Source organism: Thalia democratica, chromosome 7 (genome assembly GCF_965202585.1).
Source record: "Thalia democratica chromosome 7, ktThaDemo2.hap1.1, whole genome shotgun sequence".
Taxonomy (NCBI): Eukaryota; Metazoa; Chordata; class Thaliacea; order Salpida; family Salpidae; genus Thalia; species Thalia democratica.
The window spans coordinates 14203419-14347597 of record NC_139171.1 but is presented as its reverse complement, the minus strand read 5'-3'; positions in this window follow the sequence as shown (position 1 = coordinate 14347597).

The window sequence follows — 144179 nt, the reverse complement described above, 5'->3', positions numbered from 1 at the left end:
TTTAAACAAAAATGGTTACAAGCTAAGAAAATAGCCTTAATTGTAAAACAGGTTTGCAAAATCTTATGGAATTTTAATTATTATTTTTTAAACTCAGGGAAACTTAGGTAAGTTTTGATTTTTTTGAAGATTTTAGGGAAGTTTTAAGAATTTTTTTTTAAATCTCAAAGATTTTTTTTAATATCTAGTATGAGATTTAGTTAATTCAGTTCCAATAGTTTGTTCAAAAAATAAGTTTTATTTATTCTTAACTTTTTTTAGCCTTTGGGCTAGTTCTTTAATATTCTTAGAATTAACATTGTTGTTTTTGATGAAAATTACAGTTAAGGCAGCTTTTATTTTGACACACTGGACATCTCAAGCAAGCATAAAGATTTAATAAGAGTCCTTAAGGATGTGTTTGTGCTAAATAATTGCCAGGCAATTGTTAGACGGGGCTTTAGCTTAAATAAGGAATGAATATCAACTAATATGGGAGATATGACAATAAGGTCCTAAGGAATGATAAAAGATCATCTATATTGAATCAGTCTAAAACCAAGCACAGTGAAATTAAGTTTTCCCTTTGTTTTTTTTTTTTTTTTGCTGGTATTTTTTACAGTAATGTTAAGCTTTTAAACTTTGTTTACTGCATTCATAACATTTGCTAGGAAAGACATACATCAAAGTTATAATATATGCAATAAAGTGAGTACTTCATGTGGAAGTTAATACTTAAATAATTAAAATTTTTCAATAGAAATTTCAAAAAATTAAACTATTTTCTAGTATGTATAAAACTAATTAACAAGTTTACAAAGTTCTGTAAACATATTTTAGTTTTCAATCTCAATTTGTTTAACCTTTAAGCATTGAATTTTTGAAAGCATTTTTTTTTAAATAAGTTTAGTAAGCATCTAATGCAGAAGCATACGCATATAACCTTCCTTTTATTATTAAAGAATAAAATGAGCTTGAGGTATTAATTACTTTCGCCAGAAGTAAAATAAAAACTCGGAAAGTTTATGGTCACTCTAGGAAGATTTTTAGACTTAAAGAGTAGCAACACTGTATTAAGTTTTTTGCATTGTCAAACTAAACTAGGGAAAACAGAAATGCACATATTCATCAAAAAACCCAATTAATGTCTTTTTAAATTTCACAAATCTTTTTACACTTTATTTGCATATGTGTATTTATTTATGTATTTACACAATTTATTATGGAAAATTTTTGTTCTGCCAATGCAGGTAGCATTCACTAGGTAACAAAATTAATATGTAGCTGAAAACTTGCTATCAATACCACAAGTATTGACAATCTTTTTTAATTAAAATATTAACTTAATTTAGGGTTGCCAAATGTTTGCCAATTTTAGAAATTTTCTCCAGGTTTTAAAATTTTTTAACAGGTAAATTAAGTTTAACCTAACATGTAGAACGACATTAAAAAGATATCCAAAAGATTTTTTAAATGTTTTTGAAGTAAAAAAATTTTGATGATGACAAAAAATCAGATTGAAACTTTATTACTTAACATGTAAAAGTTTTTTTTTTTAAGTTTCAGGTTGTTCCAAGTTGTTATTGTTTTTTTTTGTTCAAATTTAGAGAATTTTAGTGATTTTTGACTAAAGTTTTAGGTTTATTTTTTAGGATTCAAGGTTTTTTAGTGACCCTAAAAATTATAAAAAATAATTGCAGTGAACAAAGATTATACTCTTTGCAAATAATCTCTAAGTGTCACAAATGTGAAGTAAACTACTGGAAAAATTTTTGAATTAAATAATGATTAATTGTCCAAAACTTCTTTAAAATTTTAGGTTTGTTAATAATTTTGTTCAAATTCTAGATTTTCTAATTATTTTGTTAGAAATTTCAGGTTTTTTAGGTGATTAATGTTCAAAATTCCAGATTTTTTTCGAGATTTAAGTTTCTTTGGCAACCCTGTAAAATGTTTGTTAAAATTGCTCCAATAGTATGATTATAGTCATCAATATTTTAACACAAAAATGGTTACAAGCTAAGAAAATGGAGTTAATTTTATAATTTTTTTGCCATTGTCAATGTAAAATAGGAAGAAGAGCAAATTTCACAGTTTCATCAAAAAACCTGACATAAGTCAATTTAAACTTCACAAACTTAATATACTATATTTACATATATCTTTTTATTCATGTATTTACATTTATTATTATACAAAGTTTTTATTCTGACAATACAGGTTTAAGATTTTGAAAAGCGTTCACATGGTAATAAAATTATTCTTTTAATGAAAACTTGCTATCAATCCCACAAGTATTACCAATCTTTTGTAAACTTGAATTTTTTAACTATCCAAAGGTCTGTCTAACTCCATTTAAATATAAATACACTTTAAATACATATATGTTACATCTGTAAAAATGCAACATTATTTACTCAAAATTGAAAAAAAAAATTTAGCATTAAAAACTTATGATATTAATTTTTTTTAAGTTTTAATAAATAAATATTTATTCATTCAACTTATTTATAATTAAAAAAGTTTATGAACATTTTCAATATTAAATATAACAACATTAGATTTTGGATACAACTATGTACTCGATAATTTGTTTCGAAGATTCACTTAACTGAAAGTTTTCATTTATTATAGAAATATGTCTTTCCTTACTCTCAATCTACAATAAATGCTTTTTTTTTTTAAACTGACGTTTTGTTTTCATTATTTTAATACATAACACTTAAATCTTATTTTATTATTAAGATATCCAACTTTTAACATATTGGAAATTTTAAAACTTAATTGTAACATTTCGTAGGAGGTTTACAAAATAGTCAACCAAGTGTCATACCAGGGACAAAAGTATGATTTGATATTAAAATATTAATTGCTTATAATATTATTAATATAAATTAAGTTTTGTTTCTAAAAAGTTCATCTATTAAGTAATAGTTAAATTTTTAATTAACAAATTTAATCTTTTACTAACTATAAAAATTAGGTTTTTGCAGAATAGTTAGTATTTTATTCTAATTTTAACAATAAACGAAGATACAATTGCACGAAGGTTTACTTTTGCACAAAGACACTTTTGCACGAGGGTATATTTTTGCACGCAGACCCTTTTGCACAAAGGATCATTTTGCACGAGTGACAATTTAGCACGGAGGGTCAGTTTTGCACGGATTTTGTTTCCTTCCCAGGGACGGGTCAAAATTGCGCGTAGACATTTTTGCACGAGGGAAAAAAATTGCACGAGAAGACTCTTTTGCACGAATAAGTTTATATAATATTTAAAAAAAATTAAAAGAATCAGAATTAAAAAAATTAATAACTAGATAATAGAAAAATACGAAAAAAAATTATATAATATTTAATTAAATAAAAAGTTTGAATTATAAAATTTAATAACTAAATAATAAAAAATTGAATTTAAAAATTAAGTAAAAAACTTTAAGTAAAAAAACAAATCAATTAATAACAAAAAAAAAATTAAGTAAAAATAATAAATCAAATAATAATAACGAAAAATAATAACTAAATAAAAAAATTGTCTATATAATTTAAAGAAAAAAAAAACCCTCTAGTAAAAAATAAAGACTAAATGTTAATTAGATTAAAATAAAGAATTAAAAAATTCATAATTTAAAAAATAAAATAACTAAACAAAAAATAAATTTTAAAAAATAGAAATGTAAATAAAATTTAAAAATTAATAAGTTAAATTATAAATACCTTAAAAAGTCTCCTAAGTTAATAAAAAAAGTCAAAATAAATGAAATAAAAAATTAAATAAATTAATAGAAATAATAATACTTAACAACTCAAAACGAACAAATTAAAAAAAAAAACAAAATTAATCAAAAATAATGTATAAATAAAAATAAAAACTAGATTATAAAATTAGATTCTAACCGTTATTAAAATATAATTATCAAAAAGAGTTTTGTTTATATTAATAATTTTTTTTGTTAAAAATAGAAATTAACTAATTGTAGCTGTTGTATTATTTTGTTTGTTTCGTTTTAGTCAAAAGCTTGTATCTCCTTTTTCTTCTAAAAACGTAAGAAGAAAATTGCTTCTGACAGTGCTTTTTCGCAAGTCTGGCTTAGATAAAGAGAAAAAACTGAGCAGGAGAAACTCAAGATCTAATTAGAGTAAAACGAGTGCAAATAGTGATGTAACTAAGATAATGTTTGGACAAATGAAAAATAAAGATATATAAATTATGTTTAAAACTTTTTATAAAACAAAAAACAAACAAGTAAAATTTATAAAGTACACAGCCGTAACAGAACTTTCTGTACAATGCACAATAAAAATTTCATCAGACGGAAATTCTCCTTTCTAAATTTATTTATTTGTCTTACTATTTCGCATACTCGTATTTTCTGTGCAAAAGTATCTTCGTGCAATTTTGTACCCTCTTGCAATTTTGTACGCTCGTGCAATTTTAACACCTACCCATATAAATATTATTTATTTGTTTTTATTTTTAATCTTGTTTTATTTCATATTGAAGTTTAGTATAATGTTAATTTAATTTAAGTTTACATCAATACATGTTTATTCTTTAATAAGAGATATTTTTATAAATTAAATTTCTAGTTTTATTTTATTGAAAACATTTTAAATCTATGTTAGTTTTTAACACAATAATATAGTGTCAATTAAAAAAATTAAAAAAAAATAATAATAATAAATAAAATTAATATAAACCTAATTAAATTACAACTTATTAAACTTATACATGCTTATTTTTTTAATAAAATATAAAGGTTTTAATAAATTTTTATTTCGTTATTTTAAGTTAGTATTTTTTTTTGTGCAAAATTGATTCTCCGTGCAAAACTGTCTGTCGTGCAAAATAGTCTTAGTGCAATTTTGTCTCCTCGTGCAATTTTGTACCCGCGTGCAAACTAGTCTTTGTGCAAAAACATCTTCGTGCATTTTTGTACACTCGTGCAATTTAGTCCCCACGTGCAATTTAGTAACCTCGTGTAATTTTGTCTTCACGTAATTTAGACCCGCTCCCAATATTTACAAACTAACATGAAAGGGGTTAATTCTTATAATGAAAAAAAACTTTCACAACTTTAAACTTAAGACCAATGTATTTTTTCATCTTATTTATTTTAGCTTAATAAATATTTATCATCCACAAAATAATTAAATGAAAAAAAAAACTGTAATTTATCACGTTTAAACTACAAAAAAAAGTTTATAATTGATGAGACAATATAGTTTTAAAACATTTTAAAGAAACAACTTGTTATTTAATCTAAAATTTTTAACATAATTAATTTATAAATTTTGCTAAAGAATTGTTCTGTATAATATTGTTAAAAAAAGAGTAAAACATATTTGTTATCATTGCCAACAGAGTGAACACGCAATCAGTGGTTAAAAATATAAGTTAAACTAGTATTATAATGAATACATTAGCATAACAACAATAACTTTAAACCTATTAAGTAATTATTTTACTGAAATGTTCTTCAGAAAAAAAAATTTCTAGATAAAAATTAAACTTGAAATATAGAAAAAAAAAATTCTGAAACTTGTAATGGTAAAATTAATTTTAGTCTTTTAAAAGTTAAAAAAATCTGATTAAGTTATGCAATAGAAATTAATACATACAGCTAAAAAATAAAGCACAACACAACTGGAAAACAGCAAATAAAAAATTATGCACACCTATTTAGATATCTTTCCATATCAACAGATCAGACCAGCAAACTATAAACCAGAATATATACAAACAAAAACTACCGTACATATTTAAAAAAAACATATGACAATTACTAACCAAAGCAATTAAGCATATCTGCATGTAACACAAATTACTCAACCAAAGAACTTCAAACCTACTCAGTATACTGGCTTACCAAGAATTTATTGTAACTGTATTTAAACAAATCCTTATGTGTTTAAAGTTATTAAAAGTAAACAAATAAAGTTTACCTAACAATTAACTGCAAATGCTTAAAACTAGAAAATGAAACTACAAAAGAAAGTTTTTACGTAGGAAGTACTGAAATATTATAATAGAAAAAACAAGTCTTATAATCATTTTGTCGCAGATAGGAGACTTATTATACAAACGTTTTTAATATATGTCTAAAAAAGAAAAAAAAAAGTAAACATGATAACGTTTGAAAACGTATATCCTTTAAGCAAAAAAAAATAGAAAGGAAAAAAAATAGATTTCTATATAGTTTTTAAATTTTTACGTTTGTCTTGTACTAATGTTTAGCTAACACTTTCCTGTATGTTGCACTATTCTAGTTTAAAATATATAATGTTTTTATTTACTGCTTACTATTTCTTATATATTTCATTAATAATAATCACATTTGTTTTTATGAATATTAACGTCAGGTATTTTTTCTTTTATCTCAAGTGTATAAGTTTAATTAATCTTAAATTAGAATTTTTTTTTAAACTTATTTTGTTATATTTGACTAACTAATAAATGGAGTCAAAACTTTTTTTCTAAATTTTTTTTTTCTTTATAAACACAATATCTTTTAAACTTACTAAACTATATACAATTGTTTTACTAGTCTAAAAGTATTTATTTAAACTTTGCTGATAACCTGATTTTAACACCTTAAACTATAAGGTATGCAAATTGACAAACAAACTATCGTTAAAGATTTGAATTTATTTATGAATTAAAAATAATTTTATAACTACATCTTTATGTTTTTGCTCATAAACCTGTTTTAAATCTATAAACATTCTGGCTTTTTTCTTATAAGAACTAGTAAAAAATATTTTCTATTTTTAGTTTAATTCTATTTTAGTTTAGTAAAGCAACACTCAATAAAGCCCTAAATTTTATTTTTAAAGCTAAGTCTTAAATTGGATGCTCTAATCAGGACAAGTTTTATATTATTTAAGCATTTAAATTTTATTGATGTTTATAGACTTATTAGTTTATAACATTACTTAAAGTTATATTTTTTTATGTAATTGTTGTTTTATTTTACAATTTAAACCAAAATCTCTTTATGTCATGTGACTAAATGAAACTTGTCATATTCAAACTTAGATTTTGTATGGCCTTTTTATGTTTTAACAAATGTGCCTAAAAACTTGGAATTCTTAAAAAACTTAAATTTATTTATTAGCAAAAAAAAAAAAACATTAAAATTCAAAAAACTGTGAAACATCCATTGAAATTTATACAAAAATAAAAAATAAGGTCTTGAGCTATATTCCTTTCAATTTTATAATATTTTTGTATAATTTACTAATAAAAATAGACATGTTAAGACAACAAAATTTTAGTTTTGTATTTCTTAAAAATATCAAAATTAAAAAAGTAAGGATATTACAGGACACACTTATCAAAAGAGTTTATAATCTAAATAATTTGTTGTAGAAGATTTGTCACAGTAATTTCATTTTATTTAAAGTATTAACAAATAAAAAACATTTGACATTCATATAACAAGAACTTTAAAGAAATTGATAAAATAAGTTGTACATGGTAAAATAGAACAAAAAAAAAATTCTTCATTAATATGGTATCTTGTAAGTACTTTATATTTATCTAAAAACACTTAACACCAATTTAATTTTAACTATGGTCAAGAATAGTTATTTTTTAACCCTTGAAAAATACTGTAAGATCTGGAAGAATTTTTAAAAACTTGAAGAAATTAAGAAAACCAGGAATATAAATAACAAAACATATGACAAAAAGAGCATTATATTATGAGTATAATTTTGAATAAAGTTAATATTGTAAATCATGGTTTCCCAAACCCTTTAAAATAAATTACAATACTTTTGACCCTCTTCAACTAGATGACTCAAAAAACTATTATATAAACATAAAAACTATTATTTACATATCATTAACTCCAGAATAACTACTCTAAATTCTGTTTTCTCTTTAGTGCTCAAGCCCCCAAATTTTACTATAACCTCTTTGCTGCTCATTGCCTACAAGTGCCACTCTGCCTACTTTAAGAAACCCTAAACTGAATAAAGGCTGTAGAAATATTATTTTTTTACATCTAGCAAATCTAAAAATAACTAAACTAATTTTTTAAGTGTAGTCAGATTTTAAGAGTTTTTGAAATAACTTTTGAAAGAGAATTTTTTTATGACTGATTTTTTCTTAGTTTTTATAGAGTTACCACTTAGTCAGAATATTCAGTATAAATCAGTACATATTAAAAAAAATCCTAAAGCTTACTTTAAAAAGCTCAGTATGTTTTAAGGTCTTTATAATATCTATAGATGACTAAGAATAATTTAGGATATTCTTAATTTTTTAAACTTAAACCTATAATATTTTTATTTAAACTTAGGATAGTTTTATTAATGAAAAAAAATTGAAAGTTTTAGAAGAACATTTTATATGATACTAAGTAAATTTGTCTTTTAATATTTAGATTTTAATCACAAATTTTGTTAAAAGGTTTCATTTTTATTAAAATAAAAAACAAAACTAAAATATAAACGTTTTGAAAAATCTCTTAGCAGTTAAGGACAGTTTTATGGTCACTCAGAACAGTTATTTTCACTAAAAGATTTAAAACCTTCTATAAAGAATAAAGATATGTCTCTTAGATAAAAAAAAAACAATTTTTGTTTTAAAGAAATATTCTTATCATATCACACATAAATTTAAGTTAGTAGATTTCAAAACTGAAAACTACAATTTTTAAACTGAAGATTATAAAAAACAATTGTTTAGTTTAATAACAAAAAATATATTAAGTTTTCTTCAATTTTTTAGAATTTACCAAACTAATACAAATAAAGTTATAAGTGTGAATGTATTTTTATTAAACAGATTTTTATTACTTAATTTAAATATTAATTTCTATTTTACATACAGGGTGGCATTTTTACCTGGAATCACCTTTATTAAACAATTTAGGCAAATAAAATTAAAAATCTGTAACTATGAACAGATTTGTATATAAAACGAAATGAGATAAACAAAAAGTAATTAACTTAAATTACTTTATACATTTTTGATTAATATAGTATGAACATACTAAAAGTATCATAACAGTACTTTTATAGTAAATTTTTATACTTAAAAAAATTTCTAATCTTATTCTAAAGTATATTAAAAACACTAAAAAACACGCTTTAGAAAAACGAGGAATAATTTTAAGCTTATTTTTAATTTTAATTTTAGCTTCTCTGAAAAAAATAGATAAAAAAAAATTAAAAAAACTAAAGAAAAACTATTTTTGCTGAAATGGTTTACTTTTACTAAATTAGTGTTTATCTTTTCATTTTTTACCTAATAAGCTTTCTTCCCTTGCTTATATATCAAAATTTGCTAGCTTAGTAAATATAGTTTAATGAAACTTTATTTGAAAGATTACTTTCGTTCTCCTATGACAATAATCAAATAAGAAACAGTATTTTTAAATAAAGATTGTACTCTAGAATTGTATTAATCATTAATTAGTTAATAAAACAGAACATTTCTAATAGACTTAGAATTTAAAAATTAAAGCATGACATTTACAATCTGGAATTAGATATATTTTGAAAAAAAAAAGGAATTTTAATAATTTTTATGTATATGTAATAAAATTTTGAAACATACAAAAATCTATTGTATACATTTTTTTTGTATCGTTTACTTTTTTCTTAATATAAAGCCCTATATGAGTAGGAAGTTAGCTTGAGTATTTTTTTTTCTAATGTCCAAACTTTGGATCTAATTATTTGCCTTATCTTAGTAGCAAATTGAAAACTTTTTTTTATTCTTGAGAACGGTCCTTTGTCTAAAAACTAAAAAATATCTTTTGGATAGAAGTTTCGTTTTTTGAGTTGGGCCCCTTAGGAAAAAGTGGGTTTTCAATATTGTTTTTTATTTTTGTGTTTGATTGAAAAATAAATTAATAGTAATTTTTTAAACCTTTATATCAATATGTGTATAAACGGCTATAATTTCTATTTTTTACTAATTGTCATATTTTGTAAAATTTGGCCTTTATTGGGTTTTTTTTTTGAATTTTCTTATTTTATGAGTTTGAGTTCATAATTCATAAAAAACCCTGTTGTACAAATTACTGACAATTAGTAAAAAAAGAAAAAATATAGCCGTTTATACACTTATTATTAAGAAGGTTAAAAAAATGACTTTTTATTTACTTTTTTTTTACTCAAGCTCAAAAAAAATATTAAAAACCCAAATTTTTCTGAAGAGCCCCACTCAAAAAAAGAAACTCCAATCCAAAAGAAGCTTCTTTAGTTTTTAGACAAAGGACCGTTCTTTAGAAAAAAAAACAGTTTTTATTTAGCTATTAAGATAAGGAAAATAATTAAATTCAAATTTTGGACATATTTTAAAAATTAATTCAAACTAACTTCACACTCGTAAGGCCTATTAGTGTAATGTTATGACAGTTATTTTAGGTTAACTTCATTTTATTTTAAAAAGGTAAAAAAAAATTGTAGTTTTTTAAGCCTAGAATAAATTAATAAATCCTAGAAAAAATTATCAAAAATAATTTATAGAACCCAATACACTGTTAACCTTAAATTAGAAGTCATATGCCAAGACTTTAAAAATATTTATTGTTTTAATGAGTTATTTGAACAAATCATTTTCAACGTTAAGTTAAGCAAAAAATGTTTATACATATCTTATAACTGATTACATTTTAAAAAAGATGTTGCAGTTTTGTAAATTTCTATGTTATTTTATTGATTATGACGCCATAGTACATAAAAAACACTTGAAGTGTTTTAAGTGTATGCCTGTATGTTATATCTTACATTTAAAGTAAAATTTATATGTCCAGTACATGTAAAAGTTTTTATTACCTTTTAGGTCATAAAGTTTGAAAATAATACAGATTTTGGGAGTGAAAATATGTTTTTGGGAAAGCATTTTCTTTTTCTTTTTTGCAAAAATTTAGTTTCTTCTGATTAAACTTCTTTAAATCTTCTGAATACTGAACAACGATTCAACTTTTGAAATATAAAATACTATTTCATCTAAAAAATACACTTAACACTGTGCAGTCAACTTTTTTGTAAAGTTTTCATAAAGTTTACATAAGGTTGTTTTCATAAAACTAAAACCTTTATGTATGTTGATCTCTCTTCACTATGTGAAATTCTGCTAAAATATTTTTACTAAAATTGCCTATAACTTAAGTTAAAACATAAAAGACACATTTTTAAGCATCCTTTTGACTGTAGAGTAAATTTAGAAGTAAAGTTTTTTATGTTAAAAATCAAGGCAAAAAATTCTTTGAATTTTTTTTTTTTAATTTTAAATTAACAATGTTACAGTTTTAATTTTTTATATACAAGTTTAGTTTTAATATAACAAAACTCTGAAATGTAAATGTATAGTCTTAATTCTTTTTTTATAATGTTAAATAAATTTGTAATTGTTAAAGAGTCATATTTTTTTCATTTGCCTTAATGATATTATTTTTAAATTAGCAATTAATTACTAATGTAGAAATAATAGAAAAACAATATTACTATATTGTTAATTTTGAAAAACCTGGAAATTGACAGTTTAGGAAAAGAAAACCTGGAATTTTCAGAAATTTTGAAACAAACCTGAAAAAATCTGGAATTTTATTTTTAACAATTACCCATTAAATACTGGATTTTTTAACAAATATGTTTATGATAAGTAGAACGTTTGGATTTGGCAAAAACAAAAATACAATATAGAATAAAATTTTTTTATTATTATTTAACAATTTTTTAATATAAAACTAATTTAAGGTAGCTTCACAGTATATGTTCAATATTTTTCAAATATTTAATACAATTTTTTACTTAAACAATAAGTTTAAACTAAAAATAGACTAAAAATTACAAAACTGCAATTAAATCTAAAATGATTAAAAGTTTTATAAAGTTCAAATAAAAATGTTAACTAAATTTTATTGTATAAGCTAAAGAAAATTTAAAGTTAACGTTATTAGATTCTAACTTGACTTGAAGTATATTGAAAAGTTTTTAAGCACAGATAACATTGTTTAGACATTCATAGACTTAAAAAAATACTTCAAGCTAATGTGAAAATTTAAGCATCTGACAATCTATTTGATATAAATCAACGTAATTTATATATCATTCTTCTTTTATTTGATATTTTAAATTGACACTTTTATTAAAGATAACAATTATTTTTCTTTCTATTCTATATAAGTGATTCAGCTTAAGCAACTTTTTTTGAGTTTATTCTGTATTTATTTAAGGCTTGCTGTTATGATTCTTTAACTATCATTATTAACAAGATAAGATTAAATTATGAATAGTAAAATTTTTTGTTTTAATTATAAAAAGCAAAATAGATTTCTACTAATATCTAATTTAACAATTATTTTCAATTGCACCATATAGAATTTTAGGTTATATGTTTTTTTTACTCTGCATTTTTTGTTTAATCTGAGTGGAAAAAACATTTTAAATTTATTTCTACTTGGATTAAGAAACTAAAACTTAAAGTATTTAAAGAATAATTGTGATTATGTCTTTGGTAAAAATAAAACCAATGGTAATATTTTTTTCATCAAACAGACCAAAGGATGATTTTGTTTTATAAAGATTGAGACTTAAACACGGTTTCAAAAAAAATATTTTAATGAACTACATTGCAACTTAATAAATTTCTATTAATGCTAGTTATACTTTTTTATTGTTTATTTTTTTGAATTTACAAGGGGGGTTGTTGCAAATAAATTCAGATAAGAAAACTTATCACTTGCGTGGGTCTTTGAGAAAAATTTGAACATAATTTAGGAAACTTTGTAATAACTGATAATATTTCTTTGTTTCCTATTCAAAAATCGACATTTTAGTAGTATCGAAAAAATCAATTTGAAGTTAATTTAATAAATAGAGGTATACTAAAAATTGCTTGTTTATAAAATATATTCAACTTCGGTAAAACTATATTTATCTTAGTTATAAAAAACACAGTACAAGAGATTACTACTTTTTATTTTGTATAAGCTGGGACAGCAAGATGTTATAGTAGTAAACTAACAAAGGTAGTTATAAATAAGCTTAAAAGTACGTTCGTAGCATCATCAACAATAAAATAAATCAACAAGTAGAAAGCGTAAAAAAATAAATACGAAAAGAAAAAATCTCTTATTTTGGTTGACAACAAATTCAGAGGAGTCTTGAATATGTTAGCTTTGAAACACGAGCTGAGATTCTTTATGGTTCTTTCTGTATTTTCAGCAAACTTCTTGTAAGAAAACAATGTTCTTAGCTTCCGTGAACAAGGAAACTTTACATAATTTCCTGTGCAACTACAAGCATAGTTAATCGCACAATAGAAAGGATTTGTAGATACGGAATAATATAAGATGAACCCTATTACAGTTAAAGTTACTGTAGTAATTATGAAGCACATTAGGTAGCTTTTAAATGTATATTTTGGTCGTTCATTTACTTCTGCAACTTGGTCTACATTTTCAAATAAATTATTTAAGTGTTGCCTTTCTGTAATTTCTTCATTAGGCAAAATATCTTTCATTTTTAAACGTTGCATAGGCACGAAATATTCTTCAATTGCTTTTTCTGTGGCAGTTTGAAATTCGGCCTGGTTAACAATTTTATTGAATATGTTATTAGTTTTGTATTCTGTTTTCATTTCTGACACAAAACAGCCTATTTTTTTGGTAGATTCTGAATAACAGCAGTTTTCACAACTCTGCATCTAAAAAAAAAATTAATTAAGTTTTTCAGAATTTAAAAACTGCACTAACAGTTAAAATGTCCTTTTAATAAACTTATGTAATGTTAGTATAACTAATATCTAACTCAAAATAACATACAAACTATACAAGTTATATATAAATTATTACTTTTGTTATTATGCAGTAAAGTTCATTGTTTATTTTGTTATCAGAAAACTTCAAAACTTACATATTTGACCTTTATTTTATTAGAAATGACATTTGTTTTAGTTTCACTAATTTTGTGTGAATTTCTTGTCTTTGCATTTGTAATACATCTGTATTTATAACTTTGAATCTAAAAGTAAAAGAAAAATAAGTTGAGACTAGGAAACATCAAAACTTAAATAGCTTTAACATGTATTTCTATTTAAAGTATAAATTTATAGATTTATTGCATATCGGTTAATATACTACAAAACTTTTAAAATGTTTTTCATCAGCAAGACATAATGATACTGTGTCTAACTACTTGTGATTTAGTAACATAAACTACTATTTGAAAAACTAATTCTAACCTTAATTTTATCTTTCTTATTTTCTTCCTGGTAGTTAGGAAAAATTTGTATTGCATTTTGAGGTTTATACTTTTGCATATTTTCTTTGCTTTTTTCGACAGATTGCTTTGAGGTTTTACACATTTTCGATTGCAAATAGTTGACATTAATTGCTTTTAATTAAGTTTCTGAAATGTTAAAAACAGTTTAAAGCTTAAACATTTTTAATGTGATGAAAATTACTAAACAAAGTTGTCTACAACTATTAACAAAACAATTTCAAATTAAACTTTAAAAACATTATATCTCAGACTTATACAATTTGTTAACAATTCAAAATGTTTTACGACAAGATTATGTTTTTCATAGTGTAACAAACATTTGAAACAATGTTTCAAAACTAGTTTGTATTTTTGTTTAAAGTTATTATTAAAATGTAAGCAAATTATGTAAAACGGAATGGTTGTAAATAAGGAGTTTTAATTGAAACTAACACTTGAAATTTGTTAATAATAACGTTTATATCTCAGTATAAGAAGAAATAAGTATTAACTTTCTGTAAAGATGAGCTTTCAACTTAAAAATTATAAACAATTAATATAAAATAACTGTTTTAACTGCGAGATTATACTGTAATGATATGTTAAATTTCAAAGAGAAAGTAATTGAAACATAAGAAAAAATATTTGCAATTAATGTATTTAAACATATTAAATTAACAATATAATAATTTTTTAGCTGATACTTTAAGCTTTAATTATTCCTACTGATTATATAAAATTCTTAACATAGAGTAATTTTTTAAGTTATACTTCCATATTTATTTACAACAACTGATTATAAAAAATGCTAATAAAAAATAAGTACAACTTAATTTAAATAATATTTCTGATAAAATATTTCTACATGATATCATTATGTCTGTTATCTTAAAACAAAGTAGAATTAAATAGTTATAAAGGTCTTTTAATAACTGGTAATTTTAAAGTGAAAATTGTGTAAAATTAGATAAGTAAAAAAAAACAAAATAAGATAAATAAACTTAAAAGCAAATTATAAGTAGGTCAACGTAATTAGTTTTTATTTTATTCAGCCAAAAATACTTTTTAATTTTTCTAAATATCTATGGTTAAAGTTACAGTACAAAAAATTTTTATAATTTTATTAATAAGTACACCAAAAACTAAATCACAGACTTACTATGAGGAACTAAATTTAATAAACAAATTTAATTTTACCAGAGTTTCAAAACTAAAATTTATTAACAAAAAGTTTTCGGTCGTATTCTATCAATTATAAATAATAAGTATAAGTTAGTTATCTGTAAGCTAAAAATTTTAATCTAACATTATGTAGAAACTTAAAACTAATTAGTAAATACACAAACTATCATTTTGGATCAATGTTTAACTTCTAAATAAAGTAAAATCTATAATTAATAATATAAATAAACTGATTTAAAATTTAAATAAATTGACTGTGTTACTACTTTTTTAGCTGTTACAATTAGGACTGTTAATTCAAAATGATATAATAAATTGCATAACACATATTAAGTATGTCTTGATTAACGCTTGATTGCTTAAGCTCAATATTCAAAAATAAAATTTTTAAAAGAGTATGAGGATACATTCCAATACATTTTAACTATAATAAGTAGCAAGTATTACTGTTATATTGAAAAATTGATAAAGTATCATTTTAATTCAAATTATACTAAAAACAAATATTCGAACGGTTTAAAACCTAAATTTAAAGGAATTTTCAGATTTTTGAAGTTTCAATTTTTTTTTTGTCTTATAACTTTAATTTCAGTTTTTAATAAGTCTCAATTCTGTGGCAAGTCTTTTAAAATTAAACAGGCCATATCAAATTAATATTGTTATATGACAAGTTTAAAATAATCACAAAGTATATACTTAATTGTATTTAAATTCTGTATAAAACAAAAATTATTTAGTTTTAATAAGGTTTTAAAAACCAGTAAATAAAAACTAAATAAGAGTCATAATACAATAATTATAACATACATAATCATATTATTAGAAAATAATATAAACAATACGAATAATATGAAACTCATTTTAAAAAAACATCCCCTGTATAAGCTTTCTCTTTTCAGATAATATTTCAAGCTAAATTGAGAGTGGCCTCACTAAACTAAAATAAATTAAATTTAAAATTTGAATTTATTTTTACTAGTTCTCATATGAGAAAATCTAGATTGTTAATAGATTCAAAATAGCTTCATGAGCAAAAACATAAATGTTAGAGATAAACTGTTTTTTATAATTAGAAGGTCTCTAAATAATTTCGCATGTTATAAGATAATTTATGTTAAAATTTGTAAACCTCATAGTTTAAGGTGATAACAAAAAATTATAATAAACAGTTTTAAGAAAGCTAGAACTAGCGTATCAAAAATCATAGTTTTATAAGTTTTTAAATATATATTAAAAAAATTAAAAATTTGTTTTTAAATAAAGTTAAATTGACTGTGTTACTAATTTTTTAGCTCTTACTAGAAGAACTGTTAATTACAAATGAAATAATAAATTGCATAACACAAATTAAGTATAGTTTACACTCTTGATTAGTTAATCTCAACATTCAAAAATAAAAATTTTAAACGAATATGAGGATACATTCCATTACATTTTAATTATAATAAGTGGCAAGTATTACTGTTATATTGAAAGATAGATAAAGTATCTTTAAAAATTATTTATACTGAAAACAAATATTCTAATGGTTTAAAAGCTAAATTAAAAGGTATTTTTAAATTTTTAAAGTTCAAGGGATTTTTTGTCTTATTATTTAAATTTCAGTTTTTAAGAAATCTAAGTTCTATGGCGAGTCTCTTGAAGTTAAATAAGCCACATCGAATTAATATTGGAATATCACAAGTTAAAAACAGTAACAAAGTATAAACTTAATTGGATTTGAATTCTATAAAAAACAAAAACCATTTAGTTTTAATATGTTTTCGAGAAACCAGTAAATAACAACTAAAAAAGATTCTTAATCCAATAATTAAATGATATAAAATCAAATTAATAAAAAATATTATAAACATTATAAATAATATGAAACTCATCTAAAAAAGACATCCCTTGATTAAGCCTTCTCTTTCCTGAGAAAATTTCGAGCTAAATTTAGAATGGCCTAACTAAACTAAAATTAAATTAAAAATTTGAATTTATTTTTACTAGTTTTCATAGGAGAAAATCTATATTATTATTAAATCCAAAATAGTATCATGACCAAAAACATAAATGTTAGTGATAAACTGTTTTTTTTTATAATTAGATGATCTCTAAATAATTTCATCTGTTAAAAAATAATTTATGTTAAAATTTATAAACCTCATAGTTTAAGGTGATAACAAAAGATTATATTAAACATGTTTAAGAAATTTAGGACTAGCGTATCAAATACACATAGTTTTATAAGTTTTTGAAAATATATTTTAAAAATTTATAAATTTATTTTGAATTAAAGTTAAATTGTCTGTGTTACTACTTTTTTAGCTCTTACTATTAGGACTGTTAATAACAAATGATATAAAAAATTGCAAAACACAAATTAAGTATACTTTACACGATTCATTTGTAAAGCTCAACATTTTAAAATAAAATTTTTAAAAGAATATGAGGACACATTCAAATGCATTTTAACTATAATAAGTAGCAAGTATTACTGTTATATTGAAAGACTGATAAAATATCTTTATAAGTATTAATAATAAAAACTAATATTTGAATAGTTTAAAACCTAAATTTTAAGATTTGTTCAAATTTTATAGCTACAGTTTTTTTTTTTTGTCTTATAATTTTAATTTCAGTTTTTAAGAAATCTAAGTTCTATGGCAAGTCTTTTAAAGTTAAACAGGCCATATCAAATTAATATTGGAATATGACGAGTTTAAAATAGTCACAAAGTATAAACTTAAATGGACTTGAATTCTATAAAAAACAAAAAGCATTTAGTTTTAATAAGTTTCCAAAAACCAGTAAATAACAACTAATTAAGAGTCTTAATAGAATAATTATAAGATATATAATCGTATAATTAAAAAATAATATAAACAATACAAAAAATATGAAACTCATTTTGAAAAGACATCCCCTGATTAAGCCTTCTCTTTTCAGGTAATATTTCAAGATAAATATAGAGTGGCCTTACTAAACTAAAATAAATTAAATTTAAAAATTGAATTTATTTTTACTAGTTCTCATATGAGAAAATCTAGATTGTTAGTAGATTTAGATAGCTTCATGAGCAAAAACACAAATGTTAATGATAAACTGTTTTATATAATTAGAAGATCTTTAATAATTTCAACTGTTATAAGATAATTTATGTTAAAATTAATGTTAAAATTTATAAACCTCATAGTTTAAGATGATAAAAATAAATTATAATAAACAGTTTTAAGAAAGCTAGGATTAGCGTATCAAATAACAAAGTTTTATAAGTTTTTAATTATATATTTTAAAAAATTAAAAATTTGTTTTTAAATAAAGTTAAATTTACTGTGTTACTACTTTTTTAGCTCTTACTAGAAGAACTGTTAATTACAAATTTTATAATAAATTGCATAACACAAATTAAGTATACTTTACACGATTCATTTGTTATGCTCCACATTCAAAAATAAATATTTAAAAGAATATAAGGATACTTTCCATTACATTTTTACTTTAATTAATAGCAATTAGTACTGTTATATTAAAAGATTGATAAAGTATCTTAAAAAATTATTTATACTAAAAACAAATATTCGAATGGTTTAAAACCAAAATTTTAAAGTATTTTTAAATTTTTAAAGTTTATGGGTTTTTTTGTCTAATTATTTAAATTTCAGTTTTTAAGAAATCTAAGTTCTATGGCCAGTCTCTTAAAGTTTAATAGGCCACATCAGATTAATATTGGAATATGAAAAGTTAAAAACAGTCACAAAGTATAAACTTAATTAAGTTTGGATTCTATAAATAAGAAAAACCATTAAACCAAACAAAATTTAAAATTTAAATTTATCTTTACTAATTCTCATAGGAGAAAATCTAGATTGTTAATAGATCCAAAATAGGTTCATGAGCAAAAACACAAATGTTAGTGATAAACTGTTTTTTATAATTAGAAGATCTTTAATAATTTCACATGTTAAAAGATAATTTTTGTTAAAATTTATAAACCTCATAGTCTAAAGTCATAACAAAAACTTATAAAAAAAAGTTTTAAGTAAGTTAGACCAACGAATCAAATACACATGGGTTTAAAAATTTTTAAATATCTATTTTAAAAATTTAAAAATTTGTTTTGAAATAAAGTTAAATTGCTTGTGTCAGTAATTATTTAGCTCTTACTAGAAGAACTATTAAAAACAAATTATTTAATTATTTGCATAACACAAATTAAGTATACTTAACACTTATTCATTTTTCAAACTCAACATTAAAAATAAAATTAAAAAACAATATGAGGATACTTTCCATTACATTTCAAATATAATAAATAGCAAGTATTACTGTTATATGGAAAGATTGATAAAGTATCTTTTGATATTATTAATAATAAAAACAAATATTTAAATAGTTTAAAACCTAAATTTTAAGATTCGTTCAAATTTTTATAGTTACAGTTTTTTTTGTCTTATAATTTAAATTTCATTTTTTAAGAATTCTAAGTTTTATGGCAAGTCTTTTAAAGTTAAACAGGCCATATCAAATTAATATTGGAATATGACAAGTTTAAGATAGTCACAAAGTATAAACTTAATTGGATTTGAATTTTATAGGAAACAAAAAGCGTTTAATTTTAAAGGTTTTCTAAAATCCAGTAAATAACAACTAAATAAAAGTCTTAATACAATAATTATAAGATATATAATCTTAACATTAAAAATATTATAAACAAAACAAATAATATGAACTCATTTTGAAAAGACATCCCCTGAATAAGCCTATTTTTTATAGTAGTTAATTTAGCTAAATTGAGGGTGGCCTTAATAAACTAAAATAAATTAAATTTAAAATTTGAATTTATTTTTACTATTTCTCATAGGAGAAAATCTAGATTGTTAATAGATCCAAAACAGGTTCATGAGCAAAAACACAATTGTTAGTGATAAACTGTTTTTTTAAAATTAGAAGATCTTTGATAATTTCACATGTTAAAAGATAATTTATGTTAAAATATATAAACTTCATAGTTTAAGATGATAACAAAAAATTATAATTAACAGTTTTAAGAAAGTTAGGACTAGCGTATCAAATACACATGGTTTTATAAGTTTTTAAAAATATATTTTAAAAATTTATAAATTTATTTTGAAACAAAGTTAAACTGATCGTGTTACTACTTTCTTAGCTCTTACTAGAAGAACTGTTAATAACAAATGATATAATAAATTGCATAACACATATTAAGTATACTTTACACGCTTCATTGGTTAAGCTCAAAAATCAAAAATAAAAATTTAAAAAGAATATGAGGATATATTCCATTACATTTTAACTATAATAAGTGGCAAGTATTACTGTTACATTAAAAGATGGATAAAGTATCTCTAAAAATTATTTATATTAAAAACGTTTGAAAGGTTTTAAACCTAAATTTTAAGGAATTGTCAAACTTTTAAAGTTAAAGTTTTTTTTTTGTCTTTCAAATCAAATTTCAGTTTTTAAGAAATCTAAGTTTTATTGCGAGTCTTTTAAAGTTAATTCGGCCATATAAAATTAATATTGGAATATGACAAGTTTAAAATAGTCACAAAGTATAAAGTTATTTGGATTTGAATTCTTAAAAAAAAACATTTAGTTTTAATAAGATTTCTGAAAATCAGTAAATAACAACTAAATAAGAGTCTTAATACAATAGCTATAAGATATAAAATCATATTATTAAAAATATTATAAACAATATAAATAATATGAATTTTATTTTGAAAAGACATCCCCTGGTTAAGCCTTACTTTTCAGTTATAATTTCAAGTTAAATTTAGAGTGGCCTTACTAAACTAGAATGAAATTTAATTTAAAATTTACTACATTTTTACTAGTTCTCATAGGAGAAAATACAGATTGTTAATAGATCAAAAATAGTATCATGACTAAAAACACAAATGTTAGTGATAAACAGTTTTTTTATAATTAGAAGATCTCTAAATAATTTCATCTGTTAAAAGATAATTTATGTTAAAATTTATAAACCTCATAGTTTAAGGTGATAACAAAAGGTTATAATAAAAAGTTTTAAAAAAGTTAGGACTAGCGTATAGAATACACATAGTTTTATAAGTTTTAAAATATATATTTTAAAAAATTAAAAAATTATTTTGAATTAAAGTTCAATTGACTGCCTCACTACTTTTTTAGCTCTTAATAGAAGAACTGTTAACTACAAATGATATAATAAATTGCATAACACAAATTAAGTATACTTTACATGCTTCATTGGTTAAGTTCAACATTCAAAAATAAAAATTTAAAAAGAGTATGAGGATACATTCAATTACATTATAACTATTATAAATGGCAAGTATTACTATCATATTAAAAGATTGATAAAGTATCTTTTTACATTATTAATAATAAAAACAAACATTTGAATGGTTTAAAACCTAAATTTTAAGATTTGTTTTAAGTTTTTATAGTTACAGTTTTTTTTTTGTCTTTTAGTTTAAATTTAAGTTTTTAAGAAATCTAAGCTCTATGGCGAGTCATTTAAAGTTAAACAGGCCATATTAAATTAATATTGGAATATGACAAGTTTAAAATAGTCACAAAGTATAAACTTAATTGGATTTGAATTCTATAAAAAACTAAAATCATTTAGTTTTAATAAGTTTCCAAAAACCAGAAAACAACAACTAATTAAGAGTCTTAATACAATAATTATAAGATATAAAATCATATTATTAACAAATATTATAAACAATTGAAATAACATGAAACTTATTTTGAAAAGACATCCCCTGGTTGAGCCTTCTCTTTTTAGGTAATATTTCAAGCTAAATTGAGAGTGGCCTTACTAAACTAAAATTAAATTAAATTCAAAATTGATATATTTTTACTAGTTTTCATAGGAGAAAATCTAGATTGTTAATAGATCTAAAATAGGTTCATGAGCCTAAACACAAATGTTATTGATAAACTGTTTTTTTATAATTAGAAGGTCTCTAAATAATTTCGCATGTTATAAGATAATTTATGTTAAAATTCATAAACCTCATAGTTTAAGGTGATAAAAAAAATATAATACACAGTTTTAAGAAAACTAGGACTGGAGTATCAAATACACATAGTTTTATAAGTTTTGAAATATATATTTAAAAAATTAAAAATTTGTTTTGAAATAAAGTTAATCTGACTGTGTTACTACTTTTTTAGCTGTTACTAGAAGAACTGTAAATTACAAATGATATAATAAATTGCATAACACAAACTAAGTGTAGTTTATACGCTTGATTGGCTAAGCTCAACATTCAAAAATAAAAATTTTAAAACAATATGAGGATACATTCCATTACATTTTAACTATAATAAGTAGCAAGTATTACTGTTATATTGAAAGACTGATAAAATATCTTTAAAAATTATTTATACTAAAAACAAATAATCAAATGGTTTAAAACCTAAATTTTAAGATATTTTCAAATTTTAAAGTTACAGTTTTTTTTTGTCTTATAGTTTAAGTTTCAGTTTTTAAGAAATCTAAGTTCTATGGCAAGTTCTTATGAATATAGAAATATTTTTCTCGCTATAAGTTATTTTTATATTAAAATATATTTATTTAAATTACAAGTGTGATAGAAGTGGTTTTTATTACAGTTAAAATAAAAATAAGACATAAGATCAAGTTAAAGCTTTGTTTTTGAGTATTACAACAAAACGTCACTTAAAACAAGTTGTTGGTATATTATTACATAAAATAAAATGATTATATTATTTTGTTGCATACATAATTAATCAACTTATAGTATCTTCGGTTATTTGTATTTATCAAACTAATGTTTTAAAAACTTTTTCTTAACTAAATTTATTTTATTTTTGTCCAGTATTTATTCAATTTTTTTGACATGAAAAGTACTAATACTTTGTTTTCAAAAAAAAAATAATTTCAATTATTATCTCAGATACATAAAAAACTTAGAAAAGCAATAAATGTTTTATTTCTAGTTACAGCATCATAAAAAACTACTATCTTTAAAAAAAAACTACTTACAAATTGTAATGTTACAAAATAGAAAACTAATTAGTTTATGTTAAATAAATTTGTTTGTACGTAAATAATAAATGGAAAATTTATTAAAATCGTTAATGTTAAAACGCTATTTAAAAGTTTTGTTTTTATAATTTAGTTGCTTTGCGTATTTTATTTTTTATTGCTTTGCTTGCGTATTAATCCCAAGGTTCTTTAGATAAACATTATTAAAATAGTTTTTATTTTGAGAATTAATGTCTTTTGTATGTTTAATACATTTCCTCAGACTAACAAAAATAAAAAACTTTGATAACAGTGTAAAATTATTTTTATAAGTTATAAATTAACATAACTTCAATTAACAAATTTATATATTTATCAAATTTCGCTATGTATTTACTGAAACGAATATAATATGTTTAATATTAATGTCAATCATAAAGTTAAAATTAACAAAAATGCGTTTGAATTATTTTTAAAGAGCTTTAAAATAACTAATTGTGCGATAAATGTTGTTCTGTATTAACTATCCATTCAAGTTTACCGGTGTAGTGATTGAAATATACTGCGTCATTTTAACTATAAAATGTTCTAGTAGGAAAGTACTAAGGAGATATATATAAATAATCTTTGTCTCTAAATTTCTACCGATGGTAGTTTAAGGAAAACTTTTTCAAAAATTATTAGATTGAACATGATTAAAAGAATTTCATGTTACAAACAAACTAAACTAAATTTATTAAAACTTTAGAAATACGTTATAATATACTGAATTTAACAAATATTAAAGTACTGTTAAGACTTTATAAAAGTAATGTACTTAAATCACAAGTATTTTAAAAAGTTTTGTTTTATTTCTGCGAAAACGTTTTAAAAAAACTTTTGCCTACACAACGGTCATGTGTTGTGGTCAGCAAACCATCCTTCAATACACTGTTGACAAAAATAATGCTGGCCATCGCAAGTGAGACGCCTCATTTTTCTACCAACATTTATGTCTTCCATACAAATACAACATTGATCACCAACATGTAACTCATCAGCTGTGAAAAGATTAAATGTCTGGATTGTTTCTAAAGTCAAGCCTTCTGATTGAATACCATTTCGTTGTTGCTGAAATAAAATCAGAAATATATTTCGAAGAAGATCAACTGCTTCATTAAACTTTTGACAATACTTGTCTTGAATCGTCTCAAGTTTGTTTTCAGCTAGTGTAATGTTTCTTAGTCTAATTACAATTAATTGTTGCTGATGATTTCGATGAATGATAGCTAGTTGCTTTGTTTTGTTTGTTGCAAAATATTGCTTTTGTAACTTTTTTCGGCGTTCGTTATTCTCAATCAGTTCTTTGTCAATTTTAGATTTATTTTTCATTAGAAATTGTTCCTTATTGTTAAATTCAGTGTTTATGAATTTAACATTTTGATATATAGTCCTTCGTAACTGTTCCCAATCAGAAATGTTTCTAATACCCTGAAGTAAATTTTCCCAAGTTTGAAACACCCTTTCGAGATTCTCTGTTGGACATCAACGTGAAAATTTTATTTTTTTCGCTTCTATAGTCCAAAAGTCGAGTTTATAAGTAATTTGATATTTAAATCCTTTTCCTTACTACTAATTTTTTAAAATGATAAAAACACTTTGGTTTTTAAAAACATTGTTTCAAAAAATAATAACAACCGCTAGTTAACGCATTTTGCCAAGTAGAATTAACTACCGTTCACGCCGGGTTTTCATGCCTTAATCAGCATGTTACATCATACAATCATGTCTTGACCAGGTGATGTTATGTAAGAAAAGCGTATAAAAAGAGCCAAGCGAACGAGAAGGCAGATCATTTGGATTTCAACGTTAACAAGAAGCACCACTACGCCAGTTACAGTCCGAAGCGATAGTTGCCATTTTGAAATTACAACGTCAATCGAAGATCTCAAATCTTATCTCATTACGTCACAATCAGTGATTGTTGCTGCACAAACACTTCAAATTAATCATTCAAAGCGCTTTTTTGAGTGATTCTAATTTAATTACTTCAACGATGCGCATAGCTCAAATTGAGGTTTGCGTGTCTTTAATTTCATAACTTATAAATATCGGGGCGTCAAACTCGACTTGAGTTTGAAACGTGCTTTATAATTTTAGCGTATAGCTAAGTCATTTGATAGATAATTCCTAACGAAACCATTACGAGTGGTATTGTTCTGATTAAGTCTTTGTTTAGCAACCCAACAATCAAAATAGTGTACATTTATTTTGTAAATATTTCTTGTGTAAATTAAAATTTTATTTTGCTTATCGCACGATCACAATTCAACGACCACGACTAAGAGAACGTGCCCAGCCCAACCCTTCGAGGTAAACCATCAACTGAGTCTGAGCAAACAACCACTCGTCACACCGCAGTGAAACAGAGCAGGAAGCATATTTCTGCCCCTTTTCCTAATTTAGCTGAACTTTGCAGTTATTTGTGTGTTACTTGTTTTTTTGTATTTTTTCTTGTAAATAATTAACAATAACTATAAAAAAACCCATTGTATCTAATCTAATTAAATGTCCTCTATTGAAAGAACCTTAAAAAAGGTTCTTAAACCCCAAGAACTCGATCCCGCACCGAAATACTATCGCAAACCGAGAATACTTCAGAAGAATGCCCCAGAACTACCCAGATCTAGCTCCTATTGAGGCTGCTGAACCTGTTACAGGGTTGGCTTCAGAGGAATCTGGGGACGCCGGTAACACCGGGAGCAATTATACTAAAAATGTTTTTCTATCTTAGAATGTTAGTTTAATTAACTAATAAGTATAAATATTTTTAATAGAGCATTATGCTTATACTATACGATTTAAAAAAATCAAGCACAAATTTAATAGTAACCTTTTTATTTAGTTTATAAAAGCCTATTAGATTTGGTCATTTAAAGATTTTTTTAAGTTTCTTTAGCAGAAAAACAATTTTAACATTATGTAACTAAATAGAACTAGGGGAATACAAAATTGGTTGTATTTTTTATAAAAAAATGGTCAGTTAGAAAAAAGTAAATAAGGTTTAATATGTCTTAAACGTTGAAAAACTGAATAAAAAACTTCAATTTAGTTTATGTACGACCTAAATAATTCTTGTACCCGAATATAAGTTTCGAACATCCCAAAATAAATTAGGACAGTAATAAATAAAGTAAATGCACTAATGTACACTTTGAAGACTACTACGAGGTATATCAAGGTATTCAAAATTAGGATCAAGGAACATTTACTGGTTTGCGAACAACAAAAATGATTTGGCTAAGAACTATCAAATACCTGGATTTTAACTTACCAAAATTACAAAAAAATTTTTGCAAACTAAAAAAATTTAATCATAAAGTGTCTACATACAGTAAAATTTACCATTTTTTCAATAATATTAATTTAATTCATTGAATACTTTACACTTTTTTTCATTACTCTCAATGATCACGTGGTTAGTTTTATTATTCATAGCTTCTGATGAAAAACTATATATAACTTTATATTTGGTCTCTACTAAACATTTCTGACGAGAAGTAGTTAAATATATAACAAACTGTCTTAAGAAACCTAGAAAAAGTTATTTAGATACACTAAATAAAATGTAAAGACTTTTGTTTGAAAAGTATTTTATTTGTTATTTAGTATTGGTGGTTTACAAATAAAATTTATTTAATCTTACTTGTGTCAAGTATTTTATAAGTAAGAAAAAATAAGATGATCCTAATAAAACTTTTAAATTTTTTAATACCAATTTAAGATTAATTGTAAGCATTTGTTCGAGGTAGTTTACAAGTTTCAATGGCTTTTAAAAACTGTAAACATTGTAGTTGTTGAATTATACATTTTAAAAATAATAAGGCAAGTTAAAATATAAATTCATTTATTAAATACATAAATTAAGAAAACATTTGTAAATATCTGCTAATGTATAACATATATATAAAAGGTAATCCAGCTTAAAATCTAAGTTTATCCTAAAGAAGCATTTGAGTGAATGTTTTTATATATATCTATATAAATCATTCATTTAATAAAATATTATTTTTAAATTAAAATTTCATCAACTTTATTAGAAATGTGATAGAAGTCATTTTTTTTTGTAATTTATAAAAAGTAAAACTTAGGTTTATGTTTAAGGTTTATTATTAAGTATTACAACAAAACGTGACTTAAAACAAGTTGGGGATATATTATTACATTAAGAAATGGTTAATAATTTTGTTTAGGTATATATAATTAATCAAACTTTAGTATAATCTCTTATTGTATTTATCAAACTAGTATTTAATAATTCTTCTTTAAGCTAGTTTTATTTTTTTTTTTTTTAGTATTTACAAACCTTTTCAAACATAAAATCTACTAATAATTTGTTTACCGAGTTTTTTTTAAGTTTAATAATCATCTTAGATACGTAAACAACTTAAGGTAACTAAATTCATTTTATTTTAACTTAATACATCATAAAAAACTACCGAAATCTTTTAATTAAAAACTACCTACAAACTGTTAATAGGTAGATAGCTAGATTTTTTTGCGTATAATAAACTTATTTGTAAGTGAATGTTAAATAGAAAATTATTTGAAGTCGTTTTATGTTAGAGCGTGACTTAAAAAATGTTGTATTTGTGAATTCAAACTAAGTTACTTTATATGTATGCATTAACTTATATCTTAGTTGAACTACTTCCGCAAATAATTCCAAGTTTCTTTAAAAAACGTTATAGAACTGTTTTTTTATTTTGAATTCTGAGATGTTTTAAATATTAAACACATTTTTTCAGTGACAAAATTGATAAAACTTTAAAAAAAGTGTTAAATAATCTTTGAAGGTTTAAGTTCACATATAAACTTCAATTAACGAAAATATATATTTATCAAGTTTCGTTACTTTTCTGAAAAAACTAATATATATAAATTTTCACAAGTGTAAAGTTCACAAAAATGCGTTTCTTAATATCTCTACAGAGATACTTTAATAAAGTTCTAAGCTACTGAATTAGGAAACAACAAAGAAAGTATAACTAATTGTATTGTAAATATATTTCTATATTAACTTTCTAACTAAGTGTTAACCGGTATATTTATTAAAATATGCTGCGTCATTTTAACTATAATTTATTCTAATAGGGAATTTATAAAAGAGAGATATATCAGTAAGCAATTTGTCTCTATATTTCTTCCGATGGTAGATTGTGGAAAACTGTACCAAAAGTTATTAAATTAGACGTGATAAAAAGAATTTCATGTTGCAAACAAACTAAACTTAATTTATAAAAACTTAAGAAAAATATTATAAAACCCTGTATTAAAAAAATATTAAAGTATTGTTAAGACGTTATAAAAGAAATGTACTTAAATGACAACTATTTGAAAAATATTTGTTTTATTATTGCTAAAGCGTTTTAATTAAACTTTTGCCTACAGAGAGGACAAGTCTTATGCTCAGCGAACCATCCTTCAATACATTTCTTACAGAAATAATGCTGACCATCGCAAGTGAGACGTCTCATTCTTCTACCAACTTCTATGTCTTCAATACAAATACTACATTGATCATCAACATGTGACTCATCAGCTGTAAAAACATGGAACGTCTGAACTGTTTCTTGAGACAAGCCTTGTGATTGGTTAACATTTCGTTGCTGATCTAAAATCAGGAATATATTAATATTCCTGATTTTAATTTTTAATTAAGGATAAATAAATATATCTTTCTTTGTTGAGTTTATTTACAAACTAATTAAAAGAATGATAAAATCTGTACAAGAAAACATAATGAAAGCTAGGTAAATACTTATACATTTCCCCCAGATTTTATCACCAAGAAGATGAAACGACACGTCTAGCTAACAAAACAAATTATTTACAAAATTGCAAACTTAAATACCGTTTTCTGTGCTAACATCAACGAAACAACACTCAAAACGAACGTAAATCACTAAAATGTTACAATAAACATAGTTACAATTTGTACAAAAACATCAATTTTAACAACAGTTTAAACAGGTTTGTATGTACCGCTTTCGGCATCATAAATCATTCTCCGGGTTCTTACACGACCGGAACGACGCAGTTCATTTTCTGGAAATACTCCATCGTCATTTAAATTTCTTTCAAATACCCTAGATTTATCATTAGGGTCCAAACGAGACAATACACCATTTTTCTGATTTGTAGAGGATTGGCTTTCATCAGTGCAATTTGAGTCCTCAGGTGAAAGGAAGGTAGCTGGTTTCGCTTTGCAAATTTTGTCAAAGTTATCTCCAGCTTTGAAACGTATTCCTTTATGGGAGCGCACACAATCAAAACTTTCCTTGGAATCTTTTCTCTCATAGTTGCCAGAAAAAACCAACTTCTGCGTTGGTATGTTTGCTTTTCTAAGATAAGGGATACTATTTTGAGATTTGCAAACAGGAGGGTTAAATTTTCTTAAAAACTTTCGATTTCGTACAGTTAAGCGACCTGATCCATCAATCTTGACAACATACTGATGATAGTCTTTTAGCTCTACTACTACACCACTTTTCCCCCACTTGTTAGGGAAGTTACCTGCTTGATTCTGTATCATGACATGATCTCCGCAATTCAATGGTTGCAACAATCTTGTGTGCTCACTTAAATTCTCGAGAGACTTAACATAACGAGACCTAAGAGCTTCCTCCTTTTTACTCCATGCGTTACGCCAAATGTTTAAGATCTGCGGGTTATTGTAAACCATGATACTCTTCCTGAGGTAAGGCAAGGAGTCCTTTAATTTTCTTCCAAGAAGGATCTGTGCAGGTGATAGTTTGCATCCTGGATCAGGCGTGTTTCTCTGCGTAAGTAAAGCTTGTACCATTTTGTCATTATTTAGTTCACCATTTGAACCAACATTCTCCATTAACAATCGCTTAGAAGCCTTTACTGCTAATTCCGCCCTACCGTTTGACACTGGATGATATGCAGATGACATACGATGGTGTATACCCCATCGTTTCAGAAAATCTTTGGTAACTTTTGCAGAAAACTCTGGACCTCCATCAGAAGATATTTCAACTGGAACACCAAAAGTCACAAAAATACGACGCAAAGCTTTACACAGCCCTTTTGAACCAGAATCATTTGTACCCAATTTGATTCTTTGTTGTTCTGTCCATCCTGAAAGTCTGTCGGCAGCTACAAAATAATACCAACCTTTGAACTGAAAATAATCACAAACAATTGACTCAAAAGGAACCTTTGGAATCAATGGTTCAATTGGAGGTAGGCGAGGATTGCTTGGTGCAATTAAGTTGCAACTATTGCAATTTTCCCGACAGACTTGAATGTCATTTGTTATTCCCGGCCAATAAACAATCGATTTTGCTCGCTCGTTCATTGCAGTGACTCCTTGATGAGCAGAATGCAACACTCTTAAAACCTCTTTTCTTAATGATGGAGGAATAACAATTCTATACACATCATCCTTAAGTATACTGCTAGTTGATAGAAACTTATTATGATCAAGTTCTCGTTTACGATCACCACACATAATGACCCCATCCATCATAAACAAAGAATAGCGAACTATCCAAAACTCATGCAATTCTAATGGTAGGTGGTCTTTGGTCTCTGGAAAACCAACTTGAACATAATGAATAAGCTTCATCATTTGTTTATCTTTTAAAGTTTCTTCTTTAACTCGGTCAAAAGTCACAGCTTGAAAATTGTCACCTACTTAATTACTTGCAATGATACACTCACTGTCTGGCAAACGTATTCCAGCTAAAATTTCAGAAGCACTTATCTCAACTTCATCTTTTGTTTTATGTACGGTAACCACTGGATGACGTGACATTGCATCTGGAGCAAGGTGTAGTTTACCAGGTTTATGTAGAATCTTGAATCGCCATAAAAGACTTCTCTGCTTTAACCGGAAAAGGCGGGGGTTTGCAATTTCATCAAGTGTTCTGTCTCCAAATAATTTAACTAGTGGTTTGTGATCAGTCAGAACCAACAAATTATCACATCCTTGTGTGAAATACCGTGATTGCTCAAGTGCCCATACAATTGCAAGGCTTTCTCCCTCTACCGCAGCATAACGTGATTCAGAAGGTCTAAGAAAGCGAGAGCCTGCTAAAACAATACGCCATCCGGTTTGACAACATCCTGGCACAGCAGACTTACAAGAGCAATGTTTCTGCGACAAAAAGTAACCAATACCAGTTGTAGACCAGTCTGGCTGTATACAAGTGGGCTTTCCCAAATCAAAAATTTGTATTCCCTTTGTTATAGCTGCAACTATAGCTTCTCTTGATTTGTAGAATGTATCTTCTAGCTCATCATTCCAGTAAAATTTAGTTTTTGGACTTAATAATGGCTTAAACACAATCATCAAAGAAGTCAATTGGTTGTAGTGTGAAACTTGGTGCACTAAACCAAACCATGATCGCACATCTGTTATTGACTTTGGTATAGGAAAATCTCTAATAGCATTTATGAACTTTTCTTGTGGCTTAATTTCAGATTTCGTAATAGTAAAGCCAGCAAAGTCTATTTCTTTTTGTGCAAATTGAAACTTTTCAGGATTGAGTACAACTCCATTTTACCCCATTAAATCTAAATAGTCAATCATACGCCACCAATGATCAGCCAACTTCTCATCCCATAAAACAGTGTCATCAACGCATTTTGATTTTCTAGGTATATCTATTATGATTTTATCATACCTGCGCGTATATGCATCTCCACTTGCCAAATAACCTTGTGGTGCTACTTTGTAGTAGTACCTCCCCCATGGAGTGAGAAATGTTGTGAGATGATTATCTTCTGGACGAAGTGGTACTGAATGAAACCCATTCCATGCATCGGTCACACTTTTCCAGGTGTTTGCAGGAACTTCACATACTTGAATGAATGGAGGCTTTACATGATGTGTTTCTCGTACACAATACTTATTTAAAGGTAAAAGGTCAACAACTCTTCTACAGCTACCATCAGCTTTAGCAACCACAACCATACGATGTACCCAAGTAGACGGAACACCAACTGGAGTCTTACCAAGCACACCTAATCGAGTATCCCTATCCAAAGTTTCTTTTACTTCATTTTCCCAATATTTTGGAATTGGGGAAGCAGTTGATATTGCTTTTTGAATGGCATCTGGGTCAATATGAATTTTCAAAGGTGGACCTGTCATTTCTGGAAGCAATTGGTGAGTACATTTATTAAATGTAGATGATGCGTACCTATCTAAAAGCCATTCTCTCATTTTTTGATTGTTTGCAGGAATGCAAGCAAATGGCAACTCCTTTGGCCTATCAGGGGGAGGAGTTCTAGGTATACAATCACAAGTTTGCAGTTCTTCATGGACAGTGCAGGATTCAATGGTCGCACCAATACGAGGAAAATCATGATTTATTATGCCAAGTGTTATGCAGGCATTTCTTGAAAGGAAAAACCTGTCAGTACATGGGCTTATATATACCATTTCTTTTGCAACATGAACTTTACCTTGTACATCTTTAGCCATTAATTCCATAAATATAGCACCAGTTATTTTGATCATTCTCTGTTGGCCGCTAACATTTTCCTTTTAACTGGTATAAGACTTGACTTCTCAGAACCATGTTTGAGGTAACTATTAAGGTCCCATAAACATGACTGAGCACCCGTATCTGTAACGACATTAATTTTGCAATAATTTTGTCTAGGGCATTTTATATTCATCTGAGTGTATGCTTGTTCATCAATAGAAGCTTTTAATTGAATTGTTGGGTGTTTCAGTGACACTGATGCTTTCCATCCATTCAAACAATCAAAGACGAAATGATCAAGTTTTACTACACTATCATTAACATCAACTGACTGATCAAAATTTTGTGTATATGATCCACCAACTAGAAGTGCATTCGTCTCATCTGCACAATTGTTGTCACCATGATAAACTTTTTTCCTGGATTTAATCCAGCATTGCTTACATGTATTACACTCAATATACTTGTTATTTTTCCTGCTCCAAATAATTTTTGTAGATGTTTTACTACATATATTACAAGTTATTTTACCACTTGGTCGTTTTGTAATTTTCCTAAAGGATTTTTACGAGGAAACTGAGGTAGTAACAGCTGGTTGTGTCATTGCATCTCGTGCCATCTCTTTTGCCTCAATAAAACTAATTGTCTCATTGTCATCTTTCTCGTGTAAACTACCCCATCCTAACACCTCTTTGCGTATATCCTCATTAGCTAAACCGGTTACTATGACATCTTTAAGGATAATGTCTGTGAAATCTATCATTTGGTTACAGCCATCCTTTGGGCATTTACATGAGTACGAGCATGTACTAGCTTTCCCCTTTAAACGGGCAGCAAATGATCTCGTGTTTTCAGTCAAATCCTGTCTTGTATTAAGAAAGTCTGATCGTCGTACAACAACTGAAACAGGAATAACTGCAAGCTGCTTGATCATCCTTAAAAGCTTTTGCTCACTTAAATTTACTACATCATTATGTCCCTTCAAAATAGCATCGCCTAGATCTTCCTCACAGCACTGGTACAGTTGACGATGCTTTTCTACTTCTGTCATTTCCATACTATCTTTAAAAATAGTCCACTTTTGCAAAAATATGTTCCAACCCTCTTCATTGCAGTCTCTCCCTATTCGAGGACGGTCCATTTTTGGAGGCTTTGGTTTTGAAGAATTTGCGTTAATGTGAACGTTGTTGTATTTGATAAGTAAAGAAGCAGCTACAGAAGCATCAACGTCTGGTGTTTCATATGTGCAACACTCAAGAGGGCATTTAATCACAGGCATTGTAGATTCAATTCAGCAAGATTTTATCATAAATAAATATATCTTTCTTTTTTGAGTTTATTTACAAACTAATTAAAAGAATTATAAAATCTGTACAAGAAAACATAATGAAAGCTAGGTAAATACTTATACACGATGACGATCAACTGTTTCATTAAACTTTTGACAATACTTATCTACAATCATCTTAAGTTTGTTTTCAGCTAGTGTAATGTTTTTTAATCTAATCATAATTAATTGTTGCTGATGATCTCGTTGATTGATAGCTAGTTGCTTTGTCCTGTTTGTTGCAAAGTGTTGCTTTTGTAGGTTTTCTCGGTGTTCGTTATTATCGATCATTTCTTTGTTGGTATCAGACTTATTTTTTTTCAACACTTTGTATTTTATGGTTTATTTCAGTGTCATTAAAACATTCGTTTTGTAATAAAGTGTTTCGAAACTGTTCAAAATCAGAAAAATTTCTTATACCCTGAAGTAAATCTTCCCAAGTTTGATACGTCCTCTCGAGATTCTCTTCTAACTTGTTCAAACTTAGCTTAAAAAAACTTGTGATATATTTTAAGTAATTATAATATAGTTATTTGTCTTAACTAAAAAAGATTGCTTAATTTACTGAAGTGTAAAGAGCTTATTTAAATATATGTGTGCAAATTTAATGTTTTATATACGACCAAGTTTTTGGGACAAAAAAATTGCGCGTCTTTAAGTAAAATAAAATAGTACTAATGTTATATTTTATTTTACTTGGAGTAGTCGCAAATAAAATACTTAACTTCCAGATCTCTATTTATTTATATACAATTAGGCAAACAATATTTTAATTCAAATATATTCATACTACCAAAGTTGTACTGATTTTAAGTTATTTATTTTAACGTCTTTTTTAAATTTAAGCACGTTTTAGCTTTTAAAGTTCAGCACATTAAAAACATTTTTAGCTTATTGATTTGTATAAAAATTTACTGAGCAGAGTTTACGTTAAGTTTAGGCTGATATAAAATTCAAAAACGTCAGTATAATTTACTAGTCTAAAAACATATATGAAAAGTTGTAATAAATTAATCCTTACAGAAAGCACAATAGTTTTACTAGGTATTCTAATGAGCATTAAAAACTTGATAGGTAATATTAGTATAAATTTTAACTAAAAGGGTAACGATTTTAAACAGTTCAACCAAATATGGATAACAGAATTCATTAATTTCAATTTAAGTAATTAACTAGCCTGAGCTGTATGGTAAACTGAGTTTTTTTTTTCTTTTTGTTAATATATGCGAACCAATTTTAACGTATACTTATCTCACAATTTATTAATTTGTTTTAAATAATTTAAAATTTAACAGTATGCTAAAACGTGCACAATACAAATTTAAGTAAGTTTTATATTTTTTTGCAATATGGTTATACATTAGAATAAACTTAAGAAAATTTTGTAAATTATTTTTCTCACCTCAAATTCTGCACTTGCATTTAAACCTGAACCAACAGTATTTGATGATGAAGTATCCATTGCTTTTTTATTATTTCATTTAATATCTGAGTTACAATAAGATTTAATTTTTGTAAATGGTTTAGCTAAAAAATATGGATTGTGGTTGTTTCCAAAAAAAAAACATATTTAGTTATAATAGAAACTTAATATAGTAAAATTGATTCAGAAATTTTTTTTTATTAGTTTTCGTTTTTTGTTAACTATTTTTATTTAGAAACTTAGTCCGAAATTAAATTTATTCACTACAATGTTATATAATAAAAAAATCAGTAACAGTTAATAGCTAACATTATTTTATCATTTTATTATAACATTTAATAGTTAAGTCCAATTTAGCATTTAAATATCCATATAAATAAAATACACTTGTTTCTAATACAATAGAACTCATGTTAATTAAATATACTTGATCTTAATTTACTAGTTGGTAAAAAAAATATTGAAAGAATTTTTATTTTTGAAAGGTTACAGTGTAGTGTACAACCTCACTAAAAACCATAACTAAATTTAAACTTTATTTAGAACTAAAAGATATTTTGAGTATTCTATACTGCTTATAAAACCGTGAAATTTAATGGTTTAAAAAAAAAAAAAGCGTTTCAAACACTATAAAACAACATCAATATATAGAAAATACTTAAGACGTTGTCAAAACTTTGACACAAGGATTAAATCTAATAGGATTATACTATGAGAAGTATAAATAAATTAAGATTAATTACATGTTTTTTCATTTTTATAGAGGGTTTCCACTCTTTTAGTGAAAATAGCTGTTCTGGGTGACCAAAATACTGTCCTCAATTATTACTTGAGCTTTTAAATCGTTTATAGTTTTGTTTTCTTTTATAATCTAATAAAAATAAACTGTTTTAACAAAATTTGTGATTAAGATCTAAATATTAGAAACAAAATTTAATAAACATTATTCAAAATCTAAAAAGTAAAACTGTCATAACTTTTTTTTTTTCATAAAACTAAAGTCTTAAAAAAATTGACGATCTAAGTTTAAAAAAGTCCAAACATACTAAATTATCCTTAGTCATCCAAAGATGTTAAAAAAACATAAAAATATAATGAACTTTTTGGAGTAAGCCTTATATATACTTTTTAATATACTGAGTTATACTGAATATTCTAAGTAAACAGGTTTCTCTATAAAAACTATGAAAAAATCCTTATCCCTTAAAATATCCTTACACATTAAAAATTAGTTTATCTATTTTTAGTTTTGTAAAATATAAAAAAAAAACATATTTTAACAGCCTTAATTTAGACTAGGGTTTGCCAAAGTAGGCAAGGTGGCAGTCTTGGAGTTAATGTGAAGCAAAGGGGCAAAAGAAGGAAGATTCTAGATTGAGTAATAAAGTGGGCAACAAAACAAACAATAGTTGTTCTGGAGTTAATGATGTGTAGAAAAAAAAGGTTATATGTTTTAAGTAATAGCTGTTTAATCTTATTGAAGAGGGTCATAGGTATTTTAGTTTCTTTAAAGGGTGTCTTTTTAAAATTAGTTTGGAAACAATATTAACATTATTTAAAAAAAACTTATAAATTAAAGCTCTTTTTGTCATATGATTAGTGATTTATTTTCCTGGTTTTCTTAATTTTTATAGGTTTTGAAAATTCTTCAAGATATTTCACTATTTTTCCAGAATTTAAAAAATAAATTGATGTTAAGTTACCAAATTACCATTTTTTTTAAATTAATTTAAAATACTTACAAGATAATATAGTGCTGGCAAAATTTTGGTTTGTTCTATTGCACCATGTACAACTTTTTATCATTTTTTTTAAAGTTGTTCTTATATGATTGTTGTAAAGTTTATTATATCATAACTTCTAAATAAAAATGAAACTATTGTGAATAATGTTTATTAACATAATATTGAGACTATCATTTCTTTTTATAAGTGTGTCCTGTAATATACTTACTTTTTTAATTTTGAAATTTTAATGAACTAATAAAGTATTTTTCACTTTTAATATGTCTATATTTACTAATGAACTTTACAAAAATGTTATAAAATTAAAAAAAAATATAGCTCGAGGCTTTTCTTTGATTTTTGTATAGAATTCCAGGTATTTTTCTTAATTTTTAAAATTTCATGTTTTCACTTTTTTTTTCTAACAATTTAAATCCAATTTTTTTACAGATTTCAATTTTTATGGTAAATCTATTAACACAGAAAATGTCATATCAAACCTAAATTAGAATATGACAAGTTTTAAATAGTTGCATGACATAAAGAAACTTTAGTCAAAATGGTAAAATTAAATAACAACTACACAAAAGAATATAACTTTAACTAGTGTTCTAAATTAAAATAACAGTAAATAACAACTACATGAAAATGTATAAAATATATTAGACTTATCCTGAAATAAGCATCCATATTAAGCTTTAACTTTCCAGATAAAATTTAGTGCTATATTAAGAGTGCTTAGCTGAACTAGAATTAAATATAAAATAAAATATTTACTAATTATCATAGAACAAAAGCCAAAATGTTAAAAAATCCAAAAAAGATTTATGAGCAAAATCATTAAATGGTAGTGATAAACTATTTTTTAAACATATAAATAATTTCAAATGTTTAAAGAGTATTTTCATTAAAATTGCATACCTTTTAGTTTAGAGTTATAAGTAAACTTATAAAAAGCTATAAAAAAGTTATTTTTTGACAAGCGTACGAAATACATATAGTTTAATAAGTTTAAAAAGGTTTACGTTTATAAATAATAAACTTATCTTTAAAACGATATTTTACTTATATCTATTTATAAGTTGAGTATAATACAAAAACTTTAAAAAGCAGTAATTTAAGATTAATCAAACTCATTCACTTAAAATAAATAGAAAAAACTCGACGTTGATATTTATACAAATCAGTGTAATTGAAATTAACAAAATAAATTAAATATTGGAATTAAAATTAATTATAACATTTTAAAACTTTTTACTTGGTTTTGCAGAAGAAGAAAAAATTGGGAATTTTTTCAATTACTAAACTTAAAAACTTATTTTATTCTATTAAAACTAATTATCAAATTTTGATAGAAAGAAACGTATTCCAAGCAAAAATAAAACTAACTAATGACAGTTTTTAAGTAAATTGTACCCTTTTAAGTAGTTTAGTTACAAGATATATTGCAGCAGTTAATATTGTAAACAACAATGCAGTGTCTGCAGCAACATAAAAAACAAACAAAAAATAACTGAGCTCACAAAAGTTCTTAAAATGAGCTACATAAATATTACTATAGAATATACTTAACCCAAATAAAGTTGAAAAATAACTATGTTTATTAAGTTCTCTTAAAAATAAATTGAAGTATTAAGTATACGTTTCTATAAATTTTCATTTTGTTATTATTTACCATAATCATTGTACAGTTGACTTACTTAATTCATTTGGTTTAAGAATAACTCGAATACAAAAATTTAAGAAACAAGAAGTAAAAAGTATCAGGTAAAATAAAAACGTAAATCAATTAAACAAAAAATTATTAAAAATAAATCGAAGAACATTAATATAATTATAATAACAATGTCTGTATGATGCAGATCAGTTTGAAATATGTTTATTGTAAAAGTTAATCTTGATTTAATAGAAAAATTAGTTTATTTATAACTAAACATTTTTTATTTAAAAAACAACAATTGATTGATCTTTGAAAAAAAAACATTTTTTAGTCACGATAGTTTAAGTTAAGATTGTAACAAATAAACTATTAATGATAAGGTGTTTCGTACTTTAAGGTAATTTCGTTCATAGGGTAATTTTTACTTTAAAAGTTTTATTAAACATCTTTCAAAGATGTTAAACTTTCATATGATCAGGTTTAATCACAGAAAACATTATGTTTAAATGCTTTTTACTTCTGCTTGTGAGCTGCATTATTTAAAAAATAACATATAAGAAACTGAAAAAAACTCGCGCATAATTATAATAAAATAATCTAGTATTATTGTGATTTAGAAAGTTCTTTTGTATAATTAAAACCAAATTGAAAACCTATTTCAAAGTATTAAGTACCAAAAAACTAAGTTTTGTTTGTTTTGCACAAGTAACTTTTAAGTTACTTAGCGGGCCGAAATTTGACTGGATCTAGACCGTACGTTACCCATCTGAGTTCTTAACTAAATCCTAAATTATGATAATCTCTGATATTTCGGACATTTAGTAACTAATGTTAAGTAACTTATTAAAAGTCCCACAATATACTTAAATTATTAGGGTCATCAAACACTTTTAACAATAATAAATTTGCATAAACACTACCTGGAAACGGACCAAAATTGTAGGAAAACAAAATTTCACAGGGTTACAAAATTGCACGAGGGGAATAAATTGCACGAGTGCACAATACTGCATTAAGATACTTTGACACGAAGATAAATTTGCACGAGGGAACAAAATTGCACGAAATCAGTTTTGCAGAAGTTTCATTTTTGCACGTGAGTGAAGAAACAGAAAAAATAAAGATAAATTAATAAAAATAAAAAAAACTAATAAAAAAATTAATAAAATTTTTAAGAAAATGAAAAAATAAAAAAGAATTTAAGCCGTTCAATAATGTCTCCGTGCAAAATTGTCTGCTCGTACAAAAATGTGTTCTTGCATAAGTATCTTCTTGTAATTTTGTGTATCCGTGCAATTTTTAACGCTCGTGCAAATTTGAAAGCTACCTACACTACCCATAGAAGCCAAATGTAGCTGAAACGCGGAAAATTTGTTAAAAAATGAGCTATTTTCCACAATAGCAGTTAGCTTAGCATAAACCTCTTTTAACCTAAATTTTGATTTTTTTAGCAGAACGGCTTTAAGGGGCGTCACGTAAACATAAAGGGGAATCTCGTTGTACAAAACATTTTGAAAAATAATTTATCAAAGTTTATAAACTGTAGTAACAATGCTCGTAACTACAAGTTGTAAGGTTTAAAATAATAAATTTAAACTGTGACAAGTTAAATCATTATAAAAGGTTCTAAAGGAACACTGCTCTTCAAATAAATTAAATTTGGAAATATTTAAAAAATGCTCATGCTCATAACTTTTATAAAAAAAATCATCAGTATTAAAAAGCCAATTTTTAGTATGTTTTAAAATTTAATTTAGTTATATACGTTTTTCATTTTTTCAGGTAGAAAATTAAATAATATATTTAAATGTTAATTTAAACTTATTTAAACTTTTCTATATTGTTTAACGAAAATAAGATGAAATAAGACTTTCAGCAAAATATTAAGCTTAGTAAGTTGTTTATGAAACCTTGCCAAATCCTTAATTACACTGAAAATACCAATTTTTTAATTTATAAAGTGTTCAATTCAATGTTAAGAAACAAAATAGAGGAGGTAGGAGTAAATCTAATGGTTGTCTACCATAAAAAATTAAAATATCCTAGAAATAAAATAATAAATTTTGATTAAAGTCTTAAAATACTTTAAGATTTTTATCAAAAAGTTTTCTTTTTAGTTTAATTTTTGTATTCTATTTTATATATTTGAATGTTATAATAAATTTTTAAATGACTTGATTAAATTTCAAATTTTATGATTTCATTCAAGTAATATAGTTTATAACCAAGACATTACTATATTCAAATTACTATTTATTTAAACATAAGTTTATTATTTTTTCAAAAACAGAAATAAGGTTTAACATTTTTTTTTTAGTTTTTAGAAATGTCTCTTCGACTTCATTTTTGCACATTTTTGCTGGTCAATCTTTACTCAAAAAAAACAACAGATTGAGTCTTAATAAAATGGGTGAATAAGATTCCTTGAAACAACCTATCTGCAAATTTTAATTTAGTAATGTCTTCCATTATTAAAGTCTAGGACTGTTTGTATAGTAGCTATATACAAAGTAGCCTACAAATGTGCATAATTGTGGTAACCATTAAAATAATAAAATTGGTTAGCCTATGTTATTAAATTAGTCCAGTTTTATAAGCTAACTCTTATTAAAAATATCTTAAAAGACTCTCCTTTTGTAACAACTAAATATTTTAACTGTATACTTATTAATTATTCAAGAATTATCTAAATGACTTTAGACTAGTAAAAAACATTTTACCTATTATTTTAGAACTTAACAGTTGTATAATGTTTTCTTTTAAATATTTAACAATTTATTTACTCTTTTTAGCTCTTCTTTGATTTCTTAAATAAGTTCTTCTGTTACTTGATAAATTTTTTTTTTCAATTTTTGTTTTGATAAATTATGTTTTTCAAGAATTCTAGAAGTTATGATTTTATAGCTCAAGTTTAGAAGTGTACAAATTTTTCTAAAAACAGCTGTGTTTAAATCAAAAGTAAACAATGCCTTTTATTCACTAAAAAAAAATTAACAAAGTATTATGTAAAACAATCCTAAAAAATTTAAAAATAAGTTTTGTGTAATAAGTATAACAAAATAATAGTTAAAAAATTGATCTTAATCATCTAATTGTTATAAAAAATAATCATTAAGAACAGTTTTAATAAAATATTCATTAAAAAAATTTGATGGATTTGCTTCATTAAGAAAGTTTTCAGCTCATATTTCCCATATTTTACAATATATGAGAAAAAAATTAAGTTATGGCATTTAAAGCTTTTAAAATAGTCAATAAAAATGTACATTAATTTTTGTGGTGGACTTTAGATAAAATGATTGTGCTAAGAATTAATGTTTCAGTTTTAAAATTTGTTTGTATCATGTCAAAATTTAACATCAGTAGATTAGTTTTTTATAGTATCATCCATAAAGTTTATACTAAGATTTTTTACACAACCAAAAACAGTTTCAATTAACTTTTAAGTTATATTTAGTTAAAAAAAATTTCAGATACATACTGTGTGTGGTACTCTTAGGCTAGTATGAACTTTTTTTGAAATCTCATGCTAGTGTTGATTTCCTTTCAGTATCTCATACCAGTTTTTATGCCTTAATTATTTTTTATTTCTTACAAATATTAATTTTTTTTAATTCTTCTGTAATTATTTAGGTATCTTTTTTTATTTAAACTTAATTAGTATTATTTTTATTCAAACATTTTCTAACAAAAATGTTTTGTTTCTATTTCATTATAAACTCTAACTAGTCTGAGGTTTGGCAATTCTGATTATTATTAACTCAGCTAAATTATAATTACTTCAACTTAGTAGTTAGAATAGTTAAAAGCAAAGTATACATTTGTAAGTTGTTTAAAAAATAGGAAAAATATCTATCTAACTAACTAATGAATTTTGATAAAGTATTAAGTAAAAAAAAAAATACTTATTTTAATAGCTTATTACTAACAAAACAATGTTTTACTCCTATATTTGCATATAGGAAATCCTCAGTTGTTGTTAACAAATCTGAAAAAAAAATTTGAACAGATAAATGGAAGTAAAATAAAATTAAAAACAAAATAGTGAAATAGGCATTTAAGTCAAGAACTTTAAATTGATTAATTTAAAAAAAGTAACAATATTACTAAAAAAATATGTACAATTATGATTCCCAATATTTATTTAATCCAAAATACTAAAAAAATATTATTTGTTATTTTATGATAGCTAATTTTATAACAGCCTATTTAATATAAAGCACTTAAACATCTATTTGTCACAGCTGGTTAAAAATGATAACTTTCAAAATTGAAGCACCTACTAGGAAGAATAAACAAAAATACTTTTCTAAATAGAAATCTGTTCCTGAGTTTAAAGGTAAACTAGTTGATTGTTGCTTTACATAAATAAGACTTATCTATTAAATACAGAATATGATTTTACTAATAGACTAATAGATTTTACTAATTTGGATTATGCCTGATGTTTCTAGTTCATACCACATAAGGTGTAGATGAGATTAAAAGCGAAATGCTCAAGTCTTAAATACCATGCTAATACTAGCCAACATTTGAAAAAAGTTAGTTTTAACTAATCATCCTACCAAAAATTTTGAATAAAAATTAAAAACATGTTAAGGGCAAAGGGATGTAGATCACCATTTTTACAATTTATTCTTATAATATTGAATTTTAACTAAACTCCAAGTTGCTTTTTACAAGTTAAAAAAAAAATTACTTTTTGAGATATAGCAGGTCATATTGGACAGCAACAATAGGTTCCTTTTGGGAGGGGAAAACTAAAACAGCAAAAAAAGACTACTTCACTAAAAATCTATCTTCTTCTACGTTTTCGAGATAAATGCCACAAAGTTTCAGCATATGCTCCAGGCAACTTTTAAAAAATTGTGTCCAAAGAAAATTTAAACTAATAAAAATAGATAATTTGTAACAAAAAAAACTGATTGTTTTTTGTTTATTTTTTTATAATTTTAAAAACATTTTTTCTGACAAAGTTTTAAAGTACTTTAAACAACATATCCTGAAAGTTTGAGGTATTTATTTCAAAAAACGTAGGAGAATATAGATTTTTAGTGAAGTAGTCTTTTTTTGCTGTTTTAGTTTGCCCCCCCCCCCCCCCCAAAATAAAAAAAAGAAACCTGTTGTTGCCTCCTACTTTGACCTGATATATCTCAAAAATTGTTTTTTAATATTAATATCAGTAAAAACCATCTTGTAGCTTAAAAACTCAATAAAATAAGATCAAAATGTGAAAAAGTGTTTAACCCCCCTATGCCCTTGATACTTTTATTAAAACTTGTTTGCACTTCTTGATTTTAAAAATAACTAAATTAATTCTCATACTGCTCTACTATTAGCATGTATTTTTCATAGATATTCATGATTAAAACTTCAGTAACAGGTTTTATTCATTATTTTTTCATAAATGGGCTAGATTATGCATGCTTGTTTTCTAAAATATTATCATTTTGTATAAACTTTACCTGAACACATTAAGCTGAAAACGGGTTAAAGCGGCCATTGGTTATAATAAAATAATCTTGCTGAAAAAAAAATGTACAAAGTGTTTAACATAGTTTAACAAAGTTTGATTTTTTTGTTTTAAAATTGGTTTTGTTGTTTTTCTGCTTGAAGTATTTAAGAAGTTATGTAAGTTTAAATCCAACTAGTTTTTGCTTATACATTTTGAAAACTACTCCAAATTCTTAATAGTTTTGACAAAATTTTCATGCAGAATGTTAGAGAAAAATTTCTTTAAGACTAATTTAGAGAAACTTTTTTAGCATTTTTCTTAAACTTTGTGAAATAGTATTGGAAAATACAATGAGTTATTTAAAAACTTAAAATTTTTAACTTATTTTTTTTTAATTTATATTAAAAAAAAAAAGTGCAAATAGGCATCAGGATGTTGCTTGTATAAACCTAAAATTAGTTAATTTCCTAATGATTGTTTTATTTTGTAAAATTTTATATAGAATTTTTATCATATTTGCTAAAACATACAAAAATGAAGATATTTCAGCACCAAGCAGTTGAAATATTCTCTTTTAGAAATACTTTGTAGTATATTACCATAAATCATACATGAAATTTTCAAAAGATTATAAGTTTTAAATCAATAAAATGTACATTTTTTTTTCAATTTTTCAAAGAATTCTGACATTTTTTAACACTAAACCAAAGAAATCAAAAAACCTAAAAAAGTTTTTATATAAAAGCTTCTAAGGTATTTTTTAGCAGTTGATGTTGGCCTTAATTTTGATAAAAATTTTAGGGTTTTTCAACTTATTTTTCTTTTTTTAAAAAAGAAAAATTTGTTACATTAAAGCTTACATAATTTAATTTTATTCACAGGCCACAAATGAGATATTTATATAACAATACTTTTATAATTTTTTTTTACTGAGAGATTGTTTCTTCCTAAGTATTAAAGTCTACAGTTTTTATTTAATAAAAATATTTACTATTAAGTTTTTAATTTAATCTAATTTAAAATTTATTATTAAAAATAATTAAGAATAATATACTACACGTACATTTTTTTGCATATAAAAAGCAATTTAAATCTAATTAAGTTATATTCAAAAATTTTATAAACATGATAAAAGTATTAATATTATCAGTAAATATACAATTATTTCTAGTAATCTATTAAGTTTGATAAAGTGTATTTGTATCAAAGTTGTTTTTTATTTTTTGTTTAACTTTTTAATTGAAATATTTGTACAAATTGATCAATTTTTTATGTTTTATACTTGAATAAATTTTATAGCTTTCTACTTTTAATGATATTTTTTGTTTAATATTAAATGTGTTTGTTCTAGTTCAACCTATTTTAAAAAACTTTTTTGACTTAACAGGAATTCATATCACTTGAAGCACTGATTTTAGTAAAGCCAACCGCAAAAATATAGTTAAGATTTCGAGAGAATGTTTCAATTTGATAGTGCCTGTCAAGTTGTAAAACAAGTAGGATTTTAATTGTCCCAGGAGCACTCATCTCTTTATGTTAGTTTTTGTTTTAATATTTCATTTATTCTAAATAACTCATCAGTGTTTGTAATTTATCTATTTATTTATTTTTAGACCATCTTCCCTAATTAAAAAGATACTTTGGTCTTTAAGTTAGTTTAAAAAAAAAGTTTTTTACCTTTCTAAAAATTTATTTCAACTTAAATAAAAGTATGACTCCAATTTTTCCACTTCATAATATCTATATTGTTTTTCTAACTCTTCGTTTTAAAATGTATAATAATATTATATTTAACTTTAATGGATTTTCAAATATTTTGAAAATTATTTTTGAGTGATAAACAAGTTTTTGAAATTCTACTTCTCTGTAAAAAGTTTCAAATACAAACATATGTAAAACAAAGCTTTTGTAGTAATATTTAAAAGTTTTAACTAATTTACACAACTTTTTTTATGTTCTTAAGCAAAAAACCTTGAATTTAATTTTTTTTTTTTTGCAATGAAGAAAAACATAAAATTATCATTTAAACTCAGATATAAATTTACTCAAAAATCTTCCAGTTTTTAAACTTTTGTATAAAGATTTTTATTAAAATGCTAATCCAAGTTTAAGTAAAAACTAGAGATTAAAAATATTCAAAGTGCTTTATTTTTGTTATAATTTGCTCTTGCTTTGTGTCATGTAATACAACTTTCTGATCAAAAGAACTGTAATTTTTATTTTTGGTTTATTTTAGTATTACTTCATGAATACTGTATCAGTTGAATTGAAGTTTTTGATTCTAAAGAATTTTAAAACGATGTATAGCTTGATCTTATTTTGTAGATTTTTAACTAAATTTTATTTTATTTATTTACTGTTTATTTGATTTATTAAACTAATTTTGAAATATAACTGTTTAAAATTGAGAGCACAATAATTTTTAAAATATTTAACAAATTTTAAATTTACAATGATAAAAAATAAAATGATTTAGAAAAACATTTGAACTATAATAAAAATTTTAAATTAGTTTTAAATAAATATATATAAAGGTATATGTTTTGTAACTATAAATAAATAAATCTTTGTTATATGCCAGTTATTTCATTTCCTAATTGTTTGCAATTTTAATTATAATACATTAAAAATATCATACTTCACTGCTAGGGTAACTTGAAGTAATTTGTTCTAAATGTTTTTATCAGATTAATAAAAAAAAAATTTCTTAACTCTTTTAATTTTTAATTATTTCAGTATATATTTATTATTTTATTACTAACAGTTTTATGTAACAAATTTTGCACTAAGTAAATTTAGTTGTGTTAAATATGTTCACAAAATATTGTTCTTGTGTTTTTTGAAGTTATAGAACTAATAGTTTTATCACTAACTGTTTTGTAAAAGCACTTTAATAATTATATAAACTACTTCTTTTTTAATTAAAATGTGTTCAAAAATTTTTTTTTTGTTTTTTTAGATTTTTTTAATTTATTTAATTTCGAACAAAAACATAAATTTCTGGTTATTATTTATAGTCATGTTTATTAAAAAACAAGCATTTTAAAAGTTATATACTGTAGAATTTAACTTTTTAAAGTGATGTGTGTTAAAAAATTAATAGTTTCAATAGAAAATTCCTCCTTGTGTGGTTTTATTCCATTTTAGTGTTAATTTCTAATCAGAAATAATTAATTAAGTGGCTTAAAAATAAAAACAGTTACTGTTTAAAGCAATTTGTTTTAATTGCTTTAGAGTTTCTTTATGTTTTAAGCCAACTTTACAATCTACAATATTATTACTGATGTTTTTTTCTAATTATTTTTATTAAATAAGAGTTTATTTAGTTTTAGTCTATTTAGTCTATTTTTTACTTTAAATGTAAAAATTTACTAACTTAGTATACTAACTTTGTTAAAAATTTTAGAAATAGTAAACAGTTTTTTATTCAGTGTGTCAACTTATGAATTGTTGGTTTTGTTAAAACTTATTTGTCTTGTTGATTTTCTGACTTACTGGTTTTTTAGAAATGCTTGAACAAATTAGTTGCATAAACCAAGCTTATGTAACATTTTAAAATATTTTTAAATTCAATTTGTGTTTTTATTAAACCGATATTTTCGTTCAGATGCTTAAAACAAAGTGAAATTTTTACCTCGTACCTTTGAAGTTTTGTTATTAATAGAACATTTTGATATTCAGTATTTTTGATCTTAAAATGCACTTTAAGCTGTATCTTTTTATCAATTTTCTTTACACTAAATTTAAAGTTATTCATAATTATTTTATCACAAAAGCTTTTATAGAAATGAAATTTTGAAACTACAAAAGTAAGCTCTACTTTTTTTGTGAAAACTACCTTTAAAAAAAAATAGTGTAGAAAATATCTTAAATCTATTTGATTAGTCTTTTTAATTTCACTGTTGATTATTTGATGTATCTTGACCTTTTTCTTATTAACTTTCAAATTAATACCTACAATAATGACATAAAGCAGTTAGTTATGAAGCTTAAATTATTACCTATTATTTCTATGGTTTGGTATTAAGAAGTACCAATAGAAGCAATTTAATTCTAATAGCTTTAATCCATTTGTTTTTCATTTTTATGATGAACAAAAAAGATTAAAAGACCAGCATAAAATTTGAAATAAGTTCTTCTAGGTGTTTTATATTGTAAAGTTATTGTAAAATAAGTTTTACTGTTTATAAGATGTTTTTTAAGGTGTTTTTTAGTTATGTAAATAGTTTTGCTGAATTTTAGACAGTGAACTATTTAAAATTTCTGCAATTAAAAATTTCTGCAACTACTTTGATTTGTTTTTATTATTTGTATTTTTTATATGTTGAATATGATAAAGCTTTAGTTTTGAATATATTCTTTTTAGCTAATTTATCGCAAATTTTTTCAACAAATAACTTATTTTTCTATTTTCAAGTATAGTATTTCAAGTATTGGAAAAAATACTTAAATTAGCTACAAAAATTAAACTTTAAACTAATGATTTTTTTACATTTAAAAGTTTTCTGTATCCTATAGGTAAATGCACCGAATTTGTATACGTCCAATTATTGGAAATGATATCATTTGTTTTCTTAAGGTTATCCAAAAGTTCTGTTTAATGTAGGAATATATGCAAACTAAATAAACTAAAGAGTTTTTTTTTTAAATTAATTTTAAAACTGATAAATAACCTTTTCATTAAGTACACTTACTAAATTTCACTTTGTGTTCAGTATAAAAGTCTAAAACTATATAAATATTAGAGTTCAATACTTAATTACTGTAATTTATAGATTAATCTATTAATAATAAAAAAATGCTTTTATCCATTATTATCGTTAAAATTTTAACCAATTTTTATTACAAAAAGGTTTAATATTTTGAAGTTACTGTAAATTATTAAAAAAAATCATAGTCTAAACATTAAGTACAATTTCATTTAAAGATTTTTAAAAGAATCGTCTTTTAGTAAATATTGAAAAACAATCTTATAATTAACTTTTTTTCGAATAAAAGTGTTTATTACTGTTATTTTGAGACTGAGTTTATAGAAATATAAAATTTAAGTTTTGAATTAAATTTATTTCCTTGATTAGAACCTAAAGTACATTTAAATGTTTTACGTTTCGTTTTTTTTCTAAAGTTTTTATATATTTATTTAAATACATTAGAAAAAAATACTCAATTAAAAATAATATTTTGAAGCTTATGTTAAACTCAAATTGGCTTAACTTAAAACTGAAAAAGTTACATACTAAACAAATATTTTAAATTTAAAATCTAAACTTAAACAGCATTGCGAACTAAATATTTGCAAATTTAACCGACTGTGCGAACTCAAAAAACACGAACCTAACTGATAGACTTCTGCATTTGAAAATTTTAAGTATGAACAAAAAACTGCAAGCAACTTTTAAATCAGCTAAAGAATGATACCGGAATTTGCAAGAATTATTCTTTTAGTATTTTAGTATGAAGAAGTTATTTTCCGTAAACTGAAAGTTAACAAGAATAGCACTATAGTATATTGTTTTAGTTGTAGACTAATTAATTTACTAAAATTCAAAGAAAGCCAAACTTAGCTCTTGGGCGATACTTAACGGTTAAAAATCTGTATATGTCAATTTTCCTATACAAGTTGAATTTTCCATTTGAAAGCTACCCACACTACCTATACTTAAGATAGTTGATTACCATGTGAGCACATGATGATCAAAAGTTACTTTTTTTATTTTGGTAGTGAAAGCTCAAAAACAATATATTTACTTCATAACATAACTTAAAAAATAGGTCTTAAATATTTTCAACAATTTTTTTATTCTATTAAAAAAATGACTTTGATATAAATTTAATTTTTATTGTAACTAAGTAGTTTTGAAAAATTAACTATAAATATCATGAGTAATGGTTTATATTACTCGTAATATTGACGAATAATTAGATAAAAGTGGTGTACGACTCAATAACCAAAATGTTTCTTTGTACACCAGATCCTTAGACCAAACTTTTTAAGGGCTTTTTTTATTGTTCAATAAACAATATATATATATTTATATATGTACTTTAAACTATACATAATATTTAAGAAGCCTGAAATTTCAGCATATTTTGTTTCTAGAATAATTAAACTTAGATTGAATAAAAAGTTATTGTTTTACTTTGAAAAATAATTATTCTTTTAATCTTTAATATTTATAAAATACAGAGTGCCATTAAAGTATTTTAAATTTATTTTTTATTTTTTAATATTTATAGTTTTATTTCTTACTTAAAAAGAAACAAAGCCTCTACTTTTAAAATCCTTACTAGCACCTAAATTAAATCTTAATTCATTGTTAAGGCTAAGTGTGTTGAACGTTTGTCTTTAAATTTTTGACCCCAGATTAATATAATATTTTATTCAAAGTAGTTTTTTTCAAAAAACAAACTTATACAATTAATGAAACAATTATATCTTAACAAGATTTTCAACCAAATCCAAATTGACTAAGACCTCATCTACCTTAGTAATTGACATTTTTGTTTAATATAAGCTAACAACATAAGAAAGAAATAAAATACTTTTTTTTGTATTGAATATTAAAACATTAACAGCTCTTTTTAAGCATATGTATACTTTTTACTTCAAAAAAGACCCTGTTTTATTGAAAAACTTCTCCGGACAAAAATACTTTTATGGACTTTTTCTTTTTTTTTTCTAGCAAACTTTTATTTATTGCAAAACTTGATTTAAATTTATTTTTAATGTTTGTTGAGTAGTAAATTGTATCTTGTTGGTTAGTTTTTTTTCTTTTTTAAGAGATTTAACAATTTTACTTTAATGAAATTTTGAAGAACTTTAAGATTTAAAAATTTTAATTTTTTATAGTCTTTATTTTTGTTTAAAGTGTAAATATTAAACTACATGCTTTTGTCAGGATGTCCAGAAAACCTAGAATCCTGATAAAAACTTGGATTTTAAGGTTATGAAAAAATCAAAAACAACCTTGATTTTTAAACATTTTTAATTTTTTAAGAAAAATGAATTTGATACGGAACAAAAAAAAATTATTAAAAAAATAAAAAAGTAATCATCCAATTCATTTTTTTAAAAACACATTTTATCAAAGTTGTTATACTTCTAACAAAGTGTGTAACCTTAAAGTTTATTTTAGACTAGAAATAGACTAAAAAACGTGTACCTTAAAAAACCTAGAAAAAACTAAAAAAACTTGAGAAAATTTCGCAAAAACTAGTGGCTATCCTGCAATGTGTTGATAAGAAATTGTACAATAGTAGAACAAAAAGAAGATAAAAACTAAATTTTAGATTAAACACTAAATTCATTACAAATTTTTAACACTAAGTTTACTCCTAATGATGTTTTAAATAACTTCTAATAGGTGATGATGCGAATATGTCTTAAAATTTAATCATTATTAAGGTGGCTATAAAATTCTGCGTTTTTTTAATTTTAATTCTAGACAAAAAACAACTTGTGTACTATGCTTTGTGATAAAAACCTTTTAAAATTTAAAATCCTGGAATTTTGATCATAAGTCAGCAAAATACTTAGAAAGCCTTAATTTTTTACAAATTTTGTTTCTACAGTATGAAATTTAGAATGAATCGGATGTACTGTTTAACTTTTAATTATATTTGCATTTTAAAACTTCAATTATATTAAAATAGAAAGTGACATTACAATATTATTCATTAGTATATTATTTTCAAACTTTTTAATATAATGATAGAACTCAAAGAGACAATAAAGCTTGTACTTTTTAAATCTGAAAATCCAAAAGGGTTCTCATTGATTTTTTAAAAATTTTCCCTAGTTTTCTGATATTTTCAAGTGCTAATTTTTAGTATTTTCATAGTGTAAAACTAATAAAAAATCAAATAAATTATTTTACAACTAAAATATTACTGATACGATTTTATATTGCAACTTTTTTAGTGTTTTAAAATAACTATGCATTTTTATTATATTTCAATAGTTGTTTTCTAATCTATGTTTAACTATTTCATATTTAAAATTCAAGAAAATGATAACAATGTAACTCAAACGTGAAATTTTAAGTTGTAACATATGAAGTTTATTTAATATTTTATTTTTCATTTTTGCAATTCTGCTAAATGGAAATTAGTTTATCATTGTTCAATAAAGTTATTTTTATACTTACTATAAATTTTGACCTAAAATTTTTCAAAGATTATATAAGCCAATGATATTCTTGTAAACATGACTGCTACTCAATAAAATTTCCCAACCTTCTTTTTTATTATAAGATATGTCAGTAAAAATATTAACAAAGAAAAATTAAAAGCATTGTAGTAAAGTTATTGATTTTTTTTTCTTATTTTAAAATGTTTGCGTCATAACTTATAAATAAAATCTTAATTTATTTTTAAATTTGAGTGTTAATAGCTTATCTTTGAATTTTTTGCAGAAATAGTGAAACTTATGCTTTGTTTGACTCGATGATTGATATCAATATTTATTCAAAGTAGTATTTTTTATAAAACAACTTATGCGTGTTAATTAAATTATTTTATCCTACCAGATTTTTAAGCAAATGCAAATTGAATAAGACTAACTTAAAAACTGATATTTTTGTTTATTAATGGCTTACATTACAACTAAGAATAAAAATGATTTATTATTTTATTTTTGTGTTGAACATTAAAACATCAACAGATCATTTTAAGCATATGTATACTTTTAACCTGAAAATAGGTCCATCTTTTATTGAAAAATTTGTCCTGTCAAAAATACTTTTGTGGACTTTTTTTTCTAGCAAACTTTTATTTTTTGCAAAACTTGATTTAACTTTATATTTAATGTTAAATTTTTAGGTAGTCAGATTTTGTTGACTGGTAGTTTTTTACTATTTTAATAAGATTGACATTTTTACTTTAACGTAGGTTTAAAGAATTTGAAATTACAATATGATAATCTCTAAATAATTAATTTTTCGTGTTAAAAGTGAAAGTCTTAAGCTTCACGCAGACATGTTAAAAAGCTCTGCTTTGTTTACTCGAGCGTGAAATTACTAACTTAAAACAAACCAAAGTTTATACGCTTCATTGCTGAATTACCATAGTAATTGTTAGCATTTTAACAAGTCTGGCTTCACGCTTTTGCCAGGGTTGCCACAAAACATAGAATCCTGAACTTCAAGAAATTTAATAAATACCTCAAACAAACCTAGAACTTTGAAAACAAAAACACTAGAAAACTTTAAGTTCTAAACAATTTTTACATTCTAAAAGAAGTAAAATTTATTTATCAACAAAAATTTTAAAAAAGGTTTATCATATTCATAAACTTTTCACTAAAAACATATTTAAAATATCTAAACATTATCTTATCAATGTTATGTTAAACAGAATAGTGTTTAGTCTTAAACTTAGCTTTAAACTATAAAAAGACAAAAGAACGTGTACTTTATAAAATCTGGAAACAAATCAGAAACCTTGGAAAAAATTTCTCAAAAACTAGTAGCGACCCAGTTATGTGTTAATCAGGAATTACACAATAGTGGAACATAAAGTATATAAATATTAAATCTTAGTTTGACCTTCAAATTCATTATAAGTTTTAGTTCATTTATTTTACTCCTAATGAAAACTTTAGTACTTTCGAAAATGTGATAATTAAAAAATTTTAAAAATTATATATGATCAATTTTAGGGTGGCCATTAAACACTTGATGCATGAATTTAAAAATCCAGACACAAAACAACTGGTATATAAAATTTAAGAAAAATAGATCAAAATCAATGAAAAATGCTCTCAAAGCCTGAAATTTTTACAACTTTTATTTCTCCAATAATGAAAATTATATTGAATAAGAAATTAACTGTTTACTTTGCAAAATATATATTCTTTGTAACTTTACTTTTTACAAAATACAAAATGAAATTATATTATTTTTCACTAATTTTAGTTTCTTAAATATTTTTAATTAAATGTTGTAGCTTACAAAGAAAATAAAGCTTGTACTTTAAAATCCTGAAAATTTAATTTAAAAAAGCTTCTCTTTTTTAAGTTTTCTAATGTTTTTAAGTACAATTTTATGAATTTTTTAGTATAAAACTAATATAAATCAAATAACTGGTTTTAGTATTAAAATTTTGCTGAAAGAGATTACATTGCTATGTTTTAAGTGTTATAATATAAATGTACAATTTTTTTTTTTAGATGTTTCTCGTGTAGTTAAAGTTTCACAACTTCATTTATAAAAATTTAAAATTTTGAAAAATTTTTAAACTCTAATTTATATATGAAATATAAAGTTATAACTTGCAAATTTTAGATAATAATTATAATATACACTATAGAATTTTTGCAACACTGCAAAACTGAAATTATTTTATTATAGTTTAAAAAAAATATTATTTATAAACTACATACTCTTAGTTCACTTAGACTAGCTGTTTATACCTTATAATTTTCACATTGACTATTTAGAAATTTAGAAAAAAAAGTCAAAAAATATTTTAATTTTAAGTTTTAGAAAAGTCAGATTATTTTTTTTCTTCATTAAAAAAAACAATATACTATTATATTTACTATTGAAATTGCAGATAGTGTTAATACAAAATTTATTAAAATATTTAAAAAAACCAGCAGATATGTCTAGTAAAGAAATGCTCGAAAATTTTAAGGTTAGTTAAAATGGTATACCATATAGAGTTTTTAAAAACAATATGTACAATACTAAACATACGAAAATTTATTGTTAAGTAATTTATATAGAGTTAGTTTAAGAGTTTTTCGTATAATAACAAATTTATTTGCATAACAAAATTTATAAAGTTTTAAAGAATAATTATTTTCGTTTACAACAATATGCTTTGATTTATATAGTAAATATTTTACCAACTTAAACAATAAATACATTAATTGTAAAACATTGTTAAAGTAACTATCCAAGCTTTTACATTATATAAAGTATTACGTTTTTTCAATTATTAAAAGGATTTCAACCTGAAATTGAAAGGAGACCTTGAGAGTCAATACCGAAAATGGCAAGAAAATATTGATAGTAGAGAAGTTGGTGATAGAGATATTTTCATGGCTGAAAATATTAGAATGTCTTATAGAAAAAAGATCAAAACTCATCGAGGTATCTTAGAGAATGCAGTATTAAAAACCTGTGATGAAGATGTAAAAGAAGATCTGACACTCTTAATTACTGAGGTTTTACGGTTTATACTTAAGCTGAACAAAAAATGTTATAATTTTATCCAACTTGGTAATAACATTATTGAAGAACAACAAAGATTGACCTCTCAAAGAATTCAGCAATTAGAACGATTCACAGCTGATGAGTCATTTGTTGGTGATCAGTGTGCTATATGCATGGAAGACATTGAAATCGGTACAAAAATGATGCGTCTCGATTGTGATGGTCAGCACACTTTCTGTCAAGTTTGCATTGAAGATTGGTTAGCCAAAAAGAAGACTTGTCCGATTTGTCGCCATACTTTTTAAAGAAGCTCTCTACTAAACATTTGACTCAATTTGCAGACATTATTTTTAAGAATTTAATATTCTCATTATAATTGTTTGTTGGAATAGTTTAGAAATAAATTATTTTAGTTATACATATTGTTTTATTATTTTTTTTAATTATTACTACATATTACAACACTAAAATATTGAAGATGTGTATTCAAATCTCAAAAATTCTTACTTAAGAATATTTTATTTTCTCTTCGCATATTTTTACTCCTTTTTTAACTTGTCTTAATTTTTAAAAGTTTTCACAAAAACTAACTTTAAACAAACACATAAGCAATCACACTGGTGATAGACTTTTTGAATGCGATGTTTGTTAAAATGATTTACATAAGTTTTAGGTAAATATTATCACTTGCGTACTCATCAATATTAAATTGATACTATAATTACTTAAAATGTAAAGGTTTAAACAATTTTTACATAATTAATGGTAAATTTTTGATTTGGCACAAAAAACCTACTATTTAGTCAAAAACGTTGTGGGGTCCCTTCAAAAATTTACCTTTTTTTTTAGCTTATCTCATTAAAATGAGCTTTTTATTTAACTTTCTTATTAAACTAAATTTTTTGTTTTCGGAAATGGGGGCAGGAACAAAAGACTTTACCTATAAAACTTCGAACTTCCGAAAACTCCACTTCGAAACTTAAGTTTCCCGTGAAACAGGTTTTATGCATACTTTTAACAGTTTTTTGTGTAACTATTTTTTTCTTCAAAATAAAAGTTGTTTTTTGATCATTCAAACAACATTTAAAATTTTCGTAATTATTACAAGCACAAAATTACTAAAGTTTTCAATAGTCAAGTCACAATAAAAATTAGCTTGATTAAAATGCATTTAACTAAAGCTCACTTATTAGTGTAAACTACATTTTTATTTAAGCAATGTTTACTTTAAAAATCAACTAGAAGAAAATAGAAAGCTACATACAGATTTTTATTATTATTTGTGTTGTTCTTTGAATTTGAAACATCACTAAATTTTAAACTTTGCCACAAATTCAATCTTAACATTATAATTTAACTTAATTTGTTTTTAGGTAAAAATCCATTTTAACTACAAGTTTTTATATAAGGCACTCGGGCGGAATTTCAAATTTTCAAAGCTATTACTAGCACAAGATTGTTTAAATTTTTATTAGTTACGTCACAATTAAAATAAGCTACATTAAAATGCACCTCAATTTTAAGTTCACTTTATTATCTACATATCCGCGTAAGCAATGTTTACTTTGAACTTAACTAGAAGAAAAATAAAGCTACATTCAGCTTTTATTATTATTATAGTTGTTATAATGATTTAGAAAAAACTAAAGTTCAAACTTAAAAAACTATACAAATAGAATTTTAATATTAACATTGAGTTTAAGGTTAAGTTTGAACTTTAGTTTTTTCTAAATAGTAATAGAAAATAGCATTTGAACAATTAAATTAAAATAAAAACAATTTTTACTTAAAAAACTATACAAATAGAATTTTAATGTTAACATTGAGTTTAAGGTTAAGTAAAAATTGTTTTTATTTTAATTAAATTGTTCAAATGCTATTTTCTATTACTGTCACATATCTTTTTAGGTTTATTTAAGCACTGACGAGGTCTTAAACCAAAACTTAGTTTGTAAAATAAATTCTTGAAAGAAAGAATTAATTATTTCTCCTACAGTATTTGAGATCTCTATAATTGTATTCTTAAAACCAAAACATATAATATTAAACTTGATTTAAATAAAACCAAATTCAAAACGTCATAACTAGATCAATTTTACCTTTACTTACAGCTGGTTCAGTTTGAATACAAACAGAAAACGTGAGTTAAGTAAACCATAAAGAATCTAATAATTTCTTCATAAGTATATTCTAATGCAGGGGTGTAGCGTGGGGAGGGACACTATCGTATGCGTGCCACCCAAAAAAGAAAAGAAGTAAAAGAAAAGAATTCGATACCTTTATCCTTTATTTTTTCTGTCTAATTTACTTTTTTCTAATTATGTTTATCTAGTATTCGAAAAGTTAAACGAAATTTTGAATACCAATTAGTGTCAAATTAGGGAAATTACCCAATATACTGTATCGGTACGCAAGCGAAAGTGCGCAGCGATGTTGATGAAAAACTGCATGAGCATAAGTTTTTAACTTCATTAACTTCATAAGAATACTCAAAAATAACGCAAATTATTAGTGCACCACAGTAGTATAACCTTTAACAGATTTTTCTACAAAAAGTTTACAAAATACGTCACGCTTAAAGGAAATTTAAACAATTATACAATTTCTTTTTATGCTACAATAACTGTTAAGACTAATGCTAGTTTTTTGTTCTTTATTTTTGTAAACATACAAGAAAAAGTGTGTCGGCCAATGATAAATAAACTTTGTTTCTGATTTTTGTTTTAAACAAATACAATAAAATGGATAAGTTTGAAAAATATAATTTTAACTATTTTACAAAGTTCTAGTAAATTGTAATAACAGTTATGAAGTTGGTCTTTTTTAACTTCTGCGTAATTTTATTTAAATTATGTGCAATGAGGTGTTGTTATCACTGTTTACATTTATATTAAAAAGATTGATTATTTTCTCGTAAATAAAACTGATACTTTCGTTTTATTGAATAAATTTATTTTTAAAGATATAAAGTTTACTTTAAGTAGTAAATTTTTTAGCAAGTTACATTTTTGCAAGTGTCCGCTCGGGGGGTCTGGTAGCCCCGATGGAACAGATACTGCGTTGGAGTCACTTGAGATCATCTTAATATACTCTTACTTACAAGACAACAATATTAGAATATCAAATATTAGAATATGATTATAGGACATATGAATATCATTAATGGATATCAAAAACAATAACAAATACTAATAATAATATGAATATTTGATAGAATCTAATATTTCTAAACAATTAAATATAAATACAGAAAACTTAAACTATCACTAACAAACTAATTACATCACTGATACATTATAAACAACTATGAAATTACTAAAATAATAAATAAATTAGAAATGTAACTTGCAATTAAAGAAAATCAAGAGAAAATAACAGCATTTAAAATTTCAATAGTTAAATTACCTTAAGTAACACAAAGTTCTCTGAAGCCCTATCATGTTACTATCAACATAAAACATGTCTTCAAAAACAATAAAACTTCTCTATTATTACGTAATATGTTTTATAAGCGTTCTTAGGTTTATGAACTATTTTGTTCTTTTAAGAAAAGTAGCCTAACTTAACACAAAAATAAGTAATTCTAATGAAATTTATACTTTTTCAATTGTTTAATTGTGTATTATACAAGTATTTTTTAAAAAAGTTTTTTCGAACTTATTTTCCTAAATGAATTTATTTCAATTGTGTTACTCATGAAAAGTTCTTTTTATATCCAATTACAAAAGTTTTAATTTAGGGGATGTTTTAGAAAAAATTTGCGCTACCAAAATACCACGCTACGCCACTGTTCTAATGTATAAAAAATATTGTAAGTAAACCTTAATACTTTTCAACATTTTGTCATGTTCATTTTAGAATGTTGTTCTATTAAGAATTGTTTCTAACAAATATATAAAAATGAGAAAAATTAATGCCGAGTCAGGTTTGCATAAATAAACAATAAAAAACACTTAGGCTACAATACAGTTCAGGCTATTCAAACCTTAAATTAAAATTAATGATCTCTGTTTTCAATATATTTTTTTTACTATTAGTATAAGTTAACAATATCGCTATATCTAATTTGTTTTATTTGACTACAAAACCTACAAAATATGACATGCTATCTATATTCTTTTTTTGATATAACATTTTCTAGGTTCATCACACTATTTAAACTAGTATAATATGTTTAACATTTTTAAATAATATAGCAGCCTAAATTAAACGTAAACTACACAAAGTAAGCTTTTATACAAAACATTTAATAAAGTTTTTTTTTATGTTACATTCAATATTTTATAAGTTTTCAAAGCAACTTATTATTAAAGATATAGTAGAAAATAGTTTTACAAATATTTAACATTGTCCTCGACAAGAGGTTTAAAGGTATCAAAGTGGTGTGCGAGTCGATAGCTGAAAAGTTCTTCGTAAACCAGGTCCTAGAACTAACATTTTGATTTCTAATTTTTTCCTGTCAAAAAAAATAGATTTTATAAATGATAATCTTTATTGTTGTAAAAAACGTTTTACATGCTGAAACGTGCTTAAATTTAAGTTGAATGTTTAAATGATTAAGTCAAATTATGATATTCAATTACATATCTATAAGGCTTTAGTAATTTAAAAACTTTTTATTTTAGTTTTATTAACTAGAATTACTCTCTTATTTTATTTAAAAAGTACAAACTATTTTAAGCCACGTTTGGACAACTTAGAACAGAATTTCGAAAGGAAATATCAAACTTAGGAAGTTTTAATTCAGGGTATAAGAAATATTTCTGATATTGAAAAGCTTCTATGGACTTTATGATAAAATCGAAATTTCTTTGAATCTGAACTAACAACAAGAAACGAAGTCTAACAAAGCATACTTCTAGAACTTAAAAATAGCTGAATGAGAACATTAATCGGCTGAAAGAGTTCGGAATGCAAAACGTTGCAGCAAACAAGACAAAGCAACTAACAATTCTTACTATCCTCGAACAAGCTCAATTAATTATCATTAGACGTACAAATATTATTAAGCCGAAAAAACTAAAGAAAATTCATGACAAGTTTTGTCAAAAATTTAACGAAACATTCGATCATCTTAGAAGTATTTATCCTAATTTACAACAAGAAGAAAATGAAGTTCAACAACAAGGTCTCACTCCAAGAATGATTAGACGATATCAGATTTTTACAGCTGATGAGTCACAAGTTTGTGATCAATGTAGTATTTGTATGGAAGATATAAATGTAGGAAGAAAAATGAGTCGTCTCACTTGCGATGGTCAGCATTATTTCTGTCAAGAATGTATTGAACGATGGCTTGCTGAACATAACACATGCCCTCTCTGTAGGCATAAATTTGACTTAAATAAATTTTGCTACAATAAATAAATACGATTCAAATAGTTGTTATTGGAGTACATTGCTTTTATAATGTTTTAACAATACTGTAGTATTTTTTATATACATTTATATTACTTTAAGTTTAGTTTGTTTGCAACATAATTTTTGGAATTTACATTTTATTAGATAACTTCCGATACAGTTTTACTTAGTTTCCTATTAGCAAAAACAAAAGGATAATTTACCTTTCTTTGTTAATTATCAACTTGTAATAACTAATAATTTATTAAATCATTCAGTTATTTTCATGTTATATTAAAGATTTCATTTATAAGTTGTAGACATCACCCAGTTATAGAAACTTTGTTTTGAAATTTAAATTTTATTCTTGGCTTACTATCAATAGGATATGTTATAGTTTAAATGATGTAACATTTTTAATAATTAGACCGGTTAACATTTCGTCGGATTATTGTTATAGAATTATATTTGTCACATATATAGTTTTTCTTTCTTTGTTGCTTCCTATTTCATAAATTTAAACTTTTGTTTGAGCAAATGTATGAAAATATTCATAAAAAGATTTTTGCTAGCTTTTAGTTCGTAATAAGTTATAATTTACTTAAGTAAATAAAAAATAAAATTATAAAATATTTTTTTTTTAAATTGAAGTTGATGTGTTAACTTAAATACTTATAAAAAAAATAAATATTTTATTTTATTTTTTGTTAATTTGAAAATGTGTGTTTAGCATTAAAACAACAATATATTTCTAAATAAAAAAATAGTTCTTTAAAGTTTTTCTAAAGTAACTTGTAATTACTTACGGAAGTAATGCAACATAAATTTAAGCTAACGAACAAAAACAAAGCAACAAATTTTCAATTCATATAAAGAAGATTTATTAAATTACGCTCTTACATAAAACGATTTAATATATTTTAGACTTAGTATTAAGCAATAATTAATACCTTATAAAAATAGACAATAGTAGATTTTATGTTAAATAGTTAAATAAAAACAAAAAATAAAACTTTTCAGACAATTTCTAAAACATTAGATTGACCAATGAATTTAACTAAAGATAACAAAGTTTGACCAAGTATAAATAAAAAATTATAAGTCTATTAAGCATATGTAATGTAATAGTATACCAACAGCTTGTTTTGAATAACATTTTGTTTTAAAACCAAATAACAAAACTTAAGTAGTTTAAAAAACAGTTATATTAAATATTTTGTTACAACCACTACTTCTTAACTTCAAAAATATCTAAAGTTTTTTAGAAACATAAAATAAGATTTTCCTCTTTTTATAGTTGCAACGCCAGAATGCTTATATGCGAAGGCGTGGAAAGTTTAACCACGTAAAAAACATACTTTTAACTTAAACGTTGCTATAAATAAAAGTTTTAAAATAAAAAATTACACTGCATCAGTGTTTCGTATAAATTGCAATAAAGCTAACTAATGTACGATTTTAGCTAGAAGGGGCAATAAAATAAAATATATATTAATAAGTAAGATGCCATTTCTAATAGTTAAAATGACTAATGTTTTAAGTCTTAGCCCAAACCAAAATTGTAATAACAAGTTTTGGAAATCTAAATTTACAGTAGTTTGGATATTAAAATAGATTTTTTGGTTATTAAAAACAAGCTTAAAACAATAAATCATAAAAAGTACTTTCGTGAAAATATTTAAACAACATCAAAATACTATAAAAAAATGCAAAAATACAAATATATGGTTTTAACTTCAAAATGAGGTATCAAACGTATTAAAGATAACAAAACAAAAATTTAGTATTTTTATCTTTTAAGTTAATAAATTAAGGAAACTTTATGATTTTTGTTGACACACCCAATTTAGCATAATCAGCTGGGATGTGTTCGTTCCAGTAAACAAGTTAAAAAACAGAATTTTTCTTTATGTTAAGGAATCCTAGTAATATTACCTAAAACTTGTTAAGTTATTTTAAAACTATTTGCTGTTTAATGATAAAGATCTATTTTATTTAATCTATGCCACTCATTATAAACTTAAATAACAAAGGTATAAAGCATTTTTTTCTAAAGTTTATTACTACAAATAAAGTAAATTTACGTTTAGTGTATATAATTGAAGTCTAATTAAGAATAAAAACTATATTTCTAATTATAAAGAACACATTTTCTCTTTTATCTAACAAACTATAACAGTATGATAAAGAACTATAATGATTTTCTGCTTTGTATTATAGACAATAATGAACAGTTCATAGGTATAAATTTATTATAGCGTAATCATAGGACAGGGTATTTTACACATCGGAACTGCTATTAATTCAAACCCCCTGTACAATTTCAATTCAATTTTTTTTTTTACTTTTATTTTCTACAACTGTTACCCTTAATACTTAGCTTCGTACGGTAAGCTGATATCGGGTTTGATGAGTTGGAAGTTGTGCGCGGATTTAATCTGAGCGGCGGTTCCAGGTAGCGGTATGGGACAAAAATGCTTAGTATCTTAAACTCTAAGTTTTAGTGGCATAGTCTTCGAAATTTTTTTTTTAATAATATACTCTTGATAAATTTAAATTAAAATACAATGTTTATACTAGATCAGATTAAGAACATAGTTAAGAAAAATAGCATTAACAAACTACATTAATTAGTTTTTTTAGAGTATAGAAAAATTTTTTTATTTTATGTGTGAAAAAACCTATTACATAATTACTTTTAATTTTAAAATGAACTATTAGTAATTTCTTAGGTTAAACTAAAATAATCTTTTATTTCAAAATCCTGTCTTATTAAAACGAATAATAAAAACTATCAGAATTAATTTCTCTGAAACTTTAGCTGAAGTCAAACGTAAAAAGGTTTTAGTTTCTATAAAACATACGAGATATTTTTATGCTGTCCGCAATATTAAGATTAAAATCATTGTTATAAAGCTTTTCAATACAGCATTTTAACTTTAGTTATAAACAAAACTAAGATCATAAAACTAATAAATTATTAACTATAATCTTTATGGTTATGTTGTAATTGATGTTTTGGTTGCTGTGCTTCACAATAAAAAATATTTTAATAGTAATGGTTATACAAAGTTATTTGTTTTTATTGTTTCTTAAAAACAGCTTCTTGTCATTTTTTAATACTTGCAAAGGTTAGGGACGAAAAATAATTTTTATGTTAACCTTATTTTAAACTAAAGCTGTTTAAAGTCGAACTACGAGTAAAACTATAGTTCTTATAACCAAGTGACTGTCCGGCATAATCAAAATAGCTAGCAGTTTTCTTATTAATTACTTAATCTATTTAACTAAATATTGCTTTATTTTGTAAATCAATTAAAAACCTAGAGTTCAGCTGTTTTCTGTTCTTATACGTTACAAAAAACTAACTTGTTTGGTAAAGTTAAAGAAATTGTATTTTGGGCTTCTTAAAAATGTTGAGAATTATTTTATATAGTTAAGTATTTTATGAAAACCCAAGTAGTAATTAGTATTTATTTATTATCAACAGAATAATAAAAAAGCATAGTTATCAGTTTAGATAAAATAGAATGTTAGTTCTAAGCTTAATATATGTTGAAGTTTTTTAAATCAAGAAAGTACTTGTTTAGCTTGAATTGAAACGTGTACTTAACTGTATAGTATTACATAACTTAAAATTTAACATTCTTTTAGGTCTCTGGTTATTAGAAACAAATAAATAAATCTAGTTAATATTAACTTTAAGCAAGTTTGCAACTTTATTAAGCTTAAAACTTTATCTTATTAATAGTGGTTATAAAAAGGTCAGCCATTAGTTTTACTAAACTCATTTCTATAAACATCTTTTAATCATAATTTCGAAAAAAACTGACCAAAACTTTTAAAAAATTTCAAAGTCTTTATCAAACAAACGTAAATATCCAAAAACTTTTTTGCCTCTAAAAATGCCTTAAAAGAGAAACTTAGTGAAATAATGAGTTTAATAAGTCAATGACTAACGGTATTTATTTTTTATTATGCATATAATTTTACTTTATGGATTTATTTTAGTGGCCCTTTCATTTGTAAAAATTAAATTTGTTTATATATTTGATTTTTGAAAACTATAAAACTGCTTATGCTTAAAACAGTTTCAGTATAAGTTGTTGTTTATAGATGTGTTGAGTGCAAATAAACTTACTAAAAATCAACTACAGCTTTAGTTTAATAAAGTTGTATAAGTTTGGGCTTCTTTAATTCATTTAAAGTATTGTTTTTTTTTTTAGGAAATTTCCAATAATTTTCATTCATAGAACTCTTGATAAACCTTTGCTAGTATACTACCCATAACAATTTTCGATCCTTTTAGTGTTTACCTTTTATATCGTCTTCTTGGGATAATAAATTTAAGTCTTACATTAAGGTAAATATTGAACTATTAAATGTTCTTCGACCTTTCAAAAATTAAAAAATAGCCCGTTTTTAGCTAAAATTGTATAAAATCAACTAAAAGACGCGATATCGACGACTTGAAGTAAAGGTAGTTAAAGTTTCAAAATAACTGTTTACTTTATAAACTTAACGTCAAAAACATAACAAGTTAGGTTTTTAAAACAATATCCTCTCAATATGGCATTAATTAAACTCACATGTGTGGTCTGACTTACATCTTAAGTAAAACAAATCTAAGTCAGCTTTTAAGCATGTATCTTTTTAAAGAATATTATTTTCTGTTCTTGCAAAGTGCATGTAGTATAAAAAATGACATTTTATAGTATTAAACTTTTTTTGTATAAAATTTCAAATACTTTATACACGATAAAATACAAACTTATTTTATCCATGTCTAATAAACTACGTTAATTGTTTGTATTGTTTGTAAATGAATGAAAACTCCGTTCAAATAAAGTAGAAGCGATAAAACAAGTTAATTGACGAATAAAAAAAATATAATATTACCAATAAAAGAAGGTTAATATCCGGTAGATTTAAAGTTAGATAGTTTTTAAGTTTTGGTAATAAGAAAAGAAAGTCATGATATTAACAGTATTTTTACTGCGGTATGTCTTTAAAAATTAAGAAATTTTAAATTATTTTTTAAAGAAAGTTAAACTAAATTAAAATATTTGTTTGTAAATATTTACATATAATTGTAAAACCATACATTAAAAGACAAAAATGAAAATCAACAGATAGGTTCTCAAAAACTAATCAAACACTAATTGAACACATGCCTACATAAAGGACATGTGTTGTGGTCAGCAAACCATCCTTCAATACATTGTTGACAAAAATAATGCTGACCATCGCAAGTGAGACGTCTCATTCTTCTACCAACATTTATGTCTTCCATACAAATACTACATTGATCACCAACATGTGACTCATCAGCTGTGAAAATATTAAATGTCTGAATTGTTTCTGGAGTCAAACCTTGTGATTGCACTTCATTTTGTTGTTGTTGCTGTTCTAAGTTCAAATTAATATTCCAGACATGATCATATGCTTCATCAAACTTATCAGAAAACTTTTTATAAACTTTCATGAGTTTAAATTGCGATTGCTCAATATTTGTACGTCTCGCTCTAATTGAGTTAAGCTGATGAGTTTGTTGAAGGATAGCCAGTTGGTTTTTCATGTTTGTTGCTAATCGTTGATTTAATTTTTCCAGGCGTTTTGTATTTACAACCAGTTCTGCGTCGATTTGAAAAATACATTTTGTTAGACATTGTTTTTTGTTGTTAAATTCGGTTTCATAGAAATGTTTGTTTTCATGTATAGTATCTAGAAACCTATCAATATCAGAGTAGGTCCTGATACTCTGAACTAAATTTTCCCAATTTTGAAATGTTCTTTCAAGATTTAGCTCAAAATTGTATAACTTTTGCTAAAAAAAATGTATACTTTTAATGTGAAGAAAAAGAAAAACATTTAAATAAAAAACTAAATTAAAAATAATAAATACTACTAAAATTGTATAGATGTATTATTAAATATCATCATTTTAATTTAAATGTTTTGACATAGAAATTCTTTATAAGTATTGTGTATAAAAAATATAAAAACCTTACAGAAAAACTACATGTAATTTTAATAATCGTAGTTTGCGTTTGGATTAGGCTGCTATAAAATTCAAAAACTTTAAAATTATTAACGTAATTTAATTACTATGATGATTATATAAAATGTCGTATTATAACGAAATGGTCAATTAATAATAACAATATAACAAAACATTGAAGCCAAAAAACATTTATTTAAAATTTAGTTGTTTACTAGGCTGAGCTGTATAAAATTTTGTGCGCTTTTTTATTGTTAATATATGCCAAACTAACTTAGCATATAGTTGTTTCAAACTTTATAAATTTATTGTGAATACTTCAAAGTTTTACAATATACTAAAATACATAACAAAATCAAAGTAAGTATTACAATTTCTCTACAATATTTTCATAGATTTAAATAAAATAAAGAACAAATTACAAAAAAAATTATGAATAACTTACCTCACTCTCTCCATATGGATTCAAAACTGAATATTCTGATGATGAACTATCCATTGCTTAATGTATTTATTTATATTATCTAAATAAGAACAAGATTTTTTTTTGTACAGTGTTTGGAATTTAGAAATAAAAACTGCAATTGTTTTTGAAAAAAATAACAATAGAAACTTCATTCAGTTTTTTTTTTTAAATATTTCTTAATATAGTAAGTTTTATGGTAAAATATTTAAGTAAAGAAAAAAAGTCTAAAATAATTTCAGTTACTTCAATATTATGTGTTCTAAAATAATATATTGAAGTTATTAGATTTTAGATTGGAAGTATACTGCTAATAATATATTATTAATATTAATATTTAAGATTCAAATAAGTGTTTAAATAAACATATATTAAATAGGCTTTATCATTTACACTAAAACATAAATCATACTAATTTAGTATACTTCACGTAACCTTATTATATTGTTTAATAAAAAAACTTTTAGTACAGCTTTCCACTATTCTTATAAAATATGTACTGAACAACTACACTGTACACCATAACTAAATTTAACCAAAAAAATAAATATAATTTCAAAAAGAACGTTATAACAAACTTTATAATAACAAATAACTTTATTTTTGGAACTAGATCTTAAAAGTTTTGAATACAATTTACTGCAATGACACTGTGGCTTGTTTATATAGCTATATCTTAAAAAATGTGAACTTGTTTCAGTTCAACTTGCTTTATGGTTGACTGATTTTATAATATTCGATGTTTAACTTAGTAGAACAACAGTGAAACTAATATTAAATTACAATATGAATAGTTTAAAAACTTATATATAAATATGAAGTTATAACAAATTAAATTAATAAACTCTATAACCATATTTCGGTTTTTCGGAGTAAATAGTTAGCCTAAATATTTTCAGCAGTCTTTGAAAAATGTTCTTTAAAGAATTTCAAATTTCTGATATGTTGTTGGTTTGTAAGACAATTCTTAAAATTTTCTACAATCTCTACTTTTATTTAATCTAGAGAAATATTAAGAAAAAACAATTTTTATTTTAAAAATAATCGCTCAAACATCGTTTTAACACAAGTTTAGAAAATAAAAGTAGACACGTAGTTCACAACTGTAAAAAAAATTAAAAAAAACAAACATTCTTATGAAGTTTAATATAAAGTATTAAGAATGAGCATATTTGATGTGGTTTTAAATTAAATAATTGAATTTAAATCAAAAACTAGTTTTACGATAATTCAAAAAGCGTTTTTACTTACCTCATTAACGTGAGTTTTTCCTGAATCTTAATCAGTTTAATTTAATAGTAATTCTTCTTTTACTTATATGAATTAATTTTTAGTAAAATATTTATACTCATAGTAACATTTAATTCTTTTTACTAATATAATATTACTTAGTTGCTACTTTTATTGAATATAAAAAATATTTTAAACGTTTACAATAAACAAACTATTTCGATTCTATAAAATTTTTATACTTACGTTTGAGATTTTGTACATATTTAACAAATAAAATGATGAGTTTTATTAAAAGTGGTTTATTGAACAAAAACGAAAAATTGCTTAAAGATTTTAGTTCAAGAACGAGTAAAAGGTTAAATTACTAGTTTAATATTTGAAAATAAATATTAAAATTCATAGTGTTGAAAAAAAAATTTTTTAATAAAAAACTTAATGTTTAAAGTTAATGTACAATGTGCATTTTTTAGGATAGCTGTAAAAAATCCGACTTTTAAGTTTTCAGTTAAAGTTGTTTTACGTTAGGCAATTATCAACTAAATATTTTGCAGAATTTAAAAAGACTCGAAAACATCAATATACAAAACATGTTTAGTCTTATGAAAAAAATTCAGATATAATTTTTACTTGACCCTAAAAATGAGACCACAGAGTTTTTAAATAAATAATGTTTTTAATTAGTTAGTTATTTATTATATAAATTATGCAGATTTTAGAAGATTTAAATAAAATTTGACAGAGGAAAAAAAAAATCTAAAAAAAAAAAAAACTACTGCAGATAAAACGTATTTCATCAAACAAATTTGATTTAATTCAACTTTTAGACTTGAAAAGTAATTAAATCACTTATACATGTCCTTAACAAAAAGTTTTTATTTTAATTTATACTCTCAGTTATGCATTTTTAGACAATTTAATTGATTTTGATGCATTATGACAAATCTAACAAAAATGCAAATTTTGTTTGTAAATTAATAAAAAAGTATACAAAGTTACAACATTGGTTTTTAAAGATATATCTAACTAATTTAATTTAAAATTTAACATGTTATCTGGATTTTTAAACAATTTTTGAAAATAATTCCAGTTTTTCTGAATTTCTTCCAGGCTTATAAAAGTACGTGTTTTTTTTCTAACTTTAGTATAACATTAATGTTAAATTAAAAACTTGTCTTTAAATTAAAAAAAATTACTTAGCTGCTATTATAAAAAGGTTTTAAACTACAAAAACAATAAATGATAAAAAAAGAAATAATTCATTAAATACAATAGATTTTTTTATCTAGTGAACTTTTGTTTATTTTAAATGTAAAAGTTCTCTTAATTCCAGATTTTCCTTTTCTTTGCTTTCAATATCTAGGTTATTTTGTAATATTGTTTTATATACATTTTATTATAGATAAAGGCAAGTTATAGTAGAAGACAGTGACAAACTATAAATAACACAACTAAAATATGAAACAGTTGTTTTCAAAACCTGTCATTAGTCAAAGTCTAAATATTTGTAACATAAAAAGTTGAGTCGAAGTGTCAATCAGACTACTATTAGGAAAAAATATTTACAAAGTAAAGCATATACTTTATATAAAGGCTACGTTTAAAAACTTACTTTATCACTTATGACTGAAACCTTGGGTATTTATAACTGAGTACCTCAGTAAAGTTAAACTTTAAAATAATACAGCAAAACTAAAAATGCTGAATATGTAGCAATCTACTTTTTAGTAATCAAATTTATTTATAAAAATGTTAACTTATAAATTCCATAGGAGAATAAAGGTAGTTTTCTTCTGAGGAAAATATCTTTCAATTGTAATATTCAAGCTACCAGTTAATTTTTGGGTGTATTTGATATAGCAACTTTTGGGATATAGGTTATAAAGTTTTGACAAAGTATAGTATAAAGTTTAGAAAACTCGGAGGTGAAAACTAATAAAGTAAAAAAAATACTTCAAAATATAGCTCTTTCTTCAGTTTGAAGCAAATTTTTTATACTTTTTTTTAGTCAAGGTAGCAACAGATTTAAAAAGTATTTTTGGCATTTTAAGTTCATGTTTACTGGCATTTCTACTTTACTCAAAATTTCTGAAAAGGTAAATAGAGTGATAAGTTAAAAATTACTCATTTTATATAAAACTCAAACGTATAAAATTTTTGAGTATTAAGAGTTTTTAGAGTAATCTTATTGAAGAGGGTTATAGCTTTTTTAATTTTCTTAAAGCAGGCTTTTTGAAAATAAGTATGGGAAACCCTGATTTACAATAATAACATTTGTTAAAAAAATATTTATAATTTAAAGATCTTTTTGTCATATGTTTAGTGGTTTATTTTCCTAGTTTTCTTAAATTTTCTAGGTTTTCAGAAATTTTTCAAGATATTTCATTATTTTTCCAGGATAAAAGATAAAACTATTTTTGGCCATAGTTAAAAATAAATTGTTGTTAAGTTATCAAAAGTGTTTTTAGATGAATATAAATTACTTACAAGACAATTTAAATACTTATATTGCTGGCAAAATTTTGTTTACTTCTATTGCACAATGTACAACTTTTTTATCAATTTTTTTAAAGTTTTTCTTGTATGATTGTTTAAAAGTTTACTATCTCTTAATTTCTAATTAAATAAAAAATGTTTTTGCATTATGTTTTACAATAGAATATTAAGAATATTATTACTTTAGATAAGTACGTCCTGTAATATCATTACTTTTTTAATTTTGAAACTTTAATGAACTACAAAACTAAACTTTATTGTCTTAAAATGTCTATACTTACTAGTAAGTTTTACAAAAAAATTGTAAAATTAAAACAAACATAGATCCAAATTTTTCATTGATTTTTGTAAAATATCTTTTAAAAGATATTTTTTAAATACAATAATTTTTATAAAATTCTAGGTATTTTTCAAAGCTTTTAAAAACTATTTTTTCTTTTTTTTATGGCTAATAATTTGGAATCCTGTTTTCTAAGGATTCCAAGTTTTTTGATAGATCTGTTAAAACATGAAAAGGTCATACCAAGTCTAAATTGAAATATGACAAGTTTCAAATAGTCACATTACATAAACAAATTATGGTTAAAACTTTAAAATAAAATTACAACTTCACAAAGAAATATAACTTTAACTAAGGTTTTTAATTAAAACAACAGTAAATAACAAATAAATAAAATGTTTAAAATGCATAAAACTTATCCTGAAATAAGCATCAATATTAAGCTTTAGCTTTCAAGATAAAATTTAGGGCTATACTAAAGTTAAATTAAGAATTGAAATAAAAAAACTTACAAGTTATCATAAGAGAAAAGCCAGAATGTTAAAAGATCCAAATTAGGTTCATGAGCAAAAACATAAAATGGTAGTGATAAACTAGTTTTTTAACATATAGATAAATCAAAATGTTTATAGATAATTCATATCAGAATTTGCATACGTTATAGTTTAAGGTACAAAAAACAGATTATAAAAAGTGTTTTAAAAGCTACTTTTAGACCAGCGTACAAAATACATATAGTTTCATAAATTTTAAAGGTTTGCGTTTTTAAATAAAAATCCTATTTAAAAAACAATGTTTTAATTTTATCTTTTTGTTAGTTAAGTATAATAAAAGAACTTTTAAAACTAGTTGTAATTTAAGATTAATCAAACTCATACACTTTAATTTGAAAACAAAATACTTGACGTGATATTTATACAAACCAGTGTGATTAATAATAACAAACAAAAATTCATTATGATATTATTTTTAATTTTAAAATTATTTTTCTTATTGCAGAGTAACATGAGTTCTGTTGTAGTACAAACAAGTGTAGTATATTTATATGGTAATGTTAATACTTAATTGGACTTAACTAATAATATTGATGACAATTTGATAACATAATTTTAGCTATCAACTGTTACTGATTACTACAATACATATTATAGTAATATATAAAAATAATTTTATACTTAACTTTCAAAAATAAATGTTCTGCAACAAATTTACTATATAAGATAAGTTTCTATTATAACTTTAAAAGTTACTATTATTTTTTGAAATCAACTGCAATCGAGTTTCTTTTAGCAAAACTATATACAAAAGTTAAACCTTTATTTTTACTTAGACATTGAATAGAATTATAAAAAAGCAATGGATAGTTCACTATCAAATATAGTTGATTCTGGTTTTTATGTAAATATAGAATGTGAGGTTAGTAAAATAAAATAATTGACAATAGTTTTTATAATATATTTTAATGCATTAAGCATCTATTTAAAACACAATTAAAATTTACTTACATTTTTATTGAGCACGTTTTAGTATATTGTTAAACTATAAGTTAATTAAAACACATTAATAAATTGTAATATAAGTTTATGTTAAGTTAGGTTCGCATACATATATGGTTAGTATAAACAAGATAAAACTTCGGCTACCATACAGCTAAGGCTAGTTTGTTACTTAAATTGAAATTAATAGTTTCTGTAATCCATATTCGGCTGTACTGTTAAAAATAGTTATCCTTTCAGTTTAAATTTACGTTAATATTAACACGCAAGTTTATATGGCTCCTTTAAGTACCCTAAAAGGTATTGTGCTTTCTATAATAAAACTTATGTGCTTAATTTGTTTTAACTTTTCATATATTTAAAACAGTATTTTTTGAATTTTTGTGAATTAAAATTTTATGAATTTTATATCAGCTTAAACTAAACGTAAACTACGCTCAGCAAACTTTCGTACAAATCATATAATAAGGTTTTTTTATGTTAATATGCTTTTTTATATGTTTAACTTTTACTTACTCAAACTTGTTTAATTTTAAAGTAGACGTTAAAATATGAGACTCAAAATCAGTACAACTTTAGTATTTTGTTTTTTTTTAAATTAAATTAATCTAATATTATTTGACTATATATTAATTACTTAAAAGACATAACAATTTGTTTTAGATAAGTTTAAACAATTTAGAAGAGAATCTCGAACGGACGTATCACACTTGGGAACATTTACTTCAGGGTATTATAAATATTTCTGATTGGCAACAGTTTCGAAGGACTATATATCAAAACGTTAAATTCTTAAACACTGAATTCAACAACAAGGAACAATTTCTAATAGAAAATAAATCTGAAATATATAAAGAACTGATTGAGAATAACGAACACAAAAAAAAATTACGAAAGCAACACTTTGCAGTAAACATCGCAAAACGACTGGCTATCCTCCAACAAACTGAGAAGTTATAGTTAATTAGAATAAGACGTACAAACATCATGCAAGCTAAAATCAAACTAAAGACGATTCATAAGAAATATTGTCAAAAGGTAAGAGAAACAGTTGATCGTCATACAAATATATTTCTGATTTTAAACCAGCAACAAAATGTTAACCAATCACAAGGCTTGTCTCAGGAAACCATTCAGATGTTCAAACTTTTTAAAGCTAATGAGTCACATGTTGGTGATCAATGTAGTATTTGTATGGAAGACATAGACGTTGGTAGAAGAATGAGACGTCTCACTTGCGATGGACAGCATAGTTTTTGCCAGCAATGTATTGAAGGATGGTTTGCTGAACAAAACACTTGCCCTCTCTGTAGGCATAAGTTTGATTAAAACGTTTTTCACAAAAATAAACAAATATGTTTCAAATAGTTATTACTTTATTCAAATATTTTATAACATTTTAACAGTCCTATAATATTTGTTAAATGCATTCTAAAAGTATTTCTCTGAAAGTTTAATAAATTAATTTGAGTTTTTTGCAACATTATTTACAATTCGGGTTATATTTAATTGCTTCTGATACAATTTTCCATGATCTCCCATAGAAAGAATTTACGATAAAAATTGCTTTATTATATATCTCATTTTGATACTTCCCTAGTAGGATAAATTATAGTTAGAATGATACAGCATTTTTTAATCACTAGGCCGGTTAACAGTAATTTAGATACTTCATATAGAACTGTATTTATTATATAACTAGTTATTTTTACTTTGTTGCACCCTTATTTAATAGTATAGATCTTTATTTGATTATTTATGTAAAAGCATTTCCATACAGTCATACAGTTGATAAATAAACATGATTATAGTAATGTAAAATCTAGGATATAAAAATAAATTTTGACCTTTGTTAAGAATAAATTAGATTTTAAATTGTTAAAGGTTTTTTTGTTCTACCGCAACCTGTAGCAAAAATTTGAATTAATTTTTTCACAGTTCTTCTAGTCTGAAAGTTCAAAAGTTTACTATCTCTTAGTTTTAATATATTAAATCGATTGTAGCAAAAGTTTTTCAATAGATAACTGAGGTTGTCTTTCTTTTATTGATTATTTCTTCTTATGTTTCAAGTTTTTAATTTTAAAATGTTAATGAACTACCAAAATAAATTTTTAAACGTTCTAATATGTATAAATTTACTAAATATTTTAATAAAATCATTTTATAATAAAAATGTAAATAGTTCCGGGGTTTTTCATGGCTTATGTATAAAATTTCAAGTGTTATCTTATACATAGTTTTTTAAATCTTTTTTTTTCTAATTTTTCATAGATAATAATAAAAATTCATGTTAAAGTTATAAAACTAGTTAAAAAAAACTCAATAAATTGTTTATATTATAAAAAATCTGTTTTAACTTGTAAAAACGGTTCTGTATTAAAAGTAAAACAGTATTTCAACATATTAGTAAATATGTTAGAAGAAAAGTGCTAAAATTTTGAGAAGTCCCTTGATTTAAAAAATTACATTTTAGAATATAGCAGGGACGTAGCTTGGTAGGTTTCTGCAAATCTACAGAAACTTATACTTATGTGCGAAAAAACTTGCATTCCTGAGAGATAATTTTGACATATGTGTACTCTTTAGCATTTTTAGTGTCGTAAAAAAATTGAACGAATTAAATACATCCAAATTGTAACATTTAGGGCGTTAAAGCTTTATTTTGTCAAAAAACTAAAGGAAGCTGTAGCTTCAAAAATAAAAATCATAAATTTTTTAGTTACAAAAATTTGAATAACTTGTTGTTACTATTGACTACGTTAAATGTTTGATTTTAAAAACAGCATAAGTGTTTTTGAGTTAAATGGTGATTTTTTATACTTATTTTTAAAAGGGTAGGACTTTTTAACTTTTTATGGGTAGTTTTAAGTATTTGGTACTTTTAATTGACTCAATTTTGCAAAAAAAAGTAACCAATATTTTGATGATGTCATTAACTTTACTTTGGGTAGTTATTAAGGTTAAACTTTGTAAAAAAAATAAATTTGCTTTCTAGGCCTATGATAAATTCACTTTGTTTATTTTTTTAAATATAAAATTTATTGAATCTGAAATAAAACAAAACTAAACATTTTACTATGTTAAGAAAATTAAGGAAATATAATTTTCAACTTTGATATTTTTTGTGTGATTTACAATTTTAAATTTAACCACAAATTAAGCTATTTACTTTGAAAATTTTTCTTTTATAGGTTATTGATGACTTTAAGTTATCATGTTTTATAAAAAATTCATTTTTTTAAATTTAGAAGTATTTTAAAAATTACAGATTTTTTGATGATTTTTTTTAAACACTATATTTTTTCAAATTTTTTTATTTCAAAAGTTCAAGGTTTTTCCAGTTTTTGTTTAAACTGTCAAGTTCCTGGATTCCAGGTGTTTTGGCAACCCTACTCAAAATTTAAGGAAGTATTCCTTTCAATATTTAAAAAATAGTAATAGTTGGAAAAATCTACTGTACTCTCCTATATTAATGTTTTATATAAAAAAATTGTTTTGGTAAAAAAACTCTGTATAAAGATACTTATAGTTTAGATGAAATTTCATAAAGTGACATCAACTTGTAATAAAAGTGATCTACACCCTCCCTGTACCCAAAGTGGCTCCTAAAGTTTTTTTTTAACTTCGTTTAATTTTTCAAAATATAATATGTTTTTTTAAATTCAAGTCTTATTTACTTTTTTAGACAAAATAAGTGATCAGAATTTCAAGTCACTCTAGGATTTTATATAACATTCCAAGATTCCCATAAGCATTTAGGTTTGATGGCCACCCTTTATTTCAAACTATAAAAAGTAGCTTTTATTGAAGTACATAAATCATGTATAATTAGTTCAAAATTTTTATGAATTAAATTTATCAATAAAATACAATCAAAAGTTTTAAAAATTATTGTTTTTAATTTGTGTTTAAATTTAAAATTGCAGCTTTATGTTAACAAAAAATATTTCTATAATCTTGTTAACATAGGGAAATGTTTAGTATTATTCTATTGTATTATTTCAGATATGATTAATTTCATATTTAAGAAAATTAAAAAAGTGAATTTGTCGTAGGCTTAGAAAGCAATTTTGGTTTTTTTACAAGTTTAAGCTCAAAACTACCCAAAGTAAAGTTAATGACGTCATCAAAATATTTAGTACTTTTTTTTTTGCAAATTTGCTGCAATTGAAAATACCCAATATTTAAAACTACCTATAAAAATTCTTACCGTTTAATGAATGTTTTCTTGGTTTACACAAGTGGCAAGACATAAAGAGTCATAGGTGGTGTGTAGCAAATTAAATTGCCTTGTATACAGTTATCACTTGTACCTCAACATTCCATTTTTGATGTATTAATATAACTGAATTTTTTCAGATTAAATTCAATAACATTAGAGGTAGTTTAAATTGCTGTGTTCTCGCTAGGACGTTATCACGAGTTATTTCAGTTGTTTTAATTTTTGCAGATTCGTAACTTTTTTAAGCTAGCTACGTCCCTGGAATATAGTAACAGAGTATAAGCTAATTATATGTATATTGCTAACAGTATTAGTACTAGAAAAGTAGTTAAGTTAATAAGTTTAAATTACAAATTAAGATATTATTAAATAAAATTTATTTTAACTTTTTTATTTATTTACCCATTTAAAAATTGATTATTCTTAATGCAACTAATTTTTAACTGCAGAAAAATATACAAGAAGTTTACATAATAAAGAATAAACTCATACACCAAAGAAGACCTATCTTGACTATTTTGGTGGAATAGCACTTTTTTTTGTTAAAGAACAACGTTTTTTTATCAAGTAGCTTTAAATTTACATGAATGTCTACAAAATAACTATTTCAAATTTTTTTAGCTACATACTTTGTTTTTAAATTTTTTATTAAAAAGAATGTAATATAATGATAAATTATACAGTTTTTTAAATTTTAATAAACAAAATTCAAAACACCTAGGTCATTAATTATTGACAATGTGAAATTTTAGCACTATATTGTAAGGCTAACATGAATAACGAAAACATATATATACATATAAACTGAATACGAGAACTAATCAAAATTGGTAACAACTTTGTCTTAATATTTGTAAAACCTATTCAATAATATGGTAAGTAATTGACAAAATAAACAATTCAACTCAAATTAATTTAGCTAATTAATGATTTTAGTCAAAAATTAGTTAAGTTTTTGAAAACGATATGAAAGCAAAAGATAAAATTTACATGAGTTATATTAAAAATGAAGGTTTTTTAGTTATAATCGTACAGTTTTTACTTATTTTTAATTTAAAAACTTACCAAAATATGTCATTTAACACTATTCAAAAGTTTGATCAACGATTTGATCATCAATAAGTAATTCATCGACTTCTTATAAATTTTTTTGGGCTTTATTGTCAACATCACATTTTTTATGTTTTTCTTATGTTTTTAATAAACATACAACAACTTAGTCTTTGTTTATTATAACTTGAAAGCAATTGTTTTGAAACAACTATATTAGTTAACTTTCAATTAAATAATTTGGGATTTAAATTCTAGCTTAATGTTGCCAAAAGTTTAAGATTACTAATAGTTGAAAAATTTTTTTTTATTATTACTTAGAAAAGTTTGGTATTTACAAAATTTGGTTATTATATTAGTATAGCGCAAAATTACTAAAATTTAAAATTATGAATATTTAATAAACGTTCTTAGAAATTCATGCGTATGTAACATTTGTGAATGTATTTTATATTATCCGGCATGCAAAAAAGTTTAGCATCTATCCCGCCGACTAATAGGTTTACCAAGCTTACTATAAAATTTAAAAATAGAACTGCAAAAGTAAACTTAATACCAAGTTTTATAAAAATAAAAAGATTGAAAAGTTTACAGTTAATTATGTTAATTTAGTTTAACAAAAACCAAACTTATGCTTTGAAACTTCAAATTTATATAACTGCCTTAATATAATAAAGTTTTGAGAAAATATTACTACTATTGTTCTATATTAAACTCTTTTACAACTTACACAGTCGAAAGTAAACAGTTTATATTTTGTCAATTAAAAGTTAAAATTGTTTAGATACTTTTTTATATACCAACATTAGGTTTGCGATCGTTTGGATTTTTACGAAGTTTATCATTTTAAATTTGTTTATATATTGGTTAAAAAACACAATAAAATAAAACATCTAAAATACAGAGATTGAAGATAAGGTTTGAATCCAAACAGAATATTACTGTGATGAATGCTAGTTAAATTTCATGATTTTATTGTCTAACATACTTTTTAATACTTTTAGTTAAATGATTATACTCTAATTTAAACTTAAATATAATGCAACTCAATTACAAAAGAAAAAAAAAATTAAAGATAAAATTGCTTCGGAGTTGTGCTTTTTAATATTTGGTTTTTGTTGATGGTAAACTCACACTTAGTCTAGCTTCGAAGTTTCTTAACATTAATAATAATATATGTCTATACTTTAATTTAACATCAAGTATCTATCAAGTGTTTAATACAGATTATTGTTTATGTTTAAAAACTAAAAATAAACAAAACTTTAGCACATTTAAAAAAAAAAATTTTACAATTGAACAAATTAGTTTGTGAATTTTGGTTTCTTTAGTAAATTAAAAAATATACATTGCTCTGACTGTTCAATCGTCAAGGAGACTTGAATACAAATAAGTTTATTAAGCTAGGTGTGTTTAAACGCTATACTTCAAGAAAAAAAAAATGTTCAAATTTTAGGAACGTCATAAGGTCCTAAATTTAAAGTTTTTTTTAAGCTACTTGTATTTTAAGGATTTATTTTTCGGCTTATTAATGCAAATAATTTTAATTATTATTTCAATTATAATTAAAATAACTATGATCTAAATTAAACATTTGTAAAAATGTATATACTAAAAACTATTTGACGGTTTTGCGTAGTCTACAAAAATATATTTTTTTTACAAAAACTTTATTACTATATAAATTAGAAATAAATAAGTATTTTGCGCTTTTTAAAACGAAGTTATTTTAAAGTATTTTTACTGTAGTCTAATATTTGTCAACTTTGTCTATTAAATTTTATTCAAGTTAAACAATTATAAATTAGTCAAAGAGTAATGTTCATGCTTACTACGTTTTGTAAGTACTTAATAAAAGGACTTACTTACTTAAAAGCTTTTTAAATGCATTCCTGTTTTAAAGTCTCTGATAAACAAAAATTATATTTACTTCTACTAAGATCTTGACTTCAATCCGAATTTATTTTTAAAACTAACTTTATTTTATTAGAAAAACGAGAAATCAAAATATTTCACGTAAGCTATTTTGTAACATAAATTGTTTTATACAACGTTTAGTACATATATCAGATGAAAAACTTTTAGTAATTGTATGTAAGTATTTTTTCTAAAAACTTCAATTTTAACAATCTTTTGTCAGTTGTTTATGTTTTATTAAAATCAAGCGAATGGTAACTGCAAAAAAAATTAAAACATGCAATTTAATGTTACAACTTATAAATATACAACTTACTATCTGTCAAACATAACCTAGTTTAAATCACTCAATATCTAAAAACTACAAAATTTATTTTAAACTTAATACTATAACTTTTTGTTTTTATGCCTTTTTCGAAATACTAACAAAAAAAACTATGATAAAATTTTCAATAACTTACTTTGAAATGATTACTAAAATAAAACCATTTAGTACTACACTAAATTAACGCATTTAAATGTTTTTATTATAAAAATAAAACTAACTACTTAATTGCAATGAACTTTAATGACAACCATTTGAAACATAAAGTATTTATTCTTTCAAAAATATATTCAGTAAATTTTATGCCTACAGAGAGGACAAGTGTTGTGTTTAGCTAACCATCCTTCAATACATTCCTGAAAAAAATAATGCTGACCATCGCAAGTGAGACGTCTCATTCTTCTACCAACATCTATGTCTTCCAAACAAATACTACTTTGAGCACCATAATGTGACTCATCAGCTGTGAATAGTTCGAAGTTCTGTATTGTTTCTTCAGACAAACCATGTGATTGAATATCATATTGTTGTGGAACGTAAAAATAATTTCGAAGGCGACCAGTTGCTTCGAAAGACTTTCGGAAAAACTTGTTGTGAATTTCCTTTAGTTTGATTTGAGCGTGTTAAATATTTGTACGTCTTACTCTAATCATTTGTAGCTTATGAGTTTGTTGATTGATAGCTAAGCGCATTTCTTTTGCAAAGTACTATTTTTGTAGATTTTCCAGGTGTTCGGTATTCTCCTCCAGTTCAGCGTCGATATGAAACATAAAATTTGCTAGACATTGTTTCTTGTTGTTAAATTCATTATTAAGAATTTGTTTTCACGAATGATCCTTTGAATCCGTGCATGGTCAGTGATGTCCCTGATACCCTGAATTAAACTTTCCCAAGTTTGAAATATCCTTTCAACATTATGTTCGAACTCTTCTAACTTAACTATAGTATTGTTATACAAATGAAATTTTATTAAACATTAATTTATAGTTTTAAATAATTTAAGTTATTTACAAATGTATGTTTTTATAATACTATTTCTAGTAAATCATGTTAAAATTTACTTTGACAACATGAAAATATAATTAATTTTAGTAGATATTTTTTAAATTTTTAAAGCTTTTGTATAAAAAGGTTTGCCAATAACTTTTACATACATAGCTTTAGCATTATAAGGAGTCATTTAAAATTTGATATAGCTGTGGTCGTTCAGCAAACGGTATCACTAGCTAGCTTTAATAAAGTTTGGGGAACACTGATTAGCCACAAAAATTTAATGATTAGATTAATTTTAAACTAGCCTTGTTAATGAAGATTTACTCAATGCAGCTAACGTTTAGTTAATGATGGTATAAACTAAAAAGCCTTTAAATCGTTAAAATTTTTTTACTAATTAAAATAATCTCACAAATATATAATACCTGTTTTTTGAATAAAACATTAGATAAAGCACAACACTTTTTTTTATAATCTTAATCAGCACTTTGAACTTATGAACTTATAAGAATACAAATTTAAATTATTTTGGCAACTAATTAAAAAAGTACAACCAATTGTTGACAATAGAAATCGTTAATCTCAATTAAAAATTAAACTAGCCTAAACTTTATGATGGCCCAAGTGTTTTCTTTAATGTTAATGTATGCGATAAATAACTTTACACACATTTATCTCACATTTTATAAGTTAAAGTTAAGTAAATATCCTTAATCTTAACAACATACTAAAACATGAATAACAAAAATGTTAATAAGTATTTAGTTCTTCTTACAAAATTTTTCATACATTTTAAAACAGTAAAGAACAATTTATAAACATTTTATAACTTACTAACCCACATCTTCCATTTGAGTTTAAAACTGAACCAGTTGTATTTGTTGATGAACTATCCATTGATTATTTTAATAAATATTATAATATATCTAAGTAATAATAAGATTAATTTAGAATGTTTTTTTATATGGCTTAGCTATAAGAAATTCAGTTATAGTAGTTTTCATAAAATGATAGAAACGCTTTAAATTTGTTTTTATTAAAATCAAGCTTAATATAATTAATTTATATCATTAATTCTAATTTAGGCTGACAATTTTAAATGCAAAATAAGTCTGAATTAATTTTAATCAGCATAATAAGATGTTTATTTAAATAATCAGTAACAATTAACAGCTTTTAGATTTAAAACATAGTGCTATTAATTTATTTCAAAAATTACTAGTCTAGCTTCAATTAAGTATTCAAATAAAAATAAATTCGATAAACTAAACTTTTTTACAACTTAATTCCATTTAATTAAATATACTTAACTTTATCGTAGTCTATTGTTAAAAAAAACTTTTCGTACAGTTTTTTACTACTAAAAGATTGTAGTGTACAAAAACACTGTTAACCATAACTAAATAACATAAACTTAACTTAGAAATAAACAACAATTAAAGGTATTCTAGACTACTTATAAAAACTAGGCATGACTTTGGTGGTTATATTTATTATCAAAGTACATATCAAATACTATCAAAAAATAAGAAAAATATACTTTATAAAATAGTTTAGTAGGGTCATAATTTTTATAAATAAATTAAGTCTACCAGAAGTTTTCTATAACAACATTATAATTAAATTAAGATTTAACTACTTAAAATTAAAATTTCCTAATAAAAATTAGACATCTTAAAAATGTACATTTGTTTCAGATCAACTTGTATTTTGGTGACTTTGTAGTATCTACTATTTAACTAACGGATCAGCAGACAAACTGGTACTCCATTAAACTATAAATAAACTAAAAAATATATCTATAATTAAAAATAACTCTTAAACTATAATTCAAATTCTTAAAAAATTATATAACGGTTTTATAGTGTTTATAAGATAATGTTGAGCTAGTGTTGAATATATTTTTAATAATCCTTGAAATATTTAATATAAATATAAAACAAACTGAATGTTTTGTAGATTTTTTTTAACAGCCTAATATATTCTTTGAGCTTTTTATTTTATAGTTGTTAAGATATCTAAATAGTATATATTATTTTTAAAATCAATTAATAAAAAAGTATTTTACATAAGTTTTCATACTAGTTCAGAAAATAAAGTGGAAAACATATTTGAAAACTACCAACAAAAAAAAAGAAAACTTATGTTCATTATATTAAAATTATGTAGTTAAAATACATTTGACTATGTTTCTAATTAGAAAAACTAAATCAGAAACTAGTATAAACATAATACGAGCATAATAACTTTTACTATATTCACTTTCGTGAATTCTAGTTAAAACTGAATAAGTATTGTTAAACTGTACATTTTCAATTATTCATTTGAATTATTTGATATAAATTACAACTAACTATAATTATAACAAATAATACAGCTCAATTATGAAACAGTAGTTTATGAAACTTACAATAAGTCAAAATTTAAATTTTCTAACAAAATATTTGGGTTAAAGCATTATAGACATTATTATTTAAAAAAAAACAACATTTTAAGTAAGCGGGTGTTTTTATAAGGGCTATATTTAAAATGTTTGTTTGATTATTTACGAACATAATATTCAGTATTTAATACATACAATTCAAACAACTTAAAGTTTGAAAAGCATATTACCAAAATAAAAATACTAATTATGTAGGTATCTAGTTTAACACAACCAATTTCTACTTAAAGAAATTTTTTTAGCTCAAACTTCTGATTGATGAAATGAAAACATCGAGTAATCCATTTAAAATTTGTTTGTACTAAATTTCAATAATTTAGCCACAATTTATTTTAGAGTGTATGTTAAAAGCAAATTGTTAGATATAAGCTATTAAAAATGGAAATCTCAGTAGACTAATTAATAAAAAACCGACAACTAATAAAGTACACAATTGATTATTTCAGCAAAATGTCTCTCTTCATTTGATTTTCAGCATTTTTTTACTATTGTTAGTCAGGTTAGCAACAGGTTTATCAAAAAATAATTTTCAGGTTTTTTTGTTAGAACATGTTTTCTGAAGTTTTGAATTGAATAAAAGATTAAAAGTGCTTTAAAAAGTAAAAATCTAGTATAAAAGTACTGACACTTTAATTATGTTCATATTATATAAAACTCAAAAATATAAACTTATTTTGGATGATTAATATTTATTCTTATGTCGTTTTTTATATAAGTATATTCAAAATTAGAGTTTATTCAATTTTATTGGCATAAATTTTTAACTTGAAGGTATTTACAGGTCAAATGGCCACCATGTAGAAAAAAATCAACATTTTCTGAGTTGATTTAAGTCATCCAGTGAATAAAAAAAACATTAGTTTCTTTAGTTAGCATTGGATACTGAAATGTTTTTGAACTTACATAACTATACTGAGTGTTCTGAGTATTCTAAGTAAGTGGTAATCCTGTAAAAATTATGAGAACATCAGCCATAAACAGCTTCTCTCTCAAACATTTTATTTAATAAATTTTTAAAATATAAGAAATCCCGAAAAACTTATATTTATTTTTTTTTTAATTTTGATTCTTTCTGCTTTAAGTAACAATTATTTCATTCTTTAAAATATATATATCGCTCACAGTTTTCATTTATAATAATAATTTTGTATAAAATTTTTAATAACTTGAAATTTTTTTTGTTATAGTTTTTGTGGTTTTTATTACAAAGTTATAGAATTTTTTTAGGTTATTGAAATAATCCTAGGTCTTTCAATTTTTTCCTAATGAAAGAAAAAGTACTTCTTTTTTATCATTTTTAAATATAAAATATTTTAAAGTTAATCAAAGTTTTTTTAATAAGTTTAAAACACTAACAAGATATAATAGTTTTCTTCTATTGCAACCTGTACCAACATTTAGAATTAATTTTCAAAAGTTATGTAGTTTAAAAAAGTATACTGTTTCATAATTCTTCAAATAGAGAAATAATTATTATAACAAGTATTTTACAAAAGATAACTGAGAACTTCTTTCTTTTCTAAGTGTGTCCTGTAATTTCCTTACTTTATAATTTTTGACTGTTAATTTTGAATGTGACTGTCTTAAGGAAGTACAAAAGTAAACTTTTATACGTCATAATAGGTATATATATACTAGTAAAATTTACAAATATATATTTTTTAGTTGAAACAAATATAGGTCAAAGCTTTTTTTTTTGTATAAAATTCTAGGTATTTTTCATATATTTTAAACTTTTTTTTTTTGCTATCAACTTAAGTTGCAGTTTTGTTTGGATTCCTAGTTTTATAACATAACTGTTAAACTATAAGCAGGCCATATCAAAATTAAATTACAATATGACAAGTTTTAAATAGTCACATGTCTTTAACTAAATTGAGTTTAAATAAAAAACAATTACAACTACACGAAAAAATAAACATTTTGACTAGAGTTTTAAGAAAAAAAAAAACTAGGAAATAAAAACTGAATAAAAATTTTAAATAATATAAACATGACCCTAAAATAAATATCCTGATTGAAATTTTCCATGTATAGTTTTGAAAATGGCCTTCCTAAATAAAAAAAAAATTAAATTAGAAATAAGAATATACATTTTACTAGTTCTCATAGGAGAAAAGCTAGAATGTTATTAAATCCACCTTAGGTTCATAAACAAAAGCATAAAAAGGCAGTGTTAAAATAATTTTTTTAATTACAATTTCTAGATAATTAAAATCATTTAAAGATAATTTTATTTTATACTTGTATATCTAATAGTATAACGTGATGGCAACAGATTATAAAAAATTGAAAAAAAATTAGCGTATATAATACATACAGTTTTATTAGTTTAAAAATATTTATATTAACAAACATAAAAGTTACATTATAAATAATGTTTTATTTTTATTGACGGTTAATCGAGTACTATAAACTAAGTTTTAAAATCAATCGTAATTTAAGATTATTCAAACTCATACCTTTGAATTTGAAAGCAAAATACTTAAAGTTTATCTTCATACAAACCAGTGTGATTAATATTAACAAAATAAAACAGCAGTAGTAAGCATCGGTGTTGTAGCGTGGGAAGGGACACTGACACACGTGTGCCATCTAAAATAAAATTTTATTTTCTTTATCCTTTATTATTTAATTTCTTTGCATAATGACTTCTTTTTAACTATGTTTACTTAGTATTCGAAACACTAAACGAACTTTGAATATCAATTATACTGATTCGATGCGTTAAAATCATCTAGTAGTGCGGTATTAATAAACATTTCTTTTTTTTTTATTATTTAATAAACTTCATAAGAAGTTAGAATTAAAAGGAACATATCTACTGTAATGCACCGCAGTAGTAAAACACTTATGATTGATTTTTTATCGCGAAAAGGTTCTAACATTTTTTTCAACAAACTACCAAGCTAAACCTATCTCATGGTGATAACTACAAAAAAATAAACAAATTGTAACTTAAAAGCAATAAATAATTACTACTTAAAAAAATAGTTTGTTAATAAGATTAAAAAAAGTATTAACAATAAAATGAATTAATTCAATAAAACTAAAACAAAAACTAAAAAGTTTATATAATTATATTTTCACTATACAAAAAGTCTTAATAAGTTACAAAAAACTTTAGTAAAATTTCGAATAAAGTAGTTTCTTTGTTACCTAGATAATGAACAAATAAAAATAATGTTATTTTATCAACAAAAAAGTGATAAGTAATATAAATTTTTGTAGCAATTAATTTTAAAACTTGTTTAGTCAGATTATGCACAAATTTAAATATATTTAAAGTACCATAAGTAATTTTTAAATATTATTTACATGTTAGTAACTATTTTCAAATGTTTGTTTTTGATAACTGTTGTGAATATAACTACATACTTTTATAAAGAAACTTTGATTTTCAATGTTTTATTTTTGTTTATTATTTAAAACGTCAGAATATCATATTTATCATTGTAAAAAAGTAAAATATTTTAACGAACTACATTGCAACTTAATAAATTTCTATTAATGCTTGTTATACTTTTTTATTGTTTATTTTTTTGAATTTACAAGGGGGGTTGTTGCAAATAAATTCAGATAAGAAAACTTATCACTTGTGTGGGTTTTTGAGAAAAGTTTGAACATGATTTGGGAAACTTTGTAATAACTGATAATATTTCTTTGTTTCCTATTCGAAAATCGACATTTTAGTAGTATCGAAAAAATCAATTTGAAGTTAATTTAATAAATAGAGGTATACTAAAAATTGCTTGTTTATAAAATATATTAAACTTCGGTAAAACTATATTTATCTTAGTTATAAAAAACACAGTACAGGAGATTACTACTTTTTATTTTGTATAAGCTGGGACAGCAAGATGTTATAGTAGTAAACTAACAAAGGTAGTTATAAATAAACTTAAAAGTACGTTCGTAGCATCATCAACAATAAAGTAAATCAACAAGTAGAACGCGTAAAAAGATAAATACGAGAAGAAATAATCTCTTATTTTGGTTGACAACCAATTCAGAGGAGTCTTGAATATTTTAGCTTTGAAACACGAGCTGAGATTCTTTATGGTTCTTTCTGTATTTTCAGCAAACTTCTTGTAAGAAAACAATGTTTTTAGCTTCCGTGAACAAGGAAACTTTACATAATTTCCTGTGCAACTACAAGCATAGTTAATCGCACAATAGAAAGGATTTGTAAATACGGAATAATATAAGATGAACCCTATTACAGTTAAAGTTACTGTAGTAATTATGAAGCACATTAGGTAGCTTTTAAATGTATATTTTAGTCGTTTATTTACTTCTGCAACTTGGTCTACATTTTCAAGTAAATTATTTAAGTTTTGCCTTTCTGTAATTTCTTCATTAAGCAAAATATCTTTAATTTTTGAACGTTGCATAGGCACGAAATATTCTTCAATTGCTTTTTCTGTGGCAGTTTGAAATTCGGCCTGGTTAACAATTTTATTGAATATGTTATTAGTTTTGTATTCTGTTTTCATTTCTGACACAAAACAGCCTATTTTTTGGGTAGATTCTGAATAACAGCAGTTTTCACAACTCTGCATCTAAAAAAAAAATTAGTTAAGTTTTTCAGAATTTAAAAACTGCACTAACAGTTAAAATGTCCTTTTAATAAACTTATGTAATGTTAGTATAACTAATATCTAACTCAAAATAACATACAAACTATACAAGTTATATATAAATTATTACTTTTGTTATCAGAAAACTTCAAAACTTACATATTTGACTTTTATTTTATTAGAAATGACATTTGTTTTAGTTTCACTAATTTTGTGTGAATTTCTTGTCTTTGCATTTGTAATACATCTGTATTTATAACTTTGAATCTAAAAGTAAAAGAAAAACAAGTTGAGACTAGGAAACATCAAAACTTAAATAGCTTTAACATGTATTTCTAAATAAAGTATAAATTTATAGATTTATTGCATATCGGTTAATATACTACAAAACTTTTAAAATGTTTTTCATCAGCAAGACATAATGATACTGTGTCTAACTGCTTGTGATTTAGTAACATAAACTACTACTTCGAAAACTAATTCTAACCTTAGTTTTATCTTTTTTATTTTCTTCCTGGTAGTTAGGAAAAATTTGTATTGCATTTTGAGGTTTATACTTTTGCATATTTTCTTTGCTTTTTTCGACAGATTGCTTTGAGGTTTTACACATTTTCGATTGCAAATAGTTGACATTAATTGCTTTTAATTAAGTTTCTGAAATGTTAAAAACAGTTTAAAGCTTAAACATTTTTAATGTGATGAAAATTACTAAACAAAGTTGTCTACAACTATTAACAAAACAATTTCAAGTTAAACTTTAAAAACATTATATCTCAGACTTATACAATTTGTTAACAATTCAAAATGTTTTACGACAAGATTATGTATTTCATAGTGTAACAAACATTTGAAACAATGTTTCAAAACTAGTTTGTATTTTTGTTTAAAGTTATTATTAAAATGTAAGCAAATTATGTGAAACGGAATGGTTGTAAATAAGGAGTTTTAATTAAAACTAACACTTGAAATTTGTTAATAATAACGTTTATATCTCAGTAATAAAGAAATAAGTACCAACTTTCTGTAAAAATTAGCTTTCAACTTAAAAATTATAAACAATTAATATAAAATAACTGGTTTAACTGCGAGATTATACTGTAATAATATGTTAAATTTCAAAGAGAAAGTAACTGAAACATAAGAAAAATTATTTGCAATTAATTTATTTAAACATATTAAATTAACAATATAATATTTTTTTAGCTGATACTTTAAGTTTTAATTATTCCTACTGATTATATAAAATTCTTAACATAGAATACTTTTTTAAGTTATACTTCCATGTTTATTTACAACAACTGATTATAAAAAATGCTAATAAAAAATAAGTACAACTTAATTTAAATAATATTTCTGATAAAATATTTCTACATGATATCTGATGTCTGTCATCTTAAAACAAAATAGAACTAAATAGTTATAAAGGTCTTTTAATAACTGGTAATTTTAAAGTGAAAATTGTGTAAAATTAGTTAAGTAAAAAAAAAACAAAATAAGATAAATAAACTTAAAAGCAAATTATAAGTAGGTCAAAGTAATTAGTTTTTATTTTATTCAGCCAAAAAAACTTTTTTATTTTTCTAAATATCTATGGTTAAAGTTACAGTACCAAAAATATTTTATAATTTTATTAATAAGTACACCAAAAACTAAATCACAGACTTACTATGAGGAACTTAATTAAATAAACAAATTTAATTTTACCAGAGTTTCAAAACTAAAATTTATTAACAAAAAGTTTTCGGTCGTATTCTATCAATTATAAATAATAAGTATAAATTAGTTATCTGTAAGCTAAAAATTTTAATCTAACATTATGTAGAAACTTAAAACTAATTAATAAATACACAAATTATCATTTTGGATCAATGTTTAACTTCTAAATAAAGTAAAATCTTATATTAATAATATAAATAAACTGATTTAAAATTTAAATAAATTGACTGTGTTACTACTTTTTTAGCTGTTACAATTAGGACTGTTAATTCAAAATGATATAATAAATTGCATAACACATACTAAGTATGTCTTACACGCTTGATTGGTTAAGCTCAATATTCAAAAATAAAATTTTTAAAAGAATATGAGGATACATTCAATTAAATTTTAACTATAATAAGTAGCAAGTATTACTGTTATATTGAAAGATTGATAAAGTATCATTTTAATTCAAATTATACTAAAAACAAATATTCGAATGGTTTAAAACCTAAATTTAAAGGAATTTTCAGATTTTTGAAGTTTCAGTTTTTTTTTGTCTTATAACTTTAATTTCAGTTATTAATAAATCTCAATTCTGTGGCAAGTCTTTTAAAATTAAACAGGCCATATCAAATTAATATTGTTATATGAAAAGTTTAAAATAATCACAAATTATATACTTAATTGTATTTAAATTCTGTATAAAACAAAAAGCATTTAGTTTTAATAAGGTTTTAAAAACCAGTAAATAACAACTAAATAAGAGTCTTAATACAATAATTATAACATACATAATCATATTATTAAAAAATAATATGAACAATACGAATAATATGAAACTCATTTTGAAAAAACATCCTCTGTATAAGCTTTCTCTTTTCAGATAATATTTCAAGCTAAATTGAGAGTGGCCTCACTAAACTAAAATAAATTAAATTTAAAATTTGAATTTGTTTTTACTAGTTCTCATATGAGAAAATCTAGATTGTTAATAGATTCAAAATAGCTTCATGAGCAAAAATATAAATGTTAGTGATAAACTGTTTTTTATAATTAGAAGGTCTCTAAATAAATTCACATGTTATAAAATAATTTATGTTAAAATTTGTAAACCTCATAGTTTAAGGTGATATCAAAAAATTATAATAAACAGATTTAAAAAAGCTACAACTAGCGTATCAAAAATCATAGTTTTATAAGTTTTAAAATATATATTTTAAATAGTTTAAATAGTCAAAAAGTTAAAGCTTGATAAGAAGCTAATCAATCAACTACCATTAAAAGATTGTTATGTAACACTCAAAGACCACAAAGACAACTTCTTCTCAAAGCCAGAAACAAGACTAATAAATCCATCAAATTCAGACATTGGACAAATCAGCAAAATTATAGTTGAAAAAATCAACAAATCAATCAGAAGAACAAAAGAATTTAACCAATGGACTAGTACAGAAGAAGTACTGAAGTGGTATAAAAATTTGGAAAAGAACAAATATAAATTAATGAAATTTGATATTAAAGACTTCTATCCCAGCATAACCAAAGCACTTCTAAATAAAGCAATTGAATTTGCAAGCAACTACAAAACAATCACTGAACAAGATAAATCCATAATAGACAATGCTGCAAAATCTGTTTTAGTAGACAAAGAAGAAATTTGGACAAAACAAAGCATAAGTGAGATAGATAATGAGCTGTTTGACATAACAATGGGGAGCAGACATGGAGCTGAAATATGTGAACTAGTTGGACTTTATATACTCCAAGGCCTAAAGCAAACACTACCTGATAAAACCATAGGAATCTATAGAGACGATGGACTAATAGCTTTAGACAAATCAACAAGCAATGTTGAAATAGAAAAAATAAAAAAAGAACTACATAAATTTGCTAAATCAATAAAAATAAAAATAATCATCGAAAACCCAGCGTTTCAAATAAACTTCCTGGACCTAAACTTAAATCTAAAAAAACACAGCTTCTTCCCATACAGAAAACCAAACAACAGAATTAATTATGTAAATGCAAATTCTAACCATCCACCAGCAATTATCAAACAAATACCAAAGATGATAGAAAATAGATTAGGCAAAAATTCAAGCAGCAAAAAACTATTTGACAGTATAAAAAAAGAATACAATGAAGCGTTAAAACTAAATGGATACAGTCATGACATAAATTACACAAAAATAACCAATGAAACAACTGTTAAAAAGAGAAAAAGAAAAAGAAAATGTATATGGTTCAACCCACCGTTTTGCAGTTCAGTGAAAACAAATGTGGGAAACAAATTCTTAAAAATAATAAAGAAGCATTTTAGCAAAGACAGCAAACTAAATAAATATGTCAACAGCAACTGCATAAAGCTAAGTTACAGCTGTATGCCAAATATCGAAACGACAATCAAAAGCCACAACAAGAAACTGTTGAATAAAGAAAAAATCACAGATGAGACGTGCAATTGCAGGGACAAAAATAAATGCCCCCTGAAAGGTGGCAATTGTAGAACTGAAAACGTCATATATGAAGCTTCAGTAAGCGCAAAAAACGAAACCAAAACATATATTGGAATAACTGCAAACCATTTAAAGAAAAGAATTTCAACGCACAATACAACAATCAATTGCAAACCTGATAACAGAAACTACAATAAATACGTTAATTCAACAGAACTATCAAAACTAATTCACAAATTGAAAAACGAAGGAGAGGATTACAAATTAAATTGGAAGATCCTAGAAAAAGTAAACAAACACCAACCAGGAAAAACAACATGCAAGCTTTGCTTGAAAGAAGCCCTCAAGATATTACAAGCAAGTAACAACTGTATCAACAAAAAATCCGAACTTATGGGCAGTTGCAGACATAGGAACAAATTTCTGTTGATGAATTGGAAGCAAGCAATTAGCTAGCATAACAAATGTTCAAATTAGGGTTTTGAATTTTGAGTTTTATTTACTTGTTTTGTTAAATGTTAAATATTTTGTTTCAACTTAAATTAAATTCATGCATTGTGTTTAACCATTACTAGTTTATATGTTGCTTTTTAATGTTTTGTGTTATTTCGAAGTATATTAAAAAATTAAAGCCAATCCTTTTGCCAAAACCTTTAACTATAATCAAACATTTTGATATTATTATTATAATTACAATACAATACATTTTTCTAATTGCTAACTTAATCTAATCAAAATAACTTACAAAAAGCATTTCTACTTTCTCTCTCTCTTTTTTCTCTCTCTTTTTACTTTCATTTACTTTCTTTTTACGCATGAATAATTATTTTGTATTTATTAATAGTTGCCTAAAACGTGCTTATTCTTATTTTGTTGAAGCCTGAAGAGATTGACTATCTGTCTTTCGAAACAGCTGTTGTTAAACAAAATAAACTATAGCACTCTATTTGTAAATATATATTTTTAAAAATTAAAAATTTGTTTTTAAATAAAGTTAAATTGACTGTGTTACTAATTTTTTAGCTCTTACTAGAAGAACTGTTCATTACAAATGATATAATAAATTGCATAACACAAATTAAGTATAGTTTACACTCTTGATTAGTTAATCTCAACATTCAAAAATAAAAATTTTAAACGAATATGAGGATACATTCCATTACATTTTAATTATAATAAGTGGTAAGTATTACTGTTATATTGAAAGATTGATAAAGTATCTTTAAAAATTATTTATACTAAAAACAAATATTCTAATGGTTTAAAAGCTAAATTAAAAGGTATTTTCAAATTTTTTAAGTTCAAGGGTTTTTTTAGTCTCATTATTTAAATTTCAGTTTTTAAGAAATCTAAGTTCTATGGCGAGTCTCTTAAAGTTAAATAGGCAACATCGAATAAATATTGGTATATCACAAATTAAAAACAGTCACAAAGTATAAACTTAATTGGATTTGAATTCAATAAAATCAAAAACCATTTAGTTTTAGAAAGTTTTCTAAAAACCAGTAAATAACAACTAAAAAAGAGTCTTAATCCAATAATTGAATGATATAAAATCAAATTATTAAAAAATATTATAAGCATTATAAATAATATGAAACTCATCTAAAAAAGACATCCCTTGATTAAGCCTTTCTTTCCTGAGAAAATTTCGAGCTAAATTTAAAGTGGCCTAACTAAACTAAAATTAAATTAAAAATTTGAATTTATTTTTACTAGGTTTCATAGAAGTAAATCTATATTATTATTAAATCCAAAATAGTATCATGACCAAAAACACAAATGTTAGTGATAAACTGTTTTTTTATAATTAGAAGATCTCTAAATAATTTCATCTGTTAAAAGATAATTTATTTTAAAATTTATTCAGCTCATAGTTTAAGGTGATAACAAAAGATTATATTAAACATTTTTAAGAAAGTTAGGACTAGCGTATAAAATACACATAATTTTATAAGTTTTATAACATATATATTTTAAAAATTTGAAAATTTATTTCAAAAATAAGTTAAATTGACTGCATTACTACTTTTTTAGCTGTTACTATAAGGATTGTTAATAACAAATGATATAAAAAATTGCATAACACAAATTAATTATACTTTACACGCTTCATCGATAAAGCTCAACATTCAAAAAAAAAATTTTAAAAAAATGTGAGGATACATTCTATTACATTTTAACTATTATAAGTGGCAAGTATTACTGTTATATTGAAAGATTGATAAACTATCTTTTTAAATTATTAATAATAAAAACTAATATTTGAACATTTTAAAACCTAAATTTTAAGATTTGTTCAAGTTTTTATAGTTACAGTTTTTTTTTTGTCTGATAATTTAAATTTAATTTTTGAAGAAATCTAAGTTTTATGGCAAGTCTTTTAAAGTTAAACAGGACATATCAAATTAATATTGGAATATGACAAGTTTAAAATAGTCAAAAAGTATAAACTTAAATAGATTTGAATTCTACAAAAAACTAAAAGCATTTAGTTTTAATAATATTTTAAATACTAGTAAATAACAACTAATTAAGAGTCTTAATACAATAATTATAAGATATATAACCGTATGATTAAAAAATAATATAAACAATACAAATAAAATGAAACTTATTTTGAAAAGATATCCCCTGATTAAGCCATCTCTTTTCAGGTAATATTTCAAGATAAATTAAGATTGGCCTTACTAAACTAAAATAAATTAAATTTAAAAATTGAATTTATTTTTACAAGTTCTCATAGGAGAAAATCTAGATTGTTAATAGATTCAAAATAGCTTCATGAGCAAAAACACAAATGTTAATGGTAAACTGTTTTTTATAATTAGAAGATCTTTAATAATTTCACATGTTATAAGATAATTTATGTTAAAATTTATAAACCTCATAGTTTAAGGTGATAACAAAAAATTTTAATAAACAGTTTTAAGAAAACTAGGACTAGCGTATCAATTAACATAGTTTCATAAGTTTTTAATTATATATTTAAAAAAATTAAAAATTTGTTTTGAAATAAAGTTGAGTTGACTGTGTTGCTATTTTTTTAGCTCTTACTAGAAGAACAGTTAATTACAAATGATATTATAAATTGCATAACACAAATTAAGTATACTATACACCATTCAATTGTTAAGCTCAACATTCAAAAATAAATATTTTAAAAGAATATGAGGATACTTTCCATTACATTTTACTTTTATTAATAGCAAGTAGTACTGTTATATTGAACGATTGATAAAGCACTTTAAAAATTATTTATACTAAAAACAAATATTCAAATGGATTAAGACCTAAACTTTAAGGTATTTTAAAATTTTTAAAGTTCAAGGTTTTTTTTTGTCTTATTATTTAAATTTCAGTTTTTAAGAAATCTAAGTTCTATGGCCAGTCTCCTAAAGTTAAATAGGCCACATCGGATTAATATTTGAATATGACTAGTTTAAAACAGTCACAAAGTATAAACTTAATTAAGTTTGAATTCTATAAAAAACAAAAACCATTAAACCAAACAAAATTTAAAGTTTGAATTTATTTTTACTAATTCTCATATGAGAAAATCTAGATTGTTAATAGATCCAAAATAGGTTCATGAGCAAAAACACAAATGTTAGTGATAAACTGTTTTTTATAATTAGAAGATCTTTAATAATTTCACATGTTAAAAGATAATTTTTGTTAAAATTTATAAACCTCATAGTCTAAAGTAATAACAAAAAATTATAAAAAAAGTTTTAAGTAAGTTAGACCAACGAATCAAATACACAAGGGTTTATAAATTTTTAAATATCTATTTTAAAAATTTAAAAATTTGTTTTGAAATAAAGTTAAATTGCTTGTGTCAGTAATTATTTAGCTCTTACTAGAAGAACTATTAAAAACAAATTATTTAATTAATTGCATAACACAAATTAAGTATACTTAACACTATTCATTTGTCAAACTCAACATTCAAAAAAAAAATTTAAAAACAATATGAGGATACTTTCCATTACATTTCAAATATAATAAGTAGCAAGTATTACTGTTATATGGAAAGATTGATAAAGTATCTTTTGATATCATTAATAATAAAAACAAATATTTGAATAGTTTAAAACCTAAATTTTATGATTCGTTCAAATTATTATAGTTACAGTTTTTTTTTGTCTTATAACTTAAATTTCATTTTTTAAGAATTCTAAGTTTTATGGCAAGTCTTTTAAAGTCAAACAGGCCATATCAAATTAATATTGGAATATGACAAGTTTATGATAATCACAAGGTATAAACTGAATTGGATTAGAATTTTATAAGAAACAGAAAGCGTTTAGTTTTAAAGGTTTTCTAAAATCCAGTAAATAACAACTAAATAAAAGTCTTAATACAATAATTATAAGATATATAATCTTATTATTAAAAAATATTATAAACAAAACAAATAATATGAAACTCATTTTGAAAGACATCCCCTGATTAAGCCTATTTTTTATAGTAGTTTTTTTAGCTAAATTGAGGGTGGCCTTACTAAACTAAAATAAATTAGATTTAAAATTTAAATTTATTTTTACTATTTCTCATAGGAGAAAGTCTAGATTGTTATTAGTTCCAAAATAGGATCATGAGCAAAAACACAATTGTTAGTGATAAACTGTTTTTTTATAATTAGAAGATCTTTAATAATTTTACATGTTAAAAGATAATTTATGTTAATATATATAAACCTCATAGTTCAAGATGTTAACAAAAAATTATAATTAACAGTTTTAAGAAAGTTAGGACTAGCGTATCAAATACACATGGTTTTATAAGAATATGAGGATATGTTTCATTACATTTTAACTATAATAAGTGGCAAGTATTACTGTTATATTGAAAGACTTATAAATATCTTTTAAATTATTAATAATAAATACAAGTATTTGAATAGTTTAAAACCTAAATTTTAAGGTATTTTCAAATTTTTATAATTATAGTTTTTTTTGTCTTATAATTTAAATTTTAGTTTTTAAGAAATATAAGTTCTATAGCGATTCTTTTGAAGTTAAATAGGCCATACCAAAATAATATTGCAATATAACAAGTTTAAAATAGTCACAAAATATAAACTTAATTGGATTTGAATTCTACAAAAAACAAAAAGCATTTAGTTTTAATAAATTTTCTAAAATCAGTAATTAACAACTAAATATGAGTCTTATTACAATAAGTATAAGGTATAAAATCACATTATTAAAAATATTATAAACAATATAAATAATATGAAACTCATTTTGAAAAGACATCCCCTGATTAAGCCCTTTCTTTCAAGGTAAAATTTCAAGCTAAATTGAGAGTGGCCTTACTAAACTAAAAAAAAATATATTTAAAATTTGAACTTATTTTTACTAGTTCTCATTGAAGAAAATCTAGATTGTTAATAGATCCTAAATAGGTTTATGAGCAAAAACACAAATTTTAGTGATAAACTGTTTTTTTATAATTATAAGATCTCTAAATAATTTCACATATTAAAAGATAATTTTTGTTAAAATTTATAAATCTCATAGTCTAAGGTCATAGCAAAAAGTTATAATAAAATGTTATAAGAAAGTTAACACTAGCGTATCAAATACAAAATGTTTTTATGAATTTTTAAAAAGCTTTTTTATAAATTTAAAAATTTATTTTGAAATAAAGTTAAATTGACTGCGTTACTACTTTTTTATCTGTTACTATTAGGACTGTTAATTACAAATGATATAATAAATTGCATAACACAAATTAAGTATACTTTACACGCTTGATTGGTTAAGCTCAACATTCAAAAATAAAAATTTTAAAAGAATATTGGGATACTTTCCATTACATTTTAACTATAATAAGTAGCATATATTACTTTTATATTCTAAGATTGATAAAGTATCTTTATAAATTATTTATACTAATAAAAATATTCGAATAGTTTAAAACTTAAAATTTGAGATATTTTCAAATTTTTAAAGTTCAAGTTTTTTTATGTCTTATAATTTAATTGTCAGTTTTTAAGAAACCTTAGTTCTATGGCAAGTCTTTTAAAGTCAAATAGGCCATATCAAGTTAATACTGGAATATGACAAGTTTTAGATAGTCACAAAGTATAAACTTAATTGGATTTGAATTCTTTAAAAAACAAAAAGCATTTAGTTTAAATATTGTTTCAGAAACCAGTTAACAACTAAATAATAGTCTTAATACAAAAATTATAAGATATATAATCATATTATTAAAAAATATTACAAACAATATAAATAATATGAAACTCATTTTGAAAAGACATCCCCTGATCAAGCCTTCTCTTTTCAGGTAGTATTTCGAGCTAAATTGAGAGTGGCCTTAATAAACTAAAATAAATTAAACTTGATTTTGTTTTTACTAGTTCTCATAGGAGAAAATCTAGATTGTTAATAGATCCAAAATAGGTTCATGAGCAAAAACACAAATGTTAGTGATAAACTGTTCTTTATAATTAAAAGATCTTTAATAATTTCATATGTTTAAAGATAATTTATGAAAAAATTTTTAAAATTCATAGTCTAAGGCAGGGGTCGGCAAACTGCGGCCCGCGGGCCAATTGCGGCCTGCGAAGGGTAAATCTGCGGCCCGCGAGCACGCTAATTTTTTGAATGGAATGCGGCCTGCGAAAGAAAATTTCGTGGCCCGCGAGTATGTAAATGTGGCCCGCTGAGCAAAAATATATATTAAGTTGAATTTTTTCGGTAATTCGATTTAATTTGATTAGTTTGGTTTTAAGTCTCTGTATAATATTTAAAAATAATTAGAAGAAATTACTGTTTTAGTCTAAAAATGTGAAAAATACAGATTAGCATTCTAAAAGACATTTTTCTCAGTATTATAATAACTTCTTTTTATTAACAGCAAGTAATTATCTGAAAAAAGAGTGAAAAGAGTGCTCGGATTAATTAAATTAGAAACATAATACTAATTTTTTAAATAAACTAAATGCAAATGTTTTCCATTTTGTACAAAAGTAATGCACAGTAATTAACTAAAGTGTCATTTCTTAATAGCTTAGATATTCTTTTTCAATATTTTTTATACCTAGGTTTCCTTTATAGATTTTTTATTTGTAAATGAAAAATTTTAGTGTATTTACATTTAACATAACATAGTTATAAGAAATAAGGTTTATTTAATTTTCGTTTTGACACATTTTAATTTTTTAGAAGTTTTCTTTGCACTTCGAATTAATTTTTATGCACACCACCTTTAAAAGATGCTTGTACTTTAAACCACTTTTTATTTAATACTTTAGCTAGTTAAAGTTTAGGTCATTCGTAGTTTTCTAAAATTGTTGTTTCTACATGTAATATCTAAACTGTTCACAGTTCACACACATTTAATACAATATATATGACATAAATTAATAAAGTTTTTGTATACATTTTCGTTTTCAAACATTTTTTTTGTCAAATTTAGTTAATTTTTATGCCTTGCACATCAATACACACAATTGCTGTTTTTTTTGAGCTACCTATTTAATATAAACTAGATTTAGGGATGGTAAGTTTATTAAGTTTGTACATTGTTAATCAAAACAGTTCAAATTCAAGCAAATAAACAACTAAACATTGCCACACACTCAGACTATCACTATTTGAAGACTTTAAATCTCAGGCCAACTAAGTCATTTTTTGAATTTTTGGCTAGAATTGCTTTTTATATACAAAAATATAAGGAATGTTTTTGTTGACTCAGGCTGGCTTTTTTGCTTGAAAGAGTGGAAAATTAAACTTATGATGTATGTTTTGCTCAATCCACAGTGTTAGTTTGAGCTATAATATATGTTAAATTTTAAGTCATGCAGCTAATATAATTTAAAATGCAATTTATATTATAGTGTACATTTAAGTGCGAACAATCAGTATTGCCAAAAAACTTGAATCCCGGAAAAGCTTTGAATTTGAAAACTTATGCTTAAAAATTCTGGAAAAAAAATTGAATTCGAAAAACTTTGAAAAAACCTGGAATTTCAAGCAATTTTTACATGTAAAGCAATAAAGTTTCGATTTGACACAAAAAACTTACCAAATAAACATTTTTTTATTAGAAAATAAAAAAGTAGCTTAACAGTATTTTTTAATATTGATATATTTGTTAAGACATTTTTTTCAACTTTAATTAAATTTTCTACTAAAAATAAAAGAAGGAATTGTACTTCCAATACTTTGTTTTGGTGTATTGCACCTTTACTTGTAAAATTTCACCGATTGTTGTGCTTCGCTTTGAAACTAGACCAAAAAATTCTACTAAAATGTCAAAGTTAGTAAAAACATTTCTAATAAAAATTCTCAGATAAGCAATAGATTTTTATCAGTGCTCTCATGTTAACAGATTGATTAAAGTCATAATTTGATTTATTCGACTATAACCTTAATGCATTTCCTAAACACGACGTCTAGTTGTCATTGAAGAAATAAACAAAAGCTTTTCATTACCGCCAACATTTATTATTCTTTAAAAAAGTTTTCAATTATAAACGGTATCTCATTTCAATTAATAAATTTTGCTACTTTATAACTTGCATTAACAATTTTTTCTGATCATTCTGTAGTTACTGAAGATAATCATGTCCTTTGTTGGAAAACTGACTTTGGTGATTTGTTTTTTTATCGTTTCTCGCAATAACTCCTAACTAACGTATTTTTTATTTTCGTAGCTCGTCTTATATTTTACAATTACTATTCTTAAATACAACATTCTTATTTCAGATAAAGAATTGCTAAAATGCTTAATTAAAAATAAGTTTTTCTACTTTGCTAATGACCTAATAGAATTTTATACTTTTGTTAAGTTTGTTTAAGAATCTTAATTTTCCATTCCAGCTGACTTATATTTTTTTGGCATGTAATTTGTTCACTATTAATAAACTTCGTTATTTTTTTATGTTGTGAACTTTATTTTAGCTGGGTTGCTACACAAACAGGCTATCTTAAAAGCTTGAAAACTCAGGTGTGTGTGAAACTTTTATTTCAATCACTTTTAAGAAATTATTCAATTCTCAGAATAATTTTTATGACTGTAGTGTAGTTTACTAATTGTATTTTTTTATTGTTTTCTTACATTTTGTGTACTTTTTGATAATGATAATAGTTTTAGTAGGTATTTAAGCTTGATTAACAACTATTTATTAGCTTTTTCAACTTTTAATAAACTTAGGCTGGTTTGATACAACTCAGACATTTTTGCTTTTCAAATGACAACCATGTAAAAGACTAGTTACTAATAAGATATTTTATTTAAGTATTCGAGAATTAATTATGTTAAAGAATTTGTTTTAGCTTTCTGGAAAACGAACATGTATTAATTTTATTTAGCTAACTAATTAATAAATTTTCTAATGAGTGTAATTTACTTAACACGCAAAAACTTTTTTTGAAGTAAATATTCTTAGAAATATGAAAAAAGGATTGATAATAAACAAGTCTATAAAAATGACCCATATATTGTCTTTTAAGTTAAGTTTTTATAGAGAGTTAGGTTGTAAGTAAAATTACAAAAGTATCAAGTTTAACTTATTAAGTGCTTATGAAAGTCGTAGTTAATTAATACTTAAGTATACTAGTCCATGTAAATTCTATTCTAATAAATATTAATAAAAATAAGCAATCTTTGTATAGCTTAAAGTCATTAAAAAAATATGGTGAAAAAAAGTAAAACCTTTCTTTAGTGTGACTGAAACTAAAACCAAAGACTATTCAAATGTCACTAAAACTAAAACTGCGGCCCGCGAAGACTTTGGAAACTTGAAATTTGGCCCGGGACCACCAACTGCCTGCCGATCCCTGGTCTAAGGTCATAACAAAAAATTTTAATAAAAAGTTTTAAGAAAGTTAAGACTAGCGTATCAAATATCATAGATTTATAGGTTTTTGCTTATATATTTAAAAAAATTAAAAATTTGTTTTGAAATTAAGATCAACTGACTGTGTTGCTACTTCTTATCTCTTACTAGATGAACTGTTAATTACAAATGATAGAATAAATTGCATAACACAAATTAAGGATACTTTAAACTATTCAATTGTTAAGCTTAACATTCAAAAATAAAAATTTTAAAAGAATATGAGAGACATTCCATTACATTTTAACCATAATGAGTAGCAAGTATTACTGTTATATTCAAAGTTTGATAAAGTATTTTAGAAATTATTTATACTAAAAACAAATATTCGAATGGTTTAAAACCTAAATTTTAAGATATTTTCAAATTTTAAAGCTACAGTTTTTTTCTGTCTTATAATTAAAATTTGAATTTTAAAGAAACTTAAGTTCTATGGCAAGCCTTTTAAAGTTAAATAGGCCATATCAATATTAGAATATGACAAGTTTAAGATAGTGACAAAGTATAAACTAAATTGGATTTGAATTTAATATAAAACAAAAAGCGTTTAGTTTTAAAGGTATTCTAAAATCCAGTAAATAAAAACTAAATAAAAGTTTCAATACAATAATTATAAGGTATATAATCATATTATTTAAAATATTATAAACAGTACAAATAATATGAAACTCATTTTGAAAAGACATCCCATGATTAAGCCTTCTCTTTTCAGGTAATATTTCAAGCTAAATTAAGAATGGCCTTACTAAACTTAAATAAATAAAATTTAAAATTTGAATTTATTTTAAATAGTTCTAATAGAAGAAAATCTAGATTGTTAATAGATTCAAAATAGGTTCATGAGCAAAAACACAAATGTTAGTGATAAACGGTTTTTTTATAATTAGAAGATATTTAATAATTTCAATATGTTAAAAAATAATTTATGTAAAAATTTGAAAATTTCATAGTTATAGGTGATAACAAAAAATTATAATAAACATTTTTAAGAAAGCTAGGACTAGCGTATCAAATATTATAGTTTTATAGATTTTTGCATATTAAAAATTAAAAATTTATTTCGAAATAAAATTCTATTGACTGTGTTACTACTTCTTATCTCTTACTAAATGAACTGTTAACTATAAATAATATAATAAATTGCATAACACAAATTAACTATACTCTACACTATTCAATTGTTAAGCTCAACATTCAAAAATAAAAATTTTAAAAGAATATGAGGATACACTATTACATTTTAACTAAAATAAGTAGCAAGTATTACTGTTATATTGGAAGAATATTAAAGTATCTTTATAAATTATTAATAATAAAAATAAATATTTTAATTGTTTAAAACATAAATTTTAAGATATTTTTAAATTTTAAAGTTACAGTTTTTTTTTGTCTTATTATTAAAATTTGAGTTTTTAAGAAACCTAAGTTCTATGGCAAGTTTTTAAAAGTTAAATAGGCCATATCAATATTAGAATATGACAAGTTTAGGATAGTTACAAAGTATAAACTAAATTGGATTTGAATTTTATAAAAAACAAAAAGCGTTTAGTTTTAAAGGTATTCTAAAATCCAGTAATTAACAACTAAATAAAAGTTTTAATACAATAATTATAATATATATAATCGTATTATTTAAAATATTATAAACAATACAAATAATATGAAACTCATTTTGAAAAGACATTCCCTGATTAAGCCTTCTCTTTCCTGATAAAATTTCAAGCTAAATTGAGAGTGTCCTTACTAAACTAAAATTAATTAAATTTAAAATTTGAATTTCATTTACTAGTTCTCATAGAAGAAAATCTAGATTGTTTTTAGATCAAAAATAGTTTTATGAGCGAAAAAACAAATGTTAGTGATAAATTGTTTTTTTATATTTGGATCATTGGTTAAACTTAGTTTGTAAAACTCAACATTCAAAAAAAAAACAATATGAAAAATAATTTCTATTACATTTTAACTAAAATAAATCGCAACTATTTCTGTTATATTGAAACATTAAAAAAGTATCATTTAAATTTAATTGTAGTAAAACAAATGTTTGAATAGTTTAAAACCTAAATTTTCAAGTAAATTTTGAAAATTTCAGTTTTTTTTAAATGTAAGTTCTATGGGAAATCTCTTAAAGTTAAACATGCCATATCAAGATAATATTGGAATATGAAAAGTTTAAAATAGTCACAAAGCATAAACTTAATTGGATTTAGATTTTTAAAAAAAAGCGTTTAGTTTTTATTAGTTTTCTTAATTGAAAATCAATAAATAACAACTAAATAAAAGTCTTAATATTTTAAGTCTTAATAACTTTATAGGAGAAAGTCCAGATTGCTAATAGATGTAAAATAGGCTCATGAGCAAAAACACAAATGTTAGTGACAAACATTTTTTATAGTTAGAAGATCTCAAAATAATTCAACTTGTAAAAAGATAATTTATGCTAAAATTTATATCCCTCATAGTTTAAGGTAACAACAAAAAATTAAAAAAAAAAGTTAAGACCAGCGTATCAAATACACATAGTTTTATAAGTTTATAAATATATATTTTAATAAGTTACATTTTTATAACATTTTAAATTGAAAAGGAATACTTACTTTAAAAATTTTTTTTTTTTAAACATATAGTAGAAAATAAAAAATACACTTTAAAGTCAGTCTAAATTAACTAGTTTTCCAAGCTTTAAATTTATATTTTCTATTTATACCAGGGGTCGGCAAACTTCGGTCCACGAGCCAAATGCGGTCCTCAAGTTCAAAATCTGCTGCCCACGAGTTTCTTTTCAGCCAAAGATTTACATTTCTAAAACAGTAGAAATTTAATATTTTGTAATAAAAGAATACAGTTAGGATCTTAAATCAATGAATTCTCTTAACTAGTGTTTTACTAACACTTAATTTTTATTTTTTACCTAAAATAAAAATTATAAACTGATCACCAGAACTTTATTTAAATATATGAGGCTCTCTAAGATTCTCTTTTAGATAGTGTGGCCCGCGAGCATTTTTGCCAACTAAAATTGACCCGCTAGCTACAAAAGTCTGCCGATCCCTGATTAATACCTTATCCCTTAACTATAAAAAGTTTATTAAAAACATTGAAAATTAAAAATAACATGATAAAATGCATTTTTTTGCTTAATTATTTTTAATAGCTCATACTGAAATTTAGGTATATTGGCTTAAATAAGGATCAGACCTTTAAAAAGTTTAAAATGTAAACAATAATATTATAATACATTTATTTTATTTACATTTTAAGCTTACATCTAAATAAAAATAAATTAAGTTTTTTTTATGATAGTTGTTTTTATTTTAATTTTAGTTTAAATTTTATAGAAATTTAATATCCTAATACTGTTAAATTCTTTTGGAACTTATTATGAGACCAGTATAAAGGTGTACGGGTAGTGTACCTCAAAATAAATAACCAATTGAATTTTCAACACAAAATTACTCTAAAGTGCGTACCTAAAAAGTTAATGAGTAATAATTATTCTAGTTTCTTAATATTTTTTACATAAATCAACAATTCTTACCAAACTTGTGCATTATTTAGTTTTTTCTTTAGGTTTAAATATTATAATGCAGGCATAGTTAAATTTAAAAATCATTAGTTTCAACTGTTTTATCACAATAGTAACTAGGAAGCTAAAGTAATAAACTATAGCTATTTTTACTCCTCATATTTCACACTTTATCAAATTTGATAAGCTAATTTTTATTACTTTTAATGTAATAAATTTACTATCATGTTAAATAAATAACAGTTTTAACTTAAACTGTAATTTAATATTTTTATACCTTTTTTGTAAAACAATAACAGTTAAAAATATTATTTTTACATATTAACTTAATTTATATTTTTGCAAAAAATAAGTTTTTCTTAAGTTATTTTTTAGCCTAAAGCTTTGAAAAGGAATAAAACAACTTTCATAGTGTAAAATAATTTACTTCTCTAACTTAACCTTTTATTTAAATTTATTATTTATTGACTAAATTGATTTTTGCATCAACATATTTAAAAAAAATAAATACATAAGTTCTTTAAAATACAAAAAACTTAAATGTTTTGACATCCTTGTTAATAAACAAACGAAGCAACATTATTTGAGATATACTTTAATGTTTTATTCATGATATTTTTTGTAAAGTTTATTTAGTTAGTATTATTTTGTGCATCCTTTGTCCACAAATGATAGTTTTAAAATAGTAGACTTAATTTTAATGAAATATCTACAAAGTAAAAATTTGTAACTTTAATATAAATCATAGGTTTTAATGATGAAATTGAAAATATTTCTGATAAAATCATTTAACATCTTCAGAATAAGAAAAGAATTTTAATATAAAAAACTAGCTAATAAAACTTTTATGTAAAAGTTTGTTTATTATTTAGATTCAAATATCCACTGCCGGGGATTTTTAATAGTATTTGTTTTAGTTTTATTCAAAGGTGGCGCTTTTTACCATGTCTGTTATAAAGTGTGAGAGAGATACATAACAAATCTAATTAGTTTATATTCTATTGCTATGCTATGAAATATGAATTTTTAAAAATAAGGGACTTCTTTAAAATCAAGCGTTTTACTTTTATCATATTCACTGTTTATGTTAAAGTATTGTAAATAACAATACAAGACATTGTTGTAAAAGTTTTAACAAGAGTTTTATATTATTTAGACATTTTTATTAAATTCTTATTTATTGTTTTTTTTCTGTTAGTAGGCTAACCAAAGTTATGTTGTGTTTATGTAGCTTATATATTTTCTCACAATTTAAATTCAAATTTTGTTTAAACTATTTTAGGTTCAAACTTAAATTTTATATGACCATTTTTAAGATTTTACAGAATGTCATAAAACCTGGAATCCCTTTAATTACTAGAATTTAATTTTATCAAAAAAAAAGAAAGAAAAACCTGAAATTAGAGATATTATGAAAAATTCTCGGAACTTTATATTAAAAAATAATAAAAAAGCCTGGAAATATTTTTTTTCAACTTTTATTAAGTTTATAGAAGTACTAGTAAAATTAAATATAAAAAGAAAGATAACCTCTGTTATTTATTGTAAGCATCTGGTACAAATTTTATTTTATTATATTTGAAAACATTTTGGTAAAGTAAACTTTTGAACAATCATATGAGAATAAGTTTAAAAAATCAATTCAAAATGTTGGTAAAAATTTCAACAACAATTAGGATCTTATGAGAATTTAAAGCTTATCTAAATGCACCTTTTTGTAATCTTAATATTAATTTATGTATAATATGCTCCTAAATAGGTATGCTTTTCTTTTAGAAAAAGAATTGAAAGACCTGAAAGGAGAATTTTCAAAAATCTGAAGAAATTTAGAAAACCAGGATTTAACCATCACTAAATTTATGACAAAAAGAACTTTTAGTTATGTTTATTTAATTTTATGAAACTATTTATGTAGATGAAAGCTCAAAAGATTAACTTTTTTTACAAAAAAAAAAACTTACATTTTAAAGCTTGAATATATACAGTAAATTTCCTTTTATGAAACTAAAAATTATTAGACGAAGTTGTAGGGTAAAGTCAATTTTTAAAACAAATGTTTGAATTTTTTATGACTGATTTTCTCATAGTTTTTTAAGGGTTACTAATTACTCTGTTTTATATAATAGAAATTTAATATTATAGACTGACTTAGAAAAGCTCAGTTTGTTTTTTGAATTTTTAAAATTTCTGGATGAATCAAGATAATTTTTGATATTTTGAATTTTTTAACTTAAGCTGACTCAGGGTACTATGTATTTTATTTTTCTGGAGTTAAATCAGGATGATTCTGTTTTTAAAAAGTCATGACATGTTTTTCTAGTGTTTAATGAAATTAAATAGATTTAGTTTTTTAAGTTTTTGATATTCTATCAACAATTTTCTTGAAAAACTAGATTTTTATTAGATATGAAAAGCTTAAAAACATATTTCAAGAATTTGAAAATCTAAGAATGCAAAAAAAATTATTGGTATTCTAGGAAATGATTTTGATAAGAGGATGGCAACTCTGTTTTAGTAAAATAGTTAATATATGTCTCTTAGATTAAAAAAGTATTTTATTTTTAAGAAGTTCTCTTCCCATTAGTACAAATAACTTTAGGTAGACGGATTAGAAAAATAAAAGTTTAACTTTTGTACATAAAGTTTAATAGAAAAAAAGTTTTTATCTATTTTTAAGAACAACATAACATAAAACTAACTAACAAACTTCTCAAACATTATAAAAAACAATTCAAAAGATAAATAATGTATAAGTGATTTGTGTATACATTAATAATTACTTAATTTTGATTTTACTTTTTTATCTATAGGGTGGCTATTTTACGTGAAATTACTTAATTTGAAAATTTAACAGATAAAATTTAAAAATAGCTACGATCAAATAGATTTATTTAAAAAATACAGAAAAGGATACTGGAGTTTATAAAAACCATTTCAGAGATATACACATGAAAAAATTAATAGTTTATTTAACGGAGACACTATTTATTGACTAACGAATCGAAATGACAAATTAATGAAAAAAACTATCAATTTTATCTGTAGCTCTTTGAAATGGTTTTACAAAACTTATATATCAAACAATAAGGTTATTTTTTTAACTAAAATGGTTGCTCAATTTACTAATATGTAAAGAGCTTATTTAGATAAAGATGTCCAAATTATTTTTTTTATTTACAACTAGGTTTTGGTGACAAAAAATTGCGACCTTTTTAACTCAAATAAAATAGCAAAAAAATATTATAAAAGTAATTACTATTTCGTTTTACTTTAAGAGGTCGCAATATTAAGTCACATATATCTGGTTTTAAACAAAATATTTTATTAGTACAAACTTCTTTATATCAATCAATATGAGATAAGAAAAAATAATTAACCCAAAAAAATTAATACTTTTGAGTTTTATATATATTTGGAACAAACTTAAAGTAACAGTACAATACCTTTATAGCAAGTATCTGCTTATAAAAGCACCTTTAACTTTGTGTTTAACTAAATATTAAACATTAGAAAACATGTTCTTATTAAAAACTGGAACCTGTGGCTACGCGGACTAAATATAGAAAAAAAAGTTATACTCAAGGTTACAACCATAAAGAATAAAATTAAGTTATAAAATATAGCCTTTATAAAAATATGTGCCTTAATATATGTTTTACTAATATTAATCTAGATCAGGGTTTCCCAAAGTTGGCCGTGACAGATATTAAGGGGGCCATGAACAGCAAAGGGGATATAGAGTGGCCATGAGGTCATAATTTGGAGTGGCTACCCTGTTTTTAAATAATATTAAGTATATGTCTTTAGAGTAACAAAAATTAAAATTTATTTTTTTAAAAGTAGTCTCTCTATTATTACAAACAACTTTAGGTAAGCAATTTTAGAAACTTGAAAATAACTTTTGTTACTAAAGTAAAAATATAAAATTATTTGTATATTTCTAAGAAAAAAAAAAAACATAAAAGCCAAATAACAAGTTTTCTTTAATTATTATATAACTTACTAATATTTTCGCAAAAAAATATATTGATGATGTTTAATTTTTGTAAAAGAGCACATTTAACAAATAATACAGAGTTTACCAAATTATCTACAGGATGGACATTTTACCTCTAAAAACCTTTTTCTAATCAAGGCAAATAAAATTTAAAAATCTGTATTTTTGAAAAAACTTATACATAAAACGATATAAAAAAGATTTAAAGTTTACTTGACGTATAATAACACTTCTGAGTTTTGAATATTATGAACGTACTTTAAGTATCACTACAGTTACTTTTTAGTAAGATTTTGTGTATAAAAGCAGTTTTAATCTTAATTTTAATTGAAATGGTGGTACCAGATTTTTTTTTCAAATATGGAATAAGTTTTTTTTTTTAAACCCAGGGCTGCCATGATTAAAAAAATGTTAAATAATAAATAAAAACTTAGGAAAAAGATCAATCTTAATGAAATAGTCTATTTTTACTTTATTAGTTTTCTATTTACTTTTAAATAATAACCTACGGAGCTTTTTAAATTATATAGCCTATATTGCTAATCGAATATTTCTATAAGTAACTGGAACTAGGTAAATTTTTAAAGTTTAAAACAAAAACTTGTTAAAAAACATTACCTTTTTTTTCCAAAGATGTTTAATAAGTCTAAACTTGAGTATCTAACTTTTAAATAGAAAACAACTGTTTCAAAGAAGATTGGGAAAAATTTAGCACTTTCATTTTAGTGAAATATTTTTCAAACTTTACCTTTAATGAAGTAAGTACAATATAAATTATAAAGTTAGTTTGGTTGTAAAAGGTTGCATTTGTAAATTAAAAAATAAAGTTTTTAAATATAAAAAGTTGCCAAAAAAGCCGAAAACCTGGAATTTGAAAAATTTGAAAAAAAAAATTGGCAAACTTTGAAATTTAAACAAACATTTGTTAAAAATTCTTTAAAAGTCTTGATCTCTAAACTATTTTAACATGTTCAGTAGTAAAACTTTAATTTAAAACAAAAACTATATTAATTATATCATAGAGATAAAACAAAATTGTCATCTTCAAAAACATTTTTAATAAAAAAACATATTTGAAGTAGCCTTACAGTATCTTTTTAATGTTTTTATACTATTTCTCTAATTAAACTTCACTTTAACTAAAAATAGACCCAAATATATGTACTTTAAAAATCTGGATAAAATTTAATAACTTGGATAAAATTTTAGCCCTAAATATAACCTTTAGATAAAGTATATGCTTTTTATTATAATATTTTTTCCTACAGATAAATATTAATGCTTCGACCCAACTTGTTTTCTTTAAAACTTTAGACTTTGACTAATGGTAGGTTTTAGAAATTACTTTTTTATAACTTAGCTTTATTGTTTGTTGTTTGTCACTGGCTTAAATGTTAAACTTGTATTAATAAATAATTTAATATGTATTACACAAGGTTACCAAACATGCTTATACAAAAAACAAAGAAAATAAAAACCAGTAAGTGGAGAAACTTTTAAACAGATATTTTTGTAGTTGTAATCAATTTTTACATTCAAAATAATTTAATTTTTGTTAGGTACTAACATTTTTTGTATACTAACACTTATTATACAGATCTTTTTTAAAAATTGTTTTTTACTTATAATTGATTGTTTGAGGTCAATTTAATATTGTTAATTATTAATTTAGTTTTACATACTCATAGTATATTACTAATAATTTTACATCTTGTGTTAAATTATAAAAAAAAATATATTTTTAGAAACACGGTGTTATATTTTATTGAGATTTATATACGTTGTTTAACAATAAAATTAAACTACAATAATATTAAGAACTAAAAGTCAAGACAAGTTTTTATGAGTAGTAAAGAATACTTTTAGGTATCATTAAGTTCTAATTAATTTTAAGTTTAGTTATGGCTTTTTGTTTGGTTGACAAGACACTATACAATTACATTAGTAAAAATTTTTACTTAAGATTTTTTTTCGAATATTATCGAATATGACTTTGTTCAGTATATTTAGTTAACATGAGTTTTTTTGTATTGTGAACAAGTGTAGTTAATTCAATTTATTATTATATTTTATATGCTTAATTGTAATTAAATTATAAATTATAATAATATAACAGCATTATGTTTTAATAGTATAGGCTGTTAACTTTAATTACTTATTTTAATATACTTATTGTTATAATTATTGAATTTATTTTAGACTTTATTTTTAGGAAAATTTAAAAATAAGTTTGTCAGCCGGAGTTTAAAGTATAATTTTAGTTATCTGCTACGAACTTACCATATTAACTTTGTTTTTAGTAAAAATGGTTTAAAAATATTTTAAACATTTTTATGCAAACAAGTGTAGTTAAGTTTTTATTAAATAAACCATGCATAACAATTAAACTAAATCAATGTTATTGTTACTTAGATATATTATAAAACAATTATAATAAGCAATGGGTATCTTTTTTTCATCATCAAATAAAGCTGGTCCAGTTTTTAATGCATATGGAGAAAATGAGGTTAGTAAATCATACAATAATTTACTATATGTTTTTTAACAAACAAGTATATAAAACACTTCGTAAGTAAACATAAGGAATTTGTTATGCACGTTTTAGTATAATGTTAAGTGATAATTATTTTTAACAACTAAAAATTGCGAGATAAACATATGTTAAGTTAGGTTAGCTTAGATTAAGAATAAAAAAACACTAAAATCCGGCTAGGTTATTCCTTAAATCGAGATTAATGATTTCTGTTTTTAATATTTCGTTATAATATTAATAATATTTAAGTATTTTTTAAAATTGAGAATTAAGTTTAGAATACATAACCTAAAAAAAGTGTTGTGCGTTCTATAATGTTTATTTATTTCAATATTTTTTAACATCATGATTTTATTAAAATTAGTATAAAATTAAAGTTTTTAAAATTTATAGCAACCTTAAATAAACGCAAGCTGCTTTAATACAAACCATTAAAAAAAAATTTTCGTGCTAGAACTACTTTCTTAGTTTTAAAACATACCTGTTACCAATACTTAAAAATAAAATAAAACAATTATAAATCGTCACTATTTCAAAAAAACTTCTACATTCTGAAACGTGCATAAACTTAAGGCAGATGTTTAAATAATTAACTTAAAATGAAATTATACATTTATACAATTTTAGTAGAATGTAACTTTATTTCAATATAAACTTATTATATTCTTCTACATTTAAAACTTACAACAATTAATTTCAGCTAAATTGGAACAAGTTTGAACAAGATCTCGAAAGGATGTTTCAAACTTGGGAAAATTCGTTTCTGGGTATTAGAAATTTTTCTGATTGTGTACAGCTTCATGGGACTTTAACTCAAAACGAACAATTATTTGACACTGAACTAAACAAGAAGGTACAATGTTATAGAAAAAATAAATCTCAAAACGATACAGAATTGACTGAGAATATCAAACGCCTGGAAAGTTTACGAAAGCAGTACTTTGCAAAAAACGAAGAAAAGCAACTAGCTATCACTCGACAAACTCATAAGCTACAATTAATTATAAGACAATTAAATAACATTGAGCAAGCGTATATAGAATTAATGAAAATTAATTTGAAGTTTATGCAAAAGTTTAATGGAGCAACTGATCGTCTTCTAAATTTAGCTTTGAGTTTCCAACAACAACAGCAAAATGATATTCAATCACAAGGCTTGTCTCCAGAAACAATTCAGACATTTAATCTTTTTACAGGTGATGAGTCATATGTTGGTGATCAATGTAGTATTTGTATGGAAGACATAAATGTCGGTAGAAGAATGAGACGTCTCACTTGCGATGGTCAGCATTATTTCTGTCAGGAATGTATTGAAGGATGGCTTGCTGAACACAACACATGTCCTCTCTGTAGGCATAAGTTTGACTAATTTTATTTACAACAATAAATGTTTTATGTTTTAAATAATTTTCATCGAGATCACTCCTAACTAAAAGTTCTAGCAATTTTCTAATTTTTATTGTAGTTAGTATAAATAATAATCTAAATACGTTTTTTAGTGTGGTAAGTATGTTACTATTTTAGCTAGTTCTAAAATATTTTAATTGAGAATTTAAACATGTTTTCTTTTTATTGTATTTCGACTTGTGCATGAAAACGAAATGTTATGGATTTTAGTTTTATTTTTTTGTAATTTTATAGTTAAAAAGTTATTTTGATAAGGTTATGTTTGACAAACAAGTAGTTGTGTATTTGTAATTTACAAGTGCACTTTGAATTTTCTTTTTGATTTACTATTTGCTTTATACTAATAAAACTTGTACAAATGACATAGAATTTTTATTATCGAAATTATTAGAAGAGATATTATCTTCAATCTATTGAAATTTATATCGGATATATGTACTAAACGTTGTGTTAAACAAACTATTATACAAAATAGTCTTGTGTAAACATTAAAATGGACTTGTTTTTCTCGTAGTAAATACGTTTTTTAAACTAAATTAGAATTTAAGTCTAGTTTTAAGTATTATTAGCTATAGTTTACTAAGTTCATATAGATACTTTAATACAGGAACATATGTATAAAGTTTTTAACTAAGCGATTCTTTCTCTAAAGTATTCACAAATCCGTAGTAAACATGACGATTACTCTTCGTTTGAGTTAAAATTATCTTGACTCAAATAGAATTACTTTTAGGAGTTAACAGATAAGAGTTAGTGTTGCAAAAAAATCCCGGAAAAGCTTGGTATTTGAGAAATATTCGAAAAAACCTGGAATTTTAAACAATTTTTACATGTAAAGTAATGAAATTTTGATTTGACATATAAAATCTTTTATATAAAAACTTATTTAAAGTATCTTAACAGTATTTTTTAATTTTTTTTTTTATTTAAGACTGTTTTTTTTACCTTTAACTTAACTATATATTGAAAATAATAGTTAAAAGTTGTACTTTTTAAAACTTTATATTGGTGCATTGCACCTTTGCTTTTAAAATGTATTTACTTATTGTTGTGCGTTGTTTAAAAAAAAACCTGGAAATTCTTCTAAAAAGTTAAAGTTAGTAGAACCAAAGTAATAAAAATTCTAAAACTAGCAATATTGTTGTATCAGTTCTCGCATCTTAACAGTTTAATTTAAATCGTAATTTGGTTTATGCAGCTTTATAATTTTCAGAAATTTGCTAAACACGACTTCTTGTTGATTTTGAAGAAACAAACAAAAATATTTTACTAACAAAAACACAAATTATTAAAATAAGTTTTCAACTTTCAGCGGTATCTTTTTTTTAGTAACTACTTTTACTTTATAACTTGCCTAAACAGTTTTTTCTGATCAGTATTTAGTTACTTAAAATAATTATGTGCGATGTTGAAACTGACTTAAGCAATTTGCTTTTATTTTTGTTCCTCGGAATAACTTCAAACTTATATTCTTATAGCTCGTCTTATAATTCACATTTACTCTTTTTAAATGCATTATTGTTATTTCGAATAAAGAATTGCTATAATGCTCAGTAACAATAGATTTTTCTTATTCATTAATAGCTTTATAAGTTTTCATACCTTTGTTAAAAATGTCCAAAAACTTAATTGGCCATTAAGCTGAGTTACAATAAATTTTTAGTTATATAATTAATTCAGTGTTAATAAACTTCGGTATTTCTTTATTTTGTGAACATTAATATTAACAAGTTTTTAAACAGCTTTAACCTAGAATGAATTTAAAAAAGTTTGAAACTAACCTGTTTGTTTGGCAACCCTGTTTAAAATAAAATTCACAAAATAAAAAAATACCGAAGTAAAAGAAAACTCAGGTGTATCTGAAACTTTTATTTCAAACACTTTAAATAAATCTTCGAGTACTCAGAATAGTTTTTGTGACTGTAGTGTAGTTTACTAATTGTAATTTTTTGTCTATTTACATGTTGTGCTTTTATATAATAATGATATTTTAATTATTTATTTAAACTTAGTTAACAGAAAGTTTTTAGCTGTCTAAACTTTTAGTAAACTTTTTATAGAGTTCCGAAATTTTTGCTTTTAAAGTGGCAACCGTGTAAAAGAATAATTAATTACTACTAAAGCAATATATTAAAGTTATTCTTCAATAATTATAATAAAAATTTGATTTAGTTTTTCTAAATTATAAGTAGGTATCAACTTTATTAAATTAACTAGTTACTTAATTTCTTAAAGTTAGCAAAATATTAAAGACGAAAAAACTATATTTTAAAGTTAACATTTTTGAAGTATGAAAAGGTGGTTCATAATATATAAATGTAAAAAAGTGGTCCATAAATATTTTGCATGCTTAGTTTTTATAGAGAGTTAGGTTGTAAGTAAAAAAATAAAAGTTTTTATTAAGTTTAACTTATTAAGTATTAAAAAAAGTAAATACGTTATTAAGACTTATGTAACTTAAACAATATAAATTCTAAAAGATATTTATATATGTAAAAGGCATTCTTATGTAGCTAAAAGTCATTTACAGTAATAATTGTAAAACTATCTGTTTGTGTTACAAAAACTAAAGCCAAAAGATTATTCAAAAGTCACTAAAACTAAAACTGTGGCCCGCGAAGATTTTGAAAACTTGAAATTTGGCCCGCGAACACCAACTACCTGCCGACCACTGTATTTGAGATTAGTCAGTAAAGTTTGATATATTTTTTTTTAATTTGACAAACTGAGAAAACGACACTTAAGAAAATTATTTTTGTTTATCTAAAATTTAATCCTGTCCGGTCTTTAAAATCAAAAGAAGAAGACTACTTTCATCCCATTTTAATTTAACTACATATTTATTGCATCTCAATTCTTAGCTTCAAATGAGAATAGATTTAAAAATAAATTTTTAATTGGTATTACAAAAGTACAGTATAAACTAGTAAAAAGTATTTTAATATCATAAATCACTTCTTTTTGTCTGTAATTATTCAAATTAGATTAATTAATAGTCTTTTTTATGACGTTTACCAATTCTTAACCAAAAAAAGTGTTGTGTATTTGAGATGTTTTTTAGTTAAACTTTATAAGTTTTTCCCGGTTGGCTGTGGTTTTCTAGACAGCTACTAATAAATAAAGAATAATAAAAGTAAAACAATGTTTAATCAATGTTTGTTAAATAAAAGCAAACTTTTTGTAAACATACGTGTAACGGAAATTAGTTGTTCACATTTAGGTATTGATTAAAAAAAAACCTTATATCACCTTATCTGCAACAATTACAAAAGCAAAGTCATGCAGCTGTAGAAAAGTATTTGAGCCGTTTTTTAAAATCTTTTTAATCTTTTATCATTAAAAAAATATTTTTTTGTATAAGTTGCATAAATATTACTACCCGTCTGTTACCTTAATGAGTAAAAGAATGTTGGAAAATTGTGTTTAGCTTTTGCGTCGTTTATTTTCTTCTCGTAGCTTGGACTTAAGTTCTTGGATAATTTAATTTACTTAAAGTAAAGGTTTGCGACAAATTTAAATATATGCCGTCTAATTAATAATTTGTTGTTTTGCAAATTCATTTATTTTTTTATGTCCTTAAGTAAGTTTAGTGTTATATATGTAATTTTTTTTTTGTCTAGGTGTCGCTTTTTATTTTATTAGAATAAATTCAATTTTATTTTTTTAAGGAACGTACAATAATTAATAGAAAACACTTTTGCACCAAGTCGTACTTTGATGTTTTAACAGAAATATTTCTATTTAGAGCGGTAGGGACTATTTTTATGATATTTGCTGCACACATTATGTTGGTTTCGTATGTTTTTTTAGTTTATTAATAAAAACTTAAAACTAAACTTTATTACTATACTTCACCATTTATTTTTCAAGAAATGCACTCTAAAAATTACATAGTTTTTAATTTTTTGACTTAACTAGAAAAAAAATTACTAGCACATGTCCTAGACTTATTTAGTGCTTCTTAAATGAAAGCTTTTTTAATAGCCATAAATTCAAAGGCATTTCAACTGGTTTAATGTATAACTACGTCATACTAACAATAATAAATTAAAAATTCTTTTTGTTAAATGGTACTTTTTATAATTTAAAAAACAAATATTGTTATTTGAGATAAATTATTCTTAAAAAAAAAAACTTTAGAAATAATTTTTTTTTATCTTTAACTAAAGGTGGTTCTAGTATTTATAAAAACAGGACTTTTAAGCCAAAAATTCATTTAGGTATACATATCTCAAAATAACCTAAACTAATTGTTCTATCTGTATTGCACTAATACTATAAAATAACACAATAAGGTTTTTTTTTGTAAATGCCCAAAGGATGGCGTAATGAAATGATAGATTTTACAGATTTAATCCTAAAAGGTGTCATGGTAACAGGTTTAGCCGATGAGGATATCCGTAAAGAGGTGCTAGGATGAGAAAATCTAGATAAGAAAAATGTCAGTGAGACAATCAGTTTTTTTGAAGGAAAAGAGATAACACCTGATGCGATTACAAAACCCGCTGTTACAGCCTCAGTTTTCTCATACAAATCCCTAAAGAAAATCACACAAAAATAAATTGGTAAAATAGTTTATAGCATATGTAATAAGCCAAATTAAAAAATTGTTTGGAGCAGTAAAAATATGAAGTATATTGAGGGTTCTACCTGTAAACAATGCTGGATAAATTTCCGTAAAAAAAGTTTATCAAAGTCACCAAAATAATGCTGATGAGTCAAATACACTTCTGGTTGGTGGATTGTCTGCACAAAGTTTTGAAAACTTTTGCATCCGAGGTCGTAGGAAAAATTTGTTCGAGCGTGAAAACGTAAAGAAGAAAAAGGAGGTAAAGGGACAGATAAATTTATTTCTACACACTGGATGGCAACAAACACCGAACAAATCCCGAAGCAATCCTCACCTACCTCCAAATGAGCCACTGATTCCAAAAATTCCTTTAGAATCAATTGTTGTGATTATTTTCAGTTCAAAGGGTGGTATTACTTTGTAGCTGCCGACAAAACAACAAAAAATCAAATTAGGTACAAATAATTCTTGTTCGAAAGGGCTATGTAAAGCTTTGCGTCGTATTTTTGTACAGTCGTATTTTTAAAATATCTACAGATGGTGTTCCAGAGTTTTCAACAAAAGTTACTAAGGATTTTTTCTAACATTCGGGTATACACCATCGTATGTCATCTGCATATCACCCAGTGTCAAACGGTAGGGCGGAACTAGCAGTAAAGGCAACTAAGCGTTTGTAAATGAAAAACGTTGGTCTAAATGGAGAACTAAATAACGACAGAATGGTACAAGCTGTACTTACGCAGAGAAATGCGCTTGATCCAAAATGCAAACTATCCCCTGCACAGATCCTTTTAGAACGAATTTTAAAGAAGTCATTACTTTACTTCAGGAAGAGTGTTATGACTTACAAAAATCCGCAGATCTCAAAAATGTGGCTTGACGTATTGAGTAAAAAGGAAGAATCTTTAAGTATTCGTTATGTTAAGTCTCTGGAAAATACAATTGAGAACACAGTATCGTTGCCACCACTGAATTGCGGTGATCATGTCGTGATACTAAATCAACCAGGTAACGTTCCTAGCAAGTGGGGGAAAAGTGGATTGGTGGTGAAAGTGAAGGACTGCCATTAATGTGTTGTCAATTTTGATGGATCAGGTCGCTTAACTGTTCGAAATCGTAAGTTTCTAAGAAGATTTACCCCTCATGTTTGCAAATTTCTAAGTAGTATTCTTTATCTGAGAAAAGCAAACAAACCACTGTAGAAATTATTTGTCTTTTCTGATAAATTTGAGAAAAAAGATGTCAAGAAAAGTTTTAATGTTCTGTGTTTTCAGAAAGAAGATTCATTTTGAATAAGCATTGTGTAATTTCCCTCTGTACTAATGGCTTTCTTCGAAATTGATGTTGAACTGGAATGGCTCGGATTTGCTTTGATCTAGATTTTCTTTACTTAAATTTTCTCAGATATTCAAACAGACCAAAAAAATTTACTTGCGAACAACAATGTGTCAGTGTGTGAAGTTATCGGACTATTTGCAGTATTTCCGTGTAAGACTTTATGATGCTTTTCAAAATCGTGTCACCGACGTTGCTGATATTCATTTATTGTCAAGTTGGAACAATCACTGATTTTTTTTTATGGTCTAATGGATGAGTTTCAGTCCAATGATGACGTCATAAAGTTTGTAGTTGGCTTTGCAGCAGACTAGTCTAACAGCCATTTGTTCAAAATGATCTTGGATGAGGATGCAGAGATCGACTTTTAAAAAGTCAAGCTGTTGGTTAGTATTAAGTATTTATAAAAAGTGTGTAGCAGTATTTCTTCAGTGGTTACTGCTATTAGTAATGCACCTTCTACTTTGTTTATAAGTCAAAAACATGATAGAGATGCTTATCACCGAACTGAGTGAAGTTTCAAGGTGGTTACATGAATGGCGTGTAATTTCGTTCTTCAAAGCTGAAAAGTTCAAATCGGTGAAGCAATTATGTTATTAAATGATTGTATTCAGCAATTGAGTGAAGAAAAGTAAAGTTTAAGTCTTAAAATTTTTGTTACGGATTATTTTAACAAATTATTTAATAGTGAACTAGTTAATCGTAAATTATAAATGTTTTTTTCTTTTTGAGTGTAATTTCGTTGATTTTTAGACCTGGAACTGTGTTTAATTTGTAACAAATTGTTTTGAAATAATTTTGTTTAGCTAGGTAAATTAATCGTTTTATCTCCTTGTAGATAAAATCTTGGAGGAGATGTATTTACCTAGTTTTAATTATATTTTATATTACAGACTTAATCTTTCTTGTAATTATTTTGTGAATAAACTTAACCAAAAGAGATATATTTATTTAATACTCTAATAAAGTTCTAAACCGGTAAACAAGAAATTAAAAAAGTAAGATTAACTATTTGTATGATAAATATAATTCTTTATAACTTTATAAGCAACAACTAATAAGCTATGTTACTAAAATACTTCTGTTGGATTATTCATCCTGCAAGGGAAGTAAGTTCAGATTCAACTGTTAATCTTAAAACAAAATGAACCCCATTATAATAAAACAAAAACTAAAAAACGAATAATTTAATTTGAAAATAGTTATAAAAAAGTGATATGTACTAAAAAAAAGTAATTTTTCTCCTAATTTCCGCTAAAAGGAGATTATAGTAACTCGTATCCAAAGTTATTTGATAAACTATGAAATATATAATTTATTTTGCAAAAAAAAACATAAACTTATTTATCAAAGGTTTAGAAAAACAGTTTATCAAAAAAACAATAAAGTTTTGTAAGGAGTTTTAAAACCAATGTAATTGAAAGAAATTAATTTTAAACATATTTGCTTATTGAGTTAAGAATCTTTTTAGTCAAATATATGCCTACAAAGAGGACAAGTTTTGTGTTCAGCAAACCATCCTTCAACGCATTTTTAGCAGAAATAACGCTGACCATCGCATGTGAGACGTCTCAGTCTTCTACCGACGTCTTAGTCTTCCATACAAATATTACATTGATCACCAACATATGAAACATTAGCTCTAAAATTATTAAATCTTTTAATTCTACTGTAGTGAGGCTATTTTGTTCAGCTACACCGGCAGTAGTTCTGGTAATAAGTTAAGACTCTGGTTAAAAACTTCTGTAAACTTCTGATTAAGTGACATTTGTAGTTGTTGTATCTTTTTTTTTTCTGTAAGGAGGTTATAAATCGTTTCAAAATAGCTTCCAGTTATTGATTTTCTTCATTAAAAGCTTGTTGCAACCACTCGTCAGTTCAAAGTTTTTGTTGTTGTAAATTATCCAAACTTTAAAGATTTTAAGTTAACTGCAAATCAAAATTAGTAACGTTTTCGTTATTTTATTTACCTTTTTACATGAATTATTGTTGAAGTGTTCTAGTCGTTTAGGTGCTCTTTTTTGTAAATAATCTTAGTTCATCAACTTTTCCAATATTCTGTAGGTTTGCTTGAGAATTTTGATAAAACTCTTATAAGTAATATCTAATTGGTCTGAAGATATCTAAACAAACATTTATAAAAATTTTTGAAACAATGTTCAAAAACTAAAATCTTATATAAATATGTACTAAAAATCATTTATAGGTTTAAAAGCTTTGTTCTTACTATTCTTTTTAAATCTACCATATCATAGGACTTGCAAGTAGTTAAGAGCTAAAACTTTAAGAATTTTTTAATCTATGATTGTATGAAAAGCTTTCCTAAATTTTCTGATTTAATTTAATAATTAGTTATATCAAAGTAAAACCAACTAATTACTTAACTCATTTTGTTTCTTTGCAGTCAAACTAATATCATTATTTTTTGGTGAACTAAGCAATTCTTTATATCAGTTATTTTTTTCTAAAATGTCTGTAAAAATTTAAATAATGATTTAGTTAATACTTTTGTAATTTGTTATTACTCTCAAAGTATTAAGTTGACTAGTAATCTAAAAACTAATCCGGGGATTATAATTTTTTTGAAATATTTTATACTTTAAACTAATTAAAAATCAATATTTTTTATTATAAGTTTTAAAATTAATCAAAAATAGTTGTATACTTTTACTCATGACAGATATGAAAAACAACTGCAATAGCTTCCAGATACTTTTGACAAAAATCAAAAAATTTTACTCAATTGGCATTGCGTACTTAACAAATTCTTGTCTCTGTTAACCTAAGCAAAAGATTTTAACAAAAGAAGGTTTCAACAAACTAACTACGATGAAAGTTAACGGAGGAATAACGGTTAAAACTATAAAAATTACCTTTTTTAATCTAATATCCGGTCGGATACAGTTCTATTTTAAAAATTCAGATCCTGCCGGTTTGGATCCAAGTAAAAAATTGCTGGTTTCTGGCGGATTTGGATCTTTGATCCGGTAGATCACTCGTTAAAAATTCTTTTAAATAGAAAAGAAATCCTAAAAGAGTACTGATAATTTATGTATGTTCATATATGTTAATTAAATTCAATTTTTTATATTGTTTTAAATTAATTAATTTTCTATTTTTCAAAAGCATTTCACATATAAATTTGTTTAAAACTATGGTTTTTTTTTTTAATTTTATTTGCAAATATTTTTAGATAAAATGTTCACACTGTAGATAAAATGTTAAAATCTGCATTAATCTATAAATATGATGTACACAAGAAAAATATTCCATCAATATTTGTTTTTAGTAACTTTTTTAGCAAATTTAAAAAAAGTTTGAGAAAACTTGTTATTTTGTTTAATTGCTTTTTTTTTATAGAAATAATTTTTTTTTGCTTATTTTTAGTTACAAAAGTTGTACTTTTTTTCAAATCCAATTTCAAATCAAAAAATATTTGAAGGTATTCATAAAATATCAAATAGTTTTTTTTTAAATAAAGAAATACACTTTACATCTTTTTTTAATCTGGGTTAAGAAGTAGATACAACTAGAGAAGCAACATAAAGGTTGAAGCATGTTAGTTAGTAAGTGAAGAGAGATAGCTAGTAAGTGCCCGCGTAGAGAAGCAAGCAAATCAGCAAGCTACGCTAGCAGTTAAAGCTACAAGAGAGGCAAAAAAAGCACTTAACCAATACAAAGCGAAGAATTTAAGAATACAAAGCGCTAAACTAAATTTTTGAATTACAGCATTTTTTTAATAAGTAATTTTTCCGTAGCTGCTAAAAAAAACGTTTACAATTGCAACACACTTAAAAAAGAAATAATAATAGTTATTAAAGTAAAATCAATACTTTCTAATTTTATGTTTGTATAAAAATTCAATTATGTTTCATATTTGTGTTAAAAAGCGAGTTGTATAATAAACTCATAAAATTAAAAAAAAAAAGATAAAATGTTTTACAATTTATTAATGTTTAAATAAGTAGCTTGCTATATTTGTTCGCTGGGTTATCTTTATTTTAAAAAAATTTACTAATTGATTTTTAATTTACTAAACTTTACTAAAATGTTTTTGAAAGTTTTTCGGTTCTTATTATCTTAAGTCATAAATTAGACCAAAGTTATGTATAATTCCTTTATAGTTTTAGCTATAGTCTGGCGGAAAGTACAATGTCCTAAATTAACACTGAAAAGCTTACTTCGAAATATCTTTTTTTGGACAGTTGTAGCATATTTAAAACGGAATAAAAATCAAACTAGTACTGTTAAAATTTAAAAAAAAATCTGGTTCAAAAAACTAATCATACTTTGATATCAAAAAAAATCATTAATGTATTTTATAAACTAATATTAAAATAAACAAAATCTTAAGTTCATAGCGTCAAAACAGAGAGTTTAAAAACATCTTATTGAAAAAATGAGAAAATTATTTAAAATGCACAATTTAAAATGAAATTTATGCAGCTAAAAACATTATTATGAACATACACAGACTTAAATTATTGAATAAGTAAAAACTTAGTAATTAGTTATAATAATTTAAATTTAATAATCTTATAAAGTTGTCACTAACTTACTAGATTACTCGCTTATAATTTAAAATTTAATTTTAATTTTCTTAAGCTGTTAGAAACTTCTAATACCGAAAATTAAACTCTTAAAATAAGATAAACTATGTGTTAACCCCCTAGTTTCTTAATTTCTAAAATGTAATTCATACTTTTAATTGTCATAGCTCAGTAATGTAACATTTTTATATTAAATGAAACCGGATTGTATACTAGACTCATAAAATAAAAAAAATCAAATGAATTATAGTTCCTACAATAAACTAATTTAATGTTAAAGAGGAACTAAAACATTTTTTTTCTCTTTTTTAACAGATTCAGATGTTCTAGTTGTTACGCTTTACCGCTTCTTAAAATACAGAGTAAATTTAAATATAAGTGATTAAAGTTAGAGCATTCAATGGTTTCTTTATGAGATGCGCAAATTAAAGAGCAAAAATAGACTATTTTACTAAAAATATATCTACTCAATCAGTATTGAGCAATTGTTTTTAAAACTTTCTGAGTTATTATTAGTAAATTTTAAACACCTTATATAGTATAATTATCTAAAATCTATGATAATAAACAAAAAAAAATTACCAAAAAAATTTTAATCATAAATGTTTTTCATAAATGTCATAAATGTCCAATTCTATCCAGTTTTATATAAATTACTTTACAAAAATTGTTATATATTAAAGTAATTATTTATAAGTTTTGTAAAAATTACTTTATAGTTTTATATATTTTAAGCTTTGATATAAAAGACATATTTATCAGTTTTTATTAAATGTCAGACCCTCAATACCTTTAACAACTAAAAAATCTAGTAACTTATATTTGCTAGTTACTTCTTTTAAAATTCATATTATAACTTGTTCGTATTCACTAAAGACTAGCTTATGAAAAACGGAATACACAATTTCTATCTTTTACATTGTAAATCGTGTAATAACCATTGATCTAGATGTCAAAATTTGAAAAGAAAAGGCGGTTTAGACTGTTTTTAATTTTTTTTTTCAATGTATCAAGATGCAAGCTATAAATTTTAATTTTTATGCTAATAATATAATAAATACAGATAGGATGATGTCTAGAAAGCCTAAATTTAAAAGAATACGTTTTATCTTTATTTATATAATTCTTACATCAAAAATAAAACAAAAACTTTTAATTTCGGAATTTTGTTTAAAATAGCTTTTTTTTAAGTTCTTCAAGTAAAAAATTTAAATTAAAACAAAACAAATGTTGTTTATAGTTTAAATATTTTAATGTTATTACAATAACTTACAATAAGATTAATAAAATCTTTGAAAACAAACTAAAATTTTGTATTTTATGTTAAATTATTTGTTAAATATAACTAGATTAGTTTATATATTATATTTATGCTTAAGTGGACTAGGCTATTTAGTTTATAAACTATACAATTTAAATTATAGTAAATCTGTTTCGATAGATAAAATAATAATAAAAGTCTTATTTTTACATAATTTTAAACTGTAAATGAAGTTTTAAGTTTTTTGCTTTATTTACTACTAAATAAAACTTAACTTCTATAAAATGATACTGTTTAAAAAGCAAAAATGTTACTGAGTAACAGATAGGTTTTACAATTTTGGTTAAATATACACTTTGTAATTAACAAAAATAGCTTATTCTAACTATGCCTTATCCATAGTAAATTTTGAAAACAGTTATTATTAAAATAATTTTATAACTTTGGTAGAAATAATTAATTATTGTTTTGAAGTATGTGTGAAGAATGTTTTTTTAATTTTAATGAAAAAAAAAATTATATTATTGAATAGGTTTAGAATTCTTTAAAACAAAAGTTTATCCTGATTTTAATCTCTCCTGAGTCTTACGAGTTTTCAAAATTCTTTAAATAACGTTATTATATTTTTATATAAATAAAAAACTTTATAAAACCAATTTTTTTTTTTACTTAATTACTTAATGTATTATAAAGTATCACAGTATTGTTATAGTATTTCTTAGATCTCATTACAAAATTCAGAAAAAAAACAACTAAGATTTAAAAAATTGTTTTTACTATCCAAAATTTAGATGAAAAAACAAACAGGCTTGAGTAACCCTGAGTTAAAAAAAAATGTTCAAAGTTATCTTGAGGTTTTTAAAAAATTCAAACTTTCTTGAGTTATTCTGAGTGTACAAATTATCTATAGTGTGTGGAAACCCTAAATAAAGCAAAAAAGTGGTATTTGGAGTTTATATGTTAAGTTAGACATTATGACATGTTAACGACTCTTTGGAGTAGAAAGTAAGACTCAGTGATTAAAGACTAGACTAGACTTAAGTACAAGTATTAAGCTAGCCTTGACGTTTTTTAATTGACAATCAATCAATTTGACCAAAAACCAACAAAGTATAACATTGAAGCTTTGATACCTAAAAGTATTGAAATAATAACAAAATAAAAAATTACAAAAAAAAGCAAGTAAAAAACAGTTATAGGTTTAAAAAACATATGTGACAAACAGTAGTTCTACAAGTAACTTAAAACTAGCCTTAGTCATGCTGAGTTTTTGTAAAAAATTAAAACTAGCGGGAGTTGGTTCAAGTTTTATACAAATTTAAACAAGCCTGAGTTATCCTGAGATACCTTAGTTTGTAACAACCCTAATATTATTGCTATCAACTTGTTTGAAGTAGAGTTTAATTGAGTCTGATAGGTTAAACTATTTTTCTATTTTAAAATGTTAGTCTAATTAACTAATAAGTATAAATATTTTTAATAGAGCATAAAGCTTATACTAAACGATTAAAAAAATTAAGCACAAGTTTAATACTAACCTTTTTATTTAGTTTATAAAAGCCTATTAGATTTGGTCATTTAAAGATTTTTTAAGTTTCTTTAGCAAAAAAACAATTTCAACACTATGTAACTAAATAGAACTAGGGAAGTACAAAATTGTTTGTATTTTTAATAAAAAAATGGTCAGTTAGAAAAAAGTAAATAAGGTAAAATATGTCTTAAACGTTGAAAAACTGTATAGAAAACTTCAATTTAGTTTATGTACGACCTAAATAATTCATGTACCCGAATATAAGTTTCGAACATCCCAAAATAAATTGGGACAGTAATAAATAAAATAAATGCACTAGTGTACACTTTAAAGACTACTACTAGGTATATCAAGGTATTTAAAATTAGGATCAAGGAACATTTACTGGCTTGCGAACAACAAAAATGATTGGGCTAACAACTATCAAGTACCTGGATTATAACTTATCAAAATTACAAAAACTTTTTTGACCTTGTAAAGTTAGAAGCTATTTGTATATAAAACAAACAGAATTGTGCAAACTAAAAGAACTTAATTATAAAGTGTTTACATACAGTATAAATTACCATTTTTTTCAATAATATTAATTTAAGTCATTGAATACTTAACACTTATTTTTCATTACTCTCAATGATCACGTGGTTAGTTTTATTATTAATAGCTTCTGATGAAAAACTATATATAACTTTGTATTTGGTTTCTACTAAATATTTCTGACGAGAAGTAGTTAAATATATATTAAACTGTCTTAAAAAACCTAGAAAAATTTATTTAGATACACAAAATAAAATGGAAAGACTTTTGTTTGAAAATTATTTTATTTGTTATTTAGTATTGCTGGTTTACAAATAAAATTTATTAAATCTTACTTGTGTCAAGTATTTTATAAGTAAGAAAAAATAAGATGATATTAATAAAACTCTTAATTTTTTAATATCAATTTAAGATTAATTGTAAGCATTTGTTCGAGGTAGTTTACAAGTTTCAATGGCTTTTAAAAACTGTAAACATTGTAGTTGTTGAATTAAACATTTTAAAAATAATAAGGCAAGTTCAAATATAAATTCATTTATCAAATACATAAAATAAGAAAACTTTTGAAAATCTCTGTTAATGTATAACATATATATAAAAGGTAATCGAGCTTAAAATCTAAGTTTATGCTAAAGAAGCATTTGAGTGAATGTTTTTGTATATATATATATATATATATACAAAAACATTCACTCAAATGCAATATATATATATATATAAATCAATTATTTAATAAAATATTATTTTTAAATTAAAATTCTATCAACTTAATTAGAAATGTGATAGAAGTCGATTTTGTTGTAATTAATAAAAAGTAAGACTTAGGTTTATGTTAAAGGTTTGTAATTGAGTATTACAACAAAACGTGACTTAAAACAAGTTGGGGATATATTATTACATTAAAAAATAGTTAATAATTTTGTTAAAGCATATATAATTAATCAAACTTTAGTATATTCTCTTACTGTATTTATCAAACTAATATTTAATAATATTTCTTTAAGCTAGTTTTATTTTGTTTTTTTAGTATTTATTAACCTTTTTAAACATAAAATCTACTTGTAATTTGTTTACCGAGTTTTTTTTAAGTTTAATAATCATCTTATATACGTATACAACTTAAGGTAGCTAGAAACATTTTATTTTAACTTAATACATCATAAAAAACTATCGAAATCTCTTAATTAAAAACTACCCACAAACTGTTAATAAGTAGATAGCTAGATTTTTTTGCGTATAATAAACTTATTTGTAAGTGAATGTTAAATAGAAAATTATTTGAAGTCGTTTTATATTAGAGCGTGACTTAAAAATTTTTGTATTTGTTAATTCAAACTAAGTTACTTTATATGTATGCATTAACTTATATCTTAGTTGAATTAGTTCCGTAAATAATCCTAAGTTTCTTTAAAAAAGGTTATAGTACTGTTTTTTTTATTTTAAATTCTGAGATGCTTTGAATATTAAACAAATTTTTTCAGTGAAAAAATTGATAAAATTTTAAAAAAATCTAAAATATTTTTTGAAGGTTTAAGTTCACATATAAACTTCAATTAACAAAAATTTATATTTATCAAGTTCCGTTTCTTTTCTGTTAAAACTAATGTATATATCTTTTAACAAGTGTAAAGTTAACAAAAGTGCGTTTCTTAATATCTCTACAGAGATACTTTAATAAAGTTGTAAGCTACTGAATTAGGAAACAACAAAGAAAGTATAACTAATTGTATTATAAATATATTTCTATATTAACTTTCTAACGAAGTGTTAACCGGTATATTTATTAAAATATGCTGCGTCATTTTAATTATAATTTATTCTAGTAGGGAATTTATAAAAGAGAGATATATCAGTAAGCAATTTGTCTCTATATTTCTTCCGATGGTAGATTGTGGAAAACTGTACCACAAGTTATTAAATTAGACGTGATAAAAAGCAAAAAAGCATTTCATGTTTCAAACAAACTAAACTTAATTTATAAATACTTACGAAAAATATTATAAAACCCTGTATTAAACAAATTTTTAAGTATTGTTAAGACGTTATAAAAGAAATGTACTTAAATGACAACTATTTTAAAAATATTTGTTTTATTATTGCTAAAGCGTTTTAATTAAACTTTTGCCTACAGAGAGGACAAGTCTTATGCTCAGCAAACCATCCTTCAATACATTTCTTACAGAAATAATGCTGACCATCGCAAGTGAGACGTCTCATTCTTCTACCAACATCTATGTCTTCCATACAAATACTACATTGATCACCAACATGTGACTCATCAGCTGTAAAAACATGGAACGTCTGAACTGTTTCTTGAGACAAGCCTTGTGATTGGTTAACATTTTGTTGCTGATCTAAAATCAGGATTATATTTCGATGACGATCAACTGTTTCATTAAACTTTTGACAATACTTATCTTCAATTGTCTTAAGTTTGTTCTCAACTAGTGTAATGTTTCTTAATCTAATCACAATTAATTGTTGCTGATGATTCTGTTGATCGATAGCCAGTTGCTTTGACCTGTTTGTTGCAAAGTGTTGCTTTTGTAAACTTTTAAGGCGCTCGTTATTATCGATCAGTTCTTTTTTGGTATCAGACTAACATTTTTTTAGACTTTGTTTCTTATTGTTTATTTCAGTGTCATAAAAACGTTCGTCTTGTAATAAAGTGTTTCGAAACTGTTCAAAATCAGAAAAATTTCTTATACCCTGAAGTAAATCATCCCAAGTTTGATACATCCTTTCGAGATTCTCTTCTAACTTGTTCAAACTTAGCTTAAAAAAACTTGTGATATATTTTAAGTAATTATAATATAGTTATTTGTCTTAACTAAAAAAGATTGCTTAATTTACTGAAGTGTAAAAAGCTTATTTAAATATATGTGTGCAAATTTAGTGTTTTATATACGACCAAGTTTTTGTGACAAAAAAATTGCAACTTCTTTGAGTAAAATAAAATAGTACTAATATTATATTTTATTTTACTTGGTTAAGTCGCAAATAAAATACTTAACTTTCAGATCTCTATTTAATTAAATATAATTAAGCAAACAATATTTTAATTCAGATATATTCATACTACCAAAATTGTACTGATTTTAAGTTATTTATTTTAACGTCTTTTTTAAATTTAAGCACTTTTTAGCATTTTAAAGTTCAATACGAAAAAAAATTTTTAGCTTATTGATTTGTATAAAAATTTACTGAGCTGAGTTTACGTTAAGTTTAGGCTGATATAAAATTCGAAAACGTCAGCATAATTTACTAGTCTAAAAACATATATGAAAAGTTTTAATAAATTAATCCTTATAGAAAGCACATAAGTTTTACTAGGTATATTAATGAGTATTAAAAACTTGATAGGTAATATTAATATAAATTTTAATTAAAAGGGTAACGAAATTAAACAGTTCAACCAAATATGGAAAACAGAATTCATTAATTTCAATTTAAGTAATAAACTAGCCTGAGCTGTATGGTAAACTGAGTTTTTTTTTTCTTTTTGTTAATATATGCAAACCAATTTTAACATATGCTTATCTCACAATTTATTAATTTGTTTTAAACAATATAAAATTTAACAATATGCTAAAACGTGCACAATACAAATTTAAGTAAGTTTTATATTTTTTTGCAATATGGGTATACATTAGAATAAACTTAAGAAAATTTTGTAATTTATTTTTCTCACCTCAAATTCTGCACTTGCATTTAATCCTGAACCAACAGTATTTGATGATGAAGTATCCATTGCTTTTTTATTATTTCATTCAATATCTGAGTTACAATAAGATTTAATTTTTGTAAATAGTTTAGCTAAAAAAACTGGATTGTAGTTGTTTACAAAAAAAAAAACATTTTAAGTTATAATAGAAACTTATTATAGTAAAATTGATTCAGAAATTTTTTTTTTATTAGTTTTCGTTTTTTGTTGACTATTTTTATTTAGAAATTTAGTTCGAAATTAAATTTATTTACTACAATTATATATAATAAAAAAATCAGTAAAGGTTAATAGCTAACATTATTTTATCAACTTATTATAACATTTATTAGTTAAGTCCAATTTAGCATTTAAATATCCATATAAATAAAATACACTTGTTTCTAATACAATAGAACTCATGTTAATTAAATATACTTGATCTTAATTTATTGATTGGTAAAAAAAAATATTGAAAGAATTTTTATTGTTAAAAGGTTATAGTGTAGTGTACAACCTCACTAAAAACCATAATTAAATTTAAACTTAACTTAGAACTAAAAGATATTTAGAGTGTTCTATACTACTTATAAAACCGTGAAATTTAATGATTGTATTAAAAAAAAAAAGCATTTCAAACACTATAAAAAAACATCAATATATAGAAAATACTTAAGACATTGTCAAAACTTTGACACAAGGATTAAATCTAATAGGATTATTATACTATGAGAAGTATAAATAAATTAAGATTAACTACATGTTTTTTCATTTTTATAGAGGGTTTCCACTCTTTTAGTGAAAATAGCTGTTCTGGGTGACCAAAATACTGTCCTCAATTATTATTATTTGAGCTTTCAAAACCTTTATAGTTTTGTTTTGTTTTATAATCTAATAAAAAAACTGTTTTAACAAAGTTTGTGATTAAGATTTAAATATTAGAAACAAAATTTTATAAACATCATTCAAAATCTAAAAAGTAAAACTGCCATAACTTTTTTTCTTTCATAAAACTAAAGTCTTAAAAAAATTGACAGTCTAATTTTAAATAAGTCAAAATATACTAAATTATCCTTAGTCATCCAAAGGTGTTATAAAAAGCTAAAATATAATGAGCTTTTTGAAGTTAGCCTTATATATATTTTTTAATATACTGAGTTATAATGAATATTCTAAGTAAACAGGTTTCTCTTTAAAAACTATGAAAAAATCCTTATCCCTTAAAATATCCTTATACATTAAAAATTAGTTTATCTATTTTTATTTTTGTAAAATATAAAAAATACATATTTCCACAGCCTTAATTTAGATTAGGGTTTGCCAAAGTAGGCAAGGTGGCAGTTTTGGAGATAATGTGAAGCAAAGGGGCAAAAGAAAGATTACGGGTTGATATCTAAAGTTGTCAACAAAACATACATTAGTTGTTCTGGAGTTAATGATGTGTAGAAAAAAAGGTTATATGTTTTAAGTAATAGTTGTTTGAGTAATCTTATTGAAGAGGGTCATAGGTATTTTAGTTTCTTTAAAGGATGTCTTTTTAAAATTAGTTTGGAAAGAATATCAACATTATTTAAAAAAAACTTATAATTCAAAGCTCTTTTTGTCATATGCTTAGTGATTTATTTTCCTGGTTTTCTTAATTTTTCTAGGTTTTGAAAATTCTTCAAGATATTTCACTATTTTTCCAGAATTAAAATAATAACTATTTTTGATCATAGCTAAAAATAAATTGATGTTAAGTTACCAAAATTGTTTTTAGATTAATTTAAAATGCTTACAAGATAAAATAGTGCTGGCAAAATTTTGGTTTGTTCTATTGCACCATATACAACTTTTTATCAAATTTTGTAAAGTTGTTCTTATATGATTGTTGTAAAGTTTATTATATCATAACCTCTAAATAAAAATAAAACTATTGTGATTAATGTTTAATAACATATTATTGAGATTATCAATTTTTTTAATAAGTGTGTCCTGTAATATCCTTACTTTTTTATTTTTGAAATTTTAATGAACTTATAAAGTATTTTTTACTTTTAATATGTCAATATTTACTAATGAATTTTACAAAATTGTTACAAAATTAAAAAAATATATAGCTCCAGGCTTTTCTTTGATTTTTGTATAGAATTCCAGATATTTTTCATAATTTTTAAAATTTCATGTTTACACTTTTTTTTCTAACAATTTAAATCCAATTCTTTTACAGATTTCAATTTTTATGCTAAATCTGTTAATACAGAAAATGCCATATCAAACCTAAATTAGAATATGACAAGTTTTAAATAGTCGCATGACATAAAGAAATTTTAGTTAAAATAGTAAAATTAAATAACAACTACACAAAAGAATATAACGTTAACTAGTGTTGTAAATTAAAATAACAGTAAATAACAACTACATGAAAATGTTTAAAATATATTAAACTTATCCTGAAATAAGCATCCATATTAAGCTTTAACTCTTCAGACATATATAGGGCTATATTAAGAGTGCTTAGCTGAACTAAAATTAAATACAAAATAAAATATTTACTAATTATCATAGAACAAGAACCAAAATGTTAAAAGATCAAAAAAAGATTTATGAGCAAAATCATTATATGGTAGTGATAAACTATTTTTTTATACATATAAATAATTCCAAATGTTTCAAGAGTATTTTCATTAAAATTGCATATCTTTTAGTTTAGAGTTATAAGTAAACTTATAAAAAGCTTTAAAAAATTTATTTTTTGACTAGCGTACGAAATACATATAGTTTAATAAGTTTAAAAAGGTTTACGTTTATAAATAATAAACTTATCTTAAAAACGATATTTTACTTATATCTATTTATAAGTTGAGTATGTTACAAAAACTTTAAAAAGCAGTTGTAATTTAAGATTAATCAAACTCATTCACTTAAATTAAAAAGAAAAAACTCGACGTTGATATTTATACAAACCAGTGTAATTGAAATAGACAAAACAAAATAAATATTGGTATTTAAATTAATTATAATATTTTAATACTTTTTACTTGGTTTTGTAGAATAGGAAAAATTAAGAAATTTTTGAATTACTAAACTTAAAAACTTAATTCATTCCATTAAAACTAATTGTCAAATTTTGATAGAAAGAAACGTATTCCCATCAAAAATAAAACAATTAATAACAGTTTTTAAGTAAATTGTACCCTTTTACGTAGTTTAGTTACAAGATATATTGCAGCAGTTAATATTGTAAACAACACTGCAGTGTCTGCAGCAACATAAAAAACAAACAAAAAATAACAGAGCTCACAAAAGTTCTTAAAATGAGCAACATAAATATTACTATAGAATGTTATTAACCCAAATTTAGTTAAAAAATAACTATGTTTTATTAAGTTCTCTTAAAAATAAATTGAAATATTAACTAAACGTTTCTATAAATTTTCAATTTGTTATTATTTACCATAATCATTGTACAGTTGACTTACTTATTCATTTGGTTTAAGAATAACTCGACTACAAAAATTTAAGAAACAAGAAGTAAAAAGTATCAGGTAAAACAAATAAGTAAATTAATTAAACAAAAAATTATTAAAAAAAAATCGAAGAACATTAATATAATTATAATAACAATGTATAATACAGATCAGTTTAAAATATGTTTATTGTAAAAGTTAATCTTGATTTAATGGAAAAATTAGTTTATTTATAACTAAACATTTTTTATTTAAAAAACAACGATTGATTGATCTTTAGAAAAAAAAAACATTTTTTAGTCACGATAGTTTAAGTTAAGATTGTAACAAATAAACTATTAATGATAAGGTGTTTCATACTTTAAGGTAATTTCGTTCGTAGGGTAATTTTTACTTTAAAAGTTTTATTAAACATCTTTTAAAGATGTTAAACTTTCATATGATCAGGTTTAATCACAGAAAACATTATGTTTAAATGCTTTTTACTTCTGCTTGTGAGCTGCATTATTTAAAAAATAACATATAAGAAACTGAAAAAAACTCGCGCATAATTTTAATAAAATAATCTAGTATTATTGTGATTTAGAAAGTGCTTTTGTATAATTAAAACCAAATTGAAAACGTATTTCAAAACATTAAGTACAAAAAAAATAATTTTTGTTTGTTTTGCACAAGTAATTTTTAAGTTACTTAGCGGGCCGAAATTTGACTGGATCTAGACCGTACATTACCCATTTAAGTTCTTAACTAAAACCTAAATTATGATAATCTCTGATATTTCGGACATTTAGTAACTAATGTTAAGTAACTTATTAAAAGTCCCACAAAATACTTAAATTATCAGTGTTATCAAATACTTTTAACAATAATAAATTTGCAAAAACACTACCTGGAAACGGACCAAAATTGTACGAAAACAAAATTTCACAAGGTTACAAAATTGCACAAGGGAATTAATTTGCACGAGTGCACAATACTGCACTAAGATACTTTGGCACGAAGACTAATTTGCACGAGTTTCATTTTTGCAAGTGAGTGAAAAAACAGAAAAAAAAAGATAAATTAATGAAAATAATAAAAAGAAAAAATACAAAAAAATTAATAAAATTTTTAAGAAAATGAAAAAATACAAAAGAATTTAAGCCGCTAAATAATGTCTATGTGCAAAATTGTCTGCTCTTACAAAAATGTGTTCGTGCATTAGTATCTTCTTGAACTTTTGTGCATTGGTGCAATTTTTAACGCTCGTGCAAATTTGACAGCTACCCACGCTACCTTTATTTAAGATAGTTGATTACCATGTGAGCACATGATAATCAAAAGTTACTTTTTTTATTTTGGTAGTGAAAGCTCAAAAACAATATATTTACTTCATAACATAACTTCAAAAATAGGTCTTAAATACTCTAACAATTTTTTTATTCTATTAAAAAATTGACTTTAATATTAATTTAATTTTTAGTGTAACTAAGTAACTTTCGAAAAATTAACAAGAAATATCATGAGTAATGGTTTATATTACTCGTAATATTGACGAATAATTAGATAATAGTGGTGTACGACTCAATAACCAACATGTTTCTTTGTACACCAGGTCCTTAGACCAAACTTTTAAAGCTCTTTTTTTGTTGTCCTTAATAATATATATATATATACTTTAAACTATACATAATATTTAGGAAGCCTGAAATTTTAAAAGCTTTTGTTTCTAGAATAATGAAATTTAGATTGAATAAGAAGTGACTGTTTTACTTTGAAAAATAATTATTCTTTAAATCTTTACTTTTTATAAAATACTGAGTGTCATAAAGTATTTTAAATTTATTTTTATCTTTTAATGTTTTTAATTTAATATCTAATTTAAATAGAAAACAAAGCCTTTACTTTTAAAATTCTTACTAGCACCTAAATTAAATCTTAATTTATTGTTAAGGCTAAGTGTGTTAAACGTTTGTCTTTAAATGTTTGACCCCAGATTAATATAATATTTTATTCAAAGTAGTTCTTTCAAAAAAAAAACTTATGCAATTAATGAAATTGTTTTATCCTAACAAGATTTTCAACCAAATCCAAATTGATTAAGACCTCATCTACCTTAGTAATTAATATTTTTGATAATTATAGCTGAATATTTTTTTTTATTAAATATTAAAACATTAACAACTCTTTTTTAGCACATTTATACTTTTTACTTCAAAAAAATCCTCTTTTATTGAAAAACTTGTCCGGACAAAAATACTTTTATGGACTTTTTCTTTTTTTTTTTTTGCAAACTTTTATTTATTGCAAATTTTGATTTAAATTCATTTAATGCCTATTAAGTAGCTAATTGTATCTTGTTGGTTAGTGGATTTTTTTTTCTATCTTAAGAGATTTAACAATTATACATTAATGAAATTTTAAAGAATTTTAAGAATTAAAAATTTTAATTTTTTAATAGACATTTTTTTGTTTAAAGTGTAAGTATTAAACTACATGCTTTTGTCAGGATAGCTACAAAACCTAGAATCCTGATAAAAACCTGGATTTTGAACATTTTGAAAAAATCTGAAACAAACTTGAATTTTAAAGACTTTTAACTTTAAAAAAAAAAATTTCATATGGCACAAAAAATAATATTATTTTAAAATAAACTTCTTTTTATTAAAAAACACATTTTATCAATGTTGTTTTACTCCTAACAAAGTTTGTAACCTCAAAGTAAATTTTAAATTAGAAATAGACTAAAGAACGTGTACCTTAAAAAACCTAGAAGAAACTAAAAATAAACTGAAAAAATTTCTCAAAAACTAGTGACTACCCTGCGATGTATTGATAAGAAATTTTACCATAGTAGAAAAAAAAGTAGATAAAAATTAAACTTTAGTTTGATCACTAAATTCATTACAAACTTATAACACTAAATTTACCCCCAATGGTGTTTTTAATAACTTGTAGTAGGGGATGATGCAAATATGTATTAAAATATGATCCTTATTAATGTGGGTATTAGACCCTGAATTTTTTTAATTTCAAATCGAGAGAAAAAACAACTTGTGTACTATACTTTTTGAAAAAAAAGTTTAACTAAAGTCCTTGAATTTTGATCATAAGTCAGCAAAATACTTAGAAAGCTTTAACATTTTACAAATTTTGTTTCTACAGTATGAAATTAAGAATAAATTGAATGTACTGTTTAACTTTAAATTATATTGGCTTGAAAATACAAAGTGACATTACAATATTATTCATTAGTATATTATTTTAGTTTTTTAAATCTGAATATCGACTTTTAAAAGGGTGCTGGTTGGTTTTTTAAAATTTTTCCTTGATTTCTGTATTTTTAAGTGCTAATTTTTGGTAATTTCATAGTTCAAAATTTAAAAATATGAAATATTTTATTTTTTAACTAAAGTATTGCTGATACGATAATATATTGCAACCTATTAAGTGTTATAAAATAAGTATACATTTTTGTATTTAACTGTTTGTTTTCAAATCTATGTTTAACTATTTCATATTCAAAATTTAAAATTCCAGAAAATGACTACACTGTCACTCAAACGTGAAATTTTAAGTTGTTACATGTGAAGTTTATTTAATTTTTTTATTTTTTATTTTGTAACTCTGCTAATTGGAAAATAGTTTATATACTTATACTTTTTTAAAATTTTGACCTGAAATGTTTTTTAAAGATGATATAAACCAATGAAATTCTTGTAAACATGACTGCTACTCAATAAAATTTTCTAACTTTTTTTTTATTATAAGATGCTATGTTAGAATTATAGAAAGAAAGTATTAAAAGCTTTGTTGTAAAGTTAATGATCTAGTTTTTTTTTTTCTAATTTTAAAATGTTTGCGTCATAACTTTATAAATTAAATCTTACTTTATCTTTAATGTTGAGTGTAAATTGCTTATCTTTGATTTTTTTACACAAAAAGTGAAGCTTCTGCGATGTTTTACCAAAAGATTGATAACAATAATTATTCAAAGTAGTATTTTTGATAAAACAATTTATACAAGTTAATGAAATTATTTTATCTTACCAGATTTTTAAGCAAATGCAAATCGACTAAAACTTTGACTAATTTGATAACTGATATTTTTGTTTATTAATGGCTTACAACTAAGAATAAAAATGAGTAATTATTTTATATTTGTGTTGAACATTAAAACATCAACAGACCTTTTTAAGCATATATATACTTTTTACTTGAAAATAAATCCATCTTTTTTTTGAAAAATTTGTCCTGTCAAAAATACTTTTATGGAATTTTTTTTTCTAGCAAACTTTTATTTTTTGCAAAACTTGATTTAACTTTATCTCTGAAGTTATTTAATTAGGTAGTCACATTTTGTTGGCTAGTAGGTTTTTACTATTTAAAAAAAAAACTGACATTTTTACTTTATTGTAGGTTTAAAGAAAATTAAAATTACAAAATGATATTCTGTAAATAATTCATTATTTGTGATAAAAGTAAAAGTTTTAAACTTCATGCTTTTGTCAGGGTGGCCAGAAAAACATAGAATCCTGAGTTTTAAGAATTTTATTAAATACCTAAAACCAATCTAGAATTAAAAAAAAATACTAGAAAGCTTCAAGTTTTAAACGATTTTAACATTTTAAAAATAGTAAAATTTATATTTAAACAAAAAATATATCATATCGTCAAAAAAGGTTTGTCATATTCACATTCTTTTTACTAAAAACATATATAAATAGCTAAACAGTATCTTATTAATATTATGTTACAGAAAACAATTTTTAACCTTAAACTTAGATTTAAACTATAAAAAGACAAAAGAACGTGTATTTTAAAAAATCTGGAATAAAATCAGAAAACCTGGAAAAATTTTCTCAAAAACTAGTTGCGACCCAGTTATGTGTTGATCAGAAATTACACAATGGTAGAACATAAAGTATATAAAGGTTAAATCTTAGTTTGACCTTTAAACTCATTATAAGTTTTAGTACATTAATTTTACTCCTAATGAAAATTTTAGTACTTTTTAATATGTGATAATTCCAAAATTTAAAAGATTAAATATGACCAATTTTAGGGTGGCCATTAAACCCTTGATGCATAAACTTGAAAATCTAGACAAAAAACAACTGGTATATAATATTTAAAGAAAACGGTAACTTAAACCAATTAAAAAAGCTCACAAAGCCTGAAATTTTTACATCTTTTATTTCTACAATAATGAAAATTATATTGATTAAGAAATTAACTGTGTACTTTGTAAAATATATATTCTTTGTAACTTTACTTGTTACTAAATACAAAGTGACATATTATTATTTTCAATATCTTTTCTTGTTTAAATATTTTTAATTTAATGTTGTAGCGTAAAAAGAAAATAAAGTTTGTACTTTAAAATCCTGAAAATTTAATTTAAAAAAAACTTCTCTTTTTTAAATTTCTTTTTTAAACTCTTTTAAGTTTTCTAATATTTTTAAGTGCAAGTTTATGAAATTTTTAGTATAAAATTTAAATAAATCAAATAACTAGTTTTAGTATTAAAATTTTGGTGAAAGAGATTACATTGCTATTTTTTAAGTGTTATAATATAAATGTACAATTTTTGTTTTTAGATGTTTCTTATGTAATCTAAGTTTCACAACTTCATTTAAAAATATTTAAAACTTTTAAAAATTTTTAAACTTTAAATTATGAATGAAATATAAAGTTATAACTTGCAAATTTTAGTTAATAATTATAACATACACTATAGAATTTTTGCAACACTGCAAAAACAGAAATTATTTTACTATAGTTTAAAAAAAATATTATTTATAAACTACATACTCTTAGTTCACTTAGACTAGCTGTTCATATCTTATAATTTTCTCATTTACTATTTAGAAATTTAGAAAAAAAAGTCAAAAAATATTTTAATTTTAAGTTTTAGAAAAGTCAGATTATTTTTTTTCTTCATTAAAAAAAATAATATACTATTATATTTACTATTGAAATTGCAGATAGTGTTAATACAAAATTTATTAAAATATTTAAAAAAACCAGCAGATATGTCTAGTAAAGAAATGCTCGAAAATTTTAAGGTTAGTTAAAATGGTATACCATATAGAGTTTTTAAAAACAATATGTACAATACTAAACATACGAAAATTTATTGTTAAGTAATTTGTATAGAGTTAGTTTAAGAGTTTTTCGTATAATAACAAAATTATTTGCATAACAAAATTTATAAAGTTTTAAAGAATAATTATTTTCGTTTACAACAATATGCTTTGATTTATATAGTAAGTATTTTACCAACTTAAACAATAAATACATTAATTGTAAATCCAAGCTTTTACATTATATAAAGTATTACGTTTTTTCAATTATTAAAAGGATTTCAACCTGAAATTGAAAGGAGACCTTGAGAATCAATACCAAAAATGGCAAGAAAATATTGATAGTAGAGAAGTTGGTGATAGAGATATTTTCATGGCTGAAAATATTAGAATGTCTTATAGAAAAAAGATCAAAACTCATCGAGGTATCTTAGAGAATGCAGTATTAAAAACCTGTGATGAAGATGTAAAAGAAGATCTGACACTCTTAATTACTGAGGTTTTACGGTTTATACTTAAGCTGAACGAAAAATGTTATAATTTTATCCAACTTGGTAATAACATTATTGAAGAACAACAAAGATTGACCTCTCAAAGAATTCAGCAATTAGAACGATTCACAGCTGATGAGTCATTTGTTGGTGATCAGTGTGCTATATGCATGGAAGACATTGAAATCGGTACAAAAATGATGCGTCTCGATTGTGATGGTCAGCACACTTTCTGTCAAGTTTGCATTGAAGAATGGTTAGCCAAAAAGAAGACTTGTCCGATTTGTCGCCATACTTTTTAAAGAAGCTCTCTACTAAATATTTGACTCAATTTGCAGACATTATTTTTAAGAATTTAATATTCTCATTATAATTGTTTGTTGGAATAGTTTAGAAATAAATTATTTTAGTTATACATATTGTTTTAATATTTTTTTTAATTATTACTACATATTCTAAACTTAAGACTAAAATATTGAAGATGTGTATTCAAATCTCAAAAATTCTTACTTAAGAATATTTTATTTTCTCTTCGCATATTTTTACTCCTTTTTTAACTTGTCTTAATTTTTAAAAGTTTTCACAAAAACTAACTTTAAACAAACACATAAGCAATCACACTGGTGATAGACTTTTTGAATGCGATGTTTGTTAAAACGATTTACATAAGTTTTAGGTAAATATTATCACTTGCGTTCTCATCAATATTAAATTGATACTATAATTACTTAAAATGTAAAGGTTTAAACAATTTTTACATAATTAATGGTAAATTTTTGATTTGGCACAAAAAAACCTACTATTTAGTCAAAAACGTTGTGGGGTCCCTTCAAAAATTTACCTGTTTTTAGCTTATCTCATTAAAATGAGCTTTTTATTTAACTTTCTTATTAAACTATATTTTTTGTTTTCGGAAATGGGGGCAGGAATAAAAGACTTCACTTATAAAACTTCGAACTTCCGAAAACTCCACTTCGAAACTTAAGTTTCCCGTGAAACAGGTTTTATGCATACTTTTAACAGTTTTTTGTGAAACTATTATTTTCTTCAAAATAAAAGTTGTTTTTTGATCATTTAAACAACATTTAAAATTTTCGTAATTATTACAAGCACAAAATTACTAAAGTTTTCAATATTTAAGTCACAATAAAAATTAGCTTGATTAAAATGCCTTTAACTAAAGCTCACTTATTAGTGTAAACTACATTTTTATTTAAGCAATGTTTACTTTAAAAATCAACTAGAAGAAAATAGAAAGCTACATACAGATTTTTATTATTATTTGTGTTGTTCTTTGAATTTGAAACATCACTAAATTTTAAACTTTGCCACAAATTCAATCTTAACATTATAATTTAACTTGTTTTGTTTTTAGGTAAAAATCCATTTTAACTACAAGTTTTTATATAAGGCACTCGGGCGGAATTTCAAATTTTCAAAGCTAATACTAGCACAAGATTGTTTAAATTTTCATTAGTTACGTCCCAATTAAAATAAGCTACATTAAAATGCACCTCAACTTTAAGTTCACTTTATTATCTACATATCCGCGTAAGCAATGTTTACTTTTAACTTAACTAGAAGAAAAATAAAGCTACATTCAGCTTTTATTATTATTATAGTTGTTATAATGATTAAGAAAAAACTAAAGTTCAAACTTAACCTTAAACTCAATGTTAATATTAAAATTCTATTTGTATAGTTTTTTAAGTAAAAATTGTTTTTATTTTAATTTAATTGTTCAAATGCTATTTTCTATTACTGTCACATATCTTTTTAGATTTATTTAAGCACTGACGAGGTCTTAAACCAAAACTTAGTTTGTAAAATAAATTCTTGAAAGAAAAAATTAATTATTTCTCCTACAGTATTTGAGATCTCTATAATTGTATTCTTAAAACCAAAACATATAATATTAAACTTGATTTAAATAAAACCAAATTCAAAACGTCATAACTAGATCAATTTTACCTTTACTTACAGCTGGTTCAGTTTGAATACAAACAGAAAACGTGAGTTAAGTAAACCATAAAGAATCTAATAATTTCTTCATAAGTATATTCTAATGCAGGGGTGTAGCGTGGGGAGGGACACTATCGTATGCGTGCCACCCAAAAAAGAAAAGAAGTAAAAGAAAAGAATGCGATACCTTTATCCTTTATTTTTTCTGTCTAATTTACTTTTTTCTAATTATGTTTATCTAGTATTCGAAAAGTTAAACGAAATTTTTAATACTAATTAGTGACAAATTAGGGAAATTACCCAATATACTGTATCGGTACGCAAGCGAAAGTGCGCAGCGATGTTGATGAAAAACTGCATGAGCATAAGTTTTTAATTTCATTAACTTCATAAGAATACTCAAAAATAACGCAACTAATTATTGCACCACAGTATGATAACCTTTAACAGATTTTTCTACAAAAAGTTTACAAAATACGTCACGCTTAAAGTAAATTTAAACAATTTTACAATTTATTTTTATGCTACAATAAATGTTAAGACTAATGCTAGTTTTGTGATCTTTATTTTTGTAAACATATAAGAATAAGTGTGTCGGCCTTTGATAAATAAACTTTGTTTGTGATTTTTGTTTTAAACAAATACAACAAGATGAATAAGTTTAAAAAATATACTTTTAACTATTTTACAAAGTTCTAATAAATTGTAATAACAGTAATAAAGTTGGTCTTTTTTAACTTCTGCGTAATTTTATTTAAATTATGTGCAATGAGGTATTGTTATCA